The sequence below is a fragment of the Garra rufa genome, chromosome 22 (genome assembly GCF_049309525.1).
Source record: "Garra rufa chromosome 22, GarRuf1.0, whole genome shotgun sequence".
NCBI classification, from domain to species: domain Eukaryota; kingdom Metazoa; phylum Chordata; class Actinopteri; order Cypriniformes; family Cyprinidae; genus Garra; species Garra rufa.
In genome coordinates, this window is record NC_133382.1 from 34,718,015 (window position 1) to 34,862,193 (window position 144,179).

Below are 144,179 nucleotides of genomic sequence, written 5' to 3' on the forward strand. Positions count from 1 at the left end.
TAAAGAAATGTCTCAGCATTTTTTGCTGAGTTTTTAGCCAGTTTGTATTATAAAAAAAAGTCAGACAAAAGATATAAACTCATAATTCTGATGTTTTTCTCAGAACTGCAAGATATAAGCTCACAATGTTGACAAATAAAGTTAGAATTGCAAGATAAATACGTAAAATTCACATTTTTCTCACAAATATGAGTTTGTATCTCGCAATTATGACTTTTCTGCTCGCAATTGCGAGTTTATATCTTACAATTCCGAGAAAAAAAAATCTGAAGTGAGTTTATCACAATTCTGACTTTACAGTCTATCATGCAATTCTGAGAAAAAAGTCAGAATTGAGAGTTTGTATCACGAAAAAAAGTCAGACAAAATATATGGACTCAAAACTTTTTTTCTCAGAATTGCGCGATATAAACTCACAGTTGCGAAAAATGGTCAGAATTCAGATTTTTCCTGCAAATGCGAGTTTATACCTTGCAATTCTGAGAAAAAAAGTCAAATTTGAGTTTTTAACATGAAAAAAGTCAGACAAAAGATATAAACTCAAATTTTTTTCGTGACTTTTTTCCTCAGAATTGCGTGATATAAATGCGAGATAAAAACTCACAATTCAGATTTTTCCCACAAATGCGAGTTTGTATCTCAAAATTCGGACTTTTTTCCTCACAATTGTGAGTTTATATCTTGCAATTAAAAAAACATCAGACAATAGATATAAACTCACAATTCAGACTTTTTTTTCTCAGAATTACAAGATAAAAACTCGCAATTCTGATTTCTGATTTGACTTTTCAGAAAAAAAGTCAAAATTCAGTTTTTATCATGAAAAAATGTCAGATAATAGATATAAACTCACATTTCAGTCTTTTTCTCAGAATTGCATGATATAAAATCAGAATTGCAAGATAAAAACTAGCAATTCAGAGTTTTTATCTTGCAGTTCTGAGAAAAAGTCAAAATTGAGTTTTTATCATAAAAAAACGTCAGACAAAAGATATAAACTCACAAGTTGTACTTTTTTTTTCTCAGAATTGCTTGATATAAACTCACAACTGCGATAAATAAAGTCAGCATTGCAAGGTAAAAACATTATATCTTGCAATTCTGAGAAAAAAAGTCAGAATTGCGAGTTTGTATCACACATTTTTGAGAAAAAAGTCAGAATTGTGAGATAAAAAGCCGCAATTACCTTTTTAAATTTTGTATTCAGTAGTGAAAACGGGCTTCTATAGGCTGCAGCAATGAGCAGTTCTAAAGGAAGAATTAATGCATCAAACCTTTAAAAGACACTCAAGGGCTCAAAGCATTTAGCAGCAGGTTAACTAGATATCTAAAAGTGAAAATATAGATTCAGTGAAATAATCAGTAGTGGTTTGAATGTAAAAATTAGCTGAATGACAAACTGTGGTTGGTTGCTTTTCATGTCAGTTATGGTGATCTTTTACTATCCAAGTATGTTGTTCTTGGCCATAATAAGCTACAACATGGATTTGACTTTATACCAATACGCAAAAGCCTGTCTCTGCAGAAGACTAAGAACATCAGAATTGGAATCCTTTCATGGATTAGCTCACAGATTTATTCAAACACACTGCTCACAAAGAAGACTTCATCAGAAGACAAAGCGCTTTCATCTTTCAGTGTTTAACCAAACACTTCAAATGCAAAACCTGTTTGGAAGAGACAGCTGAAAGAACAGCTCTTTTTGCTGCACTCCGCACAATGAATTACCCAAATTATTAACACTGTAGATGGTTGCTGGGAAAGAACTGAAGCAAAATCCCTCTGCAGAGAGCTGCTACAACCCAAACTAATAAAGAGGAAAAACTCCAGGTACTTTGATGTTAATAAGTCTATGGCAAAAATACCAGATTGGAGGCAATTCATTTTTTTAAAACAGAAATGTAACATCTGTCTATTTTGATTCATTTAATGCAGGCTCTTTTAAAATTATTTTGTAAATTTTACCATTCACCCACTAAATGCATGCATGGCATATGGACAGTTAGAGTAACAGCTACAATAATAAATTTAGGAGTCCTTAAATAGAACCAACACGCTAATGTTGTAATTTCCACAAGAACCATAGTGCCTTAAGATGTTTTGCTTTTAAATGACTTTAGATGGTCAAAAACAGTGCCAAAAAAAGCTCTACCCTGGCCTTAAAAACCAGGTCTGAAAGCAGACACATGAATAATGGCTAAAATAGTGCTAGTGCTTTTATCAACTGAATGTAGCAAAAAAAGAGGGTGAAAGAGAAGTTTTACTGTGTTATGGATTTTAAAAGTAAAATGGAGCAGTAACTTACATCAGCCTCTCACCGTGTTCTCTGGCTTTAATTTTCAATTTTATCTTTGCAAAATTCAACGGAATATTATTTCAGTATGTTCTCAGACGTCTCCTCCCCTGAGGGGGGCAGCGTTTCATTGCGATACATTTGCGTGCATTCATTCATTCATTGGGTTCTTCATGCCACCACAGAGCTTCAAAATGACAAGAGCCCCACATTATTTTGTAGGGGGTGGGCCGGCTTGTTTGCTGAAGCTGCAACCATCTGTCAAGCCATCTTGGTCCTGCATGATTCATTAGAATATGACTGATGAACACCACATTGGTCGGTCACCCTCAAACTAGGCCATAACTTTCTGTTACATCAAGTTCTTTGAAATAAAAAGACTATGGAATGACATGAGAATTGCAGAAATTGCTAATATCTACATGACATCAAATGCAAGAGCATTTTAGTGGCATATCATTATTATTATTTGCTGGTTCAATGCATGAAATTAATTTTCAATCCACTTCATTTAGATGTCAGTTTTCTTACAAAAAAGAAATGTCAAAGTAAAGACGTTTAAAAAAGACTCAATACCAAAGATATGGCAGGTGTTATCAAATGCATACAATTAATTAATGATTAGGCTAAAGTGTGCCAATCTAGAATCACCGCCATCAGCCATATGCTGAACAGCGGGTGTCAGGAATGAGCCTTTACACACGCCAAAACAGGAAGCTGCCAATAGGTTACAGATGTCAGAGAGCAGGTGTGCATGTGGCAGAAAACAACTGGTGTCTATATAAACACACATACAGGTGAAGCAGAGCAGGCAGAATAATTTCTCTCTCTTCTCTTTGACCTGTCAGAGAAAGCTATTGTGAGATATGTGGAGGTCATGTCATCAGGTGGACCAAGAATCACATGGAGGCTCTGAAACACTGACAGCCGCGGCATGTGCAAGACCTGCCTTTTCACAACAGAAAAATAGCAAGTGGAACTCAACTCAGTTCTGTTAATGGAAATGTTTTATTGTGGTTATATGTGCATGATAATTTTGACATTACAAGCCCGTTATTATTATTATTATTAAAGGTCAAGGTTGAGGTCAAAAGTTTACATACTGTCCATCTTGCTGAATATGCAAAATGTTAATTATTTCAAACAAAATGCATGTTATTTTTATTTAGTACTGACCTAAATAAAATATTGCACATGAAACTTTTACCGAAGGTTTAAATGCTTACTGATGCTTTAGAAAGAAATACAATGCATTGAAAGCCGGGGGTGAAAACTTTTTGAATTTGAAGATCAGGGTAAATTTAGCTTATTTTGTCTTCTGGGAATCATGTGTCTTCTGAAGGGCAGTACTAAATAAAAAATACGCTATTTAGGCAAAATAAGAATTATTTTTACATTTTCATTCTGTTCAAAAGTTTTCACCCCCGGCTCTTAAAGCATTGTTTTCCCTCTGGAGCATGAGTGAGTGTTTGAACTTTCTGTAATAGCTGCATATGAGTCCCTCAGTTGTCCTCAGTGTGAAGAAAGATCTCAATCGCAAAATTATGCAGTCATTGTTTGAAAGGTTCAAATACACAAAAACACTGAAAAACCAAAGAATCGTTGGGACCTGAACATTTTTTCTGAAGAACAGTGGGCAGTTTAACTGTTCAGGACAAACAGGGTGTATCAAGTGTATGTAAATTTTTTAATGGTCATTTTTATAAATTCAACTAATATTTTCTCTTGTGGACTATATGTAAATGCCTTTTATGTGAAGTATCTTATTCAGGTCAGTACTAAATAAAAAATAGCATGCATTTTGTATGATCCCTCTTGTTTTGGTAAAATAATTAGACACAAGTTATGCAAACTTTTGACCTTAACTGTATACACACATATGTATATGTACACACAATTTCAAATATTTCGACTGAACTATTGAACTATTGATTTAAATGCACTGTTCATTTTTAGTTAGTGTTTTATATTTCATTTTACTTTAATCAAAGCAGTTGAAAATGCTCTTCATGTTGTGATCTAAGGGACTCTTGAAAAAGAGCAGTACATCCGAGTGCAGGGCAACCATGGCAACACATGCCATAGATTAACGGAGCATTTAAATACCAAAAAAAGCTATTGCACAACATCTGTCATTCAGCAACATAATAGAGAAAATGAGAGAAAGATTCTCACATTATGTGGTCACAATAAGATCTAGAGTGGCATCCCGGAAAGCACCGTCTACAATTAGAGCCAGTTTCACCAGCAGAAAATACTATTTGCTGTGTAATTGCTATTAATTGTTTTCTCCAATTTGGCTTAAATAATAGTGCTGGACGATCAATCAAAAAGTAATCGAAACCATTATTCAGAACATGGGAAAATAATATGTTATTTATTTATTTTTTTAAAACCTGTTAATATTTTCCATAAATACATATATTATCGATGTGCTCACGTCTTTTGCAGCATCTTGCACGCAAGTGGCATGTTTAAGATGCTGTATTAAGTACACAAATAGCATCGCTCATCAATCAGTTTCAAAACAGTGGACCAATCAGAAGACCACGGCCTTTAAGTAGCATGGGTATATTTGTAGTAATAGCCCAAAATACATTGAATGGGTATGCCAAAAATCATTACAATATTAAGATCACGCTCCATGAAGATATTTTGTAAATTTCCCACCGTAAATATATCAAAACTTATTTTTTGATTAGAAATATGCATTGCTAAGAACTTAATTTGGACAACTTTAAAGGTGATTTTCTCAGTATTTAGATTTTTTTGCCCCCTCAGATTCCAGATTTTCAAATAGTTGTACCTCAACCAAATATTGTCCTGTCCTAAAAAACTGTAGCTCAATGGGAAGCTTATTTCTTTATTATTAAGTCACAATTAAAAAAAAAAAAAAAGTACACTTATGAATGGTTTTGTGGTCTAGGGTCTCACATTCCTGTGATGCAGAACCAAATGTTCAGCAACCACAAATCTAATCTAATCTTCAGTGTTATTTTATTATATTTTATTTATTGTTTTATTTATTTTATTTTATTATTTTGTTTAAAAAAAAAATTTTGTTATTATTTTTTGTGGAAACTATGATGATTTTTTAAATAGAATATTTTGAATAAAAATATAAATAAAACAGCATTTATTTAAAAATAGTTTTTTTTTTCATAAAAAAGTAAAAGTCTTTACTGTCATTTGATTAATTTGATACATAATTAAAATAATTATATATATATATATATATATATATATATATATATATATATATAAATGGCCAGTATACACTTTTATAGTATTATATATATGTTTGTGTATACTGGCCATTTATATATACTTTTTTTTTTTTTAAATGATGTATCAAATTAATCAAGTGACAGTAAAGACTTTTACTTTTTTATGAAAAAAAAAATTAAATAAATCAATGCTGTTTTTTTTAAATATTTTTATTCAAAATATTCTATTTAAAAAAAAATCATTTTAGTTTATACACTATAAAAGTGTATACTGGCCAGTTAATAAATGATAAAATTGTAAATACAGTGCAAAATATATGACATTCAATTTAAGCATTTTTAGGTCTTAATTGGTAATTTTGTCATTCAATAATATTATAAAGTGATAACTGAATTCCTACCACAAAACTTAATTTTTGTATTAGTAATATGCATTGCTAAGAACTTAATTTGGACAACTATAAAGGTGATTTTCTCAGTATTTTTTGCAGTTTTCAAATTGTCGTATCTATCCTAACAAACCATACATCAATGGAAAGCTTATTTATTCAGCATTCAGAATAAATTATGTAAATGATGTCAAAAAAATTGTTTAACATTCCTGAGCACAGCATCTCACATTTTAGATGCAAAGATGTGTTCTGTGTGAATGGCCAGTAAGAAAGCCTTATAGAACATCATACTTGCTCAGGACAAGATCGACAAGAGTGACAGGACAAGATCGCTGAAAGGAAGATCACATGAAACAGCCATCATGAGTCAGATTCACATTTATAAATATAAGTAAACTACGAGATTGCCATTTAATAAGAAGTGCTTTGGCCAAACGGGATTTACACTGATCCCGTATCAAACTGTTTAAACCAAATCCAAATGTATTAATAAACAATTTTAGATTCTAATACCTGAGAGCAATCTAGGACAAGATAGAGCTCCATCATGCCACACTGCATGACCCAAGACCCTCGCTGAGACAGAAAATTGATTTGGAGCCATAAAGTCACTGGTCTATCTACTTGCTCACCCATCCATCCAGCTAACCAAGCAACCCTACTTCTGGACACAGAAACACTTCTGCTACAAACCACATTAACATTTAATGTACATGAACAGTTTTAGCAAAAACACATAAATAATCGAAGGAGAGGTTAGGAGTGTTTAATGTAAATGTTTCATATAAGGCAGAATATATTATGGCCAGGTGATGTATATTAAATAATCATGACATATATTTACAATTACTATTTTAAAAGCATTGAAAAAAATATATATTTATACATTAAATATAAACACTAAAGAAAAATGATTTAATAATTTACATGAAACATTTTTGTACACTACAATTATATTATATTATATTATATTATATTATATTACATTATTTTTTGGGTCACCCACCCCAGTCTAATTCAGAATCATAAGCCAAGATGACGTTTCTCTCTTAGCTGACATTCAGACTAAATTCCTGCTGTTAAACCTTGACCACGTTTCTGTATTTACCCCAACAGTGGGCTCTGTTTCACCACAGAAGCTTTCAGAATACCGACAGCCGTAATGCTAACTTAATAATATCAATACAAATGAGTGTCATGGGATTATGAGAGGATGGTGCTCTCATAAACATACATGCATTTATATACACACATTCATATACAAAACACAAACTAATTCAATTGAGCACTTCAGGGCTCAGCATTTCTCCAGCAGCGCTGGGATGATGTAACAACTGGGATAGTGCCTGCTGGGAGACTGGAGCGTTGAGTTAGATTAGATAACTCCCCTTCTGCTATTAGCATGTCGAAGTAACAACTACTTCCTTTAAGAGAGCTCTGTATAGTGAATCTCCCAGGAGTTAAGAAGACCTTGAAAGTGTGTGAATGTGGCTGTCTGCAAGATAACCATTTTCTGGTGACCAATTCATGAAGACATGAAACCAAAACTGACTGAAATTGTTATCATATTTTTCCCTTAAAGGGGTCATCGGGTGCAAAACTCACTTTTACATGTTGTTTGAACATTAATGTGTGTTGGCAGTTTGTGTACACAACCATCCTACCATCACCCAAAAATGACAATTCTGTCATCATTTATAAACATGTTGAGCATAAAACTTATTTTGAATAATGTGGGTAACCAAACAGTTGCTGGTCCCCAGTTACTTTCATAGTAGGCTATTTTATTTATTTTTTTACCCACTATCAAAGTCAAACTTTTCCGCATTCTTCAAATTATCTTTTTATATGTTCAGCACAAAAAAAAGAGATTTGGGGCAACATGTGAGTGACTAAATATTTGGGTGAACGGTCCCTTTAATGAAAATCGGCATCATGTATTGTTCTGTCGCTTATACAAGCACGTATCTGTTTTTCTCTCAACTGTTTACTTTCACTTTAGACATAACCAACTGTGTTTATATGCAATCCTTGCGTGTTTTTGACAGTATTAGTGAATCAGATGCCAAAGATAGCTTAGTCCAGTAATGAGGCACAGTTTGACAGGCTTCAGGTTCACGCTCTCATGAAGCGCATGCCACAATAGCGCGTGGACGAAATAACGTTATTTTACCGGCAAGGCTTTGAAGCACATACGAATAATGTACTTGTGGTTGCGAATACAAATAAGTGCAATGTCCCGTGAGTGAATGTATGTCGTGTTGTACATATACTGAGATGGAGGCACACTGTAGCACAATACAACAATATTTATTTAAAAGCAGATCGTGGAGACATTTTAATTGTCCAAGATCAAAAATCGTCATATCGCACATTTCAAGTCTTCAGGGCCCGTATTCACAAAACATTTTATCTTATCACTAAGAGTTCTCCTAAATAGCAGTAAAAGTTTTTAGCTAAGCGTTTTGTCTTAAAACCTATTCACAAAGCTGCTGAGACAAACTTTTACTAAGGAATAGAGAGAAGTCTTAAGCTAAGAGTAAGGGCGGAGTTGACCTTGTTGCCATGGATGATGTCAGCATGCTACTTAACTATGCACACAGTGATTGGCTGATAGGGGAGGGGTCTCTGTCAGAGATTTATTCATAAAATATTGTAGAGGGCCATATTATGTTGCCATATTCAAATAAATGTTTAAAAATAAAGATGTTGCCACTAATGTCATTTAGTGTCAATAATTAAACAAGTATATGTTCAGCTAATTGTCAGCCTCTTATAAACAATTTAGATATGCATATTATCAACATTTTAATTGACCGACTAGAATAAGCATGGCTGATAGTAAGACATGCAAACATAAAAGAAAACCAAACTGGACTCAAGAACATCTTACCCAACATGTTAATAAAAAAACAAAAAAAACAAGGGTGTAATCAATGGAAATTTTGGAGTATGGATAACCTCCAAAACCAAAAGAAAGACAAGTGGAAAAACAAAGGTGTGCCAATAAATGCAACATGTGCCTAAAATGTTTACATCCAAGGCAGATAGCCGGCAACAGCCATTTTAGCCCAGCCAAAAAAAAAAAGGAAACCATTACAAAATTTTGTCAAGTTTTTACTGGTTAAAATAGAAATTCCATTGGTTTTAATGGTAACTGTAATGGTGCCTGTGTTAATCTCTACTGATAATTGGTCACCTTCTAATGGTGACTTGGTAAAACTACTAAACTCTGATGGAATATGTCCCAAAAAACAGTACAGGAAACCATTTATTAATGATTTTAATGGTTAAAAAACTTGATGGTTTGTAATATTTGTAATGGTATTTGTAGTGGAAACAATTAGAATTTCTGTGATGGTTGTTTTGTTTTTGTTTTTAGGAGAGAGGATATGCCTAGTTTGTGATTTGGTCTTAGTGACTTACGAGTCCTCTTCACTACTCCTAATGTTTCACAGATTTAGGAGCTAGTTTTAGCGCTAAAATTCTTTGTGAAATACTCTTAGAGCAAAAATGTAGGAGTCCTAAATTTAGGACTGACACACCCATTATTTTTAAGATTTTCTCGTAAATCGCTCAGTTAAGAGCTACTTTTAGCCTTAAGATGTTTTGTGAATACGGGCCCAGAAGTCATAAAATAGCTTTGTGTGTGTGTGTGTGTGTGTGTGTGTGTGTGTGTACCTGGTATTCATCACGTTGTGGGGACCAAATGTCCCCACAAGGATAGTAATACCAGTAGATTTTGACCTTGTGGGGACATTTCTCAGGTCCCCATGAGGAAACAGGCTTATAAATCATGCACAATGAGTTTTTTTGAGGAAGTAAAAGTGTGCACAATCTCCTGTGAGGGCTAGGTTTAGGTGTAGGGTAGGTGTAGGGCCATAGAAAATACGGTTTGTACAGTATAAAAACCATTACGCCTATGGAATGTCCCCATAAAACATGTAAACCAGTGTGCGTGTGTGTGTGTGTGTGTGTGTGTGTGTGTGTGTGTGTGTGTGTGTGTGTGGAACAATTGTCTTCACTTTTGCACTGAAAAGTTATTCCTTATCACATTTACCAGCTCAAGGATTTCAGGATGGAGAATGAGATTTAAGAGCTTCAACAGAGGGGAGCTTTTCATTGAATACCGACTTACATAAAAACAATATTATATGGCTTCTGACGATTGCCAATATAGCACACAGGTCATATGGACTCCTTTCTTAGTTCTTTTATGCTGTATTTTGGTTCTTTTTGCAGCTTGACAGCCATGGTGACTAAGACCCGAAGCTGTTTTAGAAGTAAATGCCGCTCTTTCTTAATGGATGATGGAAGCAGAAAAGTGCAGAGTGTCTGAGCAGAGGTCAGAGGGCCGTCTCGGTATGTCCAAGACTATTCAACCCCCTGTTAAAGTTTTAAATACTAGTCAGACTCTGAGTGTTCCCACAACCCCTCCTCCAACACAAGACTTGACGGACAATGTGGCCCAAAACAAAACTGGAGTGTTTCTATCGCCGGTCAGCAGTATAGTGTTTAGACAGGAATGTAGACTGCTCTCTACATTCGAGCACAGCAGCGCTACCCGAACTGACCCAGTAAAGCATTGTTTTTATAGAGCAAGAGAATAAACTTGACAGCTGAGTCCACTGAACCTCTGAGAAAGATAATGAGAGCAAATGAGAGTGAGTGAGAAAAAGAGGCTCTTTACTAGGTTCAGTTAAATCTCTACAGTCAAAAAATAGAGCAGTTATATATATATGACCAGTCAAAAGTTTTTTATGTTTTTAAAGAAGTCTCTTCTGGTCACCAAGCCTGCTTTTATTTGATCCAAAATACAACAGTAAAATTTTGAAATATTTTTACTATTTAAAATAACTGTTTTCTATTTTAATATATTTTCAAATATAATTTATTCCTGTGATTTCAAAGCTGAATTTTTAGCATCATTACTCCAGTCACATCATCCTTCAGAAATCGTTCTAATATTCTGATGTGCTGCTCAAAAACATTTATTATTATGTTGAAAACAGCTGAGTAGATTTTTTCAGGTTTCTTTGATGAACAGGAACAAGAAGTTCAGAAGAACAGCATTCATCTGAAATAGAAATCTTTTGTAACATTATAAATGTCTTTATCATCACTTTTGATCAATTTAAAGCATCCTTGCTAAATAAAACTATTAATTTCTATAATTTCTTTCACTCCAAAAATTATACTGACTCTAAGCTTTTAAATGGTATAGTGTATAATGCTACAAAGGCTTTTTCATTCTGATAAATGCTGATCTTTGGATTTTTCTATTCATCAAATAATCCTGAAAAAAAAAGTACTTAGCTATTTTAAATAGTAAAAATATTTTACAATAAATTAACTTTTGCTGTATTTTGGATAAAATGAATGCAGGCTTGATGAGCAGAAGAGAATTCTTAAAAAAAAAAAAACATTAAAACTCTTACTGTTCAAAAACTTTTGACTGGTAGTGTATATATCATTTATTTATTTATTTTTAATGTTTTTGGGGAAAAAAAATCTCTTATATTCAACAAGACGACATTCATTTGATCAAAAATATGATAAAAACAGTAATTGCAAAATATTATTACAATTTTAATATACTTTTTAAAACATTTATTCCTGTGAGGCTAAGCTGAATTGTCAACATCATTACTCCGATCTTTAGCATCACATGACCCTTTTTTCAGAATTGATTAAAAGAAAGTTAAAAAGATCAGCAATTATTTGAAATAAAAAGCTTTTGTAACATTTTAAAGGTCTTCACTGTTACTTTTGAACAATTTAATCATTTTTTCAAAAATAAATTATATATACACTTCATATTAAACATTAAACTTGATTTTAATAATTGCTGTTTTGGAATGAGGAAGAAATTTTAATTTCTGAAAATTACAGTTTTCATAGCACAATTAACTCCATATCTCAAAATATCAAGGACAATTTGATTCCTCATGATATGACCCATTAAATACCGAAATGAGGCCGTTTTTCACGTCTTCTTTTGTTACATGAGCACGTTTTTGCAGTTTATTCACTCCCTGGTTGATTTGCTCCTCCAGACACTGGGCTTTTAAATGACAAGACTCATCATCAATGCTCTGTGCATCAGAAGTAACTAGCATGTTTGCAAGCGACAGCAAGATGCAGAAAGAGAGAGTGTGCAATTGAAGGAAGAGACACAAAGAAAAAAAAAAAGAGGTGGGGACATAATGAGGAAGATTTGTCAGCCAGAAATTCTAGAAGAAACTAATTTACCAAAGGGGATTTTTCTAGTATTTTCCATGTTGTTGCAAAGCTCTCACTCATCCCATCCCTCATTTCAACACCGAAAATTGCGTGACAGATGACAACAAAGACCTTTTTAATGAAATCTTGCCATGCCAGAGACCTCAATAACCACGATGAATATATAACCAAATAATTCTCCCATACACTTCAGTGCTTAACTATGCTGCCTGCATCTTGAGCGGCTTTATCCTCTCAGAGTGAGAACGGTGGGTGGTACATACCAGCAGATGAGTCCAGCAGCAACAGCAGCCCAAGTGACACAGCAAGAGTTGGATTTCTTACTTTCCTCTTCCTCCTCATCCTTCCGACAGCAGCACAGGCAGCTCAGGTAGATGGCCAGACACAGCAGGTTCACGCCGAGCCCAGCTGCTGCTACACAGCCCAGGAAGATGAGCGACTGGAACAGACAAAAACATGAGATTTTAGACAGAAGCTTTGTTCAGTTTGTCACGCATAACACAAAGCGCTCTTAACAGTCAACTGATCCCATTTATGGAAGTTAAAATTCTACAAGTAGTTCAGAAATCATCACTGTTATGATATCTGACCTAGAGCTGCAAAACGATTAGTTGTGATTAATCGACTCAAAATAAAAGTTATATTTGTATATTTAAAAACACACAAAAAGTGAGTATTTTCAGCAACATTCTCAACATTCTCACATTTCAGCAACCATTTTAGTATATCTTCTCAAGAGACAATAGTATAGAAATTAAACTTATTTTTAGAGTAGTCAATGTGCAGCTTGCATAGCAGTATAGATTTACTGTCCTCTGAAAATAACTCAACATACAGCATATAAACATGCAAAGCTAGATTTCCTATTCATCATGTTTATGTTTTTGTCTGCTTGACAGGACTATACAAAGTTGCAGGTTAAGTGCTTTAAGTACAATTCTCTCATACTGACCACTGGATGTTCAACATGGCATCTCATGGCAAAGAACTCCCTGAGGATTTGAGAATTAAAATTGTTGCTCTCTACAAAGATGGCCAAGGCTATTAGAGGTTCAGTAACACCCTGAAACCGAGTTACACTACAGTGGTCAGGGTCATATAGAGGTTTTCCAAGATGGGTTCCATTCGGAACAGTCCTCGCAACGGTCGATCAACGAAGTTAAGCACTCGTTTTGTACGTCAGGCGCAGAACCTGGCTTCAAGAAACAGACTCATGAGTGCTGCCAGCATTGCTTTAAAGGTTGCAGAAGTACAAGGTCAGCTTGTCAGTGCTCAGACCATACGCCGCACACTGCAACAAGTCGGTTTGCATAGGCGTCGTCCCAGAAGGAAGCCTCATTTGAAGCTGGCTCACAAGAAAGCCCGCAAACAGTTTGCTGAAGACAACCTGTCCAAGAGCATGAATTACTGGAACGACATCCTGTGGTCTGATGAGACTATAAGATAAACCCGTTTGGCTCAGATGGTGTCCAGCATGTGTGGAGTACCAAGAAAATTGTGTCTTGCCTACAGTCAAGCATGGTGGTGGTAGCATCATGGTCTGGGGCTGCATGAGTGCTGCTGGTACTGGGGAGCTGCAGTTCATTGAGGGAAACATGGGTTCCATTATGTACTGTACATTCTGAAGCAGAACTTGATGACTTCCCTCCAGAAACTAGGTTGAACAGCAGTTTTCCAACATGATGACGAGTTGACTTTTGTCTTTCAAACACATTAAAATGCACAAATTTACAAACATTTTTGTCATCTGAAACTCTTTTGCCTAATATATACTTGAAGTACCCCTGAGATTTTGAAAAATCACATTTGCATGTTCATTGGTTCTGACGTTGGTTATGGTCACATGATGATATGCAGGTAAACAAATACAATAATTCTTTTTTTTTTTATTAATTTTGAAGTGATTTATTTCACATCTTTTATGATTTAATTAATTATTTGATTTTCATTAAACTCAAAAAAACTGCAGCTCCTTCACAAACACCAGTTTGGGAAACCTTGATGTAATATAATGTTTAATGCAATTCATGTAGTTATTTAACAATGAATAAAATACATTATTTAAATCTTGTACCATATTGGCATAAAAATACAAAGAGTATCCTATTTAAATCAATGTGATAAAAAGTAATCTAAAAGCAATCTAAAAGTAGTCTGATTTTTTTTACCTGAAATGTATAAATCTAATGCATTATGTTACGTAACTGTAGCTTCATAAAATCATGGTTGAAACACTGATGTCACATGGATTATTTTATCGATGTCCTTACTACCTTTCTGGGCCTTGAACGTAGTTATGTTGCTGTCTATGCAGGGTCAGAAAGCTCTCAGATTTCATCAAAAATATCTTAATTTGTGTTCCTAAGATGAACCAAGGTCTTACGAGTTTGGAACAAAATGAGGGTGAGTAATTATAACAGAATTTTCATTTTTGAGTGAACTATCCCTTTAAGGTTGAGAGACATAAGTCACAGAGGATAAAATAGAACACGATGGTTCAAGTAACCCTGACTAACCTTATAAGTATATTTAGGTGGAACAACATGTTATCAAAGTGCAGAATATGACCTACAATAAATAGAAACCCTAAAAGAATCACAAAGTCGTAATAAAATGGAAGTAGCAACAGATCTTTTCTTGTGTAATGTGATGTACATCAGAATGTAATACAAGTTAAAGTACTGTGACCTTGTCCAAGCAAGTTAGACTTCCTGAGATGTTTTCCTGAGCACCGACAACACATTACACTGATAACAAAGAGGTCCTTTCCGGCTGTAACACTCTGTCATATAACTTCCAGTTCCACTTGATAGATCCGGAGCTATTTTAGTCTCAGAGCATTTAATGGGGGCACAAGGTACTGTACCACTCTGCCAACGTTTACTACTACACACCATCGTAAAAGACGCACGATCTCCTTTTTGGCACTGAAAATGGTCTTAACTGGGCTGAAAACCTTCACCCGGACAGGAATCTATGGACTATATAAGCAGTGACGAAGAATAAATATGACAAGTGACGGGGCAGCACAATTATTCAACAAAGCCACACTCATATACACACACCATGTCGTATACCATCCTGCTCTTGGCTCTGAAGAGAAAGTAGGACAGCTATAGCAAGCAGCCCAGAGTCTATATTTGCTGCATCACCATCCCTGTTTCCTGCATTGTCTCTGTCTCTCTCGGTTACATCCAACACACTCTCTTTCATTCTGTGGGTGGTGGGACATCCTAAGCCATCTGCTGCACTCCCATAACTCTAAGACTAATGAGTCAACCTCCCTACCCACAATTCCAGTGGCTGCATTCATGCCCTGTGCCAAAGAACCTGCTTAGAAATCACAACAAACAGGATACAGAATTAGTTTATACAATCTAATTTTTCAGTAAATCTCACTTGAGATGATATAACGGATATCAGCATTGTAAATAATGGCTTGGCCGACAGTTTATCAATGGGTAATTTTATCCAATTTTAACCATTATAGTCCGTCCTGTACTCCATTACCACTGGCCACTGAAAAACCCATAATGATTATAATACAATATGTTCAATTATCACTGAATTATACAATTTAATGACAAATTAGCAATTAAATGTCACATATTTTACACTATATTTACAATTTTATCAATTATTAACTGGCCAATATACACTTTTATAGTTTTGTATTGTTTTATTTATACTCTTTTCTAAAAAAGAAAAGTCTCTTATGCTCATCAAAGTTCCATTTATTTGATCAAAAATATAGAAAAAAGTAATATTATGAAATGTTTTTGCAATTTAAAATAACAGTTTTTTTATATACTTTAATATACATTTTATTTTCATCAGCCATTACTCCAGTCTTCAGTGTCACATGATCCTTTAAAAATCATTCTAATATACTGATTTATTACTTTTATTATCAATGTTGGAAACAGTTGTGCTGCTTAATATTTTTTTGGAACTTTTTTCAGGACTCTTTGATGAATAAAAAGTTTAAAAAAGAACAGCGTTCGTTCAAAATAGAAATCTTTTCTAACAATATAAGTCTTTACTATCAGTTTTTTTTTTTTTTATCATTTTCACACATCCTTGCTGAATAAAAGTATTAATTTCTTTCAAAGAGAGAAGGGAAGAAAAAAACTGAACGAGGTGTTTTGTTGTTACAAACGTTTCTTTCTATTTTAAATAAATGCTGTTATTTTTAACATTTTATTTATTAAAGAATCCTGAAAAAATTATCACAGGTTCCAACACTGATAATAAATCAGCATATTAGAATGATTTCTGAAGAATCATGTGCCACTGAATACTGGAGTAATGATGCTGAAAATTTAGCTTTGCATCACAGGAATAAATAATATTTTAAAGTATATTAAAATAGAAAACCACTATTTTAAATTGCATTAATATTTCATAATATTACATTTTTTTCTGTATTTTTAATTAAATAAATGCAGCCTTGCAACCAGAAAAGTCTTCTTTAAAAAGCATTAAAAATATAAAAATCTTACTGATCCCAAACTTTTGAGTGGTAGTGTGTATATATATATACACACTATATACATATATATATATTTTTTTTTTATTTATTTTTTTGCTGCTTTTTATTTTTATTTCCATTCAAAATATTCTATTAAAAAATATATAGTTTCCAAAAAATAAATAAATAAAATTAATTAATTAATTAATTAATTAATTAATTAAAATAAATAAATAAATAAATAAATAAATAAATAAAATAAAATAAAATATAAATGGCACCAAAGACTAGACTTTTTTGAAAATTCAGTTTAGCATCACAGGAATAAATTTCATTTTAAAATATATTCAAACAGAAAACAGTTACTTTAAATTATATTAATATTAAAGCCTTAAAAACGTAAAGCCTTACAGACCCAAAACTTTTGAACAATGTTGTTACAGAGCATCAATTTACCCATTAAACGTATTAAACGTCAGATATTTAAGTAAAATGCTTGATTGTGTCTCATTTCACTCACATTGTCTGAAAAAGATGAGTCTGTGTCTAAACCCCTCCTCCACTTTTGAGGATGGAGAATTCCCCCATCAGTCATTTGTGAAGGGCAAATAGGGGTTGATGAAGGTACTGTGATGAGGAAATGGGGGAGGAGGTACACAGACTGCCACAGGGGGGTCTTATGGGAGGAGAGGGGGACATATTAGGGAACGAGAGTGTGTTTTCCAACCGACGAGTGGCGATGTGAGAGGGTGTGCGTGTGTGGAGGGAGGGGTGCTAATCAGCAAGGGGAGCATTTGGTGTGGAAACAAGAAGAGCAAGACTGGCATTATGTTTAATGCTTTTGGCCAGAGACAGAAAAAAAAATTACTTACACACACACACACACACACACACACACACACACACACACACACACACACACACACACACACACACACACACACACACACACACATAAATAAACGTCACCATGACAACCTCCAGGTCCTCGCTGCCCTTGTGGTTAAGTCCTGGGACAAAGTGAAAAGAGGAATTATCATAGACTATTTTAATGAAGCCGCGTGTGACTACATGGCTGGAATTACCCTGACTAAATCCTGTGATCTTCGTGAACTACGTGAAACTTGTTCTATCTGACAGGGAAAAGCCTAAGAGATTAGTGATGGGTGGTATAAGCTAAATCCTATATCATGGCAAAAGCAAGAGTATATAGGGGCCAATCTACAGAATTGGTTCAGAATTGGAAAAATGTAAAAAAATAAAAAATAAAAATTCTTAAAAAAAAAATATATATATATATATATTTTTTTTTCCACAATTTTTTTTTAAATACCCAAGGTACACATTTTTAGTAAACCACCAGCTAAAACCAGCTACTTCCAGCTTAAACCAGCTAAGACCAGCCAACCAGCCTAGGCTGGTTTTAGCAGTTTTTTTTTCAGCAGGGTATAGTATACTGTAAACTGTACCCTGCTGAAAAAAACAGCTAAAACTTTGAATCTAAATTTTTCCTTTAGAAAACCTATGCTGAGATTTATTTTATCAGTAAATTCCACATTACAGTATTTCAATGATACCACTGTGTCTATACTGTTCTCAGTCTACAGTATATTTAATGATAAACTATATTTAATGATTGTACTAGCAAAAACACATTGAAACTATGGGTAACTTGTGTATGGGTGATCTAAAGTAATGTTCCTATAATATTTCATAATAAATTAGTTTTTTGAAACAATGCTTCTGCTAATGCAAGGCTTCTTTAAAGATATGAACGCAATATGCAAAGCTTTAAACACTGGACAGCCTGTGTTACAAATAATGACTGTTTTGAGTTTTGCATCTAGAGTTTTGAAAAATGACATTAAGGTTCAGTTATTAGTGCAAAAACGATTGTAAAAAAACTGTAATAAGAAGGGTTATATTGACCTATTAAGATTTTGCTTGTAAATATATATATTTTTTATTTTCTAAAAAAGTTATTGCAAGTCTTTCTCGGATATACTGATATACGTCCACACCACAGATGTGTTGCTTCAGACAAGCACGTGCAAGCTGCGGTTTCTGTTTGCGTCAACGTATTGTTTCGGCCGTGTTGTTTCGGTGATAAAAGTCTTTCGGCCGAAAACCGAAAATGCGCTTTTGGGCCATTTTCGGCCGAATATTTTTGGTGGCCGAATATTCGGTGCATCCCTATGAATAAGATATTTCACATAAAATATGTTTACATATAGACCACAAGAGAAATAGTTAAATTTATAAAAATTACCCCATTCAAAAGTTTACATACACTTTATTCTTAATACTCTGTTGTTACCTGAATGATCCACAGCTGTTTTTTTTTTTTTTCTCTCTGTTTAGCGATAGTTCGCGAGTTCATGAGTCCCTTGAACAGTTAAACTCTCTGCTGTTCTTCAGAAAAACCCTTCAGGTCCCACAAATTCTTTGGTTTCCAGCATTTTTGTGTATTTGAACCCTTTCCAACTATGACTGTATGATTTTGAGATCCATCTTTTCACACGGAGGACAACTGAGGGACTCATATGCAACTATTACAGAAGGTTCATACACTCAGTGATGCTCCAGAATGCATTAAGAGGCAGGGGGTGAAAACTTTTTGAACATGAAAATTAGGGTAAATTTAACTTATTTTGTCTTCTAGGAAACATCTATCTTCTGTAGCCTCTGAAGGGCAGTACTAAATGAGAAAATATGATATTTAGGCAAAATAAGAAAAATCTACACATCTCCATTCTGTTCAAAAGTTTTCACCCCCGGCTCTTAATGCATCATTTTTCCTTCTGGAGCATCAGTGAGTGTTTGAACCTTCTGTAATAGTAGCATATGAGTCCCTCAGTTGTTCTCAGTGTGAAACGATGGATCTCAAAATCATAAAGTCATTGTTGGAAAGGGTTCAAATATACAAAAATGCTGGACAACTAAAGAATTTGTGGGATCTGAAAGTTTTTTTCTGAAGAAGAGCGGGCAGTTTAACTGTTTAGGACAAACAAGGGACTCATAAACAACCATCACTAAAAAAAAAAACAAAAACAAAAAAAAAAAACAACTGTGGACCATTCAGGTAAGAACACAGTATTAAAACAATGGGGGGGGGGATGTAAACTTTTGAATGGGGTCATTTTTATAAATTCAACTATTATTTTCTCTTGTGGACTATATGTAAACATCTTTATGTGAAATATCCTATTCAGGTCAATAAATAAACAATAACATGTGCATGTTGAAAGATCCCTCTTATTTTTGTTAAATAATTAACATTTTGCAGATTCTGAATAGGGGGGTGTAAACTTTAGACCGCAACTGTAAAAACTAAATGTTATGGATTAACTTCCAAAAAAAGTGTTTAATTATTTAAAAATGCTGTTCGCATTTACCTCAAAATGATGGGGCCTGTCTACTCAGACCTTGTAGCTGTGAGAAAGAGGAACACACAAATATTTCCTGATCATAAATATAGGACCGTAGATAAAGTCACTCTCAGCCAATGGACCAAAACATTCCAATATATCTAGCACAGTAGAGCAAAATAATGCCTGTCACATCTGCCCTGTCACATACAGGTATAGAAACAGAGAACTGAAGCCCACAAAATGATGTTTACAGTGTAAACAAGAAGGATAGGAAAGGAAGGGAAAAATATTGCTTGTGTGTGTGTGCAAGAGAGAAACAGACAAACAAGGAAGATAAAGCATGCAATAAAGATTCAGAGGCATTATTATGAATATAATGAATCGCTTCAGAATGCATTTGGAATACATTGCAAACACGCATAAACAACAACGTGTTGCTGCCTTATCTGGCCTTACCAATGTTCTCTCCGTCACAAACATACACACTGGCACAGCAAATGTGAGTGTGTAATTATAATAGTCAAACAAATACAATGTGCACGCACACACAGAGGGTGTGCATTAATACCAGGCCCACATGAATAATGGAACACCTGCATTATCCTCTATGGAAATAAAGCAAAGAGGAATTATTTACACACTCCCACACTTCTTCACCAAGTCATTCCCACCCACCTATTCCCTTGTCATTCAAACGCACAAACAGACAGGACACAACAAGACAGAGAGCTGTTTTTCAATTAGCCGCTGCTAATGCTTACAAATGTCTGCAGGACTACAGCGCAGGGTTCCCACACCTTTTCACCAATGCATTTCAATGGCACTTCCATCTGTTTGTGATCACTGGATGTTTCATACAATTTAAAGATCCCATTCTCAATTTTTAGCCAATATCTAAGAGCTAATTTCTAATAAAATACATTTTAAAAATTCTTCTAATTTTCAAGATTTTATTTATTGAACTAACAAAACTAATAAATCCCACTTGCAAATTTTAATGTTTCAGTCATGCAACATTCACCATAAACTGTAAACAATGCCTGATGAAGGTTGCATGACTGAAACATTTTCAGATTTTACTGACATTTGTATTAAAAGCCACAGTAATGTTTGGGAATAACAATTTTTTTGTTAGATTATTTGCTTATATTATTCCTTTGCACTTGTTTACATGTTACAGTTGTGGTGGCTTTTTGTTTCATTTCATATTCGGAGATAAATGGAAATTAGAATTTAAAAATTCCCTGATATTTCACGACCATAGAAAGGTCATTTCTAAAAAAAGTAATGATTTTGAAAACAAAATTTTACCCATTTTTCTTTTCAATAATCATCCTTATGGTAAACAATTCATAGCAGGTTCCCATCCATTTTTATCAAAATGTAAAAACTAAATAACCTCTCATTTTCAACCACTCTCTTCCAACTACTGGCTCTATTATATTACATAACAATGACTTTACATGATAAAATTAAGTCCTGCCGCACATTTTGTCTGAACTAGGTGACCGATATATGTTTTTTTTTTTTTTAGGCCAATCCGATTATCTGATATCAAGTATACTGATAACCGATATTTTGAACCGATATTGAAGTCTGATGCAAAATATAAAATAAGGTCAAAATTAAGAATAACAAGAGTTCTGACAAAACTTTCTTTAAATGCTTTTAAAAAAAATATCTGCAAATTCGTTTTGCAAATGAACGATAACCATAAAAATGCTAAATATCGGCCGAGCCGATAATTGGTCAACCCCCAAATTGCACATCCTGTGTCACTCAGAAATATATTAAATTATACACTGAATACTCAGAAAATGCTAGTAAATTTTGCAGATAATTACAAAGAAATGGCAAGTAGAACATTGAAATGAAAGTCTGAAATGGTATTGTTTGTAAAACACACTCCCATCTGTTTTATTTACAACTTGAACAAATATTGTCTACATTCTAAATAACCTCTCATTTTCAACCACTCTCTTCCAACCACTGGCTCTATTATATTCCATAATAATGACTGTACATGATAAAATTAAGTCCTGCCGCACATTTTGTCTGAACTAGGTGACCGATATGTGTTTTTTAAGGCCAATTCGATTATCACATATCAAGTAAACTGATAACCGATATTTTGAACTGATATAGAAGCCTGATGTAAAATATAAAATAAGGTCAAAATTAAGAGTAACAAGAGTTCTGACTAAAACTTTCTTTAAATGCTTTTAAAAAATTCTGCAAATTGGTTTTGCAAATGACTGATAACAATAACCATAAAAATGCTAAATATTGGCCAGGACGATAATCGGTCGACCCCTAAATTGAACATCCTGTGTCACTCAGAAATATATTAAATTATACACTGAATACTCAGAAATTGCCAGTAAATTCCACAGATAATTACAAAGAAATAGCAAGTAGAACACTGAACTAAACATTCACTTTTATAGTAGAATGTAAGTCTGAAATGGTATTTTCTTGTAAAACTCCCATCTGTTTTATTTACAACTTGAACAAATATTGTCTACATTCTATATGCAAAATGGGTTGTGATTGTTGTTTCATGTTGCCTCTAAATGAGCGAGGTCTGACAATGCAGCCCTTCACAAAGCAGCATGCTTTTCTGTGCTTGTTAAGACTATGAATGTAAATAAGGGGAATGTTGCTGACAGGTCTTCCATAATGTTGTGTGTTTCTGCTGTGCTGTGGTTGAAAAGCAACCACCCCTGTCTCTTCCACTTTTTTGTTTTTCCATTACTTGTATCATTCAATTTCTGCAGTCCATCCATCTTATCCAAGCACACAGAGAGACACGTCTATGAGAAAAGAAAAAGAGGACAGCCGAGAGAAGGATGGGTGGGGATAGAAGAAAGGGACAGTAAAGAGGAGGGGAAACAGACGTGGAGCTGGAAAGGAGGGTGGAGAGGATGGTGTGAAAGAAAAAAGACACAAGGGAGGGATGAAAGAGGTTCAAACAGAGGATTATGGGAAAATAGTGGCACGGTAGTCGCCATGAAAGAGAACAAAGGACAGCGCAGCCCATGTGAACACAATTTCTGCTCATCCTCACGCACAGCCACCCACCGTCTCTCGGTCAAAAACACTGCTGTCTTTCTCCAGGAATGAAGTGCTCAGCGTCTCTCTTGTTCAATATAATAAAGACTAATTGAAGCCTTAAGGAAATGACTGCTGAAACACTGCTTATTTATTTAGAATGTGATGACAGTGTCATATGTATACTGTATACACATTCAGCATCTATTCTCACAAGACTATAGCAGCTGACTCTTAATATCCATATTGCTGAGCGTACAAATAATGGCTTTACAAACGTAACACTTAAAGGATTAGTTCACTTCCAGAATAGAAATTTCCTGATAATTTACTCACCCCCATGTCATCCAAGATGCTTGTGTCTTTCTTTCTTCAGTCAAGAAATTAAGGTTTTTGAGGATTCAGAATTTTTCTCCATATAGTGGACTTCAATGGGACCCAATGGGTTGAATGTCCAAATTGTAGTTTTAATGCAGCTTCAACGGACATTTGTGGTTAAAAAATTTATAAAATTGTATTTTTTTTTTTTTTTTTTTTTTGAAGATGACAGATCGTTTCACTAGATAAGACCTTTATTCCTTGGCTGAGATCATGTAAAGCCCTTTAAAGCTGAAATTTAGACCTTCAACCCCGCCAGTGAAGTCCACTATATGGAGAAAAATCCTGGAATGTTTTCCTCAAAAACTGAAGAAAGAAAGACTTGAAAGACATCTTGGATGACATGGGGTGAGTAAATTATCAGGATTTTTTTTTTTCTGGAAGTAAACCTTAAATCTTTTACTAGTACCTGAAATTTATAGCACTGAAAACATTACTTAATGTACATTTAATTTTACATAATGTACCATTCAAAAATTTGAAATCAGTAAGATTGTATGAATGATTGAATAAGATTGTTTTTGAAAAAAGGCTCACCAAGGTTTCATTTATTTGATCTAAAATATAGTATAAACTGTAATATTGTGAAATATTATCTGTGTGTGAAGACGCTACATGCGGTGGCGTAGCGCAAATATGTGAATGAATGTTTCGAATAGGGATGCACCGATACCAATCGGTCGATAAAGCTTGCGCGTTTTGTCAGTAAAGCCGGTTCTGTAATCAGCGGTAAATGCCATCAGGTGCATGATTTCACGTTGAGCCGTATATACTACACACAGCCGTTGTTTACCGACGAGCTGCGCATAGCAATGTTCATTATCAGTGTGAATGTGCGCAGCTCGTCTGTAAACAACGGCTGTGTGTAGTATATACGGCTCAACGTGAAATCACGCACCTGATGGCATTTACCGCTGATTACAGAACCGGCTTTACTGACAAAACGCGCAAGTTATCGACCGATACATATCGTGCATCCCTAGTTTCGAAGTATAGTAAACAGATTTCCCCCGCTTAGGGAGCAGGGAGCAGGGAGCAATGAACACTTTGCAGGGACCATGTCAATCGGATCGCAGTTCCTGCACAGACCTCACTTCTAATGAGCTGGTTATCTGAATCAGGTGTGTTAACTAAGAGAGACATGCAAAATGTGCAGAGCGGTGGGGCACGAGGACTGGAATTGGGAACCGCTGCTTTAAAGGAACCGTATGTAGGAATGTGGCCAAAACTGGTACTGCAATCACTTTCAAAATACTGTAGAACGGTGTATCCCCTCCCCATCCTCCCTGACTCGAGGTTGCCAGCTAAGCTGCAGGATCCAGCAGGAACGTAGGCTGCTACAAGGAGCTTCTAATGGCAAGTGACGAGTCCTACACAGTAATTTTTTTTCTTCTGTTAATTATGTTCATGCTTCACGAGAGATGTTTTACGAAGTAATTATGTATCGCAAAAATGTACTAATGGTGATTAGCCAAATATTTCGTAAAGATGTACTGTAATACCACATTTCAGTCGGAACATAGATTGTTTTCATACCCTGCTAGTGGTGCGTTATAAAGCTTTTTATGAACGCAGTTAGCACGGGCGACCGTGGAAAATCCACTGTTTACGGGAGCAAAGTTAGCCAAACATAGATGAATCTTACCTGTCCAGGAGAAAATTAGCAACGTTGGCGTCTGTCTTGAAATTCTTCTCCGTTTTCAGCCGTCTCCATCTTTCAAAGGCATCTCCTATACAAATCCTTGTGTTATTTCGGACTTTGTCACGACGTATTTCGGATTCATAACGAGGTCTTTTAGGTTTCGTAACGTTATACATGTTTTATCCGACACGTTCGTAGCTGCAGCTGTAACTAGAGCAGAGCTGGCAACCCGGATGACGAAACTCTACTGACTTCGTGATTGGTAGATAGCTGGAGGGTGGAGCCTCAGACCAAAACACAAACTGACAACAATAACATCAGTCGTGGGCTGCAACTGTCACTTTTAAATGACAATATCCTGGCCGGACCACTGTTGTCAGTGATATAAGTATTTGAAATGAACATGATTTCTTAATGTCTAGTGACATGTCAGGGCCATTTTATGATTAACTGAAATAAATTTCTTACATAAGGTTCCTTTAAAAACAGCAGCGAATAGCCTATAATTATGCTTTTAGTTTGAATAGAAATTCCTATGAAGTATTACAGTTTGTCTATCTAAAATGGCAATTGTACATTAACAGCTGCAACCATGTTGGTAGGCAAATGCGCGCTCTGCGGACCACTTATGCGCACCCCTGATTATAAAAGTTATTTTAAAAGTATTATCAAACCCCATAGAGAACAAACAAGCAGTGAATGAAAAGTGAATGAAATCCTACAGCAGTTTTCTCAATCTCAAATGCTTTCCAGGCCAAATTTGAAATGCATTTGGCTTTGTTTTCTTTTTGGAAATGGATACATGGATCTGATTTCAAAATTATTTAGGCACATCAACCACGACGGTCATCACAAACACTTTACATATCTTTCAACCCAAACAGATCTGGCTTATTTCAGTTCAGTGATTGGGTAAACTGCTCTGAGTTGTTCTTCAGCTTGTTTGCATAGTGTGTCCACTACATTCACAGAGCGAATTTCCCTGGGGGTCATTGACATACAGCTCAACCTGAGCATAGCTGGCTACAGGCCCAGATAAAACACCCTTTCAAGCGCCAATCACACCGTCCTCATGAATAACCAGGCTGTAAAACTGGATGTGAATGAGGTACCACAAACAAAGCCTTTAAGCTTCGAGGAACAAACAGGGCAGAATCAAATACCGTTTGCTGCCTGAGGGAAGATTGGTATAGACGCAAACAACAGTCAAAAACTGCAGTTTGGGATCTTTAAACAAGTCCAGACAGATTTTCTCATGGAGGAAATAGATATCCGATCCCAGGTCAGGTTTTTAGGGAAAGTGGTTTATAATTTCCAGAAATTCCAGAAAGACAGGGATAGGTAAGAATGTAAACTAAGTTGCTCCAACATGATACTCGTTCAAAAGTTTACAAAGTTTGCTTATCTGAGAGTGAGGAGCTCTACAGGTTTAAGACAACATTGAGAGACTTGTTAAACCAGTACACAGTATCTAGTGTAAAAGACCATGCTAAATAGAAGAAACACAGGCTGAATCCCAATTCCCACTCTGTGTGTCCTATATAGCATGCGATATTAGCATTAGTGTATCTCAAATCATATTGTTGGTGAAAATAGCCAGATTTTGTACTATTTCCGATGCTTAGTGATCATTAGATTTAAATCAAGTATAAAACAAGCTTCTGTGTCCCAACAGTACAGTTGTCACTGTCTCTAAAAAAAGCAGGAGTGTATGCAAAATAAGTTACTTATTGACAAATAACACATTGCTATTCAAAAGTCCTGGGACAGTAAGATTTTTGAATACTTCCATTCTGCAAAGAAGCATTAAATTGATCAAAAGTGACAGTAAAGGCGTTTATAATGTTACAAAAGACTTCTATTTCAGATAAAATGCAAATAATGCTGAAAAAGTACAAAGAAATGCAGCACAACTGTTTTTAACACTGAATTCAACAATACGAAATGGTTGTTGAGCACCAAATGTGACCCTTGACCACAAAACCAGTCATAAGGGTTAGTTTTTGTTTTTTTTTTGAAAATGAAATGTATACATCATCTGAAAGCTGAATAAATAGGTTTCCATTGATGTATGGTTTGTTAGGATAGGACAATATTTGGCCGACATACAACTATTAGAAAATTTGTAATCTGAGGGTGCAAAAATCTAAATATTGAGAAAATCACCTTTAAAGATGTTCAAATGAAGTTCTTAGCAATGCATACTAATCAAAAATTAAGTTTTGATATATTTACTGTAGAAAATGTACAAAATATCTTCATGGAACATTTTACTTTTGCTTAATATCCTTATGAAGATTTTTGGCATGAAAGAAAAATGTATAATTTTGACCCATACAATGTATTGTTGGCTATTGCTACAAATATGCATGTGCAAATTATGACTGGTTTTGAGGTCCAGGGTCACAAATTAGCATATTAGAATGATTTCTGAAGGATCACGTGTGGAGTAATTTACTATCACAGGTATAAATACATTTTTTAAATATTTAAATAAAAAACTATTATTTTAAAATGTAATAATAACATTTCACAATATTACTGCTTTTTAGGAAATCTTACCAACCCTTGAACAGCAGTGTAAATAAAATGTTTATTTTTAATTAATTACAAAATATGAATCCACTACAATCCCAAAGTTATGCATAATAACCAGGCACAAGCTGACAAGTTTCCAGTGACATGCAAACTGTCTGTCTACTCTGAAAGTGTTATGACAACATCACTGCCAACCAGAACATTTCTGATGCTTAACATACAGTCGTGAGGAGCAGATTGTAGCCCAATGAGATTGCACTGTGGGCAGGACTAGCTCTGCATAAATAGAAATCAAGATGTCTCATCACTTGTCATGGTTAGTTAGGAAAAACTTCTCAGACCCAGTTCACACTGACAGTGCTAGAGGTTGCCAAGTTTCCAACCCACTCAACGGTCACCATCACTCATGAAAAATGAATGTCTCCGCAAAACGCTGTCAGTCTGAATGGCCCTTCAGATTTGTGACAGTGGAACATCACAATGACAAAGTTTGACATGGTATTTCAAGATGTTATTTCATACCACATGATGATGCGGTTTCTTGTTTTTCTTTGTCTTTGGAGTGTTACAAGCTGTTTGTGCATAGATAAGATCTGTAAAGTTGCAAAGCTTAAAGTCTCAAAGCCAAAGAGATATTTATTATAAAATTTAGGACTCAGCCACACCTCCCCAAAACAGCTCGTTTAAACACGCCCACACTTGTCCACGTCACGGGGCGAGTAGATTAGCATAACACCGCCCATATGTATATGGTAAGAAAGAAGGCGTAACTTTTACCGGCTGTAGCCGTCATGTTGTGGAGACACAGTGTGTTTCATAGCAAAAGCGAAAGTACTTTGTTTGGCCTTCCAAATGAGGACACAACTAGAAATCAGTGGTTAAGTTATATTTACAACACTGTTCCGGAACAGTACAATGCGAATATTCGAGTGCGTGATACGAATTTCACAGGGGGACTGTTTCCTGAACCTGGAAGAGCAGCTTACGATTCCAGTTGTACACAAAGGGTTAAGGCTATAAAGTGGGGCAATTCCAATGTTGCAAGGACAGTCTGCGCTTCTGACTGATGGCCTGTAAGTTCAGTACTGACTATTCATATGCGAGTGCTTTCTTGTTTTACGATCGCAAATGCAGAAATGGTGTTATGTCTACGCTGCACGGCGCAATGCAACGGAACGCGTAAAAAGCATGAGTCATTATAATCAATAGTTATGTCCCCACTGGATGCAACAAATGCCTCATTTATAATGGGTTTTATTGTTTCTGTCTTGTCGTGCAGAGAAACGACATGGTAAGGGGCGTAACATTTCAGTCACACACTTGAGGTATTTGGCCAATCACAACGCACCGGATAGCTGGCCAATCAGGGGACACCTCGGTTTCCATCAGCGATGAGTTTTGTAAAAATCTAAGCGTTTCAGAAAGGCGGGGCAAAGAGAAGCAACAATAATGTACAGTATGTGGAAAATAATATGTTTTTTGAACCTCAAACTGCATAAACACATTGCATTACAACAAAAACATAAAAAAGGTCTTTTTAGCAACATCATATGACTGCTCTAACAAAACCTTTCAATGCTAGCTTATGTGTCATTGCCAGTGCAATATGAACTTTTGTACTTGGAAGAAGTATGCAAACTGGAATTCAGCCATATTTTCTTGAGATGTGCTTTCTGTGGAAGTTCCGAGCCAAACTTCAGCTATGTGACGGTCACAGCAGGTGGAGAACAGCTGTGTGGAGCGCACTGACGCCCATCTGCTGGAAGCTGTGAGAGATCTACACTCGCTGAAGAGTGACACCATCAACCCCCTGATCAGAAGTCTACAATTTTACAGTTTTACGCTCTGTGAGGTACAGAATTACATATTTTACAGGACCAAATGGAGTAATATGCCTGAGGGAAAGCTACCGTTTATTATTAAAACTGCCATTAAACGTCAATGAAAAAATCAGACATATGCTAATACAACCTCCAGGTGATTTCCAAGATCTCAGTGAATGAAAGGCTCCAAATAGCTTCTGTTAACATATATACCGGCATATTTGAGAAGAATCCAGTATTGGATCACAGCAGGGCCATGAGGGGCCTGGATGACTGGGGTTTTACAGGAATGCAAAGGCAAGCCTTAAGGAGAGTCCTCAAAGGACCAGTCAACCTCACTCGATTCTGTCCTCGTCTTTCCTACACTGCTTTTGAAAGGGTGTAAGGGGTTCAGGGGCAACCTTGGGGGGCTTTTCCAACACAGTGCGCTCGAGTGAACCTCCCCAACCTCACAGCTGGGACATCATTAACTCAGAGCTGAGCAGGTCATGGGCTTTGTGTGAACACAGAAACAAAAAACAGACAAAGAGGAAGAAATACATCATGGATTCCAATCTTTTGAACAGCATTTGTATTCATAGTTAATATTTAGATCAACTTTTATATTAACTTTTCTTCCCCACATCTTTAACCCATTGTTCACAGGCTCCTTCAAATTGCCATGAGGCGGTAACATGAACTATATGTAATTGATTACAAAACTGATGAAACCTGTCTCTGAGCTGTTTGGGAAATGAAAGTACCACGCAATACATGTACCCTTCAATGCACTAATATTAAAATGCTCACTGAAGTAATAAAATTAATATTTAACATTACAATGAAATATTTCACAACCATGCTCTTGTCATGCATCTCAATAAGAGACTGATGCAACAGTACATTGACTATGAGTCCGCTTGGAGAACATGCAATACATTCCATTACATATATAATTAGATAAACTTTAAGTTGGCTTAAAAAGGCTGATCAGAAAGTGTGAAAAAGTTTTCAGTCCGAAAAAGATTGACGTTTAAAGTAGTTTTAAAGCGTAAAGCTTGAATGTTTTGGAGGCAATACTGTTTCTAACTTATTTAGCATGTTTGTAACATGATTAACATGTCAATAGCATGTTGCTAGCATGTTGTTAGCATCATTAACATGTTGCTAGCATGTTTCTAGCCTGACTAACAAGTTACTAGCATGTTTCTAGATAGATAGATAGATAGATAGATATAATAACACTATTCACTGGGACCCAAATACCACAAAATGACACTCTTTTCTGTCTCAGCTTGACCACACCTCCATCATTAGGCTAGCAATATCTGCTGGTAAAGATTTATATGGACATTGCAAAAGAGCTCTTGACTTACCAGCACGTCCATCCAAAACTAAATATTTCTGTTTTAAACCACCCAAAAACAAACTGTGGATCTCTGATATATCTGTTCGGCCTGATTTAGTAGGTCGATGTGGTTTACCACACAGCTTTTACATCCTTTTGGGATTTTTTGTTTTTTTCCTGAGAAAATCTTTGCGGTTTCAAGAACCCTGGCCCACCCAGAATCCGCTGCAGAAAATGCTTAAAAGGGTGCTGACACGACCAGACCTGTAAGAAAAATAATGGAAGAGACGGCTGATAAATCAAGACCAGGGTTTTTCTCTCATCTTACATCTAAAATTGAAGTGCGATGGCTCAGGTCTGAAGTGATAAAACAGAGCCTAAGGGAGACAATAAATAAAAACTTTCAGCAAACAAAAAGGCTTGGCACCAAAGTCATGGCAAGAAATATTGGCTGAACATCAACTGTTGAGAAAAGGGCAAATGTGAGACCTTGAATATAACTGGTCATAGTGAAAACTGAAAAATATGGCCTCTACCTGTTTGTTTGTAAACTAAGGGACAATTTGATATTGAAATCATAAATTCAAGGATATATGCTCATATAAAACAGAGGAAAACAGAGAAAATAGTATTGATGATTCATCCTGTATGATGGCACAGGGTTTAGTTTAATCAAGTGGAGTGACAGTGCTTTCTACAAATAACACTGATTATACAGTTTAAGTCAAAAGTTTACATACACTTTGCGGAATCTGCAAAATGTTCATTATTTTACCAAAATAAAAGGGATCATATAAAATGCATGTTATTTTTTTTATTTAGTACTGACCTGAATAAGATATTCTACATTAGTTGAATTGATAAAAATGACCCTGTTCAAAAGTTATAATACACCTGAATGATCCACAACTGTGTTTTTTTTGTTTTTTTTTTGTTTATTGATAGCTGTTCATGAGTCCCTTGTTTGTCCTGAACAGCTAAACTGCCCACTGTTCTTCAGAAAAAGGTGAATCCTGTACTGATGCTTTAGAAGGAAACACGATGCATTAAAAGCCTGGGGGGTGAAAACTTTTTGAATTTGAAGATCAGGGTAAATTTAACTTATTTTGTCTTTTGGGAAACATGTAAGTATCTTCTGTAGCTTCTGAAGCGCAGTACTAAATGAAAAAATATATATATTTAGGCAAAATAAGAAAAATGTACACATCTTCATTCTGTTCAAAAGTTTTCACCCCCCAGCTCTTAATGCATTGTGTTTCTTTCTGAAGCATCAGTTGAACCTTCTTTAATAGTTGCATATGAGTCCCTCAGTTGTCCTCAGTGTGAAAAGATGGATCTCAAAATTATAGTTGGAAAGGGTTCAAATACACAAAAATGCTGAAAAACCAAAGACTTTGGGGAACCTAAAGGCAGGTTAACTGGAGAAACAAGGGACTCATGGACAACTATCACTAAAAAAAAAAAAAAACAGCTGTGAATCAATCAGTTAACAACACAATATTAAGAATCAAGCGTATGTAAACTTTTGAATGGTGTCATTTTTATAAATTCAAATTATTTTCTTTAAAGTATTCTGCAAGGTGTATGTAAATTTCAACTGTATATTTACTGTGAAAATATTAAACAGTCTGCATACAATAAGAAAAACATTGCTAATCTAAAATATTGACCATGCTTCTAAAAGTAATGATCAATGAGCACAGGGGAAATTCCACTTTTAATTATTAAAAGAAAAAGGCATGTGATTTTTATTACTATCATTATTATTCCCATGACTTATGACTTAGTTAATTTTGGCCTTTGAGCAAGCATTTCTTCATCTTAAAACCAAAGTGTGTAATCGTTTTCATATTAAAACAAAATCTCCTATATAACGCAATGACAAATATGTAATTCCTAGGTTGTTTCCCCCAAAGGTATAAACACTGTAGCTCTGTATTGCTATTAAAACATTGCTCCATTAATCTGAGAGCCCCTACGAGCCTGTCATAACAACAGCACACATTTTGGGACAAGACTGTTTGTTTGGAATCACAAACAAATGTCCCTGGTTGTTTTTGAGCGATCAGACAGACCTGCACACCACACTTAAAAACTAATCAGATGCTGTAAAAGACCAGACTCTTCAAGTGGCAGTTTTCTAGTGATTTGTTTTCTCTTTTAATCAAGCCAGACAATGGGTCTGATGATTTTTATGCACCTCTTGTCTTAACCCTCAAGATAAAATGAAAAACAACAACTTCCAAACATTAAACTGCCTTCCAATTAATGTTCAGTTATGGGGGATGGAAAGGGGTCTTCAAGGCTGTAAAAAGAATCAAGGAGATGGGGAAGGATGGAAAATGAGAAAAGGAGTAAACACAGATGCTTAAAACAAAGAAACAGAACTACAGTCAAACAAAACAAAAAGAGAAAAGTCAAAACAAACATATAGAGTACAAACCATAAACAAAAGGAACTTTTGGGGGAAAGGAGAATGAAACAAAGAAGTGAAAACACAAAAGGAGAACTGTAAATGATTTTGTATTTCCATACAATAACAATATATGACGCTGAGGCTTTCTAAGCAAAAAGTAAGCAAACGTACCATAAAACAACATTAAAGTGTCTTCAGAAGCCGTACGGTAACATTGTGTGAGGAAGAAACCAAAATTCGCTCTCCTTGATGTATTCTTAAGAGAAGTAGATGAATAAACTAGTCGGAGTTATTTGTTAATGCATCAGTTGACTCAATGAAACAGACTTTACTTAACAGCTTATTATTAGTCAATGACACAAATGCCTTTAGAAGACTACAGAACACAAACAGAGCAAAAAAGCACTTCACTGGTGCTTCTGCATCCTTTCTGAAATCTAAAAGACTCCAGTTTGCATTATTCACATGCAGTGCATTGCAGTTACATGCGTTGCAAGCATAATTCTTCTCTTTTCATGAAGTCATAAAAGTGTGGATCAAATGTTTATCATTAACTGCATATAACTCCCCTGGCCATGTTTATCATACAACCACATCTTGAAGTCAGGTTTTAAAGTTTCGGCCAAGGTTGGAAGCCTGATGCAATTGCACTGTTCCAATTAGGAAGTTGGAACTAAGATGGCTTGAGAAAGCCGGACCAGAAAGTTTGAAAACGTTTGAAAGTTTAACAAGTTTTAAAAAGTTTTAAATTTGATGGTTTTCAGTCTGAAATAATTGAAGTTTAAAGTAGTTTTAAAAGTTTAAAGATTGAATGTTTTAAAGTCAATACAGTCTCAGATAAATAACATGTTACCAGCATGTTGTTAGCATGTTTTTCTAGGCTGATTAGCATGCTACTAGCATGTTGTTATCATGTTTTCATCATGATTAACATGTTACTAATGTGTTGTTAACATGATTAGCAAGTTACTAGCATGATTAACATGTCACTAGTATGTTGCTAGTATGATTAGCATGTTGTTAGCATGTTTCTAACACGATTAGCATGTTGTTAGCATAATTAGCAAGTTACTAGCATGTTGCTAGCATGATTAACATGTTACTAGCCTGTTTCCAGCATGATTAACAAGTTACTAACATGTTTCTAGCATGATTAGCATGGTACTAGCATTTTACCATTTTATAAACATGTTTTCAGCATGATTAACATGTTACTAATGTGTTGTTAACATGATTAGCAAGTTACTAGCATGATTTACATGTCACTGGTATGTTGCTAGTATGATTAGCATGTTGTTAGCATGTTTCTAACATGATTAACATGTTGCTAGCATAATTAGCAAGTTACTAGCCTGTTTCTAACATAATTAACATGTTACTAGCATGTTCCCAGCATGATTAGCAAGTTACTAGCATGTTTCCAGCATGATTAACATGTTACTAGCATGTTTCCAACATGATTAGCAAGTTACTAGCATGTTTCCAGCATGATTAGCAAGTTACTAGCATGTTTCTAGCATGATTAGCATGGTACTAGCATGTTACCATTTTCTGAACATGTTTTCAGCATGATTAACATGTTACTAACATGTTGTTAACATGATTAGCAAGTTATTAGCATGATTAGCATGTCACTAGTATGTTGCTTGCATGATTAGCATGTTGTTAACATGTTTCTAACATGTTTCTAGCATAATTAACAAGTTACTAGCATGTTGCTAGCATGATTAACATGTTACTAGCATGTTTCCAGCATGATTGCCAAGTTACTAGCATGTTTCTAGCATGATTAGCATGGTACTAGCATGTTACCATTTTCTGAACATGTTTCTAGCATAATTAACAAGTTACTAGCATGTTGCTAGCATGTTGTTAACATGTTTCTAGCATAATTAACAAGTTACTAGCATGTTGCTAGCATGATTAGCATGTCACTATTATGTTGTTAGCATGATTAGCATGTTGTTACCATTTTGCTAACATGTATTCAGCATGATTAATGTTACTAACATGATAACATGATTAGCAAGTTACTAACACGATTAGTATGTCACTAGTGTTTTGCTAGCATGATTAGTATGTTGTTAACATGTTTCTAGCATGATTCGCATGTTGGTAACATAAGTAACAAGTCACTAACATGTTGCTAGCATGATCATGTAGTGGTTAGCACGTTTCTAACATTAACATATCACTAGTATGTTGCTAGCATGATAAGCAAGTTATTAACATGTTATTAGCATTAGTAACATGTTGCTAGCATGATTCTAACATGATTAGCATGTTGCTAGCATGTCTCTAGCATATTGTTAACATAATTAACAAGTTACTAACCTATTTCTAAAATGATTAACATGCTACTAGCATGTTGTTAGCATGATTAGCATGTTGTTAGCATGATTAGCAAGTTTGCTAACGTGTTTCTAACATGAGTAGCATGCCACTAGCATTCTGTTAGCATGATTAACAAGTTACTAGCATGTTGTTACCATGTTTCTAGCATGATTAGCATGTCACTAGCATGTTGTCAGCATGATTAACATGTTATTAACATATTGCTAACATGATTATCATGTTGTTAACATGTTTCTAACATGATAAGCAAGTTGCTAACATGTTTCAAGCATGATTAACATGTTTCTAGCATGAGTAGCAGTCACTAGCATATTGTTAGCATGATTAAAATTTTTCTAGCATGATTAACACATTACTAGTCTATTTCCAACATGATTAACATGTTACTAGCATGTTGCTGGCATGATTAGCAAGTTTCTAACATGTTGCTAGCATGAGTAGCAGTCACTAGCATATTATTAGCATGATTAACATTTTTCTAGCATGATTAGCACATTACTAGTCTATTTCCAAAATGATTAACATGTTACTAACATGTTCATAGCATGGTTAGCATGTTGTTAACATGTTTCTAACATGATTAACATATCACTAGCATGTTGGTGGCATGATTAGCAAGTTTCTAACATGTTGCTAGCATGAGTAGCATGCCGCTAACATGTTTCTAACATGAGTAGCATGCCACTAGCAAACTGCTAGCATGATTAGCAAGTTGCTAGCATGTTTCTAGCATACATGATTAACATGCTACTAGCATGTTCATAGCATGATTAGCAAATTACTTGTATTTTACTAACATGATTAGCAGGTTATTAACATGTTTCTAGCATGATTCACATGTTACTAGCATGTTTCTAACATGATTACATGCTAGCATGATTAGCAAGTTACTAGCATGTCTCTAGAATGATTAGCAAGTTAGTTTGAATAGTACATAGAAGTGAAGCCTGATTGAGGCTCATGGGATTCTGGAATTTTGACAGTTGGAGTTTGAATAGTCTTGGCTCATTTGAACATTATGTCAATGTAAATCTATGGGATTTTTATATTTTATAGACTACTTGCACTTCACCATTCCAAATTACACATTAACAAAAAGGAAGTGAGCTACATCACCTGAGGGTCAGATGAGTCAGATGTCAGATGACTGAGAATTTGAGTACGGTTTAGTAAGGTCACTAAAGCACAGATCTCCTCCAGCTGCATCTGAAAATAATAACCCTTCTCTCTCTCATTATTTCAATGGTGTTTGCTAAGGCAACCATTACTATTAGTACGGCTCATGCTTAGTGATTTGAACTTGACCCTTCAGTATTAAACACAAGCAATTAACTCATCTTGCAAAACACCTCAAAACAAACAGCTCGATGAGGAGATGTCTTCAGAGGTCTAATGACAATCACGTATGAACTCTTAACATGGGTCAGTAACCTAAAAAACAACCCAGAATACCCTAGCAAACATCCATTACACTTCAAAAACGGCAAGTAAATATCTACAGCTGCTCTTTACGGTGTGAACCAAACAGATGCATCCTCTATCTAGGATGGGAAGAAAAAACAGCTGTTAGCAATTCATCCCCACAGGAAATAACTGAATCATATGGACAGATGACCTTTGACCTATCTAATACACAAACACATGACGTCTACTCAGTCGCTGTCCTCACTGCCGGCCCAGAAGGGATCTACATCTACAAAATTTCACAAAGAAAGCTGTGTTTTATTATATGGGACCATATTTAAATTTATTCTACAGATTTTCTCTCAAAATCAGCACAGAAGATGCACAAAAAGCATCTGCAGAATCCATCTGGGCCTGCTCATTGGGGAATCTAGATCTAAGAACAGAGCAGAAATATTTTCTGGGTCAGTGTCAAATAAGAAAAGAAAGCATATAAAATAAAAATTAAAAATAAAATAAATAAAAATAAATAAAGATTTTATACTGTGGATTTTTTTTAATAATTTCTAAAACTGAATTTATTTTACACTGTGATTAGTATATTTCTGAAATGTAATACTAAAATAATTGTTATACTAAACATCAATAATCTAATAAACAAAACTGAAATAGAAATTTAATAGGAATTTCATAAATATTTAATAACTGTTAGTATAATGTTTTAATACACTACCATTAAGTTTTTGAACAGTAAGTTTTTTAATTATGTAAAAATAATTCTCTTCTGCCCACCAAGCCTGCATTTATTTGATCCAAAATACAGCAAAACTTGTAATATTGTGAAATATTTTTACTATTTAAAATAACTGATTTCTATTTGAATATTTTTAAAAAAGGTAATTTATTTCTGTGAAAGCTAAAATTTCAGCATAATTACATGATCCTTCAGAAATCAGAAGATTTAATTGATTGGAAATAAAAATCTTTTGTAATATTATACACTATACCTTTCAAAGGCTTGGTGTCTTTTACATGGAAAGAAATGAGAGAAATTAATCATTTTATTTAGCAAGGATGCTTTAGATTTATCAAAAGTGATTCTAAAGACATTTATAATGTTACAAAACATTTCTATTTCATATAAATGCTGTTCTTTTGAATTCTATTCATCAAAGAAACCTGAAAAAAATCTACTCATAAAAAAAATAAATGTTTTTTGAACAGCAAATCAGAATATTAGAATGATTTCCGAAGGATCGTGTGAGTGATGCAAGTAATGATGCTACAAATTTAGCTTTGAAAACACAGGAAAAAATTACATTTTAAAATATATTAAATGTTATTTTTTAAATAGTAAAAATATTTTAAAATCGTACTGTTTTTGCTGTACTTTGGATCAAATAAATGCAGGCTTAAATTGTTCTGTTCAAAAACTTTTGACTGGCAGTGTATTTTTATTTTTTAATTTATAGGTTCATTTCAGATGTGATTTATTTTTCTTATTTAATTTAATTTAATTTATTTATTTTTTAAATCAGTAAAAATATTTTTAAATTGTATTGCTTTTGCTGTAAGGTTCAAAAACTTTTTTAATTTATAGATTCATTTTATTTTATTTTATTTCTTTGATTTTTTTTTTTTTTTTTTTTTTCATTTTACTTTAACATTTGATTTAGCACATTCATTTCAAGTAGTGCCAAACGAAAAAGATAAAAAGGATACAAATTGAGAACAAAAAATGGATGCAAACTGATCTTTCCCTCCTAATCATTTTGAACATTTAGTGCCAGCTTAACTGCTGTAACGATTAAACAAAGCAAGTCTCTATAGAGAGCACATCTTCCGCCTGGTGTTCATAATAAACATTAGCAATTAGACATACAGTCTCGCAGCTTTGCACAGAGCTCATATGCACAATCTCCCAGGCCAAACCTAAAGCCCCACAGAGGAAAAAGATTCCACCAGTTTCCTGTTCTGCTGAAAAGCTATATTAGGATTCAAGTCGCGGCGTCAGCGGGAACAGAGCATTTAGATTCACAAACTGGGGGGGAAATGGTTTACGAAGGAGGATCCCTCAGGCCATGTGAAAACGCCCCGGTGTTGATGCCGAGACGGCGGAGGACCCAGCGTGAGCGCCTGATCTCACACCACAGCATCTGGTCTCGCTCTGCCTCCATTTACACCATCTGCCTTAATAGAAACAGACAGCTACAGAAATGAGCACTCTGCCCCTCCATCCTCTCTCTCATTCCCCCTCACTCCATCTCTAATCAACATGATGTTGATACAGGTCAACAGAAAAACCCATCACACTCACAAAGACAGGTGCAGCACAGACCCAAGCAACTTAGAGTGGGAAATAGGTGTTTTAGCAACTCAATCTAGTTCAAAATGAAATGCAGTTCTGCTGTGAAATGTGGTTTTGGACAGCCTTCAATGACTACAAAGAAACAATTTATTGAATACGTGCCAGCTATTAGACTTTTCAAAACCAAAGACGATAAATACTGCCGTTGTTGAACCAGAAAGCAGACATGCAGTTTTTAAAAAGAGGCTGTTATACAGGACAATAACACTTCCTCTTGGGGACTGCAAAAAAAACAAACAGTGGGTAGACCAATCAGACACTCAATGCATCTGAAAATGTACTGCATTTCATCATTCATATTGCATAAGGTGTCTCTAATCAAGGATGTCTGAAAAATGTTATTTAAGCTGCAATCTTGTATAGAATCTTTCTCATAAAAGCATAAACCTTGGTGTTAAATTTCTAAGTGATTTAAAGGGAATTTAAGATTTTTCACACAGAAAACAAAAAAGGCCAATCTGAACTGTTCACACCATGATTCCCTGTATGGCAATTAAAGCAAGAACTTGCAGAAGGTTATTATAGTTAACTAAAACTATTTAAATAATTGCGACATAAAATAAACATTAACTGAAATAAAATATTAGAATACTTAAGCTCATTTAGTCTAACTACGAAAACTATATAAAAAAGCTACCTGAAATAAAATGTTAAAATACTTAAGCTCATTCAGTCTAACTAGTTAGCTAAAACTATTGTTAAAAAAATGCTGAAATAAAATGTTAAAATACTTGTGCTCATTTAGTCTATCTACTTAACTATAAATATTTAAAAAAATGCTACCTGAAATAAAACGTTAAAAATAAAATACTTAAGCTCATTCGGTCTAACTAGTTAACTATAACTATTTTAAAAAAATGCTGAAATAAAATAAACATTAACTGAAATTTTTTTTTTAAATACTTAAGCTTATTCAGTCTAATTAGTTAACTAAAACTATTTTTTTTTAATTATATAAAGAAAATTGTTACCTGAAATAAAATAAACATTAACTGAAATAAAATGTTAAAATTCTTAAGCTCATTTAGTCTAACTAGTTAACTAAAACTACTTGAAAAATGCTAAAATAAAATAAGCATTAAATGAAATTAAATAAAGTACTTAAGCTCATTCAGTCTAACTAGTTAACTTAAACTATTTTAAAATAATTCTGAAATAAAATAAACATTATCTGAAGTAAAATGTTAAAATACTTAAGCTCATTCAGTCTAACTAGTTAACTAAAACTATTTTTTTTAAATTGCTTCCTGAAATAAAATGTTAAAAATAAAATACTTAAGCTCATTCAGTCTAAATAGTTAACTAAAACTATTTTAAAGAATGCTGAAATAAAATAAACATTAACTGAAAAAAAAAAGTTAAAATACTTAAGCTCATTCAGTCTAACTAGTTAACTAAAACTATTTTTTTTTTTAAATGCTGAAATAAAATGTTAAAATACTTGTGCTCATTCAGTCTATCTACTTAACTATAAATATAAAAAAAATTGCTACCTGAAATAAAACGTTAAAAATAAAATACTTAAATATAATAATAAATAAAATACTTAAGCTCATTCGGTCTAAACTACTTGAAAAATGCTCAAATAAAATAAGCATTAAATAAAATTTAATATTAAAGTACTTAAGCTCATTCAGTCTAACTAGTTACCTTAAACTATTTTAAAATAATTCTGAAATAAAATAAACATTATCTGAAGTAAAATGTTAAAATACTTAAGCTCATTCAGTCTAACTAGTTAACTAAAAGTATTTTTTTTTCTAAATTGCTTCCTGAAATAAAATGTTAAAAATAAAATACTTAAGCTCATTCAGTCTAAATAGTTGACCAAAACTATTTTAAAGAATGCTGATATAAAATAAACATTAACTGAAAAAAATGTTAAAACACTTAAGCTTATTCAGTCTAATTAGTTAACTAAAACAATTTAAAAAACGGAAATAAAATAAACATTAACTGAAATTAAATTTCAAAACATTTAAGCTCATTCAGTCTAACCAGTTAACTAAAACTATTTAAAAAATGCTGAAATGAAATAAATATTAACTGAAATAAAATGTTAAAATACTTAAGCTCAATCAGTCTAACATGTTAATTAAAACTATTTAAAAAAAATCTGATATAAAATAAACATTAACTGAAATAAAATATTAAAATACTTAAGCTCATTTAGTCCAACGTGTTAATTAAAACAATTTTTAAAAATGTTGAGATAAAATAAACATTAACTGGAATAAAATGTTAAAATACTAAGGCTCGTTCAGTCTAACTAGTTAACTAAAACTATTTAAAAAATGCTGAAATGAAATAAACATTAACTGAAATAAAAAATATTAAAATACTTAAAAATGCTAAAATAAAATAACCATTAAATAAAATAAAATATTAAAGTACTTAAGCTCATTCAGTCTAACTAGTTAACTCAAACTTTTTAAAAAAAATTGATACCTAAAAAAATAAACATTAACTGAAACAAAATATTAAAATACTTAAGCTCATTCAGTCTCACTACTAAAACTATTTAAAAAAATTGCTACCTGAAATAAAATAAACATTACTTAAGCTCATTCAGTTTAACTAGTTAAATAAAACTATTTCAAAATTGCTACTTCAGTGAAGTAAAATTCACATGAACTGAAATAAAATATTTAAATACTTAGGCTCATGTACTAAAATTGAAACTGAAACTAAAACTAACAATGAATCAAACAAAAACTAATAAAAAATGACAAATTTTAAAAATGGTAAATATAAAAATAAAATAAAAACTAATCCAAAATATTAATAAAAACAACAACGGCAACTCAATGACACTAAAATAACACTGGTCCCATGTTCTGCTAAGACTGACATTACAGTCTTTATGGTTGGGCTTTCAGAGACCACAAAGGTGATAATGCAAAAAATAATCATAGTAATTCCAAAATTAATCACTTAGTTTCCCTTTAAAATATTTTATGTCCATCTGACCTAAACAAAACTCAATTGACAGCTTATTGGAGCTCTGCTGAATCACAAAGTAGAATCATTGTTCAATAAATAGTACCATTTGTGTTTGGAATTCATCTGACTCAAACTACAACACGCTGTGAAACTAAAAATAGTATAAATAAAATACATAAAAATAAATAAATAAATCCAAGTACACCTACTAGAAGTGTGTCTTCACATATGAAGCAAATGTACATTGTATTCATGTTTTATACGGGGTCACTGAGACTTAAACTTAATAAAAACACTCTCATTGAGGACTTTTGAAACATGTTACCATGACCTGAACTTCCAACCAGAAAATAAGAGTACAGTACATAAAGACCACCATGACCGCGCTTGAACCATGAACCTCTGTATGACAGCAAAAGCAGAAGGTCTGACCTGCTGGTAGTTCTCATCCTGCGGTTTAAATGTGTGATCCAACGGCTGAAACCTTAGATTCACATGAGGAAACTGATGAAGCCAGTAAGTCCACCAAGGAGCGATATAATCAACCCGTGCAGACGACATCCTTCAGCAGTCGACGAGACGAATAAATCACTTTCCCAGATAGAGACGGTCGGACAATTTGGGTGTTTCTTTCCCGGTTACTCTCCACTGTCTTGTCTTCTCAAACAAAAGCCATTGGTTTAGGCATTAGAGAGACTGAGTATTGAAAACAAAAGTGCTGAAAGGGACATAAGAAGACCTCTGAGTACTTCCCCCGAATCGCAGCCAAAGAGAATTCACGGGGAATTTTGAATTATTGCATTAAATCCTGGTCTCGTGCCGCAGCCATTCCTACTCGTGTTGGGCGCTCTGTCTGAGGAACTCGGGAGCGAGCCTGAATGAGCGCACGAATGGGAATCGGGGTCGCGCTTGAATAGAAGGATGAGGATGGATGGAGGCAGCTTCTTTTGGAACTTTATGGTGGCTGTTGTGTAGATAACGTGATTAAGCAGAGACTGAATAATAATGTATATTGTTGGCTTTGGCCATTAGCTTTAAACGATTTGTTTGAATGAAATATTCCTAAAATAAGATAAGTCACGATTTTAGTGATGTATTTGAAAATATCTAACGCAGTGCTGCCATCTATTGGGCAACTTAAGTAAATGCAGACGCTGGTATAAAAAAGGCAGTTATGGTGCCTTCATGATTTCATGTCAGGTTTGCATTTCAGCAGTGGTGTAATGTAACAAAGTAATAATATTTCGTTACAGTACTTAAGTTTTTTTTTAAAGCCTACTTTTACTTTACTACATATCCTAATTAAAATGTATACTTTTACTCCGATACATTTCCTCAAGCATGTTCGTTACTTACTACATAATAGTCAGAAGTCAGGATCTCAGCCAGAATTGCGAGATGTAAACTCGCAACGGTGAGGAAAAAAGTTTTTAGCTTAATTTTACAAAACTGTATGAAAAATTCTCACAAAAGTATTGTGTTCTATCTAGAAAGTGTTTGCTCACAAAAATATTGCCTTTCCTTCAAAAAATGTTTGCATTTGCATTGAAATTTAGTTTTCTTTCTTTCACCTCTGTATTTCCCTCACAAAAGTTTTTGTGAGCAAACAGTTTATAAACTCATGGTAAGTCGGAATTGTGAATTTTATCTCTTAATTCTGACTTTTTTCTGAGATAAAAAGTCAGAATTGCGAGATAAAATTCACAATTCTTTTTTCTCGCAAATGCGAGTTTGTATCTCGCAATTCAGACTTCCTTTTCAGGAAATTCTGGCTTTTTTTCTCAGAATTGCGTGATATAACCTTGCAATTGTGAGAAATAAAGTCAGAATTGCTAGATATAAATTCAGAATTCTGACATTTTTTCACAGAAATTGATATTTTCCTCACAAATGCAAGTTTGTATCTTGCAATTCTGTTTTCTCGCAATTGCGAGTTTGTATCTCACAAATCTGACTTTTTTCCTCACAAATTCAAGTTTGTATCTGGCAATTCTGACCTTTTTTCTCTGAAATGGGTGATGTAAACCCACAATTGTGAGAAATAAAGTCAGAATTGCAATATACACTAATAATTTGGACGTTTTTTCTTAGAAATGGATATAAACTTTGCGAAAAAGTAACTTTTGTTTGAAAAAGTAACTGATATTTTATTGTAAATTAAAAAGTAATGCGTTACTTTAGTTACTTCAAAAAAGTAATCTGATTACGTACCTCGCGTTACTTGTAATGCATTACCCCCAGCACAGTTCATGAATGTTAAAACCCTGCAATAAAAAGCTAACCCCAACTTTAACTTCGACATCAACACAAAAATACAGTTTGTTTTGTTTTTCCATTTTATTTTCTTCACACATTTTGATTAAGAGTGGGAAAATACAGACAAATAAAAGCTAGTGTAATGCTCATTAACTTTTTATAGTTTATTTAACGTTATCTCTTTAAGTACACGATATCCTTATGTTGGTTTTGTTAGGCTTTTAAATACATGTTAAAAAGTCAATCCTGTTGTCATGGTTTTGAACAGAAAACTACACTGGACGAAATGTCAGAAATAAATTCTCTTAATCTAAGGTTCTCTTCTCGTTTCATAACCTTGAACAGAACGCCAGTAATTGCTAAATGTCATTATTTTTCATTTATCTTGAGATTACATAAAGCAATTTCTGAACATTGCTTGAAGATATTTAACTTTACAAAATGAAAAAGCCATGCATGCAATGACCCACTAATACACAATTAATCTGATAAAATGCTATTTAATAGAAAGATTGACATTCTGAAGACTCCAGAGGCATGAGGAAATTAGAGTTGTTACATCTACATGCGTTTAGACCGGCTTTATACCAAATTCCATAGTTGCCAAACTAGGATGTAAATATTATGTCCTTGCTAAACAAGTTATATAAACTACAGTAATTCAGCAAGACGTGTGTTAAATTTACAAGGGTATAGCTTGCTTGATATAGTATAAATCAAATGCTTTGACACACTTTATGACCCTTTGTGGCCTAAAAGCCAAGTTTGAGGTCAATAAATATTTTGTGAGAAGTACCACCATAACCACTCATAAAACTTGGGGTAAGACTTATGTTTTTTGGAATAAGCCTTCTCACAAAGGCGGCATTTATTTAATAAAAAAAGGTAAAATATTCTCTATATTTTCAGCAGACATTACTCTAGTCTTCAGTTCCAAACAAATATATTTTGTAACAATGTAAAACTTTACTGATCAATTTAATGCGTACTTGCTTGAATAATTTGCTGAATACATAATGGAAAAAAGTACTTTAGTAAATTATTGACCCCAAACTTTTAAAATGTAGTCTATATCTTACACAACCTAAATAAGCACACAGACGGAATAGATACTTTAATGTTCACCTTTTTCTTCAACACTGAGTTAAGCAAATGGGTGAAACTTCCGATTCATTATCCGATACATGGGAAATAATGAGAACAATGTGCAGTAAAGTGTTTGCACTACAAACCAGTGTTGATAAATAAAGCATACATTAAAAAAAACATTGTAATTCACACCAATTTGCAATATTAGGCAGCAAAACAAGCTGTTCTGTACAGCTAAAAATAGCTGGATGTGGATGAGACCAAAAACTACACCCATAAAACTCCCCTCTTACAGGAAATAAAAGGTGGATAAAAGATCAAGCAGGTGCTAAACTGTGAAAAGCATAAAAACAAGCAAAACACGATTCTTAATTTTCCCAATTTTATTACAACATTTTGTACAAGAGAGACATCTACTTCAGCTCCTTCACAGCCAGACCTGAAACGAGAGACAGGGATCATATTTACAGTAATCCTTGAAAAGACAGAGTCCAGGACTGACATAGCCATAAGTGTTAGTGGACCGGTGGAACTGAAGTCTCTGAGTAATGCGAAACCCAGCACTTGGTCCATCATTGTTCTAGCAAGCATAGAAATACACAGTGGGCACAGGACAGGCCCAAAGCGTTTGGACATCTTGCATATTTCTCAACTTTCCAGTCAGTTGTGAGCACAAACGATCTCACCAAAAAGCTAAACAATAATACACAGCCTTAACATTAACAGCTTGAATTTCACAGGCCTGGAAATTATAACCTTTCCTTTTGTTTGTAGTTTTACTCTCACATTACAAAATCTGCTACATGCATATTAACAAACCAAAACTAAATTTTTACTGCCAAACATTAACAAATCCTTAAAGTTGACCAAATTTTTGCACAAAGAACCAGTTTATGCATTTGGTTATATCCAGCTAATGATAATATTTTACGAGGACTCACCTGGTGGCAGTGACTGCTTGAGCTTCTCAGCCTTCTCCTTGTCTGTGATGACCAATGTGTACAGGAATCTGCTGCAGCGGACCTTGAATTTCACATTGTCCTTGTTCTTCTTGATTTTGACAGCTGTTGGAACACAAGACACACATTTAAAGAATGTCTATTAATACTAATAAATGCTTTTGTAGTAGCCAATACAGAAGCAGAGCATAGTTAGAATTCTGAATATTTGTGAAAATTACAACATTTATTAGCATGTGTCACAACAATATCACAATGTATTCCTTATTCTACATTCTGTCCTCTCAGACAACCAGTGCAAAATATTCAACTTTTAATGCTTTATTATTAGTAGGATTAGTTCAATTTCAGAATAATAAAATCCTGATCATTTACACCCCCGTATCATCATGTTTCTGTCTTTCTTCAGCCAAAAATAAACTAGGTTAAGTAAAAAAGTAAAACATTCTCCATATAGTGGACTTCAATGGGAGCCAACAGGCTCAAGGTCCAAATCACAATTTCATTGCAGCTTCAAAGAGCTCTACATGATCCCAGCCAAGGAATAAGAGTCTTATCTTGTAAACCAATATGTCATTTTCTTAGAAATAAAAAATAAAAATAAAAAAATATATATTATTTTTATAACCACAAATGTTCATGTGCATCTTCGTGCAATGCATACTCATATAGAAAAGTCACACCCAGTTAGTTCTGTGTAATTGTGTTCAAAAATTCTCCAACTTCAGAATACCCCAACATTGTTTTACCCTTTTTTTGTAATGATTTATAAAGTTTGTCTTTCTTTGCACGTTTGCTTTGTAAACACTTGGTCAGTGACCATGTAACGCGTGAGTTCGAGTTCATGCAAGATGAGCATTTGTGGTTAAGAAGTACATAAATGTATTATATTTTTTAAATGACCAATTGTTTCCCTAGATAAGACCCTTACTCCTCACTTTGGATCGAATAGAGCCCTTTAAAGCTGATTTGAAACTGCAATTTGGACCTTCAACCTGTTGGCTCCTACTAAAGTCCACATTATAAAGAAAAATCCCGTAATGTTTTTCTCAAAAACCTGAATTTCTTCTAACTTAAGACAGACATGAACATCTTGGATGATATGGGGGAAAAGTAGATTATCAGGAATGTTTTACTCTGGAAGTGAACAAATCCTTTAAACCAGTACTTGTCAATCCTGGCCCTGGTTTCACAGACAAGGCTTAAGCATAGTCCCAGACTAAACCAAGTCTGGGCCGTTTCAACTTAAACTTGTACTGACTGATATATATCAGACAAATATATCGGTGCCTTCGTTTTGTCTCAAGATGCACACCAGTCATGTTTTCTAAGGCACGTTTATAAAAATTACTTAAATGTCCTAATTAAACCATTTCTATGAAACCAGTCCCTGGTCTTTTAACACCCCAATACTAGACATTTTGGATCTCAAACAGGAAACAAACATCAGCTTATACAGAACTGAGATGCACTATTTTCGGTAATGTGAACACTTTAAAGATGCACCTTGCTTAATAGTTAACAGCATCAAAACAAACCAGATAAGGAGCTTACAAACTGCGTCACAATCAAAAGCAAAATACAGCTGAAATATGAAATACGGCCTCGTTCAGAGATCACAACTAAACCATAACTGGGTTATTAGAAATTAAACTTACACTTGGCATCCTTCCTCCTTGCTGTAAGCAGGAAATCTTTGATTTCTTCAATTTTGCGTGGCTGTGAAAATGAAGAACTTATATTAGACACACTACGACATTTACACGTTACTACTTAGTTTATTCAGTAACGTTATAACACTTTCTCAACAGACTTAGCTTTCCCACTTATGATTACCGGACAAACCGTTTACGTTTAGGTTTAGACCGATTCAGTATTCACAGAAAATTCTCTTAACATTTCCAGTTTATCTGTCAGCGTGATGATATCGCATTTCACCACCATTAGCCACTTTCTGCTATCGCATGATTTTTCCTTTTAGTATTTTTTAGCACAACATATAAAAAACAAACATCGCTAAAACACATGCACACAATGATAACGAATGCAAGATATAAACGTGTTCTCACCATTTTGTTTGAGGCGCGACTCGACCCTGCAATGCGGAAAAACAGACTTTATTACAATACTGTTCCACACAGAATCTAACAATTATTTCGTTTGATGAGACATTTATACTTATTCTTTCACATCACATAATTCTGAAATGTGTACATTGATGGATTGATGTAGATTTAAATGGATTCATTTGATAGAGCTAAAGTGCTAACACTTACAGTCTCGCGAGCAAGGGGGGAAAAGGGGCGGGACTTCCGCGAGGAGGCCTAATATAAACCGGCTACGGTGGCTCAAGAGGGACTCTGGGGTACAGCAAAAGCTCACAGTGACATCTACTGGTGCAGCATGAATATATCATGTCTTTTGTTAATGTATTAAACTTTATGGAATATACAGTTGAGATCAGAAGTTTACATACACCTTGCAAAATGTTATTTTACCAAAATAAGAGGGATGATACAAAATGTTATTTTTTTTTATTTAATACTGACCTGAATAAGATATTTCACATAAAAGACGTTTACATACAGTGTGCAAGAGAAAATAATAGTTACATTTATAAAAATTCAAAAAGTTTACATTCACCTGATTCTTAATACTGTGTTCTTACCTGAATGATCAACGGCTTATTTTTATTTATTTATTTATTTATTTATTTAGAGATAGTTGTTCATGAGTTCCTTGTTTGTCCTGAACAGTTAAACTGCCTGCTGTTCTTCAGAAAAATCCTTCAGGTCCCACAAATTAATTCCAACAAAGACTGTATGGTTTTGAGATTCATCTTTTCACACTGAGGACAACTGAGGGACTCATATGCAACTATTGCAGAAGGTTCAAACGCTCACTGATGCTCCAGAAGGATTCAAATGCACAACAATGCTGAAAAACCAAATAATCTGTGGGATACAACTATTATTTTCTCTTGTGGACTATAAGTAAACATCTTTCATGTGAAATATCTCATTCAGGTCAGTACTAAATAAAAAACAACAACATGCATTTTGTATGATCCCTCTTATTTTGGTAAAATAATTAACATTTTGCAGATTTCTGTAAGGTGTATGTAAACTTTTGACTTCAGCTGCATGTACTTTGTAAAATACTTATCACACTATTTAATATTAATAATTCCAGCTATTTAAAATGAAAAAGTGAAGACGTTGTTGTATTTGTTATTATTTCTTTCTTTTCATTATCTTCGCAACATTTGACAAATAAAAAAACGTACAAAATGACACAAACATGATGGAAATGATGACTTCCCTTATACACATGTAAGTTGTAACCTTAAATCATTTTATTGAATAAATAAAAATAAATATAAACGTTTTAGGAGCATTTTATTTAATGCAAGATACTGATTGGACAATCAATCAATCATTCAAATGACCCAATCAGAGCGGCTGAATCATCATAACTCACTACTGAACTGTACATTTAATTACTGTAATATAGCATTGTGGTTTCTTCCTGTGCCACCAAGAAAAGCATAACCCACTTGACCATTCCTGTGAAAACAACCAATTTATAAGAGTGATTTATTCCTAAAACAGACTTTGATTTGTTTGATCTAATTCAAGAAAATAGCCATAGGCTTGCATCCATGATGTTTACAACAGAATCCGAGAGAGTTGTATTTTTTTTTTTTTTTTTTTTTTTTTTACTTCAAACGAGTTACGCACATCTGTCATGCGTGCACATGCACATCAATATTTCACACATCTGGCTCTTGAGTGTATTTCATCTCATCTGCTGGATTCTTGAGTGACATCTGCAGCTTCTCTGCACTTAATTAATAAAGGTAGACACCAGCGTTGCCCTCCTCGCTCTAATTACTGTCCCATTGGCTCATATGCGTTTCGGCCCACGTAGAAGGCATAGGGCAGATCCCACAGCTCGCTTCCCTCCACTGAGCAGAATGCTGATTAGCTTCATTTGGCTCAATGTATTCGCTGCTTCCATTAGGGAATTTATTAAAGCCTGTCCGACCTCAGTAAGACGCTAACGAAGGTGGGTTTGGTGTAGGTTGTGCATTAAAACTTAAACTGAAAAAAGCATATTTCAGATGGATGATGTGCAAATCTAGCCATTTCTGCTAGATTACAATGCACATAGACTTCTATCATAGTATATGTTGCTATTCCACAGTCACTTTGCTGCAGTGGCACTAGATGGCAGATTATGCTCATGAAATAAAGAGAGCTTGGTGAAACATGAGAAATGCTGAGGGAAGAGGGCAGTATGTGACCACTTACTGAGCCGGTATTTTCCATATGGTATTGACTTCAGGCATTCCTCAATCCCAAAGACATGAAACTGTAAAAGTGATTGTTTTTGATTGATATGCTAGTATGCAAGGGGATCTATAATATATAACACTGAGGGAAAGTTATTTGTTAGCATTCCTATTTTGTTTTTCAATCACAGTTACTTGAATGATCTAACCTTGACCCTTTGAAATTTTCCCTTTGATTTTCATGTGCTGGATGATAAAACTTGAGGAAATATCCCGTAGACTTTCATTGAACGAAGTATATGAAGGATCAGAACAGTATGGAAACAACTGATCATCTTGGAAGCATGATTTGGTGAAACATATTTTCTTCAAAATGTAAAAAAGATTAGTTAATTAAGCAGCCTGTTCAAAATTCTCATCTAATGAAAACTTCAGGGTCAGACTTCTGAAACTTATGTTTGCATGAAACATCAGTAATATGCCTACTAATAAAAAAGGATCTTGCAAGCAGGATTATGATCAGTAGTCAAAACTATAAATAAATAAATAAATAACTTGAAATGAAACAAACATTAACTGAAATAAACTAAATACATTAAAGGTTGTATCAGCGATTTCTAGCCTAAAAGATAAAGTGTCAATTTCAGCTGACCTTTCTTCACGATCCGCTCGCTGCCTGCCCCATAAATTGTCTGTGAAAAAACCGCGTCTCTCTGGTCATGCCAAAAAAACAATCGGCGCTATCAATTATTCCACAGATAAACAAACAGTGTTCCAACCAATCAGCGTCAGGGGTTTGGTGTTGTGGACTTTCCTACTGGTGCAGGGATGTGAGAGAGGCGGAGCGAAAGTCCACAACACCAAACCCCTGACGCTGATTGGTTGGAACACTGTTTGTTTATCTGTGGAAAGGTTGGTAGTGCCGATTGTTTTTTTGGCATATCTCGGACCCTAGGCTGACCAGAGAGACGCGGTTTTTTCACAGACAATTTATGGGGCAGGCAGCGAGCGGATCGTGATGAAAGGTCAGCTGAATTTGACACTTTATGTTTCAGGCTAGAAATCGCTGATACAACCTTTAACTGAAATAAAATAAATGCATAAAATAATACAAAAATATAACATTTCTCATTTTCATTTATTTTAAATTGAAGTATCAAAATAACCAAACCTAAATAAATAAAAAAATAAAAAGTGCTAAAACCTAAAAATATACAGACATTAAAAAAATACTTAAAATAAAATATGCATTAACTTAAATAAAATATTACAATTATACTTATTAAATTACAATTCTACATATTTAAACTAGTTGCCAAGGCAGTCTTTCTCATTTGTGTTTAGTTCAAACTTAAGTACTAAAATAACTCAAACTTAATAATAATAATAATAATAATAATAATAATAATAATAATAAATAATAATTCAAAACATATATTTTTTTAAATACTTGAAAATAAATCCATGAATTTTTTTAATATTTTATTTTATTTCAGCTAAAATAACTATAAAACTATAAAAAGTATGAAATATGAAATAAACTTAAATGTTATATATATATATATATATTTATTATTATTATTTTTTTCTTACATTTGAGTTTAAATTGAAGTACTAAAACAAAAACTAAAGACAAAAAACTTCAAATAAAAATATATATAAAAATACATTTTATTTTTTTTGGTTTAATTTGAAGTACTAAAAAATTATATTACATATTATTATATATTATATTACATATATTGCATTATATACACACACACACGCACGCACGCACGCACGCACACACACACACACACACACACACACACACACACACACACATTACATAAATTACATTTTAGTCTCAATTGAAGTACTAAAACAAAACTTTAAACTTTAAATAAAATATATAAAAACTAACTTTTATTTTTGGGTCTATATTGAAGTAAAATAATTATATTACATATATTACATTATATATATATATATATATATATATATATATATATATAGCATAAATATTTTATTTAAATTGAATTTTAGTTTAAATTGAAGTACTAAAACAAAAAACTTTTTTGGATTAAATTCAAATACTAAAATAATTATATTTCAGATATTACATTATATTTAATTTAATATATAAACATTACATTTGTATTTAAATTTTATTTTAAATATAAATAAACTTTAGTATATATTCAAATACATTTAATTTTATTTTAATTAAATACAATTTTTGCATATAACACCACAAAATCATGAACACTTTAAAGTGAAAATGGAAACAGAAAACATAACAAAAAAAAATCCTAAAATAACACTGCTTACCAGCATGGTGCTCAATTCCACTGATTTCTTGCCATTTATTTTTCAATTTGCAAAAAATGAATCATTGCATAAAAACAACAAAAAGAATCTCCTTGGGCATTTTTTACAATTGACTACCACATCAGCACAGAGCTTTCCTTACATACCGTCTCTGAGCCATTAAAATAGATGTGTGCCAAGTCTTCAGGCTCCGTTTTGACTAACGTACATCGTCGTTAATGACATGCAGTCCATCACTCAGCCATTCAGGTGAGACAAACACAAGCTGCACTGTGTGCATAGCCAGAAGTAATATGCGGAGCTGGCCTGGCATCAATCATGGTTTGGATTCTGCTGGAACCATAAATGGGAATAAGAAGCAGGGTTCATCCAACCATCATTAGTTTTGCTCAACTTAATTTCATCCTTAATTTCAAACCTGTAGCGCTGTAGGGCTACACTGGGATAGTAATGTATATGTCTTGAACTGGAATAAGACAAGAGCCCCCGAGTGGAAATAGCACTGGTGGAATAACGTGAAATGGAATTTTCAATTAGGATTGCAAAGGATCTGCTGAGGATTTTCACACTTGGATATGAAATTGAACCAAACGTAAGCATTCTGGTGAGCGTCTAGGCCCACACAGACACATTTTCCTTCCATATTTAAACAGTCACACAGCTGGGGTGAATTCATACACTGCTTTTGACAAGGGATTTTCCTCATCTTTATATGCATTATGTGCATTGATCGGCTAGTATTGATTTTTACATCCTGGATTATAAGATGTTATCTGACAGCAATCATACAGACTTCAGAGGTTGAAGGACATCATTTTAGCAATGCAACAGAAAGGGCCATTTCACGAACATTACAGGGCAATCACTCTTGGATCTAAGTCACTCACCTGAAAACACCACCAGTCAAAAGTTTTTGAACAGTACGATTTTTAATGTTTTTTTTTTAAAAGAAATCACCAAGCCTGCATTTATTTGATCCAAAGTACAGGAAAAACAGAAAAATATTTTTACTATTCAAAATAACTGATTTCTATTTGAATATATTTTAAAATATAATTTATTCTAGTGATTTCAAAGCAGAATTTTTAGTATCATATTATGATTTACTGCTCAAAAAAACATTTATACGGTGGCCGAGAGAGGCCAACGTGCTGCAAACTTAAGAAAACACATGCAAACAGAAAAAACGACAACAAATTAAGAAAACATCTTCATCAATTTGACAACACAGGCGCTTCAAATCCTCGCAACGCAAACACAAATACGGAAACGCGCTGCAAATTCTCACAACACAACCAAACTCAGAAACGCGCTGCGAACACAGGAACGCTCTGCATTTAGCTTGGTCCACAACGGAAATGTTTCAGGGGGACCTCAAAAAGTGACGAACCTATCTGGGACCTATAATATATGACTGATGAAGATGTTTTCTTAATTTGTTGTCGTTTTTTCTTTTTGCATGTGTTTTCTTAAGTTTGCAGCGCGTTGGCCTCTCTCGGCCACCGTACATTTATTATGTTGAAATTTTTGAATTGAAGGTTTCTTTGATGAATAGAAAGTTCAGAAGAACAGCATTTATCTGAAATATTTTGTGACATTATAAATGTCTTTATCATCACTTTTGATTAATTTAAAGCATCCTTGCTAAATAAAAGTATTAATTTTTATAATTTCTCTCTAATTTTTGTAAAAACTTTTGAATTGTAGTGTATGTATGAAAATTGCAGAAACGAATACTTCTATTCATCAAGGATGCATTAAATTGATCAAAAGTGACAGTAAAGATATTTACATTGATGTGAAAAATTAAGCTATTTCAAATAATGCCGTCAAATGATCCTGAAAAAATATATCAGTTATAAGTTTATTAAATATTAAGCAGCACAACTGTTTTCAACACTGATAATAATAAGAAGTGGATCTTGAGCACCAAATAAATCAGCATATTAGAATGACTTCTGAAGGACCATGTGACAGTGTCAAATAAAAAAAAAAAAAAAAAAATATATATATATATATATATATATATATATATATATAATATAAAAATAATTTAAAAATAAAATAATGCGAAATAAATATATTAAAACATTTAAGATAATGCAAAATAAATATATAAACAAATTAAAAATCAATGTAAAATAAATAAATGTAATAAAAATAAAATAATTAAAATAATAAAAATAAATGTATAAAAATGTATAAAAATATTTTTTTTTCATTTGTCAAATAATCCTGAAAAAAAGAAAAAGAAAAATTAAATATTAAGCAGCACAACTGTTTTCAATGCTGATAATAATAAGTGAATGATTTCTGAAGGACCATGTGACAGTGTCACAAGTATGTAAAATAAATAAATAAAATAAAAAATATAAAAAAAATTAATAAAAAAATAAAATAATGCAAAATAAATATAAAAAATAATTTAAAAAATAATGTAAAATAAATTTATTAAAATATAAATAAAATAAATCCAAATAATTAAAATAATCAAAGTAAATGTAAAATAATTGTATAAAAATAACAAATAAAACAAGCTAATTTGTAATAATATTTTACAATATTTTACTGTATTTTTGATCAAATAAATGCAGTCTTGATCAATATAAGAGACTTTAAATGGTAGTGTATGTATGAAAATTGCAGAAACAAATGACAGAAATCAATACTTCTATTCATCAAGGATGCATTAAATTGATCAAAAGTGACAGTAAATACATTTACATCAGAAAAAAATTAAGCTATTTCATTTAAAAAAAAAAAAAAAAATATATATATATATATATATATATATATATATATATATATATATATATAAAATAATAAAATAATGCAAAATAAATATATAAAAAATAATTTTAAAAATAATGTAAAATAAATAAATGAAATATAATTAAAATCAAATCAAAATAATTAAAATAATAAAAGTACATGTAAAATAATTGTATAAAAATAAAGAATATTTTACAATATTTAATATTATTTATAATATAATTTATTTATAAATTATATTATATTATTATAAATATAATATTTTACAATATTTTACTGTATTTTTGATCAAATAAATGCAGTCTTGATCAACATAAGAAACTTAAAAAATAAAATAAAATAAAAATCATACCAACCCATAACTTCAGAACAATAGTTTACTTTAGTTTATTTTATTTTTAATGATCAAAATTTGGGATTAACTTCATACCATTTTGAAAGCAAAAAGCATATTTCTCCATCGACAACCTTTCATTTTCTAGCAAATATTTTTTGTAAGAAACATATTTTCAGTGACTATTTTTAAGGTCCCTAAAAGCCTGAAATTGGCTGTTTTTTATTTTGCCCTGATGCTTTTGACTTCACATCTCAAGATATTCACAGGTGGAGTTTGCATTTCTGTAGAGAAAAATATCTAAATAATATGTTGCATGCCCATTTGGGCTCTAGTTTTTACAGTATTATTGTTAACCACAAGGACATGAAAGATATGCAGGTAAAGCATATTGCAACAGCTCACTTAAGAAAAAAAAAACATCTAGAAATAACCACTTTTATCCAGTTTCAGCTCTTTCTTCATAAATTAGTATTTTCTAAAAGTCAGCATCCTTTTGTCAAAGTGACTAGCTGTCTGCCCTGTGCCAACCCGATGCCGCCCATCTACGCTGGCGCCTATTGGCTTTTCCTGCCGTCCATGTGCCTGTCAGCCTTTAAGAACCTGGCTTCCAGCATTTCTAGCCACTTTGTCAGTTCTGGTCGACAGCAGGACTATTTCAGCTGTCTGTAAGCGTTCTTGGCTGGAATGCAGCGTTCTGTTGCCTGCACCACTTAATGTAAAAAGGACTGCCTGAGTTGCTGAATATATATAGCATGCTCTAGAATTTACGCTGTATTAGTACACCTGACACACCAGACTGACATACACCAAGACATTTGATGATAGACTTTGGCACATTTACCATTTTTATCATCCATTTGGCTGAATCAGAGCTTCTAAAGATGAAAAGCGTTGGGGTTATTGTTCACTGATGAGAAACTGCAGCTCTAATGGAATCAGGCACCTGAATTTTCTCTGACTGGCTCTCTGAATCTCTGTCTCCCATCTAAGTGTTTTTCTTATTACCTGAACCGAGGAGCTGAGCCAGCAGGTTTCCATTTAGCTAATCGGACTTTTATATATACATATATCCATATCTGCCGTCATTCACATTATAGTATATAGCGGATCATTACTACTTGTAATACCATGCATCTCTTGGGTATTTCTCTAATTGGGTAATGCATTGCTCTATAACAAGGCTCAGAATTAGTTTCTTTTGTTTAAAATTATCACATTTTAACTTATTAGAACCTAATACATTAATTAATATATTTTGAATAATAGAACTGCAAAAAAATGCAGGACAGTTGAGTCATTTCTTTTTTTAATTTTGTGATCTAAAATATTACATTATTTATTTAATATTACATATTTTTATTATAATAATATTTAGCATTAAAATTACTGTCAAGTGTGCCAGCTCATTCATTTGTATTATTATGTGCCCTAAAACTTTAAAATGTTATATATGTTTTTTTTTTTTTAATATATATTTATCATTAGAATCAGGTTAGGTCTGTTGTATTATTATGCACTCTAAAAATTTTAATATTAATGGTTTTTATTCAAATAAAAAAAATATTATAAAATATTTTTCATCAAAATTACTGTCAAGTGTGCTGGTTCAGTCATTTTTACTATCATCTGTTCTAAAATGTTAAAATATTTTTAAAATATTAAATTAAAAATATAAAAATTTAAAATTAAAAATTAAAAATTTTAAAATATTTTTAATTTTGAACATTTTTACATTAAAATTACTGTGTTCCAGATCAGTCAATTTTATTCGTATGTTCTCTAAAATGTTAACAATGTTAATTAATGATTTTTATGATTACATAAAATGTAATATAAAATAATTAGCATTAAAATTACAATTGTGTCAGTCCAGTAATTTATATTATTATGTGCTTTAAAATATTATATTATATTTTTTATTATATATATATTTTTTTTTATCAAAACTACTGTCAGGTTTGTCAATTAAGTCATTTTTATTATTACGTGCCCTAAAAAATATTTAAAATATTAAAATATTTAAAATATATATTTTATAAAATGTATTATAAAATATTTAGAATTAAAATTACTGTAAATTGTGCCAATTAGGTCATTTTTACTATGTGCCCAAAAATTTAAAACTATTGTCAAGTGTGCCAGTTCAGTTATTTATATTATTATATGCCTTAAAATGTTAAAATATTATAATATTATTTTTTATTATGAAAATACTTTTTTAATCAAAATTACTGTAAGGTGTGCCAGTTAAGTCATTCTTTTTATTATTATGTGCCCTAAAATGTAAATGTATATTTTTTTAATTATATAACATTTATTTATAATCTCAAGTGTGCCAGTTCAGTTGTTTTATTATTATGTGCACTAAAATGTTAACATATTATTTTAATGTTTTTTATTATTATATACAATTTATTGTAAAACAATTTGCATTAAAATTACTGTCAAGTGTGCCAGTATAGTATTAATTTCTATTATTATGAGCCTTAAAATGTTAAAACATTATATTATTATTTTTATTATAAAAATATTTTAATCAAAATTACTGTCAGGTGTGCAAATAAACTGTATTATTATCCTATGCTCTAATATTGATATGAAATGTATTAGCAAATAAATATGTAAAGTATTTGGAGCCATTGTGCAATGCTTAAATATTTCTGCTGATGACTATTGGTAAATGCAAAATTAATTTAATCCAAATATGCATTCTTTACTTTCTGTATATGCCAATAAAAATACTTTTTTTTCATTTTAAGTTGTGGCTTAGTGGTAAGTACACAACTTACCAAGAACAACCTTGGTGCTCAAGTGTTAGATGCAGATCTGAATGCAGCCCGTGTCGTGTCCCGATTCCATTACACCTCTGTCTGCCTGAATAGTGTCCACTAATCTCTGTCAATAAAATGTGGCATCTTCCCTAAAAAGTTAGAACTCCCATTTGCTTTTAACGTCTCCTCGTACACAAAATAAAACACCGTATCTACAATTTATTACTTTTGACTGGAGTCTAGAAACCGTATCATTTAGCTCAGAAGGACAGGACTGCAGTAATGAAAACAGCCTTATGATGTGGTGGACGCTGACATTCTGATATAGTGTTCCATATCACACATGGGGTAATTCTGCATTCTGCTGTTGCCTGCTGTTCCTTTGAGCCAGTCAGAGCTCCGTCTCCACATCATCTCCAAACCCAGCTGAACCTTTACCCTGTTTTACTCTGCTGCACAACATATTAAATATTTATACTCTTTAAGAATGTTATTTACCAGCTTCAGTCCCACAGTATCTGACTTCTAGTGCTTGGTGAATTGCACTACATAAGACAACCTGGAGCAATGACCTTGGGTTTAAAAAGTACTTGGAATTGGCAACTGTATAAGTATTCCAATGAGAATTCCTTGATTTCAGTTACTTTGAACTGTTTCAAATGGAATAGTGCAATTTCTGTGCCACTAGTGGTATAAAATAGAATTGCAATCTGTTTGTCCTACCATACAAGATGACAGACTCATTGGCTAGTTTACTTTTCTTATTTTATTTTATTAAGAATTATTTTATGAGTGGAACATTCAAAAGAGCACCTGCTGAAAAAAACAGCTCAAACCAGCCTAGGCTGGTTGGCTGGTATTAGCTGGTTTAAGCTGGTTTTAGCTGGTAGTTTTTAGAAAAGTGGCCAAAACCCTTCTGAAACCAGCCTGCCGACCACCTAAAACCAGGCTTTTTTTTTTCACCAGGGACAGCTTTTATTTTATTTTAAAATGTCAATTTTGTTAATTTAATTTTTTTTTTATTCCATTTGGTGCCACCATAAGTGCAGAAATTACATTTAACCTTAGAGGAAAGGGGAATTTGGGGGAATATTGGGAATTTAATTGAAATAGTGTTGTGTATCATCAGTGAGCTTTTCACTAGACATACTAATGTCCAAAACCTCAGCTCACCTGTTCAAACTTCTGAGGCCTGGAGCCCGAGGCGGCATCATTTTCTTCAAGAATTCTTAAAGGTTGTCCTGTCAACAGTGATTTGGGCAGATTCAAGGAAAGTGAGAGACAAAATTCTTTTTCTATTATCATCATCCAGTATGTGAACACTTTCATAAGGAAGGAAGGAAGGAAGGTGTATGCAAAGTTTGCAGTGCTGTTTATTTACCATGTTTATGTTTACTTTAGGTATTGAGCTCAACCACTGCTGAAAAAAAAAAAACAGCTAAAACCAGCCTAGGCTGGTTGGCTGGTTTTAGCTGGTCAACCAGCCTGGTTTTAGCTGGTCAGCAGGCTGGTTTTCGAGGGGTTTTGGACACTTTCCTGGCCAGGCTGGTCTTAGGTGGTCAGGCTGGGAGACCACAAGCTAAAACCAGCTACTTCCAGCTTAAACCAGCTAAGACCAGCCAACCAGCCTAGGCTGGTATTAGATGTTTTTTTTTTCAGCATCAGCTGAAATAATGTAAATAATGAAAAACTTAATAACGTTGTCCATCCTTCATGTGTCTTCATGGGAATTACATCACTCACATAGTGGTGGACAGTAAAAAAGTAGTTTTACTTTGTTACTGTACATAAGCACATTTGTCAAGTATCTGTACTTTACTGGAGTAGTTTTATTTTGAGTAACTTTCACTTTTACTTCACTACATCCAAAGCCTACAAGATCATACTGTTTAGTTAACTACATTTAATAAAACACATTGTTACTCCTCATAATATAGCACGTGATCCGAGACGCAGAAGCGGTGTCTGATTCTTTTTTTTAATGAACCTGTTAAATCGGATCGCAAAATGATTCATTCATGAATTGGAATGATCCGATTGCAGCTGTTCTCGAGTCGACAACTCACTGATTCAAATGAGCCATTTAGAGCGAGTCTCCAGTGAACCTAGTTCGCAAGTAAGAATCTTGTGAGCGCGCGCTCGACTGATGCTGCGAAGTAAGTACGTTACTAATGTCGAATTTTAGGATTAATATTATTGTAACTGAAAATTACATTTAGGTCAAAACTGTTAGTTGTTTGTGAACTAAATCTTAAGCCCACTGAAATGCTTGAGGTCAGACACATCAGCATCCAAATATTTTTATTCCACCAACAAGATAGATTACATCTGAGGGAAAAAGAAAGGATGTGATGTTCAGAACATGGTACAGTAATTATCAAAGTGGGAAGTGATGCCCTCTGGGGGCATTTGGCCAGGAGTGTTTTTACAAAAAACAAAACAAAAAAAAAACCATTATGAAAATATATATTTTTCCTTAAAATGTTCTTCCTAACTTCAGGCATTATTGTCATATGTTAAATAACTGTGTCATTCTGCAAAACAAAAAGCTTTAAAACACTTTTTTCTTACTGGTGAAAATTAGATCAAATCTGTTTTCTCTCAGGAACAGCACAGTGTAAGCTTCAGAGTAAACATTACTACATCACTCTCGTCAATGTAGTCCATATCAACAACAAAAATATATCTTGACTCCATACAGTGGTTATTTTGGTAAAATCCCACGTATTTTGAGCAGTAGGATTATAAAAAAACTTAGTAGCCTATATAAAATTGCAAAATAAGTCTATCAGTACTTTTTTACCAGTATTTAAAGAAAAACAGTACTTTTGTACTTTTACTTGAGTAAAATTTACTTCTACTGGAGTAATATTTTATTATACATATCTGTACTTTTACTCAAGTACTTGATTTGTGTACTTCGTCCACCACTGTTAGAATGAGCGTCCAAACAGCTGATAAAAACATTACAGTAATCCACAAGTAATCTATATTATAAATGAATATAATTAACATGTTGTGAAGCAAAACCTGCTTGTTTGTACAAAACAAATCCATCATTACGATATTTATAACCTCAAACCATTATTTATAAAATACAGACCTCTATCCATGATATTGCTTTCTCCATTAAAAAAGCAATCTCATCTGAATCAGTAGAGAAATATAAATATATCTGTTCATAAGTAATAACAGTCCAAAACATTTCTAAACATATATTGTGGTAGATTTTAATGTGAGATGACAACAGGGGATGGATTTTTCACTTGGAGGAATCCTTATAATGGAATATGGATTGTTTAAAGTCAAAAAGGATTTGTTCAAACATGCAGCTTTTCACTTCACTAGATGCTAACTGATGGACTGAAGTCATGTGAATGACTTTTTGTATTATAGTGATGTTTCTATCAGCTGTTTAAATGCTCATTCTGACAGCACTGCAGAGGATCCATTGGTGAAGTATTGAAAGATTAGTTCACTTTCAGAACAAAAACTTACAGATAATTAACTCACCTCCTTGTCATCCAAGATGCTCTTTAGTCGTAAAGAAATGATGTTTTTTGAGGAAAACATTTCAGGATTACTCTCCATATAATGGACTTCAATGGTGCCCCAGAGTTTGAACTTCCAAAATGCAGTTTAAATGCAGCTTCAAAGGGCTCTAAAATGATCCCAGCCAAGGAAGAAGGGTCTTATCTAATAAAATGATTGGTTATTTTCTAAAAAACATTTTACATTTTTATACTTTTTAATCTCTATACACACAGAGCTAGACAAGACGATCACATGAGGTTAAAAAGTATATAAATTGTAATTTCTTTTAAAGAAAATAACCGTTTTGCTAGATTAGACCCTTCTTTCCTCAGCTCTGATAGTTTAGAGCTGCATTTTGGAAGTTCAACCTCGGTGGCACCAGAGGTCAATTATATGGAGAGAAATCTTGAAATGTTTTCCTCAAAAACCATCATTTCCTCACGACTGAAGAAAGAAAGACATGAATATCATCATTTGTAAATTTCTGTTCTGAAAGTGAACTACTTCTTTAAGAAACTTGAATGGCCTTGGATTTAAATGTTTTGGGTAAACTATTTCTTTAATTGAAACAAATGTCCTGAAATGATTCAGTTTCAGAATTTCATTTAAAAATGAAATCGCTGTGATGATCTTTAAGATGCTAAGGAAAGCGGCAACAGGGTTAATGCTGCTTAGCCATGCAGATGCGCAGAGTAAACAAGCCATTTACATTCCACAGTTGTCGCATTTTTCTAATCTAGTAGAGTTTGCGTTGTTAAATATGTATAGTTGCAAGATGTTGAGGGCATATTTGATCAGAATTTAACATAACATGATAAAACTGCTGATGAGTCAAAGACTGCAAATGAGCATTGGAAATGAACCTCAGATCAGCACAAATTTCAGCAGCTCTGCTTTAAAAAGGCTAATCCTCACGAAAACCACTGACTGAATGTCAAAAAGGAAATAAGCCAAAGTGGTGGTATTCTTCTCTTTATTTCTTTATCCGTGGGCTGTTTAAAGTGCTTGTGCATCGCGAGTGTTTATCAACAAAAGGAATTGAGAAAAGAGATCTGTGAAGCGTAGAGCACTGGCTATTAGTTTCTCTTAGCTGAGGATCCACATCACCAAGTTTAGTGATCCTTGAGACTAATAACATCTATTTAGGGATTTAACTCAATTTGCATTGTGTGTTAGACGGCCACAAACAAAAACACACACGGCGAACGGACTAAATCCATACCATGCTCTTCATTACTTTTGTCTGTAATGAGGTTGCAGTGTAATTTGTCAAAAATGGAAAAGATTGGTCTGTGAGTAAAATTGAAGATTGATAGCGGTAGAGGGAGGAAAAGACTGTAAGTGAGGGATTGAGAGAAAAAGACGAGGCAGACGCTCTGCCAAGGCCATTAAATCCAAAGGAAACTTTTTTCAGCAGCATGTAAGAAAGTTTTGTGATGGAATAGTGATTTTCAAGGTGATTAAAAAGCCATTACTGAAACGACTCTCTCAGGTAATTCGAAAGGTAGTTATTCAAACCCTTTTTGAGAAGCCTAGTAGGGAAGAGCACGCATTAAAGAAATGGCAGTTATTAGATGAAGATATTATGCAGGATTGCCCTTCTGAGAATGCGCCTAGCAGAAATATTCCGTCTTCCTTAAAACAGGCAAATCCTCCGCAATTGATTATTCTCGTGTCTGATTTTATTTTTATCACTGTTTCTCTCGGAATATTGAAACATCTTAGGAAAATAATGGACAATGTCTTTCTTTTATCAAGAGCAGCATATCAGCTCTGGATCTGGTTTAGAATGTCTGCGTGAGAATTTTAAACTGAAAGAGTTTGCCAATATGTAACTTTCGGATTGTTCTTTTAAAAACAGATGTGCAAATAATCTATTAGGTAGAAGTGAATGAAATTACTTTACATTCTTGTGCACAATTGTATATACTAACTATACAGACTGAGAAGATTTGTTCAAAACGCTAAGGCGAGGGATAAAAGCCTTTTTTAGAACATTAATGAACATTTCAGTTTTTTCACTGGGTTCTATAATAAATCTCAAATACATCTTCAACCCTCCTTTAACGAAGCAAATCTAAACCTTGAGATTTTCTCGACATTCATTGCACCAGCTGGGGACGCTTTCATGGTAAAAACATCTTTAAAATGAGACAACCTTGCAAAGTTTAGATCTCAAGTTGTATCCTTTTGGTGAAATGTGAAATGTAACTGCAAATGTATTCAAATCTAATAGATTGATTAAATAACACTTACAGAACGTCACTCGCCACTGCCAACGTTGGTTGTACCATAATGAGATTTTTGTCATTTCTAATTACAGTAAAACGAGGGGAAGTTTTTAGTGTTAATTTCATATTTCTGCTTCTGATTCCAGGCCTCATTACATACACATGAGCTACATCTCATTCTACATTAGTTTAATTAAAGATTTTTAAATACATCTTTATCGGCTGTATCATTAATACTAGATAATTGAGGATGAAGAGGAGAAACAAATGAAAGTGCACTTCTCTTCCATCTGTCCATCACTCCATTAAATGTAAGAGGATACAGAGTTCAGAAATGGAAAATTAATTGAAGTATCTAATTCAATTTCCTTCCTCATTTCTCACTTTGATTTAATTCCCCGAGATCTCTGCTTCCGTATCCTACAGGCTTCAAACTCCCTCATTCCACTGTACAGTGATTGCAATCAAACCAGCTCACCTATATGTGTCAGTTTGCCAGGTTTTTCTGACCTATCTGAACGGAATTAAATGAATGAGAAAGTTTAGAGACAAGGCTGAAAGTTTGCACTGCAGATCTGAGCTTGTGTAAGTTATCGCAAACTAGATTTCAGAACTATAGAGGCGTTAAAATAAGTGATTTAGTCAGGGGAGGTTATTTATTTGTGACACATACCCTGTCTGGCAGATAATAAAACTTTTCAGGCCTATCATTGACAGTGATTTGAAAAACTAGGAGACTGGCGAAGCAATTGTAACACTCTTTTACACCGTGCTTCATAAATCTCAGACTACTACAAATCTAAATGTTATATTTTGGTATTAGAAACATTTATATGTGCCAGATGTAAAAGTAGGCTTACCATTGAAGTATTTATGTTTCAAATTAGTCATGAATTACATAAAAAAGTCAGAATGTTACAATCAAATTACACAGTGTTTTTGGCAGTATAAGCGATTCAAATAACTCACTCATGAAGACAGTCTCTTGTCGATGTAACCTTCAGAAAGAGTGAAAATCCTTCTGAAATCCTTAACACAGAGGAACACAGGCAATTGAGGGTTTGCACTTACATCACGATTTGCCCAGTTACCTGGATGCGCAGCCATATTGGTGATACATGGATGTAAACAACAGCATGGGTTGCATGGTTAATGTACTACTGAATACGTTTTTCTGCTTATTTATGCTGTCTAAACCATGGGCAAAAAGTGTGGAAGCTGCTAAATCATATAGAGAAAGACTTAGTAAACAGGAAAGGCCACAATATTTTGCCAACAAAAGTTAATAGGTGGTAAAGGTACATACAAGCAGTGTTAATTAAGATATTAGCTTAATATTTCACCTACCTACCTGAATGTTGTCAAGATTTTTGCCCTGGAAATTCTGGTTCAGTTTGGGCAACCATAAACGCCCTCTGCTCCTCAGACTGTTTTTTTGCACTCTTCTTGATTTGTTTGAACTTTTGGCAGTCTATAGTACTCCAAATGTTTTTCCCGGTCTGACCAATTAGTACAGCCCAAAACATGACAATAATTGACTATTTTCAGCAGCAGGAATCAGCAAAATATCCAAGTTTGGTTCGGTCCAGTGGCATTGTTTACATTCAGTACCGCCAATATGGCCGATTGATGACGTGTTGTGAAAACTCTCTATTTTCTAACAGTTTAAGACCCAAAGCTTAGTCTAAACACATTTCATTTCAGCTGTTTTCCGAAATCAAATCACAATTCTTTACACAACGCAATAATTCTTTGCATTCTCATCTCAGAACTCATACAGCAAAACAATTGTACTCAGTTAAGTCAGTGTGTTTATAGAAACTTGCCTGAATAAAGGCAAGGACATTTGAATCTAACTTTACCGCCCCCTTGAGGTTTACTACCAATGCAGTTGTTACCAGAATGATGCAAGGCCACATGTTAAAGAGGTAATTCACTGCTGGCAAAATGGGATTTTAAAAAACTTGGCTGTCTATGCAGTTGAAATGTGTGAAACAGTGAAATCGGTGCCACATGACTAGAGAAAACAGAGAAAAGGGAATGTAGCGCTCCCATTTGGCAAAACTTAAACACCTTAACATCACACTGATCACACTGTCCGTGGGCGGGAATACAAAATATGCAGTTCTGTTTGTAGTTTTAACAAGAGCTCTGGAGCTGTCAAACGTCTGCTGGATGATGCATACATGGCGGCAGACTTTCTGACAAATAAACAAGGTTATCTGGATTCAGGCGAAAGATTACACATTGCTCCTTTTACATTTATTACCAACACCGTAAAGCTGCCGTCACATTACAATTTCTTCGGATACTGCAACGGTCGTGATATGACGCCACACTCTCTGGTGTCTCTTTAAAAACTTAAATTAAACATGTAATAAATAGTAATACATCAACAATAATAATAAAAAAACATACTGTAAACTCTAGTTTCCTGCAGTGCTGCAGTTTGAAATGTATGTACTTTTACTTCAGCTACAAGGTCATGCTGTGATGTATGGATCTTCTATTGGTCACAGGACACAGGTCAGAGTGTAATCAGCCCTTAAAGGGATAGTTCACCCAAAAAGACAAGTACCTCATGATTTACTCACCCTCAAGCCATCTTGTTGACTTTCTTCTTTCAGACAAATACATTCAGTTATTTTAAAAAATGTACTGGGTCTTCCAAGCTTTATAATGGCACAGAATGGCTGTTGGGATTTTTGAAGTCCAATAAAGTGCATCCATCCATCGTGAAAAGTACTCCACACAGCTCAGGGGGGTTAATAAAGACCTTCTGAAGTGAAGCGATGTCTTTGTGTAAGAAAAATATTCTTATTTAAAACGTTATAAACCGCAACCTCTAACTTCTGCTAACTGTCGTATGTACGTTTACGAGAGAGTGGTGTTTCAGAGGATGACATAGGATGTGGGCATAGCATAAGCTCCAGTGAAAATATTCTAGACTCATGTTTACAGCAAAGGAAAACCAGTCCCCTCTTGGCTTATATCGAAATCCTCCAACATTTTTTTTTTTTACAAATCCTTGTTTTGTACTTCTAATTTATGACCTTGTGTTTTGTTTTGCTCTCTCCTCTGCACTTCCCAGAGGTTGCTTTAGACTTTAACATTGTATTTTGAAGAGAACAGATGAACAGATGAGACTGTGTAACTGTTCATGTTTAACACCACACCCCACAGTGACAGCGATTTTAATATATTCTCATTTTTATGAACCAATATTGATTCGTAAATCCCAATCAATATTTTGGTCTATGCTGTTTGTTTTCGGTTGATGAATGAACAGTACATAGTACGCCATCCAATAAATCGGAATAGGCTAAGCTTTGTGTTACTTTTAATATGAAACAAAGTCTCAGATTTCAAATTCTGTCTATTTCGTTAGGAAATTCAAGCAATAAATACCATTTTTGCGCTCTTTAATGTGGCATGATACAAAAGATTTGTGACAGTTTCATTTTTGTTCTGGATCCTGTGCTCTGCTGCTACAATGGAACGCACTCGCTGGACAGGGGTGGGAATTACAGATCATCCTTAGCGTAATCTGTCAAATTGATGGATGGTGTTTAGATGACGGACAATTTTCGGTTAACGTGACCTTCTCGTAGTTTACGCTATGCCTACATCATCTGCTGAAACGCCACTCAGTTTATAAGATTTCAGTTTATAAAGTTTCAAATATGGATATTTTTTCTTACACAAATGCATTAAATCCCTTCAGAATGCTTTTATTAACCCCCAGAGTCATGTGGAGAACTTTTTTATGATGGATGGATGGATGCACTTTATTGAACTTCAAAATCTCAATAGCCATTCACTGCCATTATAAAGTTTGGAAGAGCCAGGCCATTTTTAAATATAACTCTGATTGAATTCGTCTGAAGGAAGAAAGTAATTTACAACTAGGATGTCTTAAGGGTGAGTAAATCATGAGGAAGTTTTTATTTTTGGGTGAACAACCCTTTTAACAATCAGAAAACGTTCCCCTTCAAGTATATACAAATGGGACTGCTTGTTGTTCTGTTCACATACTTACACAAGTATTTCTGGCCTGGCAATTCTAAGGCATCATTACTTTTGATAACAGAAGAGATATACTTGAGTTTCTCTCAAGTAAACTGATTATATTTTAATTAAGCATATGCTGAGTGTCATTAATCTGCTTGCTTGTTATTGTTTGTGAAAAATTTACTGTTATAATTGTGCCGTCTTCCTGTGATAGAATGAAAACAAACTGACTCCAGGTTTCACACATACTTCACATTTAGAAGGTGCAAATTGCATAGTTATAATAAAAGCAACTCATATGTATTCCACCAAACCATCGGTCTACCTGTTGGGATAAATACTATAATTCCTCGGCAGGTTTCACTAAATCCTGACATCCGTCTCAATCCAGGGAAGTCTGATCTGCCAGACATTTCTCGGCTGGCTTCCCTTTAGTTGTCTTGTCCCCCCTCTTTGCCAGGTGAATATCTTCTGAGGAGCTTTGGGTGAAAAATAACAGGCGCGGATTGGACTCGCCGCAAGTGGCAGTGTTTCAAACTCTAAATCCAGATTAGCAGGCTCTGTATGATCATTACCCAGCTACATACACAGAGAGGGATTACCACAGCATGGCTTTTTCAAGGCAAATATCAGTGTCTTCGCGAGAGCGAGGCTGACTAATGTGTGATAAATTCATTCGTGGATTCAGAGAGTGAAGCAAGAGGGAGCCATTTCTCAAATCATCCGCAGGGTTTTGGTGGGGATTCACAACGCGTCTTGGAGTATTACAGGAGCTGTGACTCACTGATGTTTAACTCAATATTGTAGACCTCACTGCTTGCATTTGAAAGCGGGTGGTTTTTGGATGTTTTAAGTGTAAAAACTGACTTAAAGGGGTCCTATTATGCTCTTTTACAAAGTCTTTATTTTGTTTTGGGGGTGCACTAGAACATGCTCTCATGCTTGGTGGTTCAAAAAACGCATTATTTTTCACATAACTTACATTATTACAATAGCTTTCTCCCAGCCTGGTGCAAATGGCTCGATTAGTTCCGGATTTGATGAAGAACCAACTTCCGAAAAATGAAATGTGTTGTGATTGGTTAGCAGTCCCACTGTGTAGCAATTGACGAACAGCTTAGATGGCATTTCATTCCTGCCACACCCTTTCCCAAAGCAGCAAGTTCTGTGTACAACAGCATAAGCTAAATTAAAGCGATTCTTATGTTTTAAATAAGGATATTTTTCTTACAAAAACACATTGGTTCGCAACAGGGGGCTTTTATTGACTTGTTCTATGGCTTCTGCCTCTTAGACTTCTTTTACATTTTTTTTTTTTTTGGCTTCTGCCTCTTCGACTTTGTCTCAGATTTCTACTTCTTCGACTTTTTTCTATGGTTTCTGCCTTGGTTTCTTTTCTATGGCTTCTGTCTCTTTGACTTTTTCCAACTTTGACTTCTTTAAAATGTTTTCTTTTTTTCCGGCTTCTACCTCTTCAACTTTTTCACCATTTCCTTTGACTTCTACATGTTCTATGGCAGGGCTGCTCAACCCTGCTCCTGGAGATCTACCTACCTGCAGATTTTTGTTCCAGCCCTGCTCCAATACAGCTGTCTGTAATTATCAAGTGCCACTTAAGAGATTAATTACCTCTTCAACTTTTCCACCATTTCCTTTGACTTCTACTTGTTCTATGGCTTCTGCCTGTTTGACGTCATTGAATGTTTTTTTTTTTTTTTCGGCTTTTGCCTCTTTGACCTAGTCTCAGATTTCTACTTCTTTGACTTTTTCTATGGTTTCTGCCTAGGTTTCTCTTCTATGGCTTCTGTCTCTTTGACTTTTTCCAACTTTTACTTCTTTATTTTTTTTTTCTTTTTTGGGTTATTATGGCAACGCTAAAAACAACAATAACAGCAATATGGTTTGCAATATAGATGCTGTCTTGCAATATGACAACATTGCCGTCACGCTGGATTATATTTCGTCTTCTAAAGCAGCGGCAGAAACGCAGGAAGCTGGAATGTGTGACTTTATTCTGTGCTACCGTCTCCACTGGTTTCAAATCTCAAAGAGGTGCGTATACTAGCCGTATATTGTCTTTTCACGCTTCATTTGCAGTTCGCAACAACACAAGCTTGTTTCTGCAACACGTTTGTTATGTCTTCCACAAAACGTCTGACGTGTTTACGTTTTACGTGGCATGAAAACGTGAAAAAGCAGAAATCCGATTTGAATAGGATTCCAAACCACATAGGAATATAGCTCGAAACGGATTTGACCAAATCGGATTTCATGTAGTTCATTGCTGTTCAGACTACCTAAATACGATCGGATTTCAATCGGATCTGCATACAAATTGGATTTGGGCTGACAGTCTGAATGAGACTTTTGACTTTTACCCAACTTTGACTTCTTTGATTTTTTTTTCGGCTTCTGCCTCTTTGACTTTTTCATAATTTCCTTCAACTTCTACTTGTTCTATGGCATCTGTCTATTTGACTTTTTTGATTTTATTGATTATTGTGCTAATTTATTTAATTATTTACATGTCAACGCTGTCGTCCACAAGAGCCGTTACTTGTAGTTCTTGAAAAGGGATTTTTTAAAATAAACTAAATATCTCCCTTTGGAGTGGACTTTGAGATTTGTAACTTTGTAGATGTTTTTTATGCCCAAACATACGCACCACACACTGACTAAAATGCAAAAAGTGAAAAAGCGTAATAGGACCTCTTTAAAATGTAGGACTGCCCCTCCAACTGACCTGCGAGAGTCTCTGATAGTTTCTTCATAAATCACTGGTATCATATTGACTTTTCTGTCCTCTTCAAATATTATATGCTTTGCTTCCTGGTTGACTTTCACACAGGATAAAACAATGTGATCTCATTCATTTCCTTTTCCACACTGTTCAAGCATACATTTTAAGACATGCAAATCATACAGTTTGATTAAAATATTACATTTACAGTTGAGGTCAAAAGCTTACATATTTGAATGCTGATGCTCCAGAAGGAAAAACTGTGCATTAAGAGCCTCGAGGTGAAAACTTTTCAAATTCAGCTTAAATTTCACATATTTTGTCTTCTGGGAAATATATAACTAGGGCAGTACTAAATAAAAAAAAAAATGATATTTAGGCAAAATAAGACAAATGTACACGTCTCCATTCTGTTCAAAAGTTTTCACCCTCCAGCTCTTAATGTTTTTTTTCTTCTGGAGCATCAGCGAGCGTTTGAACCTGCTGTAATGATTAACACTGTAAACGTTGGACCAACTGTAAATCGTTACATTTACCATTTATTTAAATGACACATTCATCAGTAAATGACACTGACATTATAAGGTTTTAGTGTTTATTCAAACATACAAAAGAATCTAAAAAAGTGATCTGAATGCATTTTCACAGTAAGAATTTGTTGTATTTATATTGTTTTTCATACTCACTTCCCTTATCAGTGCTCCCCTTGGGTCTTTGAATGTGTTTTACTTTTCAAAGACTCAAAGACACCGTGGTGCAATGGGTCGGTACTAAAGAGCGTCACTCCGTATGGCTGCTCATTTCAAAACATAGCGATGTGGGATCACACAATCATTAAACCTCCATTTAGAGTGTCAACATAATGGCTTCTGTCCTGTTCAGGGAAAAAGGAGCTATAACAGGAGGAATGGGAGCCGTGTACATGAACAAGCCAGAGAGAAAGGCCACAATGCAGCTCACAGTCCCATTGGCTGCCGAATCTGATATTCCTCACCCTCTCTTCACGCTCTGGAGTGTGTGCACGGAGCAGCCATTATACTTTCATCACTTTCTTAATGAGAAAAGGGCTTGATAACAGCGAGATCTCTCTGAAGACCGCTGGTAATATACCTACAGTGAACATGCTCGGTGTGATACCACCACAGACTTAATAGACTTGCTTTAGCATCGCAGTTTATATTTGTTCATACGCTGTAACACTATGATTGCAAGTGTAAATAATTTTCTACATTACACATGCTTAACCCATGGGCTCTCACACACCCTGCAGTTTAAAATCTGACTGACTCAGAGGCAGCAAACTGTGAAACTGAAATGAAAGCAAACCAAAAAAAGAAATGAGAAGAACAGAGATTCTGGCCTCAGGCAAAGCTAAGCGGTAGAGAGGAGCTTGTTTGTCTTAAGTATTTCACAACCAAGATTAACCTCTTGAGTACCAACTGTAGAACAACCACGGTCAACACTTTTATCACAAGAAACATAGTTTCTAACCAGAATTAGATCAAATTTAACACCACTGAATAAAAAATAAAAAAGGTAATTGCGTTTACATCTTGCAATTCTGACTTTGTTTCTTAGAAATGCGAGTTTATATCTCAACAGTTCTGTCTTTTTTCTCGCATTTCTGGTTTCTCTTACATTCTCTCAGTTGAGAGATATAAACTTGCAATTACAAGTTATAAATTCAAATTAGGACTAACATGTTCTCAAAATTGCGAGTTCATTTCTCACAATTCCGACTTATTATATTACTCGCAATTGCGTGTAATAAAGTTAGAATTGCGAGTTTATAAACTCAAAATTCTGAGAAAAAAAGTCACAATTGCAAAATTCAGAAAAAAAAATCAGAACTGTGTTTATATCTCACAATTTTGACTTTGTAACTTGCAATTCTGAGAAAAAAGTCACTTATGTGATATATAAACAATTATGAGAAAAAAAGTCAGAATTGTGAGTTTATATCTTGCAATTCTGACATTACTTACAATTGCATGTTTATATCATGGAATTCTGAGTTTATTTCTCAGAATTAATGAGTTTATATTTCACAATTCTGACTTTATAACTCACAATTGCTAGTCTGTATCATTCAATTCTTAGAAAAAAGTCTTGTGAAAAAAGAATTGTGAGGTAAACTCGCAATTGCGAGAAAAAAAGTCAGAATTGTGAAGTAAAAAGTTGAATTTACCTTTTTAATTTTTTTACTACGTGGCAGAAATGAGCTTCTATATGTGTAGCTAAAAATAAAAATTTCCATTTTACAAAAAAAGTAAACATAATGTCACATTATACTTGACTATATTTTTTGTAATTTTGACTATATCTATTGAAAAAAGAAATTATAATTTTTACTCAATATGTTACTGATGTTTTAAATATTTAATATAAATCTTAGAATCCTTTAAAAAATTTTCATAAAAAATATTTATTTTTAATTCTTTTTCTTGAGACCTTTTTTTGAGCTGAGACCTTCCTTTTTAATTCCGTCCATAATACATAAAATGTGTTTTTTTTCCCCTCAGAATCGTGAGTTTGTATCACACAATTCTGAGAAAAAAAAGTCAGAATTGCAAGAAGTAAACTCGCAATTGTGAGAAAAAAAGTCAGAATAATGAGATAAAATTCGTAATTCCATTTTAATGTTTTATTCCGTGGCAGAAATGGGCTTCCATAGATATGTGATACATGTGTGGCTAATAATAATAATTTTCAAAAAAAGCTAGTATACAGTCACATTATACTTGAAAAAAGAAATTATAATTTTACTTAAAATGTTACTGATATTTAAATTTAATATTAATCTTACAATCCTATCAAAAATGTCTAAAATATTTATTTATTAAATATATATTTTTTCCTTTTTAATTCATAAGTCCATAAACCCAAAAACTTTTTTTTTTTGGTGATATGCTGCATGTTACAAATGGAATACATAAAATAAATTATTGAATATTTTCAATTCATAAGTTGATTTCAATGTATTCTTAACAAATTAGAGAATAAGTAAGTATATGCTTCTTTTAATTCACAAGTTTTGAGTCAAATTGTCAATGAACCACAGGTTGCTGGAATTGCAGAAAGATGACTGCAATAAACACAGTCAGTCACAATACAGTGCACAACAAAAATATTAAATAACATATAAGAACCATTAAAAATGTAAGTCTCCAGAAACATTTCACAATCAGTTTCTTTTCCGTTATCTTCTGACTGACCTCGCTGATGCTCTCTGAATGCACAATTGAAATCGTCACATGCATAAAGAGCGTATTTATTAGATTTGTCATACCCGTGTCAAATGTCACATCCAATCTGCTGAAAATGAGTTTCCTGATTGCCGTGATGTCTGCTTTGTAAGACAGAAAAAGGAAACGATTATGGAGAAGGACTCTCATGCCATGGTCGTGTCATGGCTGAGGTGAACAGGCTCAATAGTTCTCTCTGTAAAGGCTATTAATCTCTCAGCACAGAAGTCATGCCATTCTGTGGTCATGACACAATGTTTGATGTAAAAACACAAAAGTCTGTCATTGACCTCCAAGAAACCACATATCAAAAAATGACTCGTCACCTAGAATGGCATAGGTGTCTGATATTACCCATCACAAGGAAGAGCAATGAGACATGCCTATCGCAAGAATCAAAAGGCCTTATAAAATATAAATGTTTCAAGGATTTTTAACTACTGATTCATTGTCATGTCATAACTTCTCAAACTGAAGCTGTAAAGCCCTAGATGTCAGTGTGCGGCTGTGTTTGAAAACATGAATGCTTTAAAATTGGTTGAAAATTGACCCACTCTGAGGCTATGCAAGATGTAGATGAGTTTGTTTCTTCATTGGAATAGATTTGTAGAAATTTAGCTTTACATCACTAATGGATCCTCTGCAGTAAACGGGTGCCGTCAGAATAAGAGTCCAAACAGCTGATAAAAACATCACACTTGTGGATTATCATGATGTTTTTATCAGCTGTTTGGACTCTCATTCTGACGGCACCCATTCACTTGGTGAGTAATTTATGTAATGTTAAATTTATCCAAATGTATTACCATGAAGAAACTCATCTACATTTTGGATGGCCTGAGAGCAAGTACACTTTTAGCCTATATTTTTTGCACTGGATTCTGGGATTCCTTGCTCTTTTTTTAAAGATGCATGCAATGCTGATTTGAAATTTGGCAAGGCATCATAATAATTATGGAACAGCTTTATAGTATTGTTTTCATATTCTTGCATATTTTTTATCCATTCAGAACCCGCCTTGAGTGTCTTCACACTCATTAATCACTAACTGTATTAGTCACAACAGAAAATAGATTTGCTCAATTGCACGTTTTTGATGGGGCAAATGTATGGGATTATTTTTGTGCCAATAAGACTGAACGTAACTTTATAAAACTGAACGTAACTTTCCAAGAAACGATCAAAAATATGCCACTGCAAAAGAAGAAAAACACAATGAAAACGAAAAAAATGAACTCAGTCGCACGAATTTAACATGCTCTTCAAATATGATTCATTCTTTGTTAATGATTTTCAAAGAATCGTTTTCGCGAATCATGGATTCTGAATGCGTTGCCACAGCTTTCGCTTACGCTTCGCAAATTTTCGTTTGCTGTTTTGGCACAAACCTCTCGTGGGGGTGGGCTTAACAGCGATCTACTCTGATTGGCTAATGAGCTTTTGATGGACAGTTGCTCTATGACCTGGAAGCACAGACGGTGACGTCAGTGGCGCACATATTGGAAAGTTGTTGCGGTGTGCAATTCGTCGTGCTTTGTTTATATTAAGTATTAAAGTATGGCGAGTTTTTAATGCCTTTTCAGAAGAAGACGAAGGCGCAGTCTACCTTTCCGTCGCTGTCAGTCCGTGTAATAAAGTCTATTTCATGTATGATGATGATGTGATAATGATATTTCATGTTCTGTTTAGCTGTTATATTATGTTTTGCTTTAAGTCCGATGCTTCTTTTTCTTTTTGTAATTAATTATGAGTAGACACATTTTTTCATGTCTTTTAAAATGCGTAGGTCTATGTTAAATTCTCTTAATTATAACATTTCTAGCACGTTTTTTAAAAACATTTATTTGAGCAATAATATATCTCATGTAGACCATTCACATGTAACACGATTTCAAGTCAATAATAGAATCCATTAAAGAGCAAAACAAATAGTAATGATAATTTAGATCGTTTTCCCCAGTCAAAAAAGTAGCCTAAATTATGTCAGTGATTCTCATTTTTAAAGAGCATCTAAAATTATTTTATTTTGATCTGCAGTATAATAAAAAACAAATAAAATGTATTATGAAGACTATTAAATGAACTTTATGCTAGCCTAACGAATTTTCTTCATAACGAATAGCCTACTTCAAAACGAAGCTTACATAAATTCATAAATCACGAATATGATGAAATAAAATTATTTGTTCATGCATCAATCCATTAAAGAGCAAAACAAAAACAAAATAATAATAAAAAAAAAAAAATAATAAAAAAACTAAATTCTTGAAATTCATCTGCTGTGTATCCAAATCCAAAATATAAGGATACTAGCAACCACCTTTTAAGAAGTTAAAAATTAAGGAATTATTTGAAAATCTTTTCTTTGTACTTTTGTCAATGAAATAAAAGTTAAAGAGAATTATCAAATTTACAGATTCCTGATTTGTATTGCATTTTACAATTTGTTATTAAATGATTAAACATTTATCTGAAACATTACGTATTGTTCTTGTGATTTTTATTCATGCTGGAAAATGTATTAATTATTTAAAAAACATTGTGTCTATTTTGTATTTTTTAGTCATCAAAATAATTGGATAATAATATGAAAGTGTGCTTTGATTTTTATTCTTAAGATTTTTTTCTATTGATCTAGTATTCTGACAATCCAAAACTTATGATTTCATTCTTAGCTTTATTCCATGTGCAAGGAGAGTACGAACAGTGCCTTCAGGTGATGAGATTTTAAAAACAAAAACAATAACTTTATTGTTTCACAGAAGAAAGAAAATAACTGAAATAGGAGTGAAATGAAATTAAAATGATTAGCCTATAGTGATTACTTGGTTTTGAAGTTCTTGATTTTCTTTAACTATCCCTTTAAGTAAAATGCAAATACATTCCTTTAAATAAAATAAAACACAAGGCTATATATTTAAGATATTGTTTTTATTACTTATGTTACTTGATTTTAAATAAACATGTTCATCTTTGATTTTTATTGTATGAAACTGGGGAAATTACAGCTGTGCTGACATGTATTACAAATTCAACAAATCTAACAGAGACATATCCTGTGCTTCCAGGTCAGAGAGCAACTGTCCATCAAAAGCTCATTAGCCAATCAGAGTAGATCGCTGTTAAGCCCGCCCCCACGAGAGGTTTGTGCCAAAACAGCAAACGAAAATTTGCGAAGCGTAAGCGAAAGCTGTGACAACGCATTCAGAATCCATGATTCGCGAAAACGATTCTTTGAAAATCATTAACAAAGAATGAATCATATTTGAAGAGCTTGTTAAATTCGTGCGACTGAGTTCATTTTTTCATTTTCATTGTGTTTTTCTTCTTTTGCAGTGGCACATTTTTGATCGTTTCTTGGAAAGTTACGTTCAGTTTTATAAAGTTACGTTCAGTCTTATTGGCACAAAAATAATCCCATACAAATGCACATGCTGCAGATAATTGTTGTCGAGAAATTGTGTTTGTGAAACAGAAGATAGTGTGTCTGCGTGGAACTGATGCCTTACCTATGAGTTTCTTCAGACGCCCTCTTTCTCACACAAACTTACATGAAGTAACTCTTAATGTAGATCAGTGGTCCGATATCTCCTGCCAAGTAGAAAATGTAACTGTTAATTGCAACATCTGTTTCCATTTATACTCAATTTGCACTTCACTTTTGCCTTTTCCCAATTCACTGACATTTTCTTCTCTGCCAGACATTTTCTGCTGAGCTGATGAATTACAGGTTGGCTATATTGTGAACATTTCATACAGTAAGTAACATTTCATGACTTGAATTGAGTTGAACTAAATTAAGAAAATGCACCTACAGTTAGGAAAATAATGATTTGATCCCCTGCTGATATTTTACATTTGCCCACTGACAAAGAAAATGGTAGGTTTTTTTTAACAGTGGGAGACAGAATAACAACAAAAAATGCATTTAAAAAGAGTTATAAATTGATTTGCATTTTAATCTGTGAAATAAGTATTTGACCCATCTGCAAAACATGACTTATTAAGTCATGGCAAAACCCTTGTTGGCAATTGCAGAGGTCAAACGTTTCTTGTAGTTGGCCACTAGGTTTGCACAGGAGGGATTTTGTCCCAGAACTTGTCCTTGACATCCTTGGACAGCTCTTCGGTCTTGGCCATGGTGGAGAGTTTGGAATCTGATTGATTGGTTCTGGAAAGGTGTCTTTTATACAGGTAACAAGCTGAGATTAGGAGCACTTCCTTTAAGAGAGTGCTGCTAATCTCAGCTCCTTGCCTGTACTGTATAAAAGACACCTGGGAGCCAGAAATCTTGCTGATTGATAGGGGATCAAATACTTAATTCACAAATTAAATGTATAACTTTTCTGAAATGTGTTTTTCTGGAATATTGTTATTCTGTCTCTCACTGTTCAAATAAACCTACCATAACAATTATAGACAGATCATTTCTTTGTCAGTGTGCAAATGCACAAAATCAGCAGGGGATTAAATAATGTTTCCCCTCATTGCATAAAAAGACTATATAGAGTTATGGATGTATAACATGTAAACATACTTGTATATACAAAGCTTTAGAAACATTAAAATCTGTAGGAATTGTTCAAAAGTCTAGCAACAGTAACATTAAGAAATGCTTTGGTGTCAGAACGTGAAAATGTATTTGTCCTAAATCCTAATAAATAGTGCTTTATTTAACAAGTTAATTTTGAATCAGTGTACACGCCTGGGTTATGTTTCAGACCTGCTATGATTTTAATGGGCAGGAGGGACTTGTGTTCGCTGAACTGCTGTTGCAACTGTTAGCCAGTCTCACCGAGAGACACTTTTAGAAGCAGCAGATGCTGAGAGGATGAGAAGAGTGGATCTTCATCTTCAGTGCTTCAGTCAATCCAGACAGAGTTGAAGAGATCATGGAAAGCAATTCCCACACAGGCCAGGAGGACGAGTCTCTGGAATGTAATATGACCTGTTACTTGAGCTAGTCATCCGACAGATGGCCCTGTGAAGATAATGTTATACATAAAGAGGATTGGCTGGTGCAGGGCTCTACAAAAAATAGAGAGGCTAGCAAAAATACAGGAGGAGAGGAATGCCTAGACGTGTCTAAATATTATTGCTAGGTAAAAATATTACACTGATTTTTGATTTCTGAAAGAATTACTCTCAGGATGCACACAATAAAATATGGCATGACCAGAAAGCTTCAATTCACAAATGACTCTTATGAACCACCTTTTTCTAGTGAATCACTAACAAGCATAACAACAATCAGATGATTCTAATGATTCAATTCAGATAAACTAATGACTTTTATGAACCAGTAAAACATCCAATGTAGTCACATTTATGAACTAATGACTCTAAAGAATCAGTTCTTTTTAGGAAATCAAAAACATGGAGCACAACCAATGCACTCCCAAAAATTGAACAAAAGACCTTAATGATCCTGTTCTTTTTTAGTAATTCAAAAAGATTCAGCTGAACCAGTGTAGTCCCATTCATGAATAGATGACTCTTATGAACTGCTTCTTTTTTAGTGAATCAAAAACATACAGCACCACCAGTGTAGTTCCATTCATGAATAACTGACTCTTAAGAACTGATTCTGTTTTATTGAATTAAAAATACACAGCACAACCAGTGCAGCCCCATTCATGAATAAATGACTCATATGAACTGATTCTGATTTTATGAATCAAAAAGATACAGCACAACCGGTGTAGTCACATTCATGAATAAATGACTCTTGTGAAGTGATTCTTTTTTTAGTGAATCAAAAATATACAGCACAACCAGTGCAGTCCCATTCATGAATAACTGACTCTTAAGAACTGATTCTGATTGTACTGAACCAAAGAGATACATTACAACCATTCATGAATAAATGGCTCTTATGAACTGATTCTGTTTTATTGAATTAAAAATACACAGCACAACCAGTGCAGCCCCATTCATGAATAAATGACTCATATGAACTGATTCTGATTTTATGAATCAAAAATATACAGCACAACCAGTGCAGTCCCATTCATGAATAACTGACTCTTAAGAACTGATTCTGATTGTACTGAACCAAAGAGATACATTACAACCATTCATGAATAAATGGCTCATATGAACTGATTCTGATTTTATGAATCAAAAAGATACAGCACAACCAGTGTAGTCACATTCATGAATAAATGACTCATATGAACTGATTCTGATTTTATGAATCAAAAAGATACAGCACAACCAGTGTAGTCACATTCATGAATAAATGACTCATATGAACTGATTCTGATTTTATGAATCAAAAAGATACAGCACAACCGGTGTAGTCACATTCATGAATAAATGACTCATATGAACTGATTCTGATTTTATGAATCAAAAAGATACAGCACAACCAGTGTAGTCACATTCATGAATAAATGACTCTTATGAACTGATTCTGATTTTATGAATCAAAAAGATACAGCACAACCAGTGTAGTCACATTCATGAATAAATGACTCATATGAACTGATTCTGATTTTATGAATCAAAAAGATACAGCACAACCGGTGTAGTCACATTCATGAATAAATGACTCTTGTGAAGTGATTCTTTTTTTAGTGAATCAAAAATATACAGCACAACCAGTGCAGTCCCATTCATGAATAACTGACTCTTAAGAACTGATTCTGATTGTACTGAACCAAAGAGATACATTACAACCATCCATGAATAAATGGCTCATATGAACTGATTCTGATTTTATGAATCAAAAAGATACAGCACAACCAGTGTAGTCACATTCATGAATAAATGACTCATATGAACTGATTCTGATTTTAGGAATCAAAAAGATACAGCACAACCAGTGTTGTCCCATTCATGAATAAACAACTCTTATGAAGTGATTATTTTTAGTGAATCAAAAATATATAGCACAACTACTGGTGTAATCCAAATTTATGAATAACTGACTAATACATTTTTCACTGAATCCAAAACATGCACACCTAGCACAACCAGTGCAGTCCCAGACATGGATAAATGACTCTTATGAACTAGTTACTCGAGAGAGAGAGAGAGAAAAAAAAAAGCATACAGCACAATCAGTGCAGACCCAAGCTTTAACAAATTAATCTTTTGAACAGGTAAAAAAAGTACAACCAGCTCTCATTTATGAACTAATCCTTTTTGAGCTTATCATTTTAATGAACCATTCAAAAAGACAAAATTTGGAGTTACTGTTTGAATTAGTCTAGTGGATCCTTAATACACTGAATAAACTCAGTAAATCTGTCAGAGCAATTATTTACAATACAATATTTTAATTATAATACATTTACACAGTATGTATAATTTACAGCGTCACAGTTGAGAAAGAATTTCTTTTAGATGTTTCATTATAAAGAAGAAAATAAGAGTTCAAGTGATTTTCAGGATTATGTGATAACACAACAGTGTCTTGAAAACAGACAAACACTTTTACCCCAAACTGACGCAGTAATGAAAGTGTTCAACACTCCGTACTTGGCCACAGCTTGAGATATTACTGCAAGAAGTGCCCTTTTCTGCTCCAAATGTAAGGTCGGATTATGGAAGAAATGTAAGCAGAATCATAAATAACATTACAGTGGCATTGTCTAAATCAAAGCGCTCCAGGGAAATCTATATGTCTCACTATGTGCTGACCTTAAAGTTCAGCATTTTTTCCCTCCTTTTCTAAAATGTGCTTGCCATTTTTTAGCTGCCTGGTTACCAGACTCATGGCACTTCTGTTAGTAACTGCTGTTGTCTGCACAATTTCTGATCTCTCTCCCTCTGTACTTATTTCATATTCCAAGCGTCAAAGTAATACAAAAATTGCTTTAAATTTAAAGCCCGGGGCCAATTTACGCTCAAAAAGGGTGCGTCTCTTGACCGAGACTTATTACTAGTCTATTTGAGAAGTGGTGTGTCTGTGTGATTTCTCTTTTTTCCTAGGATAAGATGGCAGTTTCAATAAGCGCTCAGCTCCCACAGGGCCCTGTGGGAACTAGCAGGGGAGAAAGGAAGGGATTTCACAAGGGAGGGCCGAGCTCGGGGCAGATGAAACGCAGGAAGCATGTTTGCAGAGGTGAGATAAAGCTTTCTTATTTTGGTTTTCTTTCTTTTTTCAGTAAGAATACCAAGTAGTACTTGTGAGCTGGGAGTTTGTTGGTTTGTAGAAGCCAAAACCCAGAGATAACATAATGCTTACTCATACTGAGAGATAAAAAGGGCCAGTGTTGGGGAAGCTACTTTGAAACAAGCTTGCTTAACTTAAAGGTGATGTGTGACTTTATCAGTGTTAAAATACTTTATTACATCTCAGTTGAATAAAGACAACTACAAGCCATATGTAATTTGATTACCCTGAAAAATGTAAACACTGTAGAGCTTTCAAAGCATTGACCTGTTTGATCATCTCAGCCATTGGCTCAGCTAATGGTATGAGTTTGGGGGCGGGACTACCTGTTAGTCTGACAAATTACACACTGAAATTATCTATGTTAAAAGCTACTAACAAAAGCATCTAAACTACATACGCAATATGTGACCCTAGACCACAAAACCAGTTGTAAGGGTCAGTTTTTTTGAAATTGAGATTTATACATTGATAGTTTTATACTGAAAGTTGAATAAATCAGCTTTCCATTGATGCATGGTTTGTTAAAATAGGACAATATATGGCTGAGATACGACTATTTGGAATACTGTGGGTGCAAAAAAAAAAATCGAAATATTGAGAAAATCGCCTTTAAAATTGTACAAATTAAGTTCCTAGCGATGCATATTACTAATAAAAAAATAAGTTTTGATATATTTACGATAGGAAATGTACAAAATATCTTCATGGAACATGATCTTTACTTAATATCCTAATGATTTTTGGCATAAAAGAAAAATCTGTAATTTTGACCCATACAATATTGTTATAAATGAATTTACTAGTTTTATATTTAGAAAGAAATCCACCAACATTTAAAAATTATTTAAATTCTAATAAATTATTACAAATAATTTAATTATATTTCATTAAACTAAGAAAATTATTTCAGCAATATCTAATTTTATATTTATGTTTTATATGACATTTTATTTTCCTCTGAACTTTTAATAAAGCTTTTTGTTTAATGTACATTTTTTGATGTGTTTAGGTATGCTATCAAGTTTAATACAAATTTGTATTAATTTGTTTTATTCTCTGGTAAAGCCTGGTGATGCTTCAATTAGGGGAACTATTAATTGATCTTGAGGTCTTTCATATCCTAAGAGGGTTAACATTTGTCTGATATAATTTATTTTCTAACATGAACAGTATTATTATTGCTTCTACTGCCACAAGAACCAATAATAATCTTATAGGATGATAAAATAAGACATCAAAAGCCTCGCAGGGACTTTTTTTAATGGAGAGCATTTCAGGACAGTGTGTTTGACCATTGCATCAGCTTGCTTGGCTGTACAGCTGCGTGTGCAATACAATGTAACATAAAAGGGTAAAAAAGGTAGTTATTTGCAAAAAATTCTTAATGGGTTTTCTTCATGCAAAAATCTTACTTTTTTAACAACTTTAGTTACTTTTTAAAGATTGAGATAAGTGGTATCACTAGATTACCAGGCGCTTTTCTAAGGAAACACCTAAAATAGCATCATAAATTACACTGCAAACATATTTTTCTTGTTTCATGTGACTCCAGAAGACTTGAAATATAGTGCACAAGACACACTGACAACTTAAATAATACTCCTATTGTGCTTTCTTGTTATTTTGGAACCCGAGAGCACCATTCGCTTCTATTCTATTAAAAGGAGTGGAAAATCTTCAAAAATTAACTTTTGTGTTTACTAGAAGAACATAAAAAAGTCATTTACATTTCTAGGTGAACTATTGCTTTAATTCAATAACGTCTGCCAAACTTTAGATATGCAGCAGCAGCAAATGTACAACTCTGAACACAATCCTCAAGATTTCAATGTGCTTTGAAATGATTTTAATTGAATCAAAAATAATTGCCGAGAACATACTGTGCATTCGCCATCTGGAATCTGTAGACACGGCTCGGGAAAATTGCTTCTTTTCATTCTTCTTTCCCTTTTCAGCCCATGATTAACCTTGAACTTTCAATATTGTCCTTGGGAAATGTAATTTCAATGAGACAGAAGCCAGGGGCCTGTCTGAGCCATTAGAAAATAAATGGCACGTCTGCGGAAAAAGAAAAAGGAAATAAGAAACACAGTTTGCCATTGTCCACATATTTGTATCTTGTTCCAGGTACGTTCCTGGTAAGAAGGGATCTCTGACCCTGATGTGTATGCATCATTATTTGTATAAGGCTAACATAGAAGAAATAATTATTCAGGAAGATGATGGCGTATAAGTGTTTATGCTTGTATCAGCATATGAATATTTCACCTGGCAAAAGGCTAATCGCATTGCATCTCTCTCCCGTTGGAGATAGCAGAATGTTGTCATGATAAATACCCTTTTCATGTTTATTTTTCTCCCACCGTCTCATTTGCCTACTGTTAATGATGGTGAAGAGCGAGCACACATATACCCACACAGGGCACAGCATTCACATTAAAGTGAAAAAGCTGTTTGTCGGTGTAACGCAGAATTAGATTCTGAGACTCAGATGACTTTGGGGAAATTGTATCAGAGGAAAAGTGGCAATGACACTTTGAAAGTTAATTATATTAGATCCTTAAAATGGAAGAGCATCAGTGGAACTGTGCGAGTTGCCTTTACTCAACGTGAGAAAGATGAAGAGTTTCTTTCTGAGTTGAACTTTTGTGGGCCTTATTTAAAATCTGCAAAATGTTAATTATTTTACCAAAATAAGCGGGATAATACGAAATGCATGTTATTTTTTATTTAGTACTGACCTGAATAAGATATTTCACATAAAAGACGTTTACATATAGTCCACAACAAAAAATTATTTAACAATAAATAAATAAATTAGTTGTAAATTAGTTGTTCATGAGTCCCTTGTTTCTTTAGAACTGCTCGCTGTTCTTTGGCAATTCTTTGGTTTTTCTGCATTTTTGTGTATTTGAACCCTTTCCAACAATGGCTGCATGGTTATGAGATCCATCTTTTCACACTGAGGACAACTGAGGGACTCATATGCAACTATTACAGAGGGTTCAAATGCTCACTGATGCTTCAGAAGGACACACAATGCATTAAGAGCCAGGGGTGAAAACTTTTGAACACAATGAAGATGTGTACATTTTTCTTATTTTGCCTAAATATAATATTTTTTTTTCCATTTAGTACTGCCCTTTAGAAGCTACAGAAGACACTTACATCTTTCCCAAAAGACTAAATAAGTTACATTTTTCATTATCTTCTGTAATAGTTGCATATGAGTCCCTCAGTTGTCCTCAGTGTGACAAGATGGATATCAAAATCATGCAGTCATTGTTTGAAAGGGTTCAAATACACAAAAATGTTGAAAAACCAAAGAATCTGTGAGACCTGAAGTATTTTTTTAGAAGGACAGCAGGCATGTTTAACTTTTCAGGAAAAACAAGGGACTCATGAACAACTATCACTATAAAAAAAAAAAAAAAAAAAAAAAAAAAAAACACCTGTGGATCATTCAGGTAACAACATAGTATTAAAAATCAAGCGTATGTAAACTTTTGAACGGGGTAATTTTTAGAAATTCAACTATTATTTTCTCTTGTGGACTATATGTAAACGCTTTTCATGTGAAATATCTTATTCAGGTGAGTACTAAATAAAAAATATAATGCATTTTGCATGATCCCTCTTATTTTGGTAAAACAATAACACTTTGCAGATTCTGCAAGGTGTATCTCAAATTTCTACCTCCAAAAAAAAATGAAACTGATCAATTCAACTGTAAACACACAGGTAATTTATGGGTAATTATGGTAATTATGGGTTATATTACATGGGTAATTTATTTACAGTATGTATCAAACCTAAAGTATTTACCTAAAGTCAAGTCATTTACATCCTTTATGGGAAAATTTAATTAGCACTGATGTAGCTCAAAAAGCAAAACCACTCAGAAGTGAAAAGTGTCATCCATTGCATTGAAATGCAGACATCGGGAAAGGAAAACATGATCTTATGAATAAGATTACATCAATAAAGTATAGTGAAAGAAGATTTATCATTCAGTTACCACTGATTGACATTAAGTTCATGTTTTTAAGCAGTTGAAATTAGTAAAGAGCAATGCTGCACTAATAAACTACATGCATTTTTTAGTGTACTGAATGTGTAAAAAAATAAAATATGAAACTAATGTAAACATAATGAATCAAATTGAATATTTTATTCCATTTCCTAATAGCAAATGTCCTTAGTTTTGACCTTGTAATGATAGGTGGTTGAAATTTTGTTCAACTTTCACCATAAAACAACATATAAACACATCGTATCAGACCATGACTCCTGGCATATCTGCATATTTGCAAATCTCTATACACACCTGTGGAATGAATAAAGAAGGGTGAAAGAAGATAAAGTTGAACTAGAGATGCAGAAGGTCACGATGGAGGGCAGATGGCATTTGCATAAAGAGTGCTGACTCATAATCAATAAGAACAAAACCTGTGAATCTTATCGCCATGCATTGTTTCTGTCCGCCATTATGAGCGGAGAAAATCACATCAGGAATAAACACGGTATGAATTTATAAGAGCCCCTGCCACCTTTATTCCACTTTAAACTATTGCCATCTGTCAGACACGACCTCTGTTTATCTTCAGAGGAGAGATGCTTCATTTGTGGTGAACCTGAATATGGAGAAATGCAAAGATTATGCAGGTCCCAAAGGCACTGACAGCACAGGTGCTGAATATTGCAAGAAGTGTTTCATTAACTCTACAGAAACAATGAAGGATATCATTCAACACTGCATAAAGTGCCCGGAAAGAAGTGAGAAGTGAGAATCATAAAATTATGCACTACAAAATCTTAACCTTACCTACCTAAAAGAAAACATGCAAAATATTTGTCTCAAACAAAGAGGACTAAATTTTGATTATTATTATTTATTCATACATGTATTATTATCTAAATTACACATTTTAAAAAAAGGAGCTCATAGGGCTGCAATATTATGACAGAAATTATTATTGTATTGCTTCTTTGTATTGTAATAATGATTGTTAATATCGATATAAAAAAAAAAAATTACATGAAAACGTTTTTGTTTTGTGTCTGCGTTTTGGATACGTCACTTTCTGGCTAAACTTCAGTCTAGTCTAGCGCAAGTTATGCAAAAACCCTTGTATAATCACTGAAGCTATGAAATGAATGTTTTACTTACATACTTACATTTGTCCTTCATAATGAGGTAATCCACGAGTGTGCGCAATCACAGCTCTGGTGTTTTCAGCTGAATTTTAAGCACCTCTCTGCCCTACACTTTTTTTGCAAAGTGCAGTAACTACGACAACACTGAAACTGAGAAAAATGCCTTTCAAATTTTTACACCATATATATTAGTTTTGATTTCACGAGTTCCCTCTTACAAGATAATAAACTGAGTGGAAGGTTGTGCATATTTGGCGTGCTGTCCGGGAGAGGGCCTCGAGCTCGGTAGTCATTCCCGAGGCCAGGGCTCTCCCCCGCCCAGGGGGAGGGGTCCTAGCTCAGCACTGGCCCAAACCCTATAAGCGCTCCCCCTATGGGCTGAAGGTGAGGAGTTGGGTGGAGGAGGGGCGTTGACAAGACAAGAGATGATGAAGGTAGGACAGTTGTGTTATTTATAGGGATTTTTCCTGCACTGATTGGATAGGGAGAGTGATTGCTAAGGGTGAATTAGCCGTGTTAATTATCTGTGTTGTGTTGTTTAAAGGGCTATATAAATAAAGGTGACTTGTGTGATCTCCTTCCAAAATTTTTTAATAAAACATCACTTTGTAGTTACTGCGATTTTGAAACTCTCATTTCTCTGAAAAGGGACAAAACTGAACCAGGAGACTTTGCCACAAGACAAAACGGTTGTCGCAAAGTCCATTTTATGCCTTAACTCAATTTTGACCAAATGTGTAGTTACTGCACTTTGCCTTTGGAGGGCAGCTCTGATTGGCACATTTTCAGCGCTAACTAATCTAAACGCTTCTGATTGGCCACTGCATCCCTAAATTCAACAGAAACGCATTTCATTGGTTGTAAGGCTCAACACTGTACAAAACAGCACATATAAACAATCTGATGCAGTTTGAGCGAAATCTAAATGTAATTGTGTAAACTGACACGTTTCATTTTAGTCCCGACAGCGGTAATACATTGTTTAAGTATGCATGAGAATTTGTCTCATTTGTCTTGAACCTATGGGGCATTTTTGTTCATTTTGGTGGCATTTTGCCACAAGACATTGATCATTTTTGACCTTGCCCTCATGTAATCTTAAATCTGTGTGACATTCTTTCTTCATTGGACAGACAGACAGACAGACAGACAGACAGACAGACAGACAGACAGATAGACAGATAGATTTAATAAGTTCCTCACTCCGTAATATAACATTATTGAAACTATAAAAGAAAAAAACTTTGTGTTTGTTATATATTTACAGTGTATTTACAGTGTGGTTATGCTAGTCGAGACTGCTGTGAACAGCCCATTTTCCAGTTTTGTTTTGAGCATCTCTCAAAGTGCATGTATAAACGCAGCTGTACATCACAGCAATATGTGGGCTGAGTGAGATCAGATTTATCTACATGCCAGTTGTGGCAGCTTTTGAATAATAGAGGATGCGCCCATTATTTCTGCCCGAGAGAAATAAATGTTACTATAACGTTCCTCAACAAAGGGGAGCTACAGAACAATGAGAGTGAAAACATGTCCTTGAGCGGTTCTTTTAGTGTACGCTCCGGTAATGATACCGCAAATGCACATTGTTTATTCTGAGGAACGGTGCGGCGGAGATTCAAAGCGCTGCGGTTTGACTCGCCCGTGTCTCCATAGGAACGGGCCACTTTTTGACTTCTCATTTACTCAAGTGCAAACTCATCTAAATGTCTTTTTCCCATTTTAAACCATGAGAAAGTGGAAAAAATTGAGGGAACAACCCTAGTGTTTAAAACAGGCCTGTAGCGATTGGTTTGCATTTATTCATGGTCTGCGGCAGGCGGGTGTGATAGAGGGGAAATATAATTTCACAGCCTGTAAGGCTTTTAACTCTTCTAGTAAACAAAGAGAGGGAGGTGAGCATTTGTGCGTGTCTCACTCAGACCGTGATGAGAGTGTCAGGTTGGAGGCCCCAGAGGTCCTTTTGATGGAGCCCTTTGATAGTTGAAGGACTGTCAGTTGAGCTATGAGTGTGTAAACATGGTAAAAGTGGCTGCCACTTCTGACCCGATATAATCAGTGCAGTTAGATGCAATTAGAATGATGGAACAAAATGAGAGAGAGACTGACTTAAATCCATGCAAGTCTAATATACACATAATACAGATTTAACTTAACTCGCTTGTACACAAATATAAAACAGTCAGTCTATATGCCATATTGGTTCCCCTAAGAACCTTTCAGTGATCAGGTCTTAAAAGAAACATATTTCTTGGTGTGAAGAACCTTTTTCACTATAAAGAAACTTTTTGCGGAATAGTAAGGTTTGATTGATGTTAAAGGTTCCTCATGAAACTTTAATGATGTCTCTTACTAAAATATGTGTTAGAAAACCCATGAAAGATTTAAGTTATATTTAACCCACATTGTTTCATACATATTTTGGACTATGGGGGCATCATTATTTCGATGATGTAAAATGGTTGTACTTGGTGAGCTACTGGCGCCACTTGTTGCTGTTTTGTACCACTCGAAAAATAAAATACTAATACAAAGCCACATTGTGCAGCTTTTGCTTGCAATTTTCAGTAGAGGGGCAACAAGAGATGGGATGCAAGTCTGCTTTCCTATCGATAAGAATAGGAGAAAATAATGGGACAAGGCATGTGGATGAATAAAATTTCCTAAAGACCTGCGTCTTTGTTCTCTCCACTTCAGCCCTGATGCCTTTGAGGCTTTTAGAAGACCACAGCTACTGAAAGAGCTTATAAACGGCAGAGACAAGAAACACAAGATGCCATCCTAGCAGGATGTTAACATGCAGACACTTGTCATGATGCCGTAGCCACTGAACGAGTTTCTCAGCACGGATTTTACTCAATATCCGGGGGCATTTAGACTCCTTGTGGGGAAAATCGATGGTATGGCATTTGGTTTAAGCCTACGTTTATACCCATTGCTACCTGTAAAGCTTGTTCAGTAGCTGTGGTTATTGTATCAAATAGCAACAAGTATCACCAGTAGCTCACCGATTGCAACCATAACGTATTATAATAACGTAAATCTTTCATGGGTTTTCTACTACATACTTAAGAGTAACAGTAAGAGACATCATTTATGTCATATGAAGCCTTAATACAAGTCCTAATACCCTTTAAGACTTTTAAAAATAAAGTTTCTTTATTGGCATACATACATAACAATAACATAACAGTACATACCAAAAAGGCTTTTTATAGTGAAAAAGGGTTCTTTAAAATGTTCTTCAGACTAAGAAAATCGTTCTTTTAAGACTTAATCACTTGAAGGTTCTTTGGGGAACCAAATATGATTTTTCTAAGGCGCTGTTGCAAATACCCCCTTTTGAAACCTTTAAAAGGAACCCTGGGTATTAAGACTTGTATGGCTTAATATAATGTAAATTGTGTCTTTTACTGAAATATGTAGTAGAAAACAACGAAAGATTTACATTATTTTTAAAAATCCACATTGTTTTATACACATTTGGACTATGGGGGGAACCATCATTTCAATGACATCAAATGGTTGCACTCGGTGGGCTACTGGCGCTACCTATTGCTATTTTTACACAAGATTTTATTTTCCAACACAACTTGGAAAATAAAATACTGATATGATGACTACAGCTACTAAAAGAGCTTAGATGGTGATGTGACATAAGCATTGGCTTAAACCAAATGCCAGACCCTCGATTTTTCCCAACAAGGAGTCTAAACGCCCCCAGATATCGAATGAAATCCGCAATGAGAAACTCTGTCTCTGCCATTTGTAAGCTCTTTCACTTACTGTGGTTTACTAAAAGCCTCAAAGGCATCAGGACTAAAGTGGAGAGAACAAAGACGCAAGTCTTTATGAAGTTTATTCATCCACAGGCATCTTCCCATTCTATTCTCCTGTTCTTATCTCTATAGGAAAGCAGTGAAGACTTCAATCACTTCTCTTGTTGCCCTTCAACTGAAAATCACAACTAAAAGCAGCATAATGCGACATTGTACCAGTATTTTATTTTCTGTGTGGTGTATTCTGAGTTGTGTTGCGGTAAAAATAGCAACAGGTAGCACCAGTAGCTTACCGAGTGCAACCATTCGATGTCATCAAAATAAGTCCATAGTTCAAAATGTGTATAAAACGATGTCAAATAAAAAAAGTCATCATTTACTCACCCTCACTTTGTTTCAAACCCATCTGCCTTTAGTTCTTCAATACGGAGGAGCTATGGAGAATTCACTTTAAGTCATTACTCAAAAACGTCATATTTCTGAACATTGATTGGGAAGAAATATGATAATCTCAGTGTATTACCTACAAAAGAACAAGAAAAAAGTTAAAATGGATTGCTGCAGAGAACTTTCAGATAAGTGAAATCATTATCTGCACATGATATATATAACGCGATGGAATAAAGACGAATGTGTCGAAGCACAAATGGTTTCACCTGCGTGTCACCTTCGCTTTAAAAAATAGCAGCACTAGATGAAACCTCTGTGGAAAGGTGTTGCATCTCGACGGTGTGATCTTATTGAGCTTAACTTTCTGATAAGTTTTAAAAATAAAATCAGGGAACTGCAGAAGTGATTGTGCGAATACTTAGCACTAAAGAACTGTGTGAACACATGCAATATGTTATAGAATGAAAACAAGGACATAAACATAACACTCATCAGCGTGGAGTGACAGTTTTACTTATCGTGTTGTTGCTGCATCCTTTCTAGCAAGATTTTGATTTTTTTTTAAGTCTAATCTACACTTGAACAGGGGACATGATTACTTCATACATACTACTACTCAAGTTCACACTACAAAAAAGCACAAATTCCAAAACAGAGAAAACCTTCATAACAAACACATGGAGAACATGCCCAAAATTTCCTTCCATGTGGCTGACCTGAGGTGCTTGTGGGGTTGTCTTGGCAACAGATGTGCCAATCGTATCCCCTTGGCAACCCAACAAAACATTTTCTCTGTCAAATCCAAATAGCATCAAATAAGTGCCCTCTGTCTTGTGTTATGCGACCCCCTTCCCACCCCATCGCCAGACTGAGATGACCTCTCCGCTGTTAGGCCTTTGCACATTACTAAGCGTGCTGACAGGTTTTATTCGATAGCCTGCCATCACAGGCCCATTAGCCTTGTCCATCTGCGTGTAGCTGGAAGACAAATGGGCAGCCCATCGTGTCCCATCTCCAGTCTAAAGGCTATTATTGCCCCGCCAGGGGTCCAATCATGACCCTCAGTGTTAGTGTGGTCAGTCAGTGATGGGACCATTAGTAAAGGCTCACTGGAGGTTCCCTTTAGTGCTGGACAGAAGCAGTGACTGCAAATCCTCTGAGATAAAAGGAGAAGATGAGCTTAAAATGTGAGATATTTACCAAGTTTTTAGTTGTTTTTAATATGCCAGTTTGTGTAATCCAATAAATGTGCTTATTATTATGAGTAATTAAATAAAAGAGGTTAGTCAGCTATACTACTGTTCAAAAGTTTGGGGTCAGAAAGTTTTTTCATTTACCTTTTTTTTTCAAATAAATTAATAGGCTACTTTCATTTAATGTCAGTAAAGACAATTTATATAATGTTATGAATGATGTAATTTCATATACAGTATATGCGGTTCTTTTGAACTTTCTATTCATCAAATAATCCTGGTAAAAAGTATCTTGAGCAGCAAATCAGCATTTTATAATGATTTCTGAAGGATCATATGACACTGAAGACTGGAGTAGTGACAGGAGTAAATTACTTTTTGAAATGTAATAATCATTTCACAATATTGCTGTTTTAATTTATTTTTAATCAAATCAAGGCCTTGGTGAGCATAAAAGGCTTTTAAAATGTTTAAAATTTTTTAAAACATCTTGAAAAACTTTTGAAGGCTAGTGTATTTAAAAAAATCATATAAATAAAGGTAAGTATTCCAGACTTTATATAAATTAAATTTATCGTAGTTATAAATTAAAATATCATCTAAAATATAATTTAAATATTAATAATGTATATAAAAAACATCATAATATATTTATTAATAATAATAATAATAATAATAAAGCTTTTGACAATTCCAAACCTATAAAGTCCATATAGGTTACATGCATCTCTTACTAAATAACAATAATTTTTATGATTATATGATGGTTTATATCATTTCAGTAGTGTATTTAGGTCTCATGTAAAATATTATGCATTTATCATATAAACAAAGATAAGTATTCTAGACTATATATTTAAAAAAAAATAGAGAAAAAGTATTAATTATAAATTTAAAAATTTTCAATATCTAAAATGTTATAAAAATTATTAACAATATTCTAGACTTTATATAAATTAAATTTATTGTAGAAAAAGTATTAAATGTAAATGAAAATATTTTAAATATCTAAAGTATGTAGGCTATGACAACATGGACTTAAATAGGAAAATCTTTACCACAGTTTCACAGTGACGCTAAACCAGCTCTCGGTGTGGGGAAAATCTCTCGGCATGTTGTGGGAGCAGATGCACTTGAGAATGACACTGAACCTGAGAAAGAGAACTGTTAATTAAAGAGTATGTGGTAAAAATGTAATTTTGAAATAGAAAATTCACAATTCGCTATTTTGTGCATTTGCGGGTCTTTATACAATTTAGCAAGTCAAAGCGGCTGTGTTCTGATAACATGCTTGCTTCAAGCAGGGTTGCCAGGTTTTCACAACAAAACCCACCCAATTGCTACTTAAAACTAGCCCAAAACTAGCCCAATTGCGTTTGGGTAAAATACACTATATTGCCAAAAGTATTCCTTCTAATGAACAGGTTTGGCTACTTTAGTAATTTCCATGAGTACAAATCTTAATGTTTAGGCATATAACAATATTCCAGGGAAGTGTGTGCTTCTAATTTTATAGCAACAGTTTGGACATGACCCCTTTCTATTCTATCGAATACCTTTGAAATATAAATATAAGTATATGTGTTTTTTGGTGGGGTTTCTCCTTGTAAAATTGGCATTCCAGGGGATAAATATCACATTATTGGGGTTGTTTAAACCAGTGGACATTAAAAACAACCTGCGGCCCAATTTCACAGAAAAAACACAAATTTGGCAACACTGGCTTCAACACATATGATTTTAAATACAGCTAAATAAATTCAGCTGGTCAGAGCTAAAGACTAGTGATTAGCTGCTGTGGAGCTCATGCAGATGGAACAAGTTGGAAGCTGTGTGAAAGTGTCCTTTCAAGTTTTGACATCATAACAGATATACTTCAGGTATTATAGAACTCCTTGGGGGGAAAAAACAGCAAGATATTCATTCCACACACATTTCTTGTTTCTTTAGTCTCTCCATATCCTCTGCTTTCTTCTTTCAGCTGGCCCTCTCCTCTCTTTCTTCCGCTTTCTCCCTGGACACTCAGCCTCTGACCCTCCCGCTGGGGAAAAATGAGCAGCTCGGAGTTGCACAAAAGCAGTAGAGACCTATTAATTTCACACTGGCAACCTTCACGCTAAGCTGACAAGACAGCCGTTTAATTGTGCTAACCTGAAGCCCGCAGACCAGTCCCAATGTCCCTAATGACTGCTGCAGGAGAATACCAAGAAGCCCCTCACCTTTCCTTCATTAGAGCTGAAGAGGTCCGGACAGGTACGTCCCAGCCCCAGCTCTCGATTTCTGATGAATCTAGCAAGGAGATTCGGGGTCAGAGTTCTCAGACACAAACCGCCAATCACAGATGGTCACGGCATTGTGTCAAGGCAGCACTGTGTTTTTGTAAAACTGAAGAATTGCCAATTTGAACGAATGACGGACACCAGGTGTAGCACTTTTCCCAGTGAATCTGACATATGTATGGCTCTCCGTTTTTCTAGTCATAGCTTCACGGCCATGACAAATGAGATGGCGACAATTTCGCTGTTTTGAGTGTGCTAGAACATTCTTTTCAGACAAATTGAGGTAAAAATTGAGGCGGCCATGACTCATCCATTGACCTTTTACATACAGAAAACCAGCTCACCGAGGCTGAGCACAATACCTATATAGAACATTTCAAGCCATACACTCTTAAGGAGCCCGAGGGAACAACATCTACAAGGCACATGTGGTACATCGTAGATTCCAACACAATACCGAACTGTCTCACATTATTAAAACAGTCTCGGAGGGCACAGAGGGCTTCACAACAGAGACACTGCAATGCCTGGAGGACAAGAGTGGTGCTCAGAGGCACCGTTACAAGATTCTGAGATGGGAAAGTTCTACTGCTTTTTACTCCTTGAGGAGAATTCACACTTGCGGCGATTAAATCACAAGAGGTTGCCAAGTTGCTGTGCTGTTAGGCATAGGTAGTTGTCTCCAGTTTGCAAATTATGTCAGGGCTCTTTTTGGATGTGGACCAGTGGCTGAAACTCACATATACATGTAAAATCAAATCGATAATGTTCGTCAAACAGAGCATATCAAGTTAACACCACCAAATTGAAGCTTCTTCAAAGGATTAGTTTACTTCCAGAATAAAAATGTAATGATATTTTACTCACCCCCATGTCGCCTGCTGAAAAAAAAAAACAAAAAAAAAAAAACAGATAAACCAGCATAGGCTGGTCTTAGCTGGTTTAAGTTAGAAGTATCTGGTTTTAGCTGTTTTTTTCAGCAGGGTCATCCAAGATGCACTGTTAGACATTTCTTTAATTTCTACAGTTTTTTACTGTATATCACACAGTATAATACAGCAAATTCCATTTATAGTAAATAACTGTAATTCCCTTTGCATCATGGGAATTTTCTGTGACGTCAAACACCACATACAGAGGCTAACTGTATTTTTAAAAATTGAGATAATTCTTCAACCCATTGATCCCCATTGAAGTCCACCATGGAGAAAAATCCTGGAATGTTTTCCTCAAAAACCTTAATTTCTTTTTGACTGAAGGGAGAAAGAAATGAATATCTTATATGACGTGGATGACGAATTTTTAATTCAGGTGGTGAACTAATCCTTTAACACGCAACCATATAAAACATCAAAACCCTCCAGAATATTGTTATGCACCAGAAATATACAGTTGTCTAATCAAGTCAGAGGTAGGAGTGCTCTTTATGCAGAATGACTATTCAATACCCATTCGAGTGCATGTATTAACAGGATCAGAATCTCATTCGGTCCCATTTTAGTTAGTGATTTTATTGACTTGATTAACTTACGCTCAAGGCAGTAATGAACTTGGCATTTTCACTGGCAGCTTTACTTGAATCTAATCATTCAGCAACTACTACTGGTAATGTCATCTAAAAATAAATCCTAGTATGTTATAAATGTGCACAGCAACGTTAACACACAAAGGTAACATAATTTAGTGAAAGAACAATCATAAATGTGTGAAGATATACATAATGTTAGCATTCAGTTGGTTTAAATATTTCCAACAGAAATAGGTTTCAAATCACTAATAGAAAGAAAAGAAAAAAAATATTCTATACTGCACTGCTTATAGTCCACAAGAGAAAATAATAATTGAATTCATAAAAATTACACTGTTTAACTTGTTACCTGAATAATCCACAGCTGTGTTACTTTGTTTAGTGATAGCTGTTCATGAGTCCCTTGTTTGTCCTGGAAACTTAAACTGCCAGCTGGTCTTCAGAAAAATACTTCAGGTCTCACAGACTCTTTGGTTTTTCAGCATTTTTGTGTATTTGAACCGTTTCCAACAATGACTATATGATTTTGAGATCCATCTTTTCACACTGAGGACAAATGAGAGACTTATATGCAACTATCACAGAAGGTTCAAACACTCACTGATACTTCAAGAAGGAAACATGATGAATTAAGAACTTTTGGAATTTGAAGATCAGGCTAAAATTAACTTAAAAGTTCAAATACACAAAAATGCTGAAGAAAAGTAAAGAATCTGTGGGACCTGAAGGATTTTTTAGGTAACAACACAATATTGAGAATCAAGTGCATGTAAACTTTTGAACAGGGTCATTTTTATAAATTCAGCCAATATTTACTCTTGTGGACTATATGTAATAAAATGATGTACAAGAAGCATCATTGTGGAGGAAAAAAAAAAAAAAAAAAAAAAAAAATTATATATATATATATATATATATATATATATATATATATATATATATATATATATTTCTCAGCTTGTATTTAACATTTGAACAAAAAGTGGCATGTCCAAAATGATTCATACCCTTTGCAAACTGTCACAGTCTATGGGAAAATCCAAAGTTCTATACCATTCCAAATAGTCCTAATCCTAATTACCAAATCATTGGGAACAGCTGTTTTAATCAACTCAACAGCTCTGTACTGTTGGTTTGTGGACAGTCATGGCTAAGACAAGGAGCTCACTGAGGACCTGTACATTGTGGCTGCTCACAAGTCAGGAAAGGGCTATAAGACCATATCTAAATGCTTTGAAGTTCCAGTGGCTACAGTGCAAAGTATTATTAAAAAATGCAAGACGTTCCACACTGTGAAAAATCTCAGAGGCCGTGGTTGGAAGCCAAAAGTGTCACCTGTGCTGGCCAGGAGGATAGTGAGAGAGGTAAAAAAGAATCGGAAAGAAAAGGATAACCACCAAGGCCATCCTGATGAATCTGGTCTCTGCTGGTGGCAACATCTCAAGGCAGGTAGTCCACAGACACTGCACACTGCTGGGTTCCACGGACGTAGACCAAGGAGGATACCACTTCTCCAGATAAGGCACACAAAAGCCTGCTTGGCCTTTGCAAATGCTCATCTGAACAAAGAAGAAGACCTTTGGTCTTCTGTTTTATGGTCAGATGAAACAAAAAAATTTAAGTGTTTGTCCAAAATGATGTAGCCTTCATTTGGCGTAAAAAAAGGAGAAACCCTAAGAACACCATCCCCACTGTCAAACATTGTGGTGGGAACCTAATGTTTTGGGTGTGTTTTTCAGCCTGTGGACCACACAACCTAATCACAGTAAACAGCACCATGAAAAAGGAGCAATAAATCAAAATTCTCAACAACAACATCAGGCAGTCTGCAGAGAAACTTGGCCTTGGGCACCAGTGGACATTTCAACACGTCAATGACCCAAAAACACACAGCAAAAGAGGTGAAGAAATGGTTAACAGACAAAAACATTAACGTTTTTGAAGCGGCCCAGCCAGAGTCCTGACTTAAATCCAATTGAGAATCTGTGGAGGGAGCTAAAGATCAGGGTGATGGCAAGAAGACCCTCAATCCTGAAAGAGATGGAGCTCATCGCTAAAGATGAATGGGCAAAAATGCCAGTGGAGACATGCAAAAAGCTGGTCAGCAATTATAGGAAGCGTTGGATTGCTGTAATAGCCAATAAAGGCTTCTCGATTGATTATTGAGGAGGGTATGAATAATTTTGGGCATGCCATTTTTTGTTTAAATGTAAATAAAAGACGAGTAATATTTTTTTTCCACAATGATGCCTCTTGTACATCTTATTATCTTCTGGGAGACATCTATGTCATTTCTAATAAAAGAAAAAACTTGCTGGTTGAATAAAAGTAACTTTAAGTCAGAATTTTTTCTGTGTAGCACAACAGAAGATATTTCAACCACCAAGACCTCCCTGGTTGAACAGTTTTTCCAATTCATTGCTGACAGCACAGCTATGCTCCACAATAGCCCAGCACTAAACTCAACTTATCACTAAAGATCATTTATTCACACATTTATAGAGTGATTTAATTCTTCTCCTATATTACATTCTGGACCTCGAGACAATTCTACACTGGTCACTGTCCTCCTGTAATTCCTCCTGGACAAAAGCTATGATTGGTTATGGCAATAACCGTAGCAATTTAACTGAGCCGCACAGTGTTCTCCTTAGTGGGAGACTAGAAATGGTGCCTCGTGATTGTTATGTTCTCTTCTGTACTCTGAATTAGGCTAAAGCTTCACACTGGGTATGAAAGCTTCCCAAACAGTTTTGCACTAGTCCATGCTAACACATTCATAACTACTCTCCCACACACTCAACACCATCGGGAGAAAGATCACTGCTTAACTTCTTTAACAACCGCACAGTTTAAACCACAGAGTTGCACTTTGAGAGTAGCTGCAACTGTCTGCTCTAATCATGTATAAAACCTATGTGGGGCTCAATAATACCCTCTGGGTGACCAGCCATGTGTAATTGGTTTAGCCAACCGCTGCTTTTGATTAGCTGCGCTGTCATTATACCCTCTGCTGCTCTGCATTTTGTTTGTATTCCTACCAAACATGCTCCATTGGTAAGTTTGTTGAAGAAGTTAGTTTAGATCAATGCAGCTGATTAGTTTACAGACCTAAATGTGCACACTATTCATTTTAAATTACTGTAAATGTATACTAATGAAGATTGCAGATGCAAAATCTCTATTTATTAGTGTTGTGAGAGTGTACTGTACTACTAAAATGAAGCACTAATTTGTACATAAAAAACGCTGAAATCCCTCCAGTACTCGAGAGACAAATAATGTAGGTGGTAAATACACATTTGCTAATTTTACTTATTTTCTCTTCATTTTCACTCTAAACAGTACATTAGAAAAGAATAATTATCCAAGAAAAAACACATAATTATTATTTTTGTTATGAAATGCATCTACTACACAACTGTCATATTATTTTTGATTCTACTGAGAAATGATTTCCACTAAGAAATCGCTAGTAAAAAAAAAAAAAAATACAAATTATATATATATATATATATATATATATATATATATATATATATATATGCTTTAAATTTCATTTACAATTTCAGAAAATAAATAAATAAATATATACATTTACATTAAATAAAAATTTTTAAATAACATATTCGTATACAATTATACAATTATTTCATTTATTTAATTTATATATGAAAAATAAATAAATTAAATAAAAAAAAGTATAATAATAATATAATTGTATATACATTTTTTGTTTTGTTTTGTATTTACAGTGCAGGCAAGATATGCTCTCATGTTTGCATGTTAACTTTTATTTTTTTCTCTAGCCCAGCCATGACTATGAAATCAGTCCTGTTGGCCCTAATCTAATTCTTCGACACCTAAATAAATGGCCCCCCTGATAGGGAATATGCAGAACTATCTGTCAAGCAGACGAATTGGCTACTGCGGAGGTGAAATAAAATAAGAGGGGCCTTTTTAATCAATGACAGGCAAGGAAAAAAAAGGACCTCTGTCTGTTGTCCCTAATGTGTCCCTAGCTAATGGCTTGACAAAGACTAAACAGAACAGTAAGGTGTAACTTGGCAGAGGAAGATTAGCAAGCTCCATCACAACACCAGGCAATGACATTGCATGGATACATGGCTACATGCGCTGTAAGCAGCAAATGAAACAAGCGTTGCAGGCCACTGCCTTCGAATTTAATTTGATTCAGCAGGCCCTACATTAACACTGTTCATATAAATGTTTAATTCTAGAATTTATTGGCGTGCATCTTCACAATTTGTTTGAATAAAACTCCTTCCTGTGTTCAATTTAAAGCATTAAATACATCATGTTCCTTGAAAGTTTAGATATACACATGGGAAATATGCTGTTTTGCTGTTCGCAGGTTGAAATGCAATATTAAGTAAACTAAGTAAATTTCCATTCATTTTTCCCAATAGTCACAGTCATGCATTGTAATATTCAGTGATATAAATATAAACATTTAGAATTAAAAAGAAAATAGTTCTTTCAAAAAAAAAAAAAAGAACATTTCTTTAAATGTACTCACCCTCAGGCCATCCAAGATGTAGCAGGGTTTGTTTTTTTGTCACTGGAACACATCTGAAGAAATATAAAATTATATTGCTTACCAATGGATCCTCTGCAGTGAATGGGTGCCATCAGAATAAGAGTCCAAACAGCTGATAAAAAACATTAGTTAAGATCTTGTTAAGTGAAAAGCTGCATATTTGTAGGAAACAAATTGTCACTCTCTTCAAGAAATTGTGAGCAGTATCACTTTTTAATTACAAGTAGAAAATACACATACCTGCTGCCGCTATAAAAGCATCAATCTTCTACCCTGGAAATCCAGAGGTCTCGCGTGAGCACAATTTGAATTGTCTCTGCAAGACACTCTTGCTGCGTTCCAGGCAGGTTTTTAAACTGGTAAATCACCACTTCAAACCACGACTCACAACTTTGTAGTGTTCCAGGCAAGTCACGCCAAACTGCCTGGGCACATTTATGAATTATTCTTATTTTTATTTTATTATTAATTTGATTGCAACGTTATATTGTCCTAAGCTCTATTTTTCCACTGTGTGCCACTTGTATAAACACCGCACCCATTAGGGCTGACTTTGTTGTTTCGCAGGCTATGTTACGTCAGAACTCGGAACTGGGAGTACATCGATCTAGTACGAGTTCACGAGTGGGAAGTCACGGGTTTGACTGCCGTTCCAGTGCACTTTCACTGGTAGAAGGTCGGAAAAACATGGGTTACGGGTTGTCTGGAACGCGGCATCTGGCATCAGCAATGATGCAGGTTACTGCATTACGTAAGCAGTTCTGGGAACCAATCAAATCGGTGTATCTGATGTAGGCGGGCCAGAGGCGAGCTAAGCTGATGACGACAGCGCTGCGACGTCCGGAATCATTTAGTAAACATTGAAAGTTGGCTACAGAAGAACAACAGTTGTTTGAAACGGCTTTGGCTGCTACAATGAACGAGTTATGGTGCGTTCACACCGGACGCGACTTGCGCGGAAAAAACGCGCTATTCGCACGTAGTTGAACGCTTGAACATTTGAGTTTACTCGCGCCATTCGCGCGGTAAAATTCGCGTCATTCACAGACGCGAATTCACGTCAAGGGAGGGGCTTCTGCCACTCGTCAGCGGGAAAGTAGTTGTAAAATAGGTGAATGAGCTCAATTTGCCAGCTTTAGCTTGCTTGTAGTCTCAATATGTATGTATATGTAGGTTAAATTGAGTAAAGAGCGTTTTTTAAAACTAACCAGATTGTCCGACCTCTTCACTCACTTTATTCCTAGCAAGATCCCTTTTATTCCTGTTTCTACAAAAGTCCAAAGATGTATCGTACAGCTCCGAGGAACCACAGACAGCAACGGTGATTTTGTCCGCCATTGTTGTTTCGGATTTCTGCCTCCGTCACTACTAGAGCAAGCTCCTGATTGGTTACCGCGGCGCGGAATTCCGCCGAAGTTCAGATTTTTGAACTCGCGCGAATGGCGCGGCAATCGCTTGAAACGCTCAATGCGCGCCGCGCCATTCGCGCTATTCGCGCATTTCGCGCCGCCTCATTCGCGCGTTTCGCGCCGCAGGATGGCTATTCGCGTCTTTGCATTGACTTAACATGTAAATCACTCGCGCTTGCCGCTTCATTCGCGTCCGGTGTGAACGCACCTTTAGACTTGGCTTTTCATATAAAAGAGGAACAGAAAACCGTGCTCAATCGTTCCTTTACAAGAAGGACATTTTTGCTGTTTTGCCGACTGGATACGGCTAGAGTTAAATCTATCAGTTAGCTCCGCTGGTAGCTAAGTGTATGGGGCTGTATTGTTGTGATTGGTTGTGGCATTAACCAATTGTGTGCAGTGAGAGTTTCAAATGCATGCTTGGTGCCGCCTCTCGAGTTAGGTCCTTTTCATTGCTCGATGCCAGACCCTTAATCTTAATAGATTAGGTTCTGAATTTTTTCCAGGCTATCAGTCTTCTCTTCTGTAGAATAATTTGAGCTCACGGTCACTGGTTTATATGTCCTTGGTTTTTAATGTCCCCACCCAACTGATGAGCTCTATTGGTTTCCTAATCGGAAGAATTAAAGGATTACTGATTTAATCACTGTGAAAACCTCCATCTTTGAATATAGATTGAATGTACAGTACACTACATCTCTTTGACACATCTGAATGCTGAATGTTCAGAGTAAGAGAAAGCTGATCAAACAACTTCAGCCTCATTTAAATTCCAAGGACGACCTCTTTAAGGAAATCAGACATAATTGCTATACTCTGCTCAGAGGAAAGAGACATTGGACAGTCGGTGCATATGAAGTCCTATACTATTGTATTAAATTATAAATCATTGTTCTGGCTAGAATCACTTTTTCCATCTTTTCAGTTCTGTCACCTCGTCTTTTGAAAGGAAGCTAGCACTGAGTAGGTAAGAGAAAGGCATACGCAAATGAATGGACACTAGGTTGCAAGCTCAGTAGATTTTGAACTTGTAGATGAACTCACTGAGAAACGAGCCACACAAAAGTCAAATTAAAATTAATTTCTCTCCATATTTTTCTTGGAAGCACTGTGGCTCTTCAGAACTGAATGATTGCAAACAGCATAGAAAGATAATAATAATAATAATAAAATAAAATTAAATAAAGATGAATGTATTAAAAATTTCTTAAATGGAATTAGAAATTCACATGACTTTTATAGGCCTGGAAATGTAAAATTGGTAAAGGGTAAAACTTCTGATATTTGATAGTGGTAGCTTTTAGGAATTGGGCTAAAAAAGAAGTATACTTTTATTTAGCATGGACACATTAAATTAAGAAAAAGTGACAGTAAAAACTATGCGACAAAAATCTAAAATAAATACTGTTCTTTTCTGCTTCTTTTCTTCTTCTTTTTAAAAATATATTTAAATTGTAATAATACTGCCTCCCAATTCTGAGGAAAAAAAGTCTTTAGATATAAAAATTATTAGATATAAAATCGTAATTTTAAGAAAAAAGTCACAATTGTGGGATATAAATTTGCAATTCTAAGAAAAAAAGTTACAATTGTGAGAAATAAACGTGCAATTCTGAGAAAAAATTCACAGCTGTGGGATATAAACTCACAATTCTAAGAAAAAAAAAATCACAATTGTGAGATATAATATCACAATTCTCAGAAAAAGTCATAATTGTGAGATATAAAAATCATGATTCTGAGAAAAAAGTCACAATTGTTAGATATAAAAACACAATTTTGAGAAAAAAAGTCACAAATGTGGGATAAAATCGCAATTCTGAAAAAAAGTGGCACAATTGTGAGATATAAACTTGCAATTCTGAGAAAAAAGTCAATTGTGAGAAATAAAAGTCACAATTCTAACATAAAATCGCAATTTTGACTTTTTTGCAATTTCAGAATTGCAACTTTATTTTTCAGAATTACATATTTACAACTGTGACTTTATATCATGCAATTCTGAGAAATCATACAAATTGTTATAACAGTATTGTGGTATAGCAGACATAACATTAAAATGTTTTAATGGTAAGATCTGTCTTTCAGTTTGACTAGAAACTTATATTTCGACACAAGTTATATGTAAGTCAATATGTTCATAATTCATTTTTATAATAACACTCTTGTATGTGCATAACTCTATCGCCCCTTTGAGCATGAGTAACAAAGTTACTGGTTTGTGTGTTAGCAGTGCATTTGTGCCTACATTCACTTACCTGCATAAAATAATTATAATGGAAAGCAGAGTAATGCAATGACAAATGCACATATATAACCAGGGTTAATTATCAGAACATAAAACATCTTTCAGACAGCTAAAGTACATCTAAATTAATGTCTTCACTAATAATAATGTAATCTACATCCATAATGTCCACATTATGGCTCAGCGGTATTTCCATATTCTTCAAAAATAAATGTTAATGATTGTTTTTTCTTACCTCTATCTATAGGCTTTCCCATGGCTATGTTATTCAGTCAGGGCGTAGGTCAGCAGGCCTCTTCTAATTGTTCATTTTCTCCTTATTGCCACACTGTCACAGTCTAATTGGTAAATGGGGTCCATGAGTCAGCTGGATAATTGAAAGTGAAGGGTGTTTACACAACAAGTACAGCCACAGACTGGCAAGTAGATGAGGAGAGTAGGCTTTAACCATAGCAATCTACTGCTCTGCTAATGTTGGAGCTTGTGTTAATTTAGTATCACTGATATACTACTTTTGTTAATAGTTTTAATCAGATTTTTTTTTTTTCAAATTTAATTAAAGTTTAAGTCATTTTGTTGTATGTTTTTGTCATTTTAATTGCATTGTGTCTACACTGGACATAGCCTCAAGCAATGGATCATCTGTAGTGAATGGGTGCCATCAGAATAAGAGTCCAAACAAGTAACAAAGTGAATAGTTCACCCAAAAAAAATAATTTTTCTTAAATTTTACATCCAAGATGAGTTTGTTTCTTGATCAAAACAGATATTAAGAATTTTTAGATATTTTGGCTGGAAACAAGACAAAAAATTCTAAGAAAAACATTTTTTTTTTTTTTTTTGCAGTGAAGGCTATTTGTGGTACTGTACCTTTAAGTGAATAGTTCACCCCAAAATATTTTTTTCTTACATTTACATCCAAGATGAGATTGTTTCTTGATCAAAACAGATTTTAAGAATTTTTAGATATTTTGGCTGGAAACAAGACAAAAAAATCTAAGTAAGAAAAGCATTTTTTGCAGTGAAGGCTATTTGTGGTACTGTATCTTTAAGTGAATAGTTCACCCAAAAATATTTTTTTCTTAAATTTACATCCAAGATGAGTTTGTTTCTTGATCAAAACAGATTTTAAGAATTTTTAGATATTTTGGCTGGAAACAAGACAAAAAAATCTAATTAAGAAAAGCATTTTTTTGCAGTGAAGGCTATTTGTGGTACTGTATCTTTAAGTGAATAGTTCACCCAAAAATATTTTTTTCTAAAATTTTACATCCAAGATGAGTTTGTTTCTTGATCAAAACAGATTTTAAGATTTTTTAGATATTTTGGCTGGAAACAAGACAAAAAAATCTAAGTAAGAAAAACATTTTTTGCAGTGAAGGCTATTTGTGGTACTGTACCTTTAAGTGAATAGTTCAACCAAAAATTAACTTTTGCTTAAATTTTACATTCAAGATGAGTTTGTTTCTTCATCAAAACAGATTTTAAGAATTCTAAGATATTTTGGCTGGAAACAAGACAAAAAATCTAAGTAAGAAAAGAACTTTTGCTTAAATTTTACATCCAAGATGAGTTTGCTTCCTTAACCAACACAGATTTTAAGAATTTTTAGATATTTTGGCTGGAAACAAGAATAAAAATAAGTAAGAAAAGCATTTTTTGCAGTGTTAATCCTAAAGGTCAGAAATAGAGTCATAAAGAACAAAATGAATTTTAATACAAAACCATTATGGGTTTAAAACATGCGTAATCTGTTAGCATATATCAGGTGATGCATTTAGTGGCTCTAAATGCTGCCATGTGCTTGCAACGGCATGTATTATTCAACATGCTGGTTATTTCTTGTTCAAACGACTCTGAAGTCTGGAACACTCTGTGGGTGCACTTTCTCTCTCTGTATCTACTGAGAGCAGATAATTTCATGTTTTTCACAAATCACTTTTTTTCCTGGCCACTGTTAAAACCGAAATGTCAGTCAGCATTAGTGGAGTCATTTATATGGTGTCACACAGGAGCATGCAGTACTGCAGAGATGAACTATTTCTCTTTTTCCTCAAACCTCCCAAACACTTAGCCTCCATTTTCAAACAAAAGTTTATCTAAACGATTATGAAAAATATCAGGGAGAAAAAAAGGACAGGAAGAGAGACGCCATTATCTCAACATTACAGGAGTGAATAATAATTTTAAAGCTTGAGGTGTATTAATCAAAATATTAAGAAGTAAAAAGCTGCCAAATACCATAAAATGTCACTGCGGGAGGTTTGGTCTCGTCTCGAGGGATGGAGAACATCAGGCGGACATATTTATAGACACAGGGACCCAGCTGCTCACCCTCGAGGGTAACATCTGTGCAGAGGTTAATATCGCCACCAAACCTGTGCAGAATGGACAATTACTCCGGGAGTCGCTCAGGAAAATGTTACAAATAGTATTATGCTCAGCGATGTCGCTAGACATAATGGCATATGGATTGACCAATGCAAAGCAATCTACAAGTGTAAATAATTTAAATGCAATTATGTTTTTGCCAGGAATTTGAATGTCATGATTTTAATGCCATCAATTTAAAACCAAATGCAATATCTGTGATTATTAAATCTCAGTGGAATCTCTCGCTCTCTTTCTTTTACTGCAGGAAATAAAAAATACACTACAGTTGAGGTCAAAACTTTTCATACACCTTGCAGAATCTGCAAAATGTTAATTATTTTACCAAAATAAGAGAACTCATACAAAATGCATGTTATTTTTTATTTAGTACTAACCTGAATAAGATATTTTCACATAAAAGATGCTTACATATAGTCCACATGAGAAAACAGTAGTTGAATTTATAAAAACGACCATGTTCAAAAGTTTACATACACTTGATTCTTAATACTGATCCACAGTTGTGTTTTTTGTTTGGTTGTTTATGATTTCCTTGTTTGTCTTGAATGGTCAAACTGCTTGCTGTTCTTCAGAAAAATTCCTTGGTTTTTAGCCACTTCTGTGTGTTTGAACCCTTTACAACAATGATTGTTTGATTCTGAGATCCATCTTTTCACACTGAGGACAACTGAGGGACTCATATGCAACTATTACAGAGTGATTAAACGCTTACTGATGCTTAAGAAGGAAACACAATGCATTAATGCCGCGTTCCAGGCAACCCGTTACTCGTGTTTTTCCAACCTTCTACCCGTGAAAGTGCACCCGAACGGCAGTCAAACCCGTGACTTCCCACTCGTGAACTCGTACTAGATCGATGTACTCCCAGTTCCGAGTTCTGACATGACATAGCCCCTGAAACCACTGTGTCAGCACCTACGGATGCGGTGTTTATGCAAGTGGTACACAGTGAAAAAACAGACTTGTATAACGTTGCAAACAAATTAATAATAATGCAATAATAAATGCGCTCAGGCAGTTTGGGGTGACTTGCCTGGAACGCTACAAAGTCATGAGTCGTGATTTGAAGTCGTGATTTACGAGCTCAAAAACCAACCGGGGGTGAAAACTTTTGGAATTTGAAGATCAAGGTAAATGTAACTTATTTTGTCTTTTGGGGAACATGTAAGTATCTTCTGTAGCTTCTGAATGGCAGTACTTTATGAAAAAAATAATTATATTTAGGCGAACTAAGAAAAATTTGCTCATCTTCATTCTGTTCAAAAGTTTACACCCCTGGCTCTTAATGCATAGTTTTTCCTTCTGGAGCATCAGTGAGCGTTTGAACCTTCTGTAATAATTGCAGATGAGTCTCTCAGTTGTCCTCAGTGTGAAAAGATTGTCTTTTTACTATTTGTATTAATTAAAAGTAGCTGAAAAGTCACAACTAAGAAATAAATCATTGCTGTGAGTGTCAGATCCAGTCCAGATATCAACCTGCTGTGTACTGTGACCAATGTCATTGCAGGCAAGTGTCTCACCTATAAAACTCTTTTGAGTTTTATATCCATTCCTAACCCTTCACTTAAACTTTATACACATGCAGTAAAGACTACAACCTCTGTACCTCTCCCACGGGATTTCTGTGCTAACTACAAGACTCATTTCATGGGCGGCTGTCTGAGTCTTGACTCCAGTCATGGTTTCAGGGTCAGTGATGGATTTTTTGAGGATAAGAGATGAAGTAAAGGTGAGAACCAATGTTCCCTTGAAGCAATTAGCTTCTGATGTTTCTCTAACAAAAAAAAAAAAAAAAAAAAAAAAAAAACTTCAGTCAGAGTCATAAATATGTGGACAAAAAAGTAGAGATTTTTCGAATCAGAGCTAAATTGAATGAGTAGCATTTCAACTGTATATGGCCTTTGATTTTCAGTCTGCAACTGAAGCTGTGAGACATTTTGCACTCACATACTGTAGCTACACAGAGAAAATATTCAAACTGGTGTACAAAACTCTGTACCACTAAAAAACTGTCAGTTTTCTTCTTTTAAATTAGATGATGTATATAAAACTTCTTTGAGAAGGACTATGAACTGTGAATGCCACATTCAGTACATGGCATTTCTGCTTGGGTGCTGAAGGGTTTTGCTCAGCAATAACAAAAATGAAAAGCAACTGCCTTCTGTACAAGTCTGAGAGTTTTCCGTCAGTGAATTTTATCGTTGCTCTGCCTTCTGGAAGTTCAGTTTGAGAGAGATTAACAGTGTGTGATGAAAGCTTGTTGCCAAAGGAGATTGAGCAACCCCTGCCAAGTAAGAGCATTAAACATCATTTGCTAGTCATAAATAAATTTCTGTTTAGTAAGTTTCTTGACAACTTATCATAGCAAGCACACACGTTGCACCTAATCTTATTTAAAGATCACAACACAACATGGCTTGTTTTGCCAGATGGTAAATTAATTATTTGCTACCATGTTTTTAATGTTCCAAAACAAACCAAAGATGGAAAAATAAAAGTGAGAAAAATCTGTTTTCAACTTAGCACTATTTATCCTGTGAAATATATGTTATGATAACATTTTTTCCCTAATATTTAAAGGTGACATATCATGAAAATCTGACTTTTTTCAATGTTTTGGTGCTATAAAGGATTCCCAAGTGCATCTACCAACCCAGAAAATGGGAAAAAGAACAACCCAGTAATTTTTTTAAAGCCTTTCTCTGTAAGCTTGTGAAAAGCTTAATTTTAATATTACCACCCCTTAATCTGCACATTTCCACCCACTGTGCCACCATTGTGTTTTTGCAAGTGACAGTGGTGTACCAGTCCTAACACCATGGCCAAAGTTCAAGCAAAGCATGCTTACTGTTCTGTCATTGGCTGCACAGATGAACACAGAACACAATTTAGAGTCCCAGCCTCAGAGGAGACAAGAGAGCAGTGGATTTATTTACTTACTGTATATTACACTGCTGCCACACAGATCTAATATAAACATGAAATTTCATTCCCAGCTGTTTACATTTCCAGACATAACAGACTGTTTTTGTAACTCATGTGTGTTTTTTAACATAATCTTGTGTGTATTTTACAGTTTAAGCGCAATAAGACATGAAAGAGTACTTAGTTTAGTACTCACATTTCGTGTACCAGCCATTTTCTGTGAGCGTGCTTTGGATATGTATGTTTAGAAAACTGTACAGTCGTGGCCAAAAGTTTTGAGAATTACATAAATATTGGAAATTGGAAAAGTTGCTGCTTAAGTTTTTATAATAGCAAATTGCATATACTCCAGAATGTTATGAAGAGTGATCAGATGAATTGCATAGTCCTTCTTTGCCATGAAAATTAACTTAATCCCGAAAAAAAAACTTTCCACTGCATTTCACTGCTGTCATTAAAGGACCTGCTGAGATCATTTCAGTAATCGTCTTGTTAACTCAGGTGAGAATGTTGACGAGCACAAGGCTGGAGATAATTATGTCAGGCTGATTGGGTTAGAATGGCAGACTTGACATGTTAAAAGGAGGGTGATGCTTGAAATCATTGTTCTTCCATTGTTAACCATGGTGACCTGCAAAGAAACGCGTGCAGCCATCATTGCGTTGCATAAAAATGGCTTCACATGCAAGGATATTGTGGCTACTAAGATTGCACCTAAATCAACAATTTATAGGATCATCAAGAACTTCAAGGAAAGAGGTTCAATTCTTGTTAAGAAGGCTTCAGGGCGTCCAAGAAAGTCCAGCAAGCACCAGGATCGTCTCCTAAAGAGGATTCAGCTGCGGGATCGGAGTGCCACCAGTGCAGAGCTTGCTCAGGAATGGCAGCAGGCAGGTGTGAGCGCATCTGCACGCACAGTGAGGCCAAGACTTTTGGAAGATGGCCTGGTGTCAAGAAGGGCAGCAAAGAAGCCACTTCTCTCCAAAAAAAAAACCATCAGGGACAGATTGATCTTCTGCATAAAGTATGGCGAATAGACTGCTGAGGACTGGGGCAAAGTCATATTCTCTGATGAAGCCTCTTTCTGATTGTTTGGGGCATCTGGAAAAAGGCTTGTCCGGAGAAGAAAAGGTGAGCGCTACCATCAGTCCTGTGTCATGCCAACAGTAAAGCATCTTGAGACCATTCATGTGTGGGGTTGCTTCTCATCCAAGGGAGTGGGCTCACTCACAATTTTGCCCAAAAACACAGCCATGAATAAAGAATGGTACCAAAACACCCTCCAACAGCAACTTCTTCCAACAATCCAACAACAGTTTGGTGAAGAACAATGCATTTTCCAGCACAATGGAGCACCGTGCCATAAGGCAAAAGTGATAACTAAGTGGCTCGGGGAACAAAATGTTGAAATTTTGGGTCCATGGCCTGGAAACTCCCCAGATCTTAATCCCATTGAGAACTTGTGGTCAATCCTCAAGAGGCGGGTGGACAAACAAAAACCCACTAATTCTGACAAACTCCAAGAAGTGATTATGAAAGAATGGGTTGCTATCAGTCAGGATTTGGCCCAGAAGTTGATTGAGAGCATGCCCAGTCGAATTGCAGAGGTCCTGAACAAGAAGGGCCAACACTGCAAATACTGACTCTTTGCATAAATGTCATGTAATTGTCGATAAAAGCCTTTGAAACATATGGAGTGCTTGTAATTATATTTCAGTACATCACAGAAACAACTGAAACAAAGATCTAAAAGCAGTTTAGCAGCAAATTTTTTTTTCAGCAAACAAAATTTTTTCATTCTCAAAACTTTTGGCCACGACTGTATATTAGAAGTTTAAACTGATATGGCTTTAAAATGTATGATTTCAGCATGATAGACATGATAATTAAAACCAAATAGATGTTTTTTGGTAGAATATCCAAGGTACAGTCTGAAAAGGCACAGCTCAATCCTGGAAAAAGGGGCGGTGAGCAGCAGCTAATTTGCATTTAAAGAGAAATGCATGAAAACAGCATGTTTCTGCTTTCACTGCATTTCTGCATTTTCAAAATGATATAATAAATAATATGTGTGATATTTTGAGCTGAAATTTCATATACATATTCTGGGGACACCTGAGACTTATATTACATATTGTATAAAGGGGCATAATAGAGCAATGAAAAAAAAGGGCAAATGAGAACTCTTGTCTTCTTTTAAATTATGCATTGCATTGCATATGTCACCTTTTGGAAAATAACAAACAGCTGCAAAAACTCCACTATTAACTTTTTTTTGTCTCAGGGTGGAAAATGACAAGGTTTTCAAATTGTTTTGTCTCTCTCTCTTTCACATCATCTCTCTAGGCAGCTTTCAGTTTGTTTTTTACATGCAAGACTCATCTTGTGAATCAGAGGAAAAGTGTCCTTCACTCTATTAGCATGTGCTAATAGATTTTGAAAACAGGGAAAACAATGAAGACGAAAGAAAGCTGGGTATCAGTAGATGCATCAACCAGTCTGTGAAGTATAAATATGATCCGATTAGACTATCTTGATGATATATTTCCTTCACCCCGCAGACAGTACAATTATTAAACAGTTTTTTTCATAGAAGTGAAAATTCTCACGTTTTTCCATAACTATATAATCTTTCTTTCTTCCGTGAAACACAACATGACTGACTGTAATTGCTTCAGCTTGTGTTTTCAAAAACATTTTTTATGTAATTAGCGTGAGAAGCTCAAAAGAACAGTGAGTCATAACACACTGGTCAAAGACTGCATTTGCATCTACACTGAAGCCACAAGTTTACATACACCTTGCAGTTTACATACACTTGATTCTTAATACTGTTTTTTACCTGAATGATCCAAGGCTTTTTTTAATCCTATAGGTTCCACAGATTCTTTTTCATGGTTTTTCAGCATTTTTGTATATTTGAACCCTTTCCAACAATGACTGTATGACTTTTGAGATCAATCTTTTCACACTGAGGACAACCGAGGGACTTATATACAATTATTACAGAAGGTTCAAACGCTCACAGATGCTTCAAAAGGAAACACAATGCATTAAGAGAAGGGGGTGAAAACTTTTGAACAGAATGAAGATGTGCACATTTTTCTTATTTTGCCTAAATATCATATTTTTTAATCTAGTCCTGCCCTTCAGAAGCTACAGAAGATACTTACATGTTTCCCAGAAGACAAAATAAGTTAAATTTACCCTAATCTTCAAATTCAAAAGTTTTCAACTATAACTAAACAAACCAACAAACAAACAAACAAACAAAAAAACACAGCTGTGGATCATTCAGGCAACGGCACAGTATTAAGAATCAAGTGTATATAAACTTTTTAAAAGGGTCATTTTTATAAATTCAGCTATTATTTTCTCTTGTGGCCTATATGTAATCTTCTTTTATGTGCAATGTCTTATTCAGGTCAGTACTAAATAAAAAATAACATGCATTTTGTATGATTCCTCCTATTTTACTCAAATAATTAACATTTTGTAGATTCTGCAAGGTGTATGTAAACTTTTGACTTCAACTGTATGTGGCTGTAAAGTGATGAATTGATGTTCCCTTATTCCCAGTGCTGTTCACAGTGGCACACTGCATACGTTTCCTTCAAACTGGAATCTCACTTAAGATACCTAAAAAGTCTAGGGATAGTCCACTCAAAAAATGAAAATTCTGTCATTAATCACTCACCCTCATCTTGTTCCAAACCCGCAAGACATTCATTCATCCTCAGAACATAAATTAAGATATTTCTGATGAAATCCAAGAGCTTTCTGACCCTGCATAGACAGCAATGCAACTACCACATTAAAGGCCCAAAAAGGTAGTAAGAACATTGTTAAAATAGTCCATGCGACATCAGTGGTTCAACCATAATTTTATGAAGCTACAAAAATACTATTTGTGCACAAATAAAACAAAAATAATGACTTCATTCAACAATTTATCTTCTTCTGTGTCAGTCTTTGATGTGTGTTCATAATGCAGGAGCCAACCTTCTTTGTGTGTGTGTGTGTGTGTGTGTGTGTGTACCTGGTATTCATCACGTTGTGGGGACCAAATGTCCCCACAAGGATAGTAATACCAGTAGATTTTGACCTTGTGGGGACATTTCTCAGGTCCCCATGAGGAAACAGGCTTATAAATCATGCACAATGAGTTTTTTTGATGAAGTAAAAGTGTGCACAATCTCCTGTGAGGGCTAGGTTTAGGTGTAGGGTAGGTTTAGGGCGATAGAAAGTACGGTTTGTACAGTATAAAAACCATTACGCCTATGGAATGTCCCCATAAAACATGTAAACCCAACATTTGTGTGTGTGTGTGTGTGTGTGTGTGTGTGTGTGTGTGTGTGTGTGTTCAATGAAGAAAAAAGGGTGCAAAGGGTTTTGTAGCAAAAGGAGTGTGATAAAAATGACAGAATTGTACTCATTTTTTTATTCTTTATATAAACCATTCAGCTAATGACCATCAGTTGACTTAGTTCAAACCCTGCGCTGGCAACGCAACCACAGTGGTGCTTTTACAGCGTCCACATGCAGAGGTACTGTGACTAACACTCATAAACAGTGACTAATTAATTAGGTTGGTGTAATTTCTGTACTGCTATGGGATAATTACACAAGCTATGGAGGGAGGGAGGGGGGGGGGGTGTTCAGAACCCTCTGAAGGTTAAATACAGGACTACGGAGGAAGTTACATATCTCAAGGGGCCCATGAAATTCCGCGGGGTACAAGAGCGCCGTCCCGACAGCAAGAACGACCTGATCGGCAGGACATCTGAGGCACGCTAGATGCCACTGGGAACCAGAGAAGCACAGCAGTCATTCTAAGCCAATCAGCGGCAGAGATAAGAGAGGAATTAACAGTCAATTTGCGAGAAAATTAATCCACTTTTCCAGTGAATGACACCCCGCGCCGTCACATTGCGCGAGTTAGAGGTCATTCCTATCTCAGATCCCCAGACACGGATGGGTCAGGAAGGGAGAAAGCGATTTCGGCTTTCTACCTCTGAGCGAGATCACACTGAGGTCTTTAGAAATGACTTCCTTTTGTGCGTTGGGCGAAGTTCGCAAGCGAACGCCGCGTGTTCTCTCCACATGCTCATTTTCAGGGCTTTTGTGTCACATGGCAAGCTCACATTCAAAATGGCCTCCTGATGTAGAGGCGGCCAGCCTGGGTTCACCTTTATTTAAAAGCCACAGCTGAGGCCTGAACAACCTCAACAATGAGACCCAATGGTAATTGGTGGCTCACTGTTTGATTCTGAGCAATTAAAATCGGATCATTATAGCACTGCCATTTTAGAGCTTTGTTGTCAGACTAATTTAAAAGAGGTGACATTTGAAAGGCCTCGCTCGCCTGCCACAAAATCTTTTTGCAGTAATTACTCATATTAATGAAAAATGCTGATGACTCGCCTTTGGACGTGAGAATAACAATAAACGTATGAGAGAGAGAGAGGAAGACAGAGACTTGTTTTACTTTACTCTGAGGTGATATTTTGCTTTTAACCGGTGGCCACTTCAGGCAAAATAAGTCTGGAAAGGTTGAAAAAAGGTATTTTACCTCAATTTCACTTTAATGCAGTGAATTAAGTAAAGATAGTTAACATTTAGCTCTTTTGAGGTCTTAACTTCAGCCATGCAGCAAAGTTTGGTAGGTCTTCATGGAAATAAACATATCTAAGCAGCGATGTGGTCATTTAAAAGCAAAAACTAAAATAAATAAATAAAAAAGAGAAAAATCGTTTCCATTCAATATATAAGAAAAATTTAAATTGAATAAATATATTAATTATATTGTAGTGTAAAGTAATAAAAAAAAATATATAATTAATAATAATAGTTATTATTATTTAAAGTATTTTTTATTTTTATTAAAACTATAAAAAAAATTAAATAACTATTGCAATAATATTGAACTGTACATTAAAAAGCAAGTCATAATGTATTATTATTATTTTAATAAAATTAAATCAATAAAGAAATAATAATACTATTGTACTGTTAAAATAAAAAACTAGTAACAAACTAGAAACTAGAAGTAACAAAAACAACAACAATAACAATTTTTGAAAATTAAAATTAAGTAAATATATTAATTATCTTGACTTGTACTTTAAAACAAAAATGAGTATTTAATAATAATAATAATAATTATTATTATTTAAAATAATATTTGTATTAAAATTATAAAATAAGTAACTATTGCATTATTGAACTGTAAAATAAAGTACAAAAAATTGTATTATTATTATTATTATTATTATTATTGTTTAAATAAAAATTATATCAATAATGAAAAATATTACTATTGCTATAATACTATTGTACAGTAAAAATGAAAAACTATTAAAAATAATAATAATAAAAACAAATAAATAAGAAATCAAATAAAAAATAAGAAATCAAATAAATATATGAATTATATTGTACTGTAAAAATAATAAAACATATTATTTAATAATAATTATTATTACCATTATTATTTAAAATAATATTTTTGTTTATTAAAATTAGAAAAAAATAATTTAAATAACTAGTGCAATAATATTAAACTGTAAAATAAAAAAGCAAGTAATAATAAATATTTTAATCAATAAAAAAATAGTACTATTGCAATAATACTTTTGTGCAGTAAAAAACAAACAAACAAAAAAACAAGTAATAATAATAAAATCAAACCAATACATAAATATATTACTATGTATTTACTGCTACTACTACTAAAAATACATTTAGTACAGCTACAACATTAATATTTATAGTTCTCTTAACTGCTTCGCTTTCAAATGTTTATTTTGCCAAGACCTTAAAACTTCTTTTTTGTTGGCAACAGATTTTTTTTAACGATCACTCTGAGATTTACACAGTTCACGTACTGTAGATCAAACTTCAGGCCGGAAAATACGGAAATCCATATAAATACAGAAAAATCCCATTTCTGCTCATAGTGTCTGCAACTGTGGCTGTTTTTGGAGTAGAGTGACAACAAAGGTTTAGAAAAACACCAACATGTGTTTCAGCAACGTGACATGTCAAACAAAGCAAACTGACAAATTGCTGAAGCGCCGGTTGCAATTTCTCTGACCAGGAAACGTTACAATTGTGTGACAACAAATTGTTTATTTTGTTCTTGCTTGGAGTAAAACACATTTTGTCCCTTTTTTTATCCAGTTTTTCCTGACAAAAACTTTGGACCGAAAAAAAGGAGAACTGGGGTCCCATCAAAAACACATCAATGCGATAAAAAGGGTAAAAAATCCTTCCTTTAAGAATTTCTTTCAAGACAGGAAAAGATGAAATTTAAAAGGGGTATACAGAGATCAACTCAGAACTGTTTGAGAGCTGTGAAGTATGGCACTTTATGATGATACTTGCAAGTCATCTTTAAAATAAATGAAAGGAAATCAAAATCAAACCATAGCTGTCACAATTACGATTTCGAATGCCATTTCATGCAGCTCTCTAGTTCATAAAATGATGTTTTTCGCCTTTTGCCAATGTGTTTTCCCAGTTTGACCCTTAAATGTGTTTGCAGCATGATTTCTGTATTTAGAATTTGATGAATTGCGTAATTAAAGAACTGCCTTTGTAATTCAATGGAGCGTATATAGAAGGTGTAATTAAAACAAGCTGCCTTGGGCATCACAAATTCATCTCACCTGCAGAAAAAAAAAGACAGAATGAAGCTTATGAGCCCATCACAGCTGCTCCGGCCATGACAAAGCCCGATCAATATTTGAGAAGAGCATGGCAGAGACATCTGAAAGTGATATTCCCCAAACCCTCGCCATATTAAACGAACAACAAAACAGCCACAACATCCTTATAATTGTGGAGGAAGACTATTACAGTAGCAGCTGTTTGGATCGATCGACTAGCAATGTGTTTACAATGGATGAGCGAGTCAGGAGCCGTTTGACAGATAAGCCTGGCAGGTACCGATGGTTTAATTTAACATGGAGAAATGGTGGTATCAAATAGATTTTGTTGCATGGCATGATGGGATTTCTGCTCTTTTGACCCCGACTGTGATCTTTCCAGGCCTCTTTGCGCTGACTGGAGGTGTTTGAAGAAGGTAAATATCAGGGACTGACCTCTCGCCCCACAATCTTTTAACGAGGAATGGTTTCTCTAATGCTGCAGATAATATAATGATTTTTAGCACATAGATCAAAGAAGGTTATGCTTGAAGTGTGGAGACACGATTGGAGGATGGGTGCTATCTCTGAGTGTCTATCTCTGTCTGACTCGTTCACTCGTTCACTCATGCACTACCTGTATAGTGCATGGTACAGAGATGTGGGGTATGGGATATGAGTAAGATCCAGACATCCTCGTAAGCTAAGAATTTAAAAGAAGTTTGTACAGTTATTGACATGAAAATAAAAAAATAGGAAGGAAGGAAGGAAGGATGGATGGATGGATGAATGGATGGATGGAAGGAAGGATTGATAGATGGATGGAAGAGCGATACAGAATAATACGACAAAATGATGGATGATGGATAATGGACGGAAGGAAGGATGGATGGATGAAAGGAAAGAAGAAAGAAAGGATGGATGAATGGAAGGAAAGGTGGATGGATGGAAGGACGGAAGGAAGGAAAAAAGGATGGATGGATGGATGGAAAGAAGGAAGGAAGGAAGGATGGATGATAGATGGATGGATGGATGGATGGATGAAAGAGTGATACAGAATGGTACAATTACAAAATGATGGATGGATAGATGGATAAATGGAAGGGAGGATGGATGGAAAGAAGACAGGAAGGAAGGAAGGAAGGAAGAAAAAAGGATGGAAGGATGGAAGGAAGGAAGGAAGGAAGGAAGGAAGAAAAAAGGAAGGGAAGATGGAAGGAAGGATGGAAGGAAGGAAGGAAGGAAGGAAGGAAGGATGAATGAATGGATGGATGGATGGATGGATGGAAGGATGGATGAAAGAGTGATACAGAATAATACAATTACAAAATGATGGATGATGGATAGATGGATGGAAAGGGAGGAATGAAGGAAGGAAGGAAGGAAGGAAGGAAGGATGGATGGATGGATGGATGATGGAAGGAAGGAAGGAAGGTAGGAAGGAAAAAAGGTGGAAGGAAGGAAGGAAGGAAAAAAGAAGGAAAAAAGGGTGGATGATGGATCGAGGGAAGGAAGGAAAGAAAGAGAAAGGAAGGATGGATGAATGGATGGATGGATAGAAGGATTGAAGGAAGGAAGGAAGAAAAGATGAATGGGTAGATGGAAAAGCGATACAGAATATTACAATGACAAATTGATGGATGATGGATAAAAGGAGGGAAGGAAGGATAGATGGAAGGAAAGAAAGAAGGATGGCTGGATGGAAGGAAGGAAGGAAGGAAGAAATGAATGAATGAAGGAAGGAAGAAATAAAGGAAGGGAGAAAGGAAGAAATAAAGGAGGGGAAGAAGGAAGGACAGAATAAAGAAAGAAAGAAAGAAAGAAAGAAAGAAAGAAAGAAAGAAAGAAAGAAAGAAAGAAAGAAAGAAAGAAAGGAAGAAATGAAGGGAGGAAGGACGGATGGATGGATGGAAGGAAAGAAGGAAGGATGGATGGATGGACGGACGGACGGATGGACGAATGAAAGGTAGGAAGGATATGGATCCATCCATTAAATAAATAATATTATCAGTAATATTATCAGTGAATTTAATCATAAATGAAAAGTGTACAGTCGTGGCCAAAAGTTTTGAGAATGACACAAATATTAGTTTTCACAAAGTTTGCTGCTAAACTGCTTTTAGATCTTTGTTTCAGATGTTTCAGATGTTTCTGTGATGTACTGAAATATAATTACAAGCACTTCATACGTTTCAAAGGCTTTTATCGACAATTACATGACATTTATGCAAAAGGTCAGTATTTGCAGTGTTGGCCCTTCTTTTTCAGGACCTCTGCAATTCGACTGGGCATGCTCTCAATCAACTTCTGGGCCAAATCTTGACTGACAGCAACCCATTCTTTCATAATGACTTCTTGGAGTTTGTCAGAATTAGTGTTTTTTTTTTTTTTTTGGTCCACCCGCCTCTTGAGGATTGACCACAAGTTTTAAGATTTGGGGAATTTCCAGGCCATGGACCCAAAATATCAAAGTTTTGGTCCCCGAGCCACTTAGTTATCACTTTTGCCTTATGGCACGGTGCTCCGTCGTGCTGGAAAATGCATTGTTCTTCACCAAACTGTTGTTGGATTGTTGGAAGAAGTTGCTGTTGGAGGGTGTTTTGGTACCATTCTTTATTCATGGCTGTGTTTTTGGGCAAAATTGTGAGTGAGCCCACTCCCTTGGATGAGAAGCAACCCCACACATGAATGGTCTCAGGATGCTTTACTGTTGGCATGACACAGGACTGATGGTAGCGCTCACCTTTTCTTCTCCGGACAAGCCTTTTTCTAGATGCCCCAAACAATCGGAAAGAGGCTTCATCAGAGAATATGACTTTGCCCCAGTCCTCAGCAGTCCATTCGCCATACTTTTTGCAGAAGATCAATCTGTCCCTGATGTTTTTTTTTGGAGAGAAGTGGCTTCTTTGCTGCCCTTCTTGACACCAGGCCATCTTCCAAAAGTTTTCGCCTCACTGTGCGTGCAGATGCGCTCACACCTGCCTGCTGCCATTCCTGAGCAAGCTCTGCACTGGTGGCACTGGCGCTTGCTGGACTTTCTTGGACGCCCTGAAGCCTTCTTAACAATGCAGTGATCACTCCTCATAACATTCTGGAGTATATGCAAATTGCTATTATAAAAACTTAAGCAGCAACTCTTCCAATTTCCAATATTTATGTAATTCTCAAAACTTTTGGCCACGACTGTACATCTGCTGTACAAATCAGAGTGCATTACTGCTAGAAAAGAGTTCACTATAGGGAATTAAACTGGGCTAGAATTTAGACAACACTACAAAATGTCTCAGTTCACAGTCATGCGGTAAATCTGTTTGCAGTCGGCAGTCTCACACCACCATGACTTTTTGTGAACCAATAACTTGACTCTGAAGTCCTGTTAAAATTAGAAAACAAGACCTCTACCATTTTTGGCCCTCCGGAAAATATCCAATATCAAAGTTACACTCCTTCGCCCACAGAATATGACTTCAGGGGCGTCCTTTAACACTGCACAAAAGTTTTCTTTCAAATGCAGTCTTTCTGACTGCACAAGCAATCTTTCTTTCTTGAATCATAGCATTTTATTGCACCAGACTTTTACTGAGAGGTCTGCAAGTCTCACATTTGAGCTGTGTATTGATATATGCTATGAGTAAATCACTTTAATACGGTTTTATTTGTGATGCATATAGCCTCACACCTGGTTGAACAGATGAAATCGCATAAGTTTAGATATGTGTGAGTCGTGTCCCTGCTTTATACCCAACAGCACCCCGAGATCCCCCCCTCAGCAATGCCTAATAAGTGGCGCTGAGATGATCGTCTGCCGAACACATGTCACACTTACTTTTCCTCACCTGTCAAAGCAGGGCTAGGTGTGTGAATTCATCTCCATGAGAGGAAGTGTTTGCGAGAGTATGAACACGTGCATGCTTGAGCAGGTATGAAACTCATTTGTGATTTTTCACTTCAAATGAAATATTGACTAGAATAGCGAGCAGGTTTGATGGATACTGCGTGTTGATGTGAAGAAAACAGACATCTAAAGTATAAACTAAATAAGATTATTTACTTACATTATCCTCATGACATTTCAAACCTGCATGATTGCATTTCCTCTGTGGAACATAAAGGTGTTTTGAAAAATATCTTTGACACTCTTTTGAAAATGAAAGTAAACGAGGACCAGAGCTGCTACAAAATGATAAAAAGAATCATAAAAGTGTTTCAAATGATTGCTATTGCTATTTTACTTTTATATAACATATATACTTTTATATATTCGCAATTACGCCTACTCTGTTATACTACGGAATGGCAGTTTTTACCACACGTTTTACCAGATTAGATGTTTGTGAAATCATTCACCATCGTCCTATCAGTCACCTCTTTTTACTCTGTTTATGTGGTAAGTGAAATTGTATGTACTTAAATGTAACAGGCGATCGCTGGCAAGCAGCTAACCATGTCCCTTCAGTGGTTCCATAGAATGCATTATTTGTTTTCCGTGTCTTTCTGAATACAGATTCAGTCTTCAGGATGTCACCGTCCATCGCCATGTTTCACTGTAGACATTGTCCGAGCCTTCTTTAAACTTTAATTACAGTGCCTTGCAAAAGTATTCACACACATCATTTTTCTTTATGTTTTGTTATGTTAGACTACTTTAAATGACTTTTTTCTACATCAACACTCCATAGGCTACACCATAATGAAAAAGCACAAAACAGGTTTGTAACAACTTTGCAAATTTATTAGAAATAAAACCCAAAATGATTCCATTGCATTGCATTGCATTCATACCCTTTTCTGGGACACTTAAAATTTTGCTCAGGAGCATTCATATTGCTTGTAGATGTTACTACACTTCGAGTGGAGTTAACCTGTGGCAAATTCATTTGAATGAGTATGATTTAGAAAGGCACATACCTCTCAATAAAAGGTCCAACTGCTGAAAACCCAAGCCCTGAGGTCAAAAGAACTACCTGTAGAGCTCAGAGACAGGATTGCGTCAAGCCATGCACACATATGGGGAAAAGTTCAGAAAAAATTCTGATGTCCTGAAGGTTCACAGAAGCATGTAGCTTCCATTATCCTTAATAGAAGAAGTTTAGAACAACTAGAAATCTTCCTAGCCCCTTAAGCTCTGCAGCTATTTGGGGGATTTCCGCCTGCATTTGGCCTACCTAAATTCAAATGGTTCCCCTAAACACATACAATGGAGGAAATAAAAAAAAAAATGGTTTCATTGTATAGAAAACCTTTTAAACTACATAATACCAGTGTAATTCTTTATAAATAACATTATATAGGTTTCAAATATTACAATAAAAACAAAAAAAACATAGGCGCTTTTTGATTTTTTTTTCAAAAGTTTTTTTTTGAAAGTCTGTTACTCAGGATTTAGGTGTCTCAGTTCTTTGCAAATTGTTTTGTTTGATTCCACTAGGTCTCAGGATATACCAGAAAAAAGATTTTTTTCATTTAACAGTTTCTAATTGAAAGTTATTAAATTATAACCGAAGGGAGTCGCATTGCCCCTTTTCCCCTTTTTTCCCCCTTTTTCCCCCCTAAAAGTGTCCTTCTGTTTCTTTGCAAAAACAGGTTTTATAAAGCACATTACCCCTTAGAATACTATTTTACTATGTACCATAGCACTTTTCATGATAATTGACTGAATTATGTTTCATTTTTATGTTTTCCTGTGTATTTACTGAAACACCTACTGTACTTTACTGTCAATATTCAATATACACTCAATACATAGCTTAGCAGATTGTTTTGGTGTCCTTTACGTTTCAAAGTAATTATAAGAATAAAACAAACCTGAATAGAAGCACTGTAATACTTATAGACACGCTTATGAGCCGCGGATCCTCTGCTCTCCATGGAAACGGCCCGTTATTTATTCATTTAGCGTCTATTTTGGATAATGGAGACCGCTATATTCCTCTGAGACGCATATCTACGGTGTAAGAGTCCAAAAACTACATCTCCCACAACCCCCTGCACCGTCGAAGCATCTTTTGTGACCCGGAACCTCTCCATGGCTCTGCTTCTTCTTCGCGTCTGGAGAGGCAGAGTTTAAGAGGCTAGAGCTGGCCTCCTGGCTAAACTGAGCAATTGATGGAGAAGGGCTTTGGTTAGACTGGTGAACAAGAACCTGATGATCCCTCTAATTGAGCTCCATGATCATATATGGAGATGGGAGAAACTTACAGAAGGATAAACATCACTGCAACACTGATGACTCAGTCCTCTCCTCAGTGAAAACACATGAAAACCAACTTGGAATTTGCAACAAAGCACCTAAAGCACTCAAACTGTTAGAAACCAGATTCTCTGGTCTGAGGAACCTCAATTCCAAGCATCATGTTTGGAGGCAACAACTGCTCATCACCTGTAGAGTACCATCCCAAAAGTAAAGTTTGCTGGCAGCAGCCTCATGCTGTGGGGCTGTTTTTCAGCAGCTGGGACTGAGGGACTCGTCAGAGTAGTTTTCATTAATGAAAACCCAGTCCAGAGCATTCAAAACCTCTGACTAGGCAGAAAGTTCACCTTCCAAACGTACAATAACCCTAAGCACACAGCAAGAGTGGCTTATAGACAACTGGCCCAACCACAGCCTGGGCTTAAACCCAATCAAATATTTCTGGACAAACCTGAACATGTCTGCCAGCCCCCATCCAGATAATTGCCAAAGGCAGATGTGCAAAACTTGTCACAGCATACCCAAAAGGACTTGAGGCTGCAAAGGTGCTTTAATTAAGTACTAAGTTAAGGGTATGAATACTTATGCAATGTATTTATTTCAGTGTTTTATTTTTAATAAATTTGCGAAGTTGTCACAAATCTGTTTTGTGCTTTGTCATTGTGGTGTATGGAGTTTAGATTGATGTGGAAAAAAGTTATTTAAAGAAGTTTAACATAAGGCTGCAACATAACAAAATGTGAAATAAATGAATAAATGAAATAAATGGTATGAATACTTTTGCAAGGCACTGTATTTACTCATCCTCATGTCGTTTCAAGCATGTGTGGTGTTATTTCTTCTGTGGAACATATAAGGCAGTTTGAAGAATATCCTAAACACTCTTTTAAAAATGAAAGTAAACGAGGACCAGAGGTGAAAGGACAAGAGGCTAAAAAAGGAATCATAAAAGTAGTTCATATGACTTGTGAGATTGTATTCCAAGTCCTTTATTTTGCTTGTTTCAAACCAGAAAACAAGAAAATAATTTTTAGTTGTCTAGAAAATCTTCCTTGATTTAAGAATTTTTAGATATTTTGGCTGGAAACAAGACAAAAAATCTAAGTAAGAAAAGCATTTTTTGCAGTAAATCCTTGGTGATTTCATAAGACAAGCAACTATCTCATTGATTAATGAATCAATCTTTTGAGTCTGATCGTTTTAATGAATTGTTTCAGTTAGAATGATCCATTCATAAAGCTTACTGATCTAGTTCTAAAGTTTAATTCACTCAAAAATCTGGTCTGTCCGTCAGAAAAGTTTCAGTGTGTTTTTGAGGCTTGAATGTTCCAGTCCTCCTCACTGTAACTGCACAGATAAAAAGCCATACAGGTTCCTAATTTTATGTGTGAGAAAATGATGACAGAATTTCAAAAGAATGCAAAATCCCAAGTTTTCTTCCCTCCAAATTTCAGCTGCATAACATCAGAACTCTGCAATAGTTGAAAAGTTTCAAAGGCAACCGGCAATAAAGCACACAAAAACACATATGCATTGTGCCCATAAAAAATGACATCGTACATCTTTCTTATTCAAATCAGTTTGACTTTCATTTTCATGCCCACAAAGAACATTCTCTGTTTTCCATGAGTTCACAAACATTCATCGCCACACAGTCATGAGTCCTGCATGCCATGCCTGGCACTCATAAATCACTTCAATTCAATCTCTGGGGAAATTGCCCCAGAGATGGTGAGTCGTTTCCTGTGTTGGCATGGCGGAGGAGAGAGAGAGAGAGGGCTGAATCACGGGGTGAAATTTGATTTATCAGCGCTGGACTGGACTAGGGAGGGGCTGCGAGACCCTCGGAGGAGTTGCAATTTAGATTGGCCGCAGCAGATGGACGGTCAGCAATCAGACAGCTGCTGTAATCAATTCAGCCTGGAGTCAGACATGAATCAGAGGTCTAGCGGTGGCCGTTTGCATTTGAGTTTGTTTATAACACGCACACATTTACGCTATGCTTAAAGTGGTCTGTGCTGTTTGATGCTCGGGCAGACGCTGGCGCAATTGAGCGGTACGTCTCAAACTCATCTTTCTTGTGAATTACTGAATATTACTGTCAAACTGAATAGTCGCATGCAGTATTTTTGACTCTGCTCTTTTTGTTTTTTACTCTGTGCGTGATAAGAATTGGACAGGATGTGCCACAAATGAGACAAGATATAAACAGTTTGATCTGTCTCTTGTGCTTTAGGGGTTAATTCATCCTAAAATGAAAATTCTGCCCTTATATTGCTCCAAGTCCACATGACTTTCTTTCTTCTGCTTGATGTTGTTTTTCTTTAAATGAATTGGCGCCACATGTGCAAATGCAAAGAGCAAACACAAATGATATGAAGGGTCTAAAATGAAGATTGAATTGAGAAAATTCACTAGCTATGAAAATGCCTTGTGCATTACTTTATTACAGAGTTTTGTCATGTGTAACCTCTGCAACATTTCACAAATGCATTGAGATACACTGTGAATGTCTTACTTATAATTCCATTTTGAAGGTTTAAAAGCAAGAATTTACTTTCCAAAAAAGTTAACTTGCTTTTACTTAGTTATAAGAATAGATAATCTTCGGTATAACCAGCATCCAAAATGAACACTCGCCAAGTGGCAAATGCTTCAGTGTTGGTATTAATTGTTGAGTAAAAAACTAATCAAAAATAGTTTCTGTTAAAAAAAAATGGATGAAAAAGTTTTTTAAAAATTAAATAAAGCATGTGTTAAAATTACTAACATTTTTTAAAAATGTAATAAAAATGACAAACATAAAATCATTACTAAAACAAACAAATAAAAAAATTGCAGTTCAAACAAAATATAATAAAGCGAATTCAAAATGTTAATAAATACTATAAAAGTATATAAATAATATTAAAATAACACTGATACTTTCACCAAAAGTGACTTTCAAAACTACAAAACAAACTTTTTTGCAGGAACAATAAATTTACGCTAAACAAAAATATTTAAAAATCTACTAAAAATGACAAACACAAAATTATTACTAAAAACAAACACTCAAATTAAAACTAAAACCAAAAATATAAAAATCAAAGCTTGTTAAAAATGTTAAGATATACTATAAAAGTAGATAAATAATATTTAGAATAACACTGATACTTTCACCAAAAGTGACTTTCAAAACTACAAAATAAACTTTTTTTGCGGGAACAATAAATTAAAGCTAAACAAAAATATTTTAAAATCTAATATGAAAGCACATAAAATTATTAGTAAAAACAAACAAACAAACAAACAAAAAACACTCAAATTAAAATGAAAACCAAAAATATAAAAATAAAATCTCATTCAAAATGTTAAGAAATACAATAAAAGTATAAATAATATTAAAATAGCACTGATGCTTTCACCAAAAGTGACTTTCAAAACTACAAAACAAACTTTTTTGCAGGAACAATAAATTCACGCTAAAGAAACATATTTACAAATCTACTAAAAATGACAAACACAACATTCTTACTAAAAACAAACAAACAAACAAAACAAAAAAACACTCAAATTAAAATTAAAACCAAAAATTTAAAAATAAAACTCATTCAAAATGTTAAGTTATACCATAAAAGTATATAAATATTATTAAATAACACTGATACTTTTACCAAAAGTGACTTTCAAAACTACAAAAAAAATTAAAGCACATACAATTATTAGTAAAAACACTCAAATTAAAATGAAAACCAAAAATATAAAAATATTTACAAATCTACTAAAAATGACATACACAAAATTATTACTAAAAACAAACAAAAAAATACTAAAATCTCTTCGAGGAGGGAGCCTTCGCTAGCGCTCCTCACGGGTCTGGCCCCGCTTCTGCCGAGGCGGAGCGGCAGCTGCACTCGTGGAGATCGCAGCCCTATCTACTAGAGAGAATGGAGACGGGTGATCCCCTATCTCCTTCCCTATCTGGTGGATCGGCAAACCTCCTACTGGATAAGGAAGCCCGCAATGCGGTTACTTCCTTCCAGAAAGAGTTTTCAACGCATCCCCTATCTTCCTCCGAGGAGGTTGATGTGGGGAACGTTGTCAAAAGTATTCAACCGCCCCCCATTCCGCAAGATCAAGGTCACGCGGCGGTGCCTACGTGCCTTGGCCATGTGGAAGAAACCCTGGTTCCCCTCTCAGGGTCCGGTTCTGGGAGCTCTTTGTCGCCGCATCACGCTAGCGACAGATGCATCCCTCACCGGGTGGGGAGAGGTCATGAGTGGCTGCTCAGCCCAAGGCCTATGGAGCGATCACCATCTCTTCTGGCACATAAACTGCCTAGAGATGCTGGCCATGTTCCAGGCCCTGAAGTGTTTCCTTCCAGACCTGAGAAACCGTCATGTGCTGGTCTGTACAGACAGCACTGCGGTAGTCTGCTATATAAATCACCAAGGAGGTTTCCGCTCACGCCCCTTATACAAGCTGGCGTACCGGATCCTCCTGTGGTCTCAAGGAAAACTTCTCTCCCTGAGAGCAGTCCAATATCTCTGGACGTGGGAGCGGACATCCTGTCGAGGCAGGGGCCGAGGCCCAGGGAGTGGATGCTTCACCCAGAAGTGCTGAAGCAGATTTGGAGAGTGTTTGGCCAGGTTTAAGTGGACATCGCAATGGTCCCCGCTGGTACTCTCTAATGCCTCCAGCTCCTGTGGGACTGGACGCTATGGTACAGACGTGGCCGAGGCCTCGTCTGTATGCCCTTTCCCCGATCGCTCTGCTCCCGGAAGCTCAGGAATAAGTGTGACCCCTCAGGGGACACATCTTATAGAGGTCAGTCTCTCAACCGAGGTTGCTGAGACCATCCTTCACTACAGAGCTCCCCCTGTGATTGGTACAGTACTGGAGTCTCTGCAGTCTCGCTTTCCGCAGGGCTAACCCACTCCACCCTGATGGTGGATGTGGCGGCGGTATTGGCCTGCCACTCCTATTTTAGGTCCCGTTAGTGGGTAGAGAGCACGCCGGTATCGGTACGGCTGTTACTTCTAGCCCCGTACTGGCCGGTCCGAGTATGGTTCTCGGACCTCCTCTCCCAGGCTGGGGGCGCAATCTGCCACCCCCACCCGGAGATGTGGAAATTATGGGTGTGGCCCCTGAGGGGGCGCAACTCATAGAATCTGGTCTTTCAACTGAGGTTGTCAAGACCATTTTCCAATCCAGAGCTCCCTCTACGAGGAAACCTTATGGCCTAAGTGGAACCTGTTTGCTTCGTGGTGTCACGAACACTGTTTAGACCAAGTTACTGCCCATTTGGTACAGTACTCCCTGTCCCTGCAAACTCACCTGTCCACAAAACCAGCTCACTCCACCCTGAAGGCGTTCGTGGCGGCTCTCTGGCCTACCACGCCCCTTTCGGTGGCTTGTTGGTGGGTAAAAGCCCCTTGGTCATATGTTTTCCTCGGCGGTGCACTCAGGTTGAGACCCCGAGGGGTCCCAAGCCTCTATTTCCTCCATTTTTGGAGCGCGACCAAATTGGAAGTATAACTGCATGTGTCCAGTGTGAGCACTGGGCACATACGGCCACAAAAGCATGCGGCATAAACAGAGCTATCAGTAGATGGATCATAGATGCCATTTCTACTACTTCCAAGTCCTCTGGTCTCCCATCTCCATGGGGAGTCAAGACTCACTTCTCCTGAGGCTGTTTGCCTCTAAAAGCTCTGGTGGCAGGTGTCCCCATCCAGGACATCTGCAGTGCTGCGGGTTGGTCCTGGCCCCTGACATTCGTCAGGTTTTATGAACTCAACCTCAGAGCCACGCCAGGCTCCTTCGTTCTCTCGCCTTAGCTAGCTAAGCCTGAGAGATTCAGCCCCCTCCTTAGCCAGGAGGAGACTTCTCAAGGCGCATTCTTTCAACAAAAGAAGAGAAGTCCTTTTGCCATCTTCTCCTCGAGTGCCTGAGGGCCGAGGAGTATTTCTCCCCCTGCGACTGGTCACATGACAAGCAGCGGTAGAGAACTGCATCCTCGTGTGCCTGAGGGCCGAGGATCACACTGCCTCTTTGTCCGTGGAATACTAGACAAAGGCTCATACCTCTCGTGTCCTGGCAAGGTCACCAGGCCGAGTCATTTTCAGTCCCTCTTGTTCTGGCTCTTCCCAGACAAAGGACTAAGACTCCTCGTGCGCCTGCGGGCCGAGGAGTACCTCCTGCGCTGGCTGGCAACCAGGCAGAGGTCTGCCACCTTCCTCGTGTGCTTGAGGGCTGAGGATCATATAGCCCTCTTGTCCGTGGAATACTAGACAATGGCTTATTCCCCTCGCGTCCTGGCAAGGTCACCAGGCCGAGTCTTTCAGTCCCTCTTGTTCTGGCAGTACCCCAGACAAAGGACTAAGACTCCTCGTGCGCCCGTGGGCCGAGGAGTACCTCTTGCGCTGACTGGCTACCAGGCAGAGGCATTCACTGTTTTCCTCGTGTGCCTAAGGGCCGAGGATCTCATTGCCCTCTTGTCCGTGGAATACTAGACAATGGCTTATTCCCCTCGCGTCCTGGCAGGGTTACCAGGCCGAGCTTATTCAGTCCCTCTTGTTCTGGCCTTTCCCAGACAAAGGACTAAGACTCCTCGTGTGCCCGAGGGCCGAGGAGTACCTCTTGCGCTGGCTGGCTACCAGGCAGAGGTCTACCACCTTCCTCGTGTGCCTGAGGGCCGAGGCTCATATAGCCCTCTTGTCCGTGGAATACTAGACAATGGCTTATTCCCCTCGCGTCCTGGCAAGGTCACCAGGCCGAGTCTTTCAGTCCCTCTTGTTCTGGCAGTACCCCAGACAAAGGACTACCACTTCTCCTCGTGCGCCTGAGGGCCGAGGAGCACTCTTGAGGTCGAGTACCCTGTCCTCGTGTGCCCGAGGGCCGAGGACCACACATACCCTCTTGTCCGTGGATCACTAGACAATGGTTATTTCGGTCCCTCTTGTTCTGGCTATTCCCAGACAATGGACTAAGACTCCTCGTGCGCCTGAGGGCCGAGGAGTACCTCTTGCTCTGGCTGGCAACCAGACAGGGGTCTACTACCTTCCTCGTGTGCCCGAGGGCCGAGGATCACATGCCCTCTTGTCCGTGGAATACTAGACAATGGCTCTTCCTGTGCTCTGGCAAGGTCCACCAGACACAACTTTCTTCCACCCTGGTCCTAACAGACACTAGGCAGGGCTTTGGAAATTATGGGGGCGTTGACATCTCGTTCCCCATAGCGTTTTATGACGCAGCTCGAGTTCCCGGAAGGGAACGTCTCAGGTTACGTATGTAGCCATAGTTCCCTGAGGGAACGAGACGCTGCATCTCGGACCATAATTCCCGCACCCTGCGGCGCTCGCTTCATTCCTAAAGAGCTGCCGTCGGCTTCAAACGCACGTGCTTTATACTTCCTGGTCGCTGACGTCACCGCGCCTGTGACGTCACTCCCGTCGTACGATTGGTTGTTAGACAATGACTCAGAATGCTGCCCGCCAATGGCGTTCCCCATAGCGTTTTATGACGCAGCGTCTCGTTCCCTCAGGGAACTATGGTTACATACGTAACCTGAGACGTTTTCTTGGCCGCCACAGCGTGGCCTCACAGAAGTCTTTTTCAGAAAGTCCCTTTTTATCATTCTGTCTGTGATCTAGCCAGCACCCCACTGCCATCTTAACATCTCCTCCCTAGACAGTCTGAGATTTCATTTTTATTAAAACTGATAAATGTTGAGAAAAAGAAAAGAGAAAGAGGAAGAGAGAAAGTATCAGGGTCAGTGCTGATTCTGTCCAACTTTGGATGGACTGTTAGTGCAGAAAACTGTAAATCTGGGGCAGCGCTGCTGCTTGAGGGTGAAAAATTAAACATGCATACAAAACCCAGACAAAGCCATTACTCTGGTAAATTGATCTGAATACTCTTGTGGAATTGCCTGCTGGGGCAAAAAGCACTCAGGTGATTGGCTTCTGGGCCGGCTGTGACTCAGAAGTGAGTATTCAATCCATTGATGCTGGTTTCATCAATTCTGGAATTCTGACACTTTGCAAAGTCAATAGGTTTGAATTGAATCACTCGGTGACTGGATTATTTTCATAGTAGATGATATCTTGCCTCTCTGGATTTGCAGATTTTGTTTAAACATACCTGTTTGTGTCTGAATGAGGAAGTGTGTCTCCGATAAATCAATTTTCTTTTAATTACGTTTTTGTTGAATGAGAGCTGCTGAAGTACACACTGGTGAATGAGAGAAATGTGAATTAAAATATCTGACTGCTAGAATTCTTAATAGACTTTTTGATGAGAATTCCAATAACACAGCAGTTATTTGAAATAGAAAGCTGTTTGCAACACTTTAAATTATTTTGCAGCATGTTTTTGACCCATGTAATACTGGAATCCTAGGTAAATAAAAGTGTCACTAAAAAAATCTTGTTGATTCTTGTTTGATGGTTATGGCTTTCTATTTTACAGAAATGAATACTTTTCAGCAAGAAAGCATTAATCTGATCAGCTAAAGTAAAGATATTTGTAATGTTTTAATTTATGAAATAATCCTGAAAAAGGTTTAATAGCTTCCACAAAAATATTAAGCAGCACAACTGTTTTCTACAGTTAAAAACAACAAGAAATGCTTCTTGTGCAGCAAATCAGCATTTTATAATGATTTCTGAAGGACCATGTGACCTTGAACAATCTACTAATGGCTGCTGAAAATTCAGCTTTTCCCTCACAGGAATACATTACATTTTAAAATATATTCAAAGAGAAAACAGCTAACTTAAACTGAAATAATATTTCACATTATTATTGTTTTTACTCTGTTTTTAATCAAATAAATGTGGCTTTGGGAAGACTTCTTTCAAAAACATTTAAAAACGCTTTAAGGATGCAACTACCTGATAAGCTAAAGTAAAGATATTTGCAATGTTTTGAACTTTTAATTAATCAAATAATCCTAAAAAAAAGTTTAATAGCTTCCACAAAAATATTAGGCAGCACAACTGTTTTCAACATTAAAAACAATAAGAAATGTTTCTTGTGCAGCAAATCAGCATTTTATAATGATTTCTAAAGGATCATGTGACCCTGAACAATCTACTAATGGCTGCTGAAAATTTAGCTTTTCCATCACAGGAATAAATTACATTTTAAAATATGAGGATGCTTTAGAACAGGATTTTCCCATAGACTGTGACAGTTTGCAAAGGGTATGAATAATTGTGGACATGCCACTTTTTGTTCAAATGTAAATAAAAGCTGAGAAATATTTTTTTTCCACAATGATGCCTCTTGTACATCGTCTTATTATCTTTTGGGAGAAGCCTGTGTCATTTATGCTAAAAAAAAAAAAAAAAAAAAACTTGCTGGTTGAGTAAAAGTAACTTTAAGTCACAATTTGCCAGGGGTATGAATAATTTCAAAAAACTTGCTGGTTGAGTAAAAGTAACTTTAAGTCACAATTTGCCAGGGGTATGAATAATTTCGGTCTTGACTGTATGTATGTGTGTGTGTGTATATACATTGTTCATACCACCAACCCCTCCATCAAGAGGCAATTTTAACTGAAAGCCTGAAGCTCCATCCCTACACGTGTCACAATCAGGCGGGGTTAAGGAGTGGAGATGGATGAGGAGAACCGGAGTAAATGAAAATATACAAGTTTATTTAATAAAACACTGCAAAATGAACAAATAAACAAAACCGGGAGCAGGAAATGAGCACATGTAACAAAACAAACGGAAGTAACAATATCAGTGACCGACAAACGGGGTGTGCAAACACAGACTCTTAAATACACTGAAACGGGGGCGTGGTCACAAACAAGATAACAGGATAACGAGGGGGAAATACAAATATGGGCAAGAAAACCAAAAGGACAAAACCAAAAGGGGGAGAACAAGGATTAAACCATATAAACTAGAAACATAGGGGGAAAAACACTAGGAAACACTGAACAGAACAGACCATGTCCGTGGCCATGGCGGGTCAGGAAGTTCAGGGGGCCATGGCCGGATAAACAGTCCAGGAGGCCATGGCGGATCTGGGGGTTCAGGGGGCCATGGCCGGATAAACAGTCCAGGTGACCATGGCGGATCTGGGGGCTCAGGAAGCCATGGCCGAGTAAACAGTCCAGGAGGCCATGGCGGGTCTGGGAGCTCAGGGGGCCATGGCCGGGTGAACAGTCCAGGAGGCCATGGCGGATCTGGGGGTTCAGGGGGCCATGGCCGGATAAACAGTCCAGGTGACCATGGCGGATCTGGCGGCTCAGGAAGCCATGGCCGAGTATACAGTCCAGGAGGCCATGGCGGATCTGGCGGCTCAGGAAGCCATGGCCGAGTAAACAGTCCAGGAGGCCATGGCTGATCAGGGGAGTAGCCCCCCCCACAAAATTTTCTTGGGGAAACTTAAGGCATAGTCCACCCAGGAGAGCACGGAAGGGCGTGCTGGGGAAAGCGCCGGCTCTGGAGGACACGCAGGAGAGAGCTCCGGCTCAGGAGGGCGCGCAGTAGAGAGCTCCGGCTCAGGAGGGCGCGCTGGCTCTTGAGGAGCGGGCTCTGGACGGCGCTCTTGAGGAGCGGGCTCTGGAAGGCGCTCTTGAGGAGCGGGCTCTGGATGGCGCTCTTGAGGAGCTGGCTCTGGAGGACTGGACGACCCCAGCGGAGACTCTGGAGGGCTGGGCGTCTCCAGCAGAGACTCTGGAAGAGCAGGCTCTAGGCGAGCGGTCACTGGAGGGCGCTCTGGCGGCGCGGTCACTGGAGGGCGCTCTGGCGGCGCGGTCAGTGGAGGGCGCTCTGGTGGCGCGGTCACTGGAGGGCGCTCTGGCGGCGCGGTCAGTGGAGGGCGCTCTGGCGGGGCGGTCACTGGAGGGCGCTCTGGCGGCGCGGTCACTGGAGGGCTGGGCGGAACCAGCGGAGACTCTGGAAGGCTGGGCGGAACCAGCGGAGACTCTGGAAGGCTGGGCGGAACCAGCGGAGACTCTGGAAGGCTGGGCGGAACCAGCGGAGACTTGGACTTGGCGGTAGCCATCTTGGGTGCAGACTCAGGCTTGGTGGCCATCTTGGCCGGGGACTCAGGCTTGGCGGCCATCTTGGCCGGGGACTCAGGCTCGGCGGCCATCTTGGTCGGAGATTCAGGCTTGGCGGCCATCTTGGCCGGGGATTCAGGCTTGACGGCCATCTTGGCCGGGGACTCAGGATCAACGGCCATCTTGGCCAGGGATTCAGGCTTGGCGGCCATCTTGGCCGGGAACTCAGGAACGGCGGCCATCTTGCGTGCAGACTCCTGCGTGGCAGCCATCTTGCGTGCAGACTCCAGCGTGGCAGCCATCTTGCGTGCAGACTCCGGCGTGGCAGCCATCTTGCGTGCAGACTCCGGCGTGGCAGCCATCTTGCGTGCAGACTCCGGCGTGGCAGCCATCTTGCGTGCAGAATCTGGCGTGGTGGCCATTTTGCGAGCTGACGCTGGCCTGGCGGCTGACGGGCTGGAGCGTGGAGAGGAAGCCGGCAGGCTTGAGCGCAGGGCGGAGGCCGGTAGACTAGAGCGCGGGGAGGAGGCCGGCCACATCGGGCTGAGGACAGTAGCGGAGCTTTGGAGGATGACTGGAGATTTGGGACTGGGCTGGCGGCTCGAGCCTTTGACACGGTATGTGGAGGTTCTCTCTGTCACAATCAGGCGGGGTTAAGGAGTGGAGATGGATGAGGAGAACCGGAGTAAATGAAAATATACAAGCTTATTAAATAAAACACTGCAAAATTAACAAATAAACAAAACCGGGAGCAGGAAATGAGCACATGTAACAAAACAAACGGAAGTAACAATATCAGTGACCGACAAACGGGGTGTGCAAACACAGACTCTTAAATACACTAAAACGGGGGCGTGGTCACAAACAAGATAACAGGATAACGAGGGGGAAATACAAATATGGGCAAGAAAACCAAAAGGACAAAACCAAAAGGGGAGAACAAGGATTAAACCATATAAACTAGAAACATAGGGGGAAAAACACCAGGAAACACTGAACAGAACAGGCACAATCCTGACAACACGTGCAATATTATTCCATTATTTTTTTTACAAGTGGTCTACCTCCTTCTCATATTGTCCCTGAATAAACACGCAGGTGAAAAGGAATAATAGAGAGAGTCTACCAAAGGCATTTCAAATATGAATAAGGCAAGACTGGAATGAATGCAAGTGTAGGTAGTAGAGAAAACAGGAAACTGAGAAGTGAGAGAGAGAGCAGATGGCTTGAGTGAACATCAATTGAAGACTGATGTGTTCAGTGACAATATTTTATTGATCATATTCCGTGCATGCCCATACAACAACTGTCACTCCAGCTACGTTTCTGCAGATGGGGAATAATGACTCATGAAGAGAGAATAGATGAGTGAGAAGATAGAAAGAAAAAAAAAAAAAAGGTAAACGAGAAGAGATGCGCCACCATCCCTGTCTTTCCCTCTGGCCCACCCTAGGGCTAATGATAGTGTAGACTAGAATGACGCTGATTCACAAGAGGTTCTATTAACTCCTAATGCCTGAAGCTGAGCAGAGTGCATACAGCAAGAGTTTTCCAGTGCCCAGGGGAGACTTAAAAAAAAAAAAGTCAGACTATGGTGGGATGCTCCCTGTAGAGACACAAGTCTGTGCTTTAAAAAGCAAATACAGAAAGATCTGCATGAATACAGTCTACCTTTTAAAAGCTCTAGAGACACGTCAGAGTCTTTTTTAAATCCCTTTGTGTGAGCGTGCAAATGAAAACTATACACAAGTGCGACTTGGGACTTGGTTATAGATCTGTTTACCAGGAAGTCTTAATGGAACAAGCTGGTTGCAGGCCTGACATTTCAATTTGTGTTCCTGTAGCTCAACTGGAAGGGTTCTAGCAAGGTGTTTGATTCCTAAGGAACAAACAAACTGTAATTCATGTCTTGAATACTTTGGATATAAGTGTTTGGTAAATGCCGCCTGGCTCAGACTACACAATGAGCTTTCAGTCTACTTGTTATGTATTTCTCAGAAATGCATTTTATATATTTCTTAGAAATATACTTAAAGGGGTCATTGGATGCCCATTTTCCACATGTTCATATGATTCTTTCGGGTCTTAATCAAAAGTCTCTAATATACTTTGGTTAAAAATTCTCAATAGTAGTGTAAAAAAAGACCCTTTTATCTTGTCAAAATCAGCTCTGCAAAATATCACCTCATTTTTATCGCATGGGCCCTTTAAATGCAAATGAGCTCTGCTCGCCCTGCCCCTTCTCTGCTAAGGGATTACAAGTTGTAATGTTTACTTTAGCCGTATTAAGCCACGTTTAGCTGCACTTAGCCTTGTTTATCAGCGAAACTTGCCAACAAGCACATTATTAAGAAAGGCCATTTGTAAAGATGCATAAAAAAACCTTATACTCACTTCTGCCGTGGGTGAAGCTGCATCACGAATGATTCACACAAACATAGATGCATATGTAGATCGGGATCGGCGCTTTCCTTTTAAAAATGAAAGTAACGTTGTCCTCTGCCTCTTAAGCGGCTCAGATGTCGGGAGTAAATGACGACTGCTATGTTCATTATTACATCCAACAAAAGACCACCTCAATCGATCTGTTAGAGTCTTCCTTTGCACCTGAGCACACAATGGCAATCGCTGTTTCAGCTCGGTGAGGGCGGGTCTAAGGTAAGATGCTCATGTCAATCAACTGTGTTTCGTCACAACGACTAAAGGCTGAGAATGACCTGATTTTAAAAAGGGTATATTACTTTTAAATATTTAAAAAATACCACTGGGTGGATTTTTATCATTGTAGGGTGGTTGTGTACACAAACTGCCAACACAACATGTTCAAACAACATGTAAAAGTTAGTTTTGCATCCGATGACCCCTTTAAAATTACATTTAGGTATACTTGACTTTGTAAAAGTCAATGTATTTGAGCTATACTTGTGCTAAGAGAATCTGTGTTTTCATTGTTATACACTAGGGGCGCTATTGCACATCTTCTGAACAGAATTTCCAAGTGACAAAGAAACAACACGCTTCCACATGTAATCTAACACAATGGTCAGACATAAAACAGCATCAAAACCATAGACATTATGGAATAAAATGTCGAACCATGAAGAGGTAATAATGACTGTCAAGCTTTGGGGTGTTGATCGACTCCATCTACGTTTTGATTATAATGAATAGTCTTTTCTTAGCATTTTGTTCAAAATGTTGTTCAATTATTTATTTAGTTAACTTAAGCGTTTATAAAAAAGAATGCATGAAGCTAGAATAAGATATTTTTTGTTTACAAGCAGATACCCTGTTCTTTCTTTTGATGTTTTGTATGTTCAGATATTCATAATACAAAATTGAACAAATTAATAACTAGATAGGGGCATAGTAGTATACTTAAAGTATGATGTAAAGTTCACTTAAAGAACACCTTTGAGTATACTTGCAGAATAAAACTACTAAACTAGTAGTTTACTGAGACTATACTTCAAGTGTAATAAAAATGCATTTTATTAGAAAACTATGAGTATACATATAAGTTCACTTTTAGTAGACTTTTAGTACAAACTAGACACAGATGTAAACTAGTTGTATACTCGAAGTTTACTACTGTTATACTTAAAGTATACTTTTATACACTAGAAAGTGGGCCAATTTATTCCCAAGGAGAATTGAAATAGTACACTTAAAAGTATACTACTAGTTCACTGATATTTGTATACTTATAACATAGTAATATAGTAAGTATACTTAAAAATATATTTGACTTTACTTAAGTATACTTAATAAAATAAACTTGAAGTATACTTCTTTTTGGTAAGGGATAGGAGTACAGAAACACCTTTGTGTATGCTTTTAAACATGCTGAAACTAAAGAGAAACAATGGTATGGGTCCTGCTGAGTGGAATTTTGCAATGGAGGAAATGTTTGACTGTCATAACCGACAAAAGATTATGTACACTACCAGTCAAAAGATTATAAATGGTTTTTAAAAGTCTCTTCTGCTCAACAAGCCTGAATTTGTTTAATCAAAAGTATGGCAAAAACAGTGACATTTTGAAATATTTTTATTATTTTAAATAACTGTTTTTCTATTTAAATATATTTTAAAATTTTATTTATTCCTGTGATTTCAAAGCTGAATTTCTAACATCATTACTCCAGTCACATGATCCTTCAGAAATCATTCTAATATTGTGATTTTCTGGGGTTTGAATTATTATTATGTTGAAAATATGTTGAAGTAGGATTTTTTGCAGGTTTCTTTGATAAATAGAAAGTTTTTTTGCTGTACTTTGGATCAAACAAATGCAGGCTTAGTGAGCAAAAGAGACTTCTTTAAAAAGCATTAAAAATCTTACTGTTCAAAAACTTTTGACTGGTAGTGTAGACTGAACCAGACATTTTTGTTTGTTTCAGCTTGTTTCCTAACCTACAGTAGGTGTTTAATAATGCTGTTACAGCTATTTCTGTCTCTTCAACAAATTGCTTTTGTAAGTTGCTTTGATTAAATGGATTAAGGTAAATGTTTGCACATGGCGAGTTCTGCGACACAAGCACAAAATACAGCCAATCAACTTCTTGTACTCACTCACTATAGAGCGAAACAATGGGTTCAATGGGAGTGAACGTATAGCATGCTTCCTAATCTAGTTGTCTAATAAATCTGGCATTGTGCATTATGAATTTTGTTGGATCTTTGCTGATTGCTTTTGTTCCTCTTTTGGAAGTTGCTTTGGATAAAACGCAACATAATCACAAATTACAGCCAATCAAGTATTTGCAACACCATCCAGAGCTAAAAAGAATTATATTTGGTTCCAGAACATTAAAAATTACCATTAAAGATTCATGTTTATAAGTTCTTAATGAAGTTGCAGCCTGTCACATTTGAAGATATAACCTGTGAGACTAATACTTGCCAAACACACACACACACACACACACACACACACACAATGAAACATGCCATGCTATGGCTACACAGTGCATATTTAACCGTGTGTTCCAAGGTTTTGCAGTCTCATGGAGGTGGTTAATAATACCCCTAGGACAAACCTCTTAAGGGCAATACTGGAATCCACAGGGGTTAGTCTCACCTCTGGTTTTCAGAGTCATGCCAGGACCCTCTCGTTCACTGGTGCCAATTACCAAGGCCAGTCTCACGCTTGCCTGAGGGCGACCTTCTCGCACCTTGCTGAGCTTTGACTTCTGATCCTCTTGTGGCTGTGAACCCAAACGCAAGATGTTGTGGGAGTGAGAAAGCTTGTTAGGTTTTTCTTTTGATGTTCCATGACTCTGATATTGCAGAATATAACAGAGGAACAAAACAGTGACGTGCCGTCAGATGCCGTAACATCAACATGACAGACGACTGTTGTCATGACTTCCAGAATAGGACACTGAACATGAGAAAAAAATCGAACTCTCTTGATTGCAAGTCTGTCAAGATGACGTCCTTGGAACGTTCAGCTGCAATAGATGTATTGGATAAATAAGGTAAGAAAAAGACAATAAAGATGTAACTTCAGAAAGAGTGGGAATCTTAAGGAATTCAACAGTTATCTTAAAGATTTCAGTTCCTCAATGGTTACACGAACAATTCTCTTAGTACTTTAAAAATGATAATTTATAAATATTTGGGAAAAAAAATGAAAGAATGGAGATGTTTACATTTTTCTTATTTTGCCTAAATATCATTTTTTTTTTTTCATTTAGTACTACCCTTTAAAGTTTACAGAAGGTAGTTACATCCCAGACGACAAAATAAGTTAAATTTACCCTGAACTTTAACTTCAAAAAGTTTTCACCCCCAGCTCTTAATTCATGTTTATTTTTCTTCTGGGGCATCAGTGAGTGTTAGAACCTTCTGTAATAGTTGCATATGAGTCCCTCAGTTGCCCTCAGTGACAAAAGATGGATCTCAAAATCATAGAGTGGTCAGTGGAAAGGGTTGAAAACCCCAAAATTTGTGGGACTTGAATGTTTAACTGCTCAGAATAAACAAGGGACTCATGAACAACTATCAGTAAAAGAAAAAAAGCTGTGGATCATTCAGGTAACAACACAGTATTCTCTTGCAGACTTGTATCCCTCTTATTTTAGTAACATAATTAACGTTTTCCAGATTCTGAAAGGGGAATGTAAAGTTTTGACCTCAATTGTAAAAAATCAATCAATCAATCATACTCACGTGACGTCTTTTATGCAGTAAAAGTAAAATTGCAAAATATTATACAGTAATATTGTAAAATATTACTGCAATTTAAAATAACTGTTTTGTATTCTAATATATTTTAAAATGTAATTTATTTCTGTGATGGCAAAGCTGAGTTTTCAGAAACCATCAGTATATTTTTGCAAACCATGTTGTGTTTTTTTTCAGTATTTTTGGAAACTACATGCGCTGTATGTTTTTGATTAATTAAAAAGAACCATCAAAATGGCTCATTAGAGTCATTTGTTCAGGAAGATAGGATAAAATAGCTGTATAGGATTCAACAAGCCAAGTAAATATGAGTACAAATGACTTACATAGAAAGTAGTGAGAAGCATAGACTCTTGCGGCAATTGATACAAATGATATGTTATTTTAGATCAATGCAGTGTTGCACCTATCCAAATCCCAGTCCCTGAGCACTATATTTGTGCATATTGGATTTCTGAAAATGATTTGATCAATCATGGCCATTGTCTATTGCGCATTCAAGCATACCAGGCGACTAAACTACATCCAAGCCCAGTTATCCGGTCATTTCTAATGGGTAGCAGGTTACACATTGAAGCACCACAAATTACTTGCCATCACCGAGCAGAAAAGCCATCAACCATACTGAATAATCCCACCTCCCCCCGAGTGTCCCCCATCCCACTGCAGATATTGATCTCTGGCTGGGGCCCAAAGCAGGGCAGATTTACTGTCAGATTTCCAGCTTCATCTCTGTGAACACGCTGAGTTTTAAATTTGAATTGTGTGCCTGAGGTTATTTCCCACCTGGACAAGCGTGTAGTCATTCCGGTTGCCCTTGATGCAATGGCACACTGTTTATTTCATCCGAACGTTCTGGCCAAATTACAGCATGGCTCCCCAAACGCTTTAAAATTCGCTGATCTCTGAGTCGGGAGTTAACATTAGAGTGGCTGTCGGAGGCTTTTATGAGCATGTACTGACAATAGACCAACTGGGTTGTCCGTTTGCACCCTAATGGGTTTGCTTTAAGTCATTTGCGAGTAGACCAGCTTATAAGTTCCCATAGGGAACATTTCCAGTCAGGTTTGAATTACAATGACATTCAGTCTATTTAAAAGTTACAGCTTGTGAAAAGTTACATGCATTGTTGTTCGGTCCCATTAAAGCAGTCGTTGCCAGTCTGTCTATCAAGTAGATATACAGTACTGCACAGAGTTGCAGTGGTCAAATTCTCTTTTGCCAAGTGAAAATTAACAGCTTTTATTTACTGCAAATTCAATCTGTAATCTGTTGAGACTGTTGAACTATTGACACCAACATAAATATTGAAACAAACATAACTCGCACCACAGTACTTACAGTTTTAAATGTACTTTAGCAATAAAGCAGTAGTATATTGTAGCATTTATATTAACAGTTACTTCAGGAGCTTCTGGGTTTCCTTGTGGCACTCTGCAGTGAGATTTATGTTTAAAACACCAGCAGGCATGGCCTGCATTAATCTCAATGTGGTGTCAGTGTTCATTAAACTGTGACCAGCAGAGCAAGACACCTGGACTGATTCATACTGAGGGCGTCTGTGTGTTGAATGTGTGCATCATGTGTATGTCTATCTATGAATGTGTGTATGATTATATGGATGTGTGCCGTGTATCTGTGAATTTTTTACCAGAATGGACTGGCGACCAACCAGAACCCTAGTGTTTGTATGACAGCTCCATAGATTACACCCAGTCAGGAGGTACATGTTACTAGAGCAGATGGGTTGAGAACCAAGGATTAGCTTTTATTATGAATGGCTCCTTTTTATAAAACATACCAGAACCAAATTATTCTTTATTTACCACAAATAAGTATTTTTTTTTCTCTCCCATCTCATATTTATTCTCTTTAGAGGGTTTAATAGTACACATTGTTTTCTTTCTTAGCATCTACCGGTGCCACAATGTAGTTGGATTCCCTTAAAAATTCGTATCAAATGATTCTTTTTTATGAATCAACAACATTCACAAGTCCGAGTCAATTCTTTTTAAAGACAAAAACACACAGCATGACAACTGTAGTAAGATTCCTGAACTCTTATGATTTTTTTGAATGCTTCAAAAGCATGCAGTGTGATCAGTTGAGCTCAATTCCCAAATTATTTTTTTTTATGATTTCTTTTTAGTGATTCAAAAACACAGCATAACCAGTGTAACTAGATTCCTGAATGAATGACTATTCTGGTTATAGTGATTCAAAAGCATGCAGTTCGATCAGTTAAGTTTAATTCCCAAATGAATGACTCTAATGAGTTGATTCTTTTTAGTGATTCAAAAGCATGCAGTGCGATCAGTTAAGTTCAATTGGTCATAAAAGACCAATATTTTTTATGCAA

General features: G+C 35.6%; 2 protein-coding genes across 2 annotated transcripts; both read right to left on the reverse strand.

Moving 5' to 3' along the window:
- Positions 1–12,381: 12,381 nt before the first annotated feature.
- LOC141297503 (protein tweety homolog 2-like) lies at positions 12,382–43,092 on the reverse strand. The gene is made up of 2 exons (XM_073827928.1): positions 42,675–43,092; positions 12,382–12,594 (listed from the first exon to the last, which is right to left on the reverse strand). Exons 1-2 carry the CDS (start codon positions 42,801–42,803, stop codon positions 12,382–12,384), a joined length of 342 nt encoding a protein of 113 aa, XP_073684029.1. The 5' UTR covers positions 42,804–43,092.
- A 2,860-nt stretch (positions 43,093–45,952) lies between these two features.
- rpl38 (ribosomal protein L38) lies at positions 45,953–48,865 on the reverse strand. Its single transcript, XM_073828275.1, has 5 exons — positions 48,823–48,865; positions 48,616–48,641; positions 48,205–48,265; positions 46,529–46,651; positions 45,953–46,026 (listed from the first exon to the last, which is right to left on the reverse strand). The coding sequence occupies exons 2-5, from the start codon at positions 48,616–48,618 to the stop codon at positions 46,001–46,003; spliced, it is 213 nt and encodes a 70-aa protein (XP_073684376.1). The 5' UTR covers positions 48,619–48,641; positions 48,823–48,865; the 3' UTR covers positions 45,953–46,000.
- Between the last annotated feature and the right edge of the window lie 95,314 nt (positions 48,866–144,179).

What these genes read in the sequence shown, in the direction of transcription:
- LOC141297503 (XM_073827928.1), bottom strand. Translation starts at nt 42,803, where the DNA reads ATGTCGTCTGCACGGGTTGATTATATCGCTCCTTGGTGGACTTACTGG. An exon ending in AGGATGAGAACTACCAGCAG is followed by an intron (nt 12,595 to 42,674) that starts GTCAGACCTTCT and finishes TGTCTGTTCCAG; the next exon opens with TCGCTCATCTTCCTGGGCTG.
- rpl38 (XM_073828275.1), bottom strand. An exon ending in AAGGAGGAAGGATGCCAAGT is followed by an intron (nt 46,652 to 48,204) that starts GTAAGTTTAATT and finishes GTGTTCCAACAG; the next exon opens with CTGTCAAAATCAAGAAGAAC. An exon ending in CAAGCAGTCACTGCCACCAG is followed by an intron (nt 46,027 to 46,528) that starts GTGAGTCCTCGT and finishes CTCTCGTTTCAG; the next exon opens with GTCTGGCTGTGAAGGAGCTG.